The sequence below is a fragment of the Notechis scutatus genome, chromosome 9 (genome assembly GCF_049901735.1).
Source record: "Notechis scutatus isolate UNSWTSFEM ecotype Mainland chromosome 9, rNotScu1.2, whole genome shotgun sequence".
Lineage (NCBI taxonomy): Eukaryota > Metazoa > Chordata > Lepidosauria > Squamata > Elapidae > Notechis > Notechis scutatus.
This window is the reverse complement of record NC_142017.1, coordinates 10,241,759-10,363,654: the sequence shown is the minus strand read 5'-3', so window position 1 is coordinate 10,363,654 and position 121,896 is coordinate 10,241,759. Positions and strand designations below refer to the sequence as shown.

At 43.9% G+C, this 121,896-nt stretch overlaps 6 protein-coding genes across 8 annotated transcripts; 3 read left to right on the top strand and 3 right to left on the bottom strand.

Moving 5' to 3' along the window:
• Positions 1 to 2,921: 2,921 nt before the first annotated feature.
• Positions 2,922 to 11,140, bottom strand: LOC113417510 (uncharacterized). Its single transcript, XM_026675939.2, has 6 exons — positions 10,780 to 11,140; positions 8,464 to 8,515; positions 7,633 to 7,820; positions 5,088 to 5,246; positions 3,966 to 4,076; positions 2,922 to 3,459 (listed from the first exon to the last, which is right to left on the bottom strand). Exons 1-6 carry the CDS (start codon positions 10,921 to 10,923, stop codon positions 3,346 to 3,348), a joined length of 768 nt encoding a protein of 255 aa, XP_026531724.2. The 5' UTR covers positions 10,924 to 11,140; the 3' UTR covers positions 2,922 to 3,345.
• A 1,156-nt stretch (positions 11,141 to 12,296) lies between these two features.
• Positions 12,297 to 19,441, bottom strand: LOC113417511 (uncharacterized). The gene is made up of 6 exons (XM_026675941.2): positions 19,298 to 19,441; positions 18,535 to 18,586; positions 16,593 to 16,783; positions 16,233 to 16,397; positions 13,932 to 14,042; positions 12,297 to 12,521 (listed from the first exon to the last, which is right to left on the bottom strand). Exons 1-6 carry the CDS (start codon positions 19,439 to 19,441, stop codon positions 12,408 to 12,410), a joined length of 777 nt encoding a protein of 258 aa, XP_026531726.2. The 3' UTR covers positions 12,297 to 12,407.
• Positions 19,442 to 23,398: 3,957 nt separating this feature from the next.
• Positions 23,399 to 50,395, top strand: AARS1 (alanyl-tRNA synthetase 1). Its single transcript, XM_087971552.1, is given in 23 exon segments — positions 23,399 to 23,457; positions 23,555 to 23,641; positions 27,511 to 27,671; positions 28,651 to 28,839; positions 29,551 to 29,696; positions 32,143 to 32,334; positions 34,635 to 34,779; positions 35,053 to 35,198; positions 36,135 to 36,243; positions 36,871 to 37,021; positions 37,589 to 37,713; positions 38,526 to 38,670; positions 38,969 to 39,147; positions 39,826 to 39,939; positions 41,556 to 41,762; positions 43,170 to 43,354; positions 44,522 to 44,630; positions 45,267 to 45,380; positions 46,528 to 46,647; positions 47,677 to 47,763; positions 48,320 to 48,433; positions 49,649 to 49,717; positions 49,719 to 50,395. Coding segments are annotated over 21 exon segments (2,904 nt in total). The 5' UTR covers positions 23,399 to 23,457; positions 23,555 to 23,641; positions 27,511 to 27,530; the 3' UTR covers positions 49,836 to 50,395.
• Positions 50,396 to 52,362: 1,967 nt separating this feature from the next.
• Positions 52,363 to 53,487, top strand: EXOSC6 (exosome component 6). The gene is given in 4 exon segments (XM_026675937.2): positions 52,363 to 52,737; positions 52,740 to 53,065; positions 53,068 to 53,182; positions 53,185 to 53,487. Coding segments are annotated over 4 exon segments (864 nt in total). The 5' UTR covers positions 52,363 to 52,484; the 3' UTR covers positions 53,355 to 53,487.
• A 3,498-nt stretch (positions 53,488 to 56,985) lies between these two features.
• LOC113417509 (RNA-binding Raly-like protein) lies at positions 56,986 to 77,304 on the bottom strand. The gene is made up of 7 exons (XM_026675938.2): positions 77,047 to 77,304; positions 74,105 to 74,183; positions 64,051 to 64,101; positions 62,366 to 62,514; positions 61,153 to 61,266; positions 59,359 to 59,507; positions 56,986 to 57,361 (listed from the first exon to the last, which is right to left on the bottom strand). The coding sequence occupies exons 1-7, from the start codon at positions 77,081 to 77,083 to the stop codon at positions 57,323 to 57,325; spliced, it is 618 nt and encodes a 205-aa protein (XP_026531723.1). The 5' UTR covers positions 77,084 to 77,304; the 3' UTR covers positions 56,986 to 57,322.
• Positions 77,305 to 85,923: 8,619 nt separating this feature from the next.
• On the top strand, positions 85,924 to 119,088 carry SLC7A10 (solute carrier family 7 member 10). Of its 3 annotated transcripts, none has more exons than XR_015750637.1 (11): positions 85,924 to 86,207; positions 103,606 to 103,810; positions 108,218 to 108,369; positions 109,977 to 110,102; positions 111,780 to 111,933; positions 112,749 to 112,872; positions 113,004 to 113,107; positions 114,803 to 114,899; positions 115,892 to 116,041; positions 117,220 to 117,338; positions 118,751 to 119,088. XR_015750637.1 is itself a non-coding variant. In XM_087971556.1 (11 exons), exons 1-11 carry the CDS (start codon positions 86,003 to 86,005, stop codon positions 118,864 to 118,866), a joined length of 1,611 nt encoding a protein of 536 aa, XP_087827682.1. In that variant the 5' UTR covers positions 85,924 to 86,002; the 3' UTR covers positions 118,867 to 119,088. The 3 variants fall into 3 exon arrangements, 2 of the variants coding, with proteins under 2 accessions (XP_087827682.1, XP_087827683.1); XM_087971556.1 differs by having other exon boundaries at positions 117,161 to 117,338; XM_087971557.1 differs by lacking the exon at positions 117,220 to 117,338 and having other exon boundaries at positions 118,751 to 118,966.
• Positions 119,089 to 121,896: the final 2,808 nt, after the last annotated feature.

Genomic DNA, 121,896 nt, shown 5'->3' with positions numbered 1-121,896 from the left:
TGGATCTTCGTCACTGCCCATGTAAAAACTTCACGCATCAGGGTCTTCTGAGGGTATGACTTTGTACAGAGGTTCCTTTTCCCAGAGGGCATTAACCTGTGCAATGGCGCGCTTTTCAACTAACAAGGATAGACTATTGGATATAGTGCGAATAAAAATTGGTAATACACATGGAAGAATAACGCATCCTAAAGCAATCATACCTATGAGAGCTACTATAGCTTGTAATCCTGGTAGTTTTGGGAACCAGGAACTAAAAATATTTTTTTAAAATCAATACATTGCCATACTTGGTTAGGATTATAGGTTAATTGTTGCATCTCATGTTATCTAAAGCTAAACGATTTTGGTAGACAGCTGTGCATGATTTGTCTGTAGCAGTTGCTAGAGTGTTTAGAGCCTTGTCTATTCGTTGGCCTGCTAAATCTAAAACAGCTTGTAAACGAATGATTCTATTAATCATATATATGTGGGGGTTAGGTCCAGGTATCCCCTGTATGTTCTGATTGACAGGGGAAGCCTGCAAAGGCATTATCGGTGTTTCTTTTCCTGCGGGATAATGTATCATACACAGGGATGCCTAGTTCTTGCTTAATGGAGATCGGGAGGAGGAAAAAGGAAGGTCTTATCCACCCCAATACACATGACCCTTGCCAATCTGCAGGAAGGGATGGATAGGCTAGGTTACCACAAATCCAATACATGTTATTTGGGGCTGTCCAAATTTGGGAAGATGTTGTGTCATTGAGATAGGGGAGGAGGGAGGTGTTGAATTTGGCAGGTGTGGTGGTAGCATTGTCAGGTGCTGTCCAAGTCTGGTAGGAATTATCCCATGTACCTTTTGCTATTTTTTCTGCCATATCCATGAACAAGTTTTATGCAATAACACTGGTATTAGGGGCTGTATCTAATTTCCTCAAATTATTGTATACCAACCAACCTAATGATGTTTCCTTACCTTCATATATTACTTCGGTTTTTATGGTGATGTAAGTGTTTGGATCCGATCCTGTGCCATCAATCCCTATACCATAAGTATCCAAGGCAGGGTGTTGTCTGGATATGGTGATTTCTACCTTATTGTCTGTGGTAGACCCTGATATTTGTTTGAAATGTGACAGATGATTGCAGCCCAAGTACACTCCCCCTGTATAAACACAGACACAAGACCAACCCGAGCACTCGATGGAACCTCCACAAGGGACCCATTGATTGGGGTTCCCTATGGCCCAGTTGATGGGTGTAGGACACAAATATTTATGATTGTGAGCGTATGTTGTTTTCCAGTCAACCGACCCGCATGAATACCCCCCTGGTTTAGAACAAGCAATACAAACATCAAAGGTTAAAACAATTGGGTTAGTACCGTCCTTGAGCACGGTGGTGTGGTTTAGGTAATAAAGTTTTCCCTCCCCTCAGGATCAGATCTGCCAGAGGTTCTTGGAAGTCCCGCCCATAAGGTAACGTTGAGACGAACAGCCGTCTTGGGATTGTAGCAAATGGTTTTTGAGTTCATCTTTTGGCAGGTTTTTCCGGTAGGAAGGCACTTCTGCGGTTGTTGGGTATGGTAGATGAGAGTTAGTTGAATGAAGCCTGCTTGTGTGGTTTTGGTCAGGCAGGGGGAGTTCAAAGGTGTTGGTCTGGAAAGAAGCATTGCTGGAGATGTGGAGCCATGGCTGAGGGAGTGTTGACCATCGGAGATAGGGGGGGAAAATGTCCCCAGATGCGGTGCAGGTCAGCAGGAGGGGAGTACCTGGCGTGAAGGGTCACTCGAGATGGGATGGAGACCTTGGAGGCATGTGTGGCAAGAAGGAGGAAGAGGGTCGGCAAGGCAACGAGACGAATCATGTTGGTATGTCTGCGGGTGGTGATTTTTCTATCTTGGGGTGGTATGGTCTGACGTGTCGTCCAGGAACCCACAGGACACGATCTGGAAGCTGGATAGCTGCGTAGCCACGACCCCAGGTGAGGAGACCAGCAGGGCCCTTCCAAGTAGGGTCTGGCAGTTGGCGGTAGTATACCTGTGGTTTGGGAGAATCAGGGGAAGAGGGGGAGGAAAAATGCCGCTCCGCTGCCGTCATAGCAGGGGTGCCGGAAAGATTGAGGAAGTTGAGAGTATAAAGACAGAGATTAAGAGTGTCTTGCATTGCCGGGAGGCTAGGGGTTCTTTTCCCTTTGATCAAATGTCGTTCTAACGCTGTTTTATAGCTGTGCTAGTGTATGCAGGACCATTATCTGTTTTTATTTCATTTGGGCGTCCCAACGATGCAAAAGTGCGAATGCAATGATTGATGACATGTTTGGAGGCTTCTCCTCTTTGCGGGGTTGCCATTATGAACCCTGAATAAGTATCAATTGTGACATGCAGATACTTCCAGGGGGCAAACGGAGGAAACTGAGTAACGTCCATCTGCCATATTTCGCAGGCTTTCAAAGTAGCCAATTAGCGTTTGCATTTCAGTTATTTGCCCATGATGACGTGTTGTTGATTGATGTTCCTGGTACACGCTTTCAGCCTACGTGAGGCCTTGAGGCCTTGAGGCCTTGAGGCCTGGTATGTACCGAAACTATACAAGCTAATTTATTACTGTAGCCTTGGGTTCAGTTCCAAAACATCTGGAACATCACTTGAACACCATCAACATTGACAAAATCATCTGTCAATTGCAAAGGCAGTTTTACTTATTTACATCCCATGGCAACCTCTAACACCATCAAACAACATCTGCCTATCTCAAGTCCTTGAGAAAAGCTCGATAGGTAGACAAAATGCCAAATCCAGTTTAAACATTTGGCAGATTATGCAACCAAGTATAATAACAATATAGCAACTAAGAATCACAGAAAAGAGCTGGAGAATACTTTATGTGGCATGATTTCCAGCAGAGGTAAATCAAATTTATGGATGACAGACCCACAACTAATTTAGAATTGAAATTGATTCCAGCCAAGGACTTTATCTACAATACAAACAAGTTAAAAGTTGGAGGTCACTCCCTAGTGAAAATTTCCATCTTGATTGATTGGTTGGTGGTTGGACAGTTGGTTGGTTGAATAGTTGGTTGGTTGGTTGGATGGTTGGTTGGTTGGTTGGATGGATGGATGGATGGATGGATGGATGGGTGGGTGGATGGTTGGTTGGTTGGTTGGTTGGTTGGTTGGTTGGTTGATTAAACATATTTCTATACCATCAAAATCAGAACTACCCTGGTAACTTACAGCAAATGCATTATAAACCATACATGATACAAACACAAAAAACACAACAGTGCTACAAAAATACAATTTTTAAAAAGATCAATATACCCAACACCTTTTCTTCTTGGTGGATAGGACAAGCATATCTCACCAAGGGAGTGTGTTGCCTTCCCAGTCAAGAAAGGCCCCATTGGAGGCCGATGATAAATTCACCAGCACATTGAGGATGCCTCGCACACTGTTCTGCACAGTCACAGGAGCCTGGGAGAGAAAGAGAGGCAGAGTTACTATCCTCAGGGAAGAAAGCTTGAGCCCTGGACTCTTGCCCATTCATTCTCCCTCTCTGGCTGAAACCACAGCAACAAAAGAATGGCTGCTACAACCACCGTATAGCATAGCATCGTGTTTTTCACCCTTGGCAACTTTTAGATGCATGGACTTTAAGTCCTAGAATTCTCCAGCCTAACTCAGAACTGGCCCAGGGTTGAGATGTATACTGATGGTACCTGACCCCAAACTGATAAATGATCTCATATAACATGTAGATGTCACCAGTCACAAAGAAAAACCATCACAAAATGATGCCCCACACACACAACTCCAGCGCCTGAAGTTGATTCAAAAGGATATTATGGTCCACAGGATGAAAAGCTATTGAAGATCAAAGAGCAATGAGATGGATACACTGCCCCATCTCAGCACCAACATGGGACCACTGCTGTCTCTGTCGTAAACCCTGGCTCTCCCTCTTTCATCCTTTATGGTACCTGCTGTGTTCCCATGTCTGTTTTCACCCAGCCGGGATGGATTAGACTACACAAGATCCCTTCCTCTTTTAGTTCCAAAGCGAAGCAGACCGTCACCATGTTCAAAGCAGCCTGCGAAGAAAATTAAACTCTTAAGATCAACTCCTCATTCTTTTCTTTCATTTGAAACCTCTCTGCTCTGATGCCCTGACCCAATCACACAATCCATTGCTATCAAAGCGTTGGCATGATTGAATGCAAGAAGGGCAGGTTTTACCCCATTCAAATATTCTGGGCTCTGACTCCCTAACCTCTGGCTACATTGGCAGGGTTTATATATGAACTGTAATCTCAAAGAACTCGAAGTGCTTAAAAGGTTATAAGGATTATACAGGATTAAAGGCTTAAAGGAGAATAGAATAGAATAGAATAGAATAGAATAGAATAGAATAGAATAGAATAGAATAGAAAATAGCAGAGAAAAGAGAATAGAAATAGAAATAGAAATAGAATTAGAATAGAATAGAATAGAATAGAATAGAATAGAATAGAATAGAATAGAATAGAATAACAGAGTTGGAAGGGACCTTGGAGATCTTCTAGTCCAACCCCCTGCTTTGGCAAGAAACAATTTCAATTTCATTGTGCACGTGTTGTGCATTGACAATAAACATTTGAGTGATTGATTGATTGAACCCTATACCTACACCACTTCAGATAAATTATTATCTAATCTCTTCTTTAAAACTTCCAGTGTTGGAGCATTTACAACTTCTGGAGAGGGCCAAAGACTTAAGCGACATAGGACCAGGATAATCTGCAGCAGAATCCCCCCCCCAAAACAACACAATGTCCACGCAAACAAAATTCTGCCTCTTTTTTAGATGTGTCACATCTGCAACACATTTTTTAAAGGGTGGTCTGTGATTGTAAGTGAATGGGCACCATCTGAATAATTCCCAGCCAGATCCAAGGAAAATGGGTGGGATATAAGATGAATGAACGAACGAACGAATGAATGAATGAATGAATTGTTCCTAAAAGCAGACAAGATCTGATAGACTGGACACATAGATATGTTCTGCTGTCTCACCAGCTAATTCTGAATGAAAGGAATAATCAGATCCTCCAAGGAAAACCTACCTTGCTTGCACGATAAGGGTACATCGGTGCCTTCATGACTTCAAAGCCCCTTTCAATGGAGGCCAACTTGGAGGTTATATTTATGATGGCTGCCCTCTGGCAGCTCATCTCCTCTATAGCTGCCTCTCGAGCTGCTTTCTTCAGCAGAGGTAGAAATTCCTGAGGGGAACAAGTTACATTAAGTTGTGAAATGAGGCCATGACGACCCAGAAACTGAATGGCTGGTATCAGAATCATGTACTTGTCTCTGAGATATTACCCCTTGTTTTTGTTGACTAATGCTATCTTTGCTTCCCCTTTTCTTTGTCTCGGCAGCCCTATTCCTTCATTACTCTCTTTCACATCTCCTTAGTCGTCACACTTCCATCTCACATCCAATTCAACATCCCAACAATCTTTACAACTTTCTGTGATCACTGAACCCACTTCAGTTTTAACTCTGAAGCTTCTACATGTTAATAACACCTTACAATAGATGGGATGGAATTCTTTATTGGCTGAGTGTCATTGCACACCAGGAATTTATCTCTGGGGCATAAGCTCTCAGCATACACACAAACAGCATGGTCATAGATCATAAACCACCAAGGACCTGTATACTGCACAAGTCAAAAAGAGGGCGGTGAAAATATTTACAGACCCCTCACATCCGGGACATAAACTGTTCCAACTCCTACCCTCAAAATGACGCTATAGAGCACTGCACACCAGAACAACTAGACACAAGGACAGTTTTCCCCCGAACACCATCACTCTTCCAAATAAAATAATTTCCTCAACACTGTTCCACTATTTACAAAGTCTGCACTACTATTACTATTAATCACTCCTTATCACCCATCCCCCCCCCCACTTGTGACTGTATGACTGTAACCTTGTTGCTTGCATCCTTGTGATTTATATTAACTGTTTCCTACTATGATTTGATTGCTTATTGTACCCTATGACTATAATTAAGTGTTTTACCTTCTGATTCTTGACGAATGTATCTTTTCTTGTTATGTACACTGCGAGCACATGCACCAAGACAAATTCCTTGGGTGTCTAATCACACTTGGCCAATAAAGAATTAATTAATTAATTAATTAATTAATTAATTAATTCGTTCATAATATTGTAGAACATGTTGGGGTGTGATGCTAGTTCGCCTCCTTGTGGTGCGCCCTGCATAGCACAGAAGTGTGAATCAAATGATTAGCAACAACTGGCAGCCAGACTACATTGAAGCATTGGCAGTTAATGACAGTTGGCAGCCAGACATCTTTGTAGAATTCCTGGCTCTCTAAATACATGGCAACAAATACAAGACAGATAGGGGCTAACAGGACCTATTGAGGCTGGTTTCCAGCAAGGCATAAAAACCACAGCTGTGTTCATCGACCTTACTGTAGCATATGATACCCCTCAGTGTGTCTGTGTCCAAATGTCCATCAAGAGCTTAGACCAGCCCAATGCCTGGTAAGTCCATGTATTTGCCATATGCTAAATAATAAATAAAATAAATAGGACATGATAGGTGGGATGTATGATAGGATGTGAATCAGTAATCCATCATGCATTGCTAAAAAAGCCCAACAAAGAATGTTCTGTCTGTGCCAATTCACAAAGCTCCAACTGCCCAAGGAGCTGCTGATCCAGTTCTACAGAGGAATTATTGAGTCTGTCATCTGCACCTCTATAACTGTCTGGTTTGGTTCTGCAACCCAACCGGACAGACACAGACTTCAGAGAGTAATTAGGATTTCAGAAAAAAAAAATTACTACCAACCTGCCTTCCATCAAGGACCTGTATACTACACAATGGCTGTGAAAATATTTACAGACCCCTCATATCCTGGACATAAACTGTCCCAACTCCTACCCTCAAAACGACACTATAAAGCACTGCACACCAGAACAACTAGAGACAAGGACAGTTTTTCCCCGAAAGCCATCAGTCCCCCAACACTGTCCAACTATTTACAAAGTCTGCACTACTATCACTATTAATCTTCTCATCACTCGTTATTGCCCATCCCCTCCCACTTGTGACTGTATGTCTGTAACTTTGTCACTTGTATCCTTACGATTTATATTGACTGTTTCCTAGTATGATTGATTGCTTATTGTACTCTATGATTATCATTAAGTGTTGTACCTTATGATTCTTGACTCTTGACAAATGTATCTTTTCTTTTATGTACACTGAGAGCATTTGCACCAAAGACAAATTCCTCATGTGTCCAATCACACTTGGCCAATAAAGAATTCTATTCTATTCTATTCTATTCTATTCTATTCTATTCTATTCTATTCTATAATATTCTATTCTACTCTACTCTACTCTACTCTACTCTACTCTACTCTACTCTATTCTATTCTATTCTAAATAACTCCAACCACCTGCGTGGTCAGTGGTAATAAATATTAGGAGCTGTGGTGCAACACCTCTTAGAGGGCCATAGGTTCCCCCCTGTTGGTTTAGTCTACCATGTTTCATAATACATGAGATCAAATTGTCATTCTCTTGTTTGAGAATGAGAGAAGAAGTCAACGATTCTCTTACCTTAACCACAAGGATGGGCCCTACTACATTGGTGTTGAAAGCAGACAGCATCTCTTGCTGCTCCACAGTTTCCAGAGTGGCATAGGAGTTCACACCGGCATTATTGATCAGCAGGTTTAAGCCTTTACCATGTAGAAGCAACTCAACCGCCGAAGCAGCTGCCTTCACACTGGATTGATCCTCCACCTCTTCCAGGGACATATGAAAAAAATGAGATCCTTATCAGACAAGCCAAAAGCAGATGTGGGGCCTAGTCGATTGTGGGTCAGCAATTGGGAAGGAACCAAATTTCAGTTGCCCCAGCTGGTACCTACATGACATTTTGTACAGGCGGTCCTCAACTTACAGCCATTTGTTTAGTGGCCATTCAAAGTTACAACGGCACCGAAAAAAGTAACTTAGGACCATTTTTCACACTTATGACCATTATGGCATCCACATGGTCACTTGATCAACATTCAGATGCTTGCCAACTGACTCATAGTTATGACAGTTGCAATGTCCTGGGGTCATGTGTTCACTTTTTGCAGACTTCTGACAAGCAGTCAATGGGAAAACCAGATTCACTTAACAACTGTGTTACCCACTTAAAACTGCAGTTATTCCCTCAACAACCATGTTAAGAATGGTCATAGAATGGGGCAAAACTGACAACAACTATCTTGATTAGCAATGGAAATTTTAGGCTTGCAAAGATTATCTTTATTGAGATACAAATATTTAAAAGCTAAAATAAACATACGGCATGGTCAAACTGTCCATAGTCCATGCAGATTTCCCAATGGATTTTAAAATTGTAACAGAAAAAAAAAAGCCAGGTGGCTCTCATACCCAGCTGGATGATGTGAATGTTGGAATGCTTGCTAGCGAGATCATTCAAGGTCTGGAATTAAAAAGAAGAAGTCAAGAGAAGAGAAGAAGATCCAAGGAGCGATGGAAAACATTTGCTTCCTATCCTTGGGTCAGATGTGGTATTAGAATAGAATAGAATAGAATAGAATAGAATAGAATAGAATAGAATAGAATAGAATAGAATAGAATAGAATAGAATAGAATAGAATAGAATAGAATAGAATAGAATAGAATAAGAATAGAATAGAATAGAATAGAATAGAATAAGAATAGAATAAGAATAGAATAAATAGAATAGAATAAGAATAGAATAGAATAGAATAAGAATAGAATAAGAATAGAAATAAGAATAGAATAAGAATAGAATAATAGAATAAGAATAGAATAGAATAGAATAGAATAGAATAGAATAGAATAGAATAGAATAGAATACTTTTATTGGCCAAGTGTGATTGGACACACAAGGAATTTGTCTTGGTGTAAATACTCTCAGTGTACATAAAAAAGATACATTCGTTAAGAAGAATCATAACGTACAACACTTAATGATAGTCATAGGGTACAATCAACAATCAAATCATATTAGGAAACAGTCAATATAAATCGTAAGGATACAAGCAACAAAGTTACAGTCCTACAATCACAGGTGGGAGGGGAGGGGTGATAAGGAGTGATGAGAAGATTAACAGTAATAGTAATGCACACTTCGTAAATAGTTGAACAGTGTTGAGGGAATTATTTGTTTAGCAGAGTGATAGCTTTCGGGGGAAAACTATCCTTGTGTCTAGTTGTTCTGGTGTGCAGTGCTCTATAGCGTTGTTTTGAGGGAAGGAGTTGAAACAGTTTATGTCTGGGATGTGAGGGGTATTCAGCAGGTTCTAACCAGTTCTGGAGAACCAGTAACGAAAATTTTGAGTAGTTTGGAGAACGGCAAATATCACCTTTGACTGGAGATTTTACAGTATCCTTTCCCTGCCACGGCCACCAAACCAGTAGTAAAAAAATGTGAATCCCAGCACTGCCTTGGGTCCTATGGAACTTTCTCCCAAGCCATTCTAATTGTTCTTTGATCTCTTTTACTTAAACAGGACTGTTTTTTAAAAAATAATTTTCATGAAAAGGGTTTTCAGCAAAAAAATAAATTTTGAACTGAAGATAAAGAGGAACAGGGAAAAGAATGAGAAAGTAAAAAAGAAATAAAGTAAAAGAAGTTGAAAAGAAAATGCAAAACATAACCAAGAAGTGGCATCTGATCTTAACAGCAGCTATACGTACACTTTTATTTTACCTTCTAAAAAGATTACATTGCAATTTCCTTCTTTTCACAAACTATCCTTTTTATCCTTTTTATTCAAATCCATAAATCACCAGTTCATTTCTTTTTCTTTTCTTTGTTCAGCAAAAAGTATTAAAAAGTTTAAAGCGGAACTGTATTTCTGGAAATAATTCATTCTGGATTACTATTAAAATTGTGCAAAAAAAAGTTTTATCTAGATTTTCTCTTTCTTGTCCTGTTCTGTATCTCATGTCAGTGATTTTAAAACAAGTCAAGACAGGCAAGCTTTGAAGAATGGCAAACCTTCTAATTTTGCTTTCTGGGTCATGTCTCCCTTCTAGGTAAGGTGTGGCTGGCAGCTGTATGGGATTCCCTGTTTCTGTGGGCCTAGAGCCCCCTGGATCACATTTGCTCATTGCAACCCATCATCTCAAGATAGCAAACACACCAAAAGCAATGCTTCAAAAATAATGACAGTGAAATTAGGTTGTCTTCCAATAGCCAGTGAACAAATTTTTATTCTGCCCAAGTTTTGGATCTGATCTTATTTCCTGTGCAACATTGCCCCATCTGAGTCACCAAAAAGTAATCCATTTTAGAGCTGTAGTTTGGTTAACGGTTTTGCTATTTCCATCGCTTCAGGTGTCTGTTCCACAGTAACTGCCAGCAAGACAGCACTACCCACACATGCTGTGTAGATGAATGCACCTTGCAGAATTATCTCTGTCAGGTGGCTCCTAAAAATATTACTGCTCGAGATTAAAAGCTAGGTAAATGCCTTGTTTCTTTCTTCTCTGGATTTTTAAGAAGTTTTCTTTTCTTTTCTTTTTTTATTAAGCTTTATACCTTACTTCTTTGGAGTGAAAAGTTGGTCTGTAGGTTCTGCTAACTTCTGTAACTTTACTCCTCCAGCAATATTAAGGTAACTACAGACAATAGAGAAGCTACCTAACGAAGCTGCTTGGAGAGCAGCAGGAAATCTTCTCCCTGCTGTTCAATCACGATAACTTTCTACAAACCTTCCCTGGAGATCCAGTTGGGGTCCGGCAAGTTGCAAAGATATGTTCTGGAGGCTCAGCCATCTCCACCAGTTGTTGGATCAGTTCAAGTCCGATTCCCCGATTGGAACCGGTCACCAATATGCTACGAGCTAAGGGAGCCATCCTTTCCCCTGAACTTTTACTTTTTCCTACTGCCTGGACTTTGTTCAGTGGTTTAGTAACTGTAGTGTTAGGACTCAGGGAAGAGGTGTGTCTCCTGACACAATCTCTTCATTTGCCTGGGGCTGTGGCATGCAAATATTTCCCTGGGAAGAGCAGGTCTTAAGGCATTGTTTCGGTGACAGATCCTTCAATGGGGGTTTCAAGAGCACAGCAGGAAGAATTGCTGGGGAAAACAGGCCTGGCATGTTTTTGGGCCAATCCTTGACACTTGTCAAAGTTTGTAGCCTTTGGGAAAAGCATCTCCAAGGATGAGAAGAAATGTAATGCTCCTCCTGTCTGCTATCCACCCAATTTGCACATCCTTTGGGATGCTTCTGAACCAGTGATGGGATTCAAAATTTTGTTAGGACTGGTTCTTTGGGTGTGGCTTGGTGGGCATGGCAGGGGGAGGATACTGTAAAATCCAATCAGAGGTGGTATTTGCCCATTCTCTGAACTACTCAAAATTTCCACTACCGGTTCTCCAGAACTGGTCAGAACCTGCTGAATACCACCTCTGTTCTGAACCTTCCCCCTTAGGTCTGGATTCGCACAAATAAATCACAGAAATAAATGGCAACAGCAACCACTCCATGGGAGACAAACTTTTCCATATGTCATGCCCCTGTTGGAGTCTGATTCTGAGAGGTGGAATAGCTGACAGGGAGTGGGAGTGTGGCTCCGGTGGTTCTGGAGGAAACTGGGGAAGGGCACAGTCTGACTGGGCATTCAGAGGAAGACCCAGGTCCACCGCCTCTCCATCCTAGGGCAGGTAGGGAGGAACAGATAAGGGAGCAATGTGAGTTGCGTGGTTTACGGGGGAGGAAAGGGCCCTGATCCCCTTCATTGGCTGCAGCTGAGAAGACTGTTTAAAAGGGCAAACTGTGCATGGCAAAGTTGGTGGAAGCAAAGCATGAAATTATTCTGGTTTGTCACGTCTTATCTGAGTTCTGGCATCCTCCCAAGTGTGTGTGGTTCGTTATCTTTTGACATCTTCAATCCCTTATCCTGCCCTGTCTCCTTAATTGCTACAGTGCGGTTTGTGTTGGTTTTTACTTATAATTTATATATACTTTGAGTTCAGATGGAATTTCTTCCTTTTGAAAACTGTTTTTGGGAGAGTTTTTTTTTATCCAGTTGATGATAACTGGACCTTGAGGGCCAAGTTGGAGGTATTAAAGGGATTTTACCTATTTTTGTGACTTGGTTGCTTTTGTGCCATGCCCTGGGTCATCACACCATATGTGGCACTTGGGATGAAAGGTGATGGCAAGATTTTCCATGACCAGGGTGTATTTATTGATAATGAACAACAGCGAAGCCGTCATTCTGTGTTTAGAGACAAGGTTCTTCCTGCAACAGAAACCAGAGGGAAGATTTCTCCTTTCAGTTCACAAAGATCGGATTCTTTTCCCCAGCGATAAACTCAAGGAGCCTTATTCTGTTCACCAGATTATGTTTCTCCCCTCGTAATCCAGAAAAGTGCCAGATGATGATGAATCTAAGCCAGCGATGACCTTCACCAAACCTTTAGTACTGGTCTCCACTGTCACAGGGGCCTGTGGGAAAGGGAGAAGCTGGTTCTGCAAATTGGTTGACCTTCTTATTCTTATTCTTGTTGTTGTTATTTAAGATTTAATTTTCAATTCGATTCACACTCTGGGATTAGAAACCTGGTTGGATAACTTTGGGCCAATCATCAGGAGATGGTGAGTTCTAGTCCCCCCTTAGGCACGAAAGTAGTTGGGTGGCCTTTGGCCAATCATCAGGAGATGCTGAGATCTAGTCCTGCCTTGGGCATAAAAGCCACTTGGGCGACTAAATCAAACTGGTTCTCAATTACTACATTTCCAATTTTTTGAGAATAGTCATTATTCCCTCCCGCCACTTTATAGTACCTGTTCTGATCCCATGTCAGTTTTCACCCATCCAGGATGGAGCAGAACACATGCAATTCCACCTTTTTTCAGTTCCTATTGGGTGACCTTGGGCCAATCACCAGGAGATACTGAGTTCTAGTCCCGCCTTAGGCACAAAAGTCCCTTGGGTGACCTTGGGTCAATCACCAGGAGATAGTGAGTTCTAGTCCCACCTTAGGCACAAAAGTCCCTTGGGTGACCTTGGGCCAATCACCAGGAGATAGTGAGTTCTAGTCCCGCCTTAGGCACAAAAGTCCCTTGGGTGACCTTGGGCCAATCACCAGGAGATAGTGAGTTCTAGTTCCGCCTTAGGCACAAAAGTCCCTTGGGTGACCTTGGGCCAATCACCAGGAGACAGTGAGTTCTAGTCCCGCCTTAGGCACAAAAGTCTTTTGGGTGACCTTGGGCCAATCACCAGGAGACAGTGAGTTCTAGTCCTGCCTTAGGCACAAAAGTCCCTTGGGTGACCTTGGGCCAATCACCAGGAGATAGTGAGTTTTAGTCCCGCCTTAGGCACAAAAGTCCCTTGGGTGACCTTGGGCCAATCACCAGGAGATAGTGAGTTCTAGTCCCGCCTTAGGCACAAAAGTCCCTTGGGTGACCTTGGGCCAATCACCAGGAGATAGTGAGTTCTAGTCCCGCCTTAGGCACAAAAGTCCCTTGGATGACCTTGGGCCAATCACCAGGAGATAGTGAGTTCTAGTACTGCCTTAGGCACAAAAGTCCCTTGGGTGACCTTGGGCCAATCACCAGGAGATAGTGAGTTCTAGTCCCGCCTTAGGCACAAAAGTCCCTTGGGTGACCTTGGGCCAATCACCAGGAGATAGTGAGTTCTAGTCCCGCCTTAGGCACAAAAGTCCCTTGGGTGACCTTGGGCCAATCACCAGGAGATAGTGAGTTCTAGTCCTGCCTTAGGCACAAAAGTCCCTTGGGTGACCTTGGGCCAATCACCAGGAGATAGTGAGTTCTAACTGGCTCTCATTTACTACATTTTCAATTTTTTGAGAATATTTATTATCCACCCCACCCCCGCGTGCCACCTTATAGTACCACGTCTGTTCCCATTTCAGTCTTCACCCATCCAGGATGGAGCAGAACACATGTAATTCCATCTTTTTTCAGTTCCACCGCAAGGCAGGCATTGACCATGTTCAGTGCTGTCTGTTAAAACAAAACATGTTAGAACCTGAGGGAGAGGATAAAAAGAGGGTTCGGCCTAGAATCCCTACATAGCCACAAGTGAACTAAGCAACCCTTCTTGAGTGCTATGGACCCCTATTTAGACCCAAGCAGGTATTAACCTTAGGGTTTTTTTTTTTAGAGTAAGGTTTTTTTAGATTAACAGTGTTGGAAGGGACCTTGTAGGTCATCTAGTCCAACCTCCCGCCCAAGCAGGAGACCCTACACCATTTCTGACAAAAGGCAGTCCAATCTCTTCTTGAAAGTCTCAAGTGATGAAAAGATTCCTGTTGAAAAGATTCCTGGGCGTAGCAACAGCAATAGCACTTAGACTTATATACCTCTAAGCTAATGACGTCTTTAACTCCACCCTCCAGTGCTGCCTGCTTTTCTCCTACAGTGTATGTATATCACACTGGTTAATAAAGTTAAATTATTGGAAAAATAGCACTAGCACTAGCACTTAGACTTATATACTACTTCCCACTGCTTTACAGCCCTCTCTAAGCAGTTTTTACAGAGTCAGCTTCTTGCCCCCAACAATCTGGGTCCTCATTTTACCCACCTCGGAAGGACGGAAGGCTGAGTCAACCCTGAGCCTGGTGGGATTCAAATTGCCAAAGTGCAGGCAGCTGGCAGTCAGCAGAAGTAGCCTGCAGTACTGCACTCTAACCACTGCGCCACCAAGGCTCTGTAGGCATTTAGTAATAATTTAGTTTGCGATAGTGGAGAATATCTGTAACTCGGGTGTAGGATGAGAGTGAAGGTTCGTTCTCCGAGCTTGTGGGTTGGTTTCCTAACGTTTCATTACCAAACTAGGTAATATCTTCAGCAGAGTTTAGGGGATGTCCAGGTAGGTGTTCTGCTTATAAGGCCAAGTGGTCAATAGGTCTGTGATTGGGAGGTCACATCAGCTGAGGGTCATGTCGGGTAGATGTGGATCGCATCAAGTGAGGGTCTTGATTTGTGATGGGTCCTGTGTTGGAACTGACGACCCAAAGATGACCCACACCTGACCCATCCCAAGACCCATCAGAAGAACCTGAAATATTTCTATTAGGAATGGTTCCTGAGAGTGATAATAAAGAAAAGATTTATTTAATTTTAGATGTATTAACAGCAGCTAAAATTGTATTTGCTCAAAATTGGAAGAGGGATAAGATACCAATAAGACGGAAAAGTAATTGAAAAAATATTTGAAGGTGCAGAAATGAATAGATTAACATTAGAAATTGAAGAAAAAGAAGAATCTGAATACTACATGGCATGGGATTTGTTTTACCAATGGGTAGAAAAATAAACTAAACTAAAAGGAACTAGATGCATTTATAAAGCAATAATTGACTGTTTCCTAGTATGATTTGATTGCTTATTGTACCCTACGACTATTATTAAGTGTTGTACCTGATGATTCTTGACTCTTGACGAATGTATCTTTTCTTTTATGTACACTGAGAGCATTTGCACCAAGACAAATTCCTTGTGTGTCCAATCACACTTGGCCAATAAAAGAATTCTATAAGAGAAACTAGTGTAATAGATATATTGGATATCATTTATATTATATATATATATGGGAATGTGATTATTGTTATATTGATATATTGATAAAAAGAATATTATTACTAATTGTTAAGCAATTGAAATATGTACCTAATCGGCACACGATTGAAATGGAATGGATTTATTGTATATAAAAATAAAAAATTAATTTAAAAAAACAACACAAGACCCACCAGAAGAGAAGACCCTTGATGCGACTCAAACCTACCCATCAGAAATCCCATGGTAAGACCCTCGCCCTCATGTGACCTCCCAATCACAAGACCTACTGATCACACAAAGCTCTTACAAGCAGAAGAACACCAAGACTAACCTCCCCTAAGCTCCACTGAAGATGCTACCTAGGCTGGTAACAAAATGAAACCCTCCACCCTCAATAAATCAATATCGCTGAACCTGCATGTGCGGACCTGAATTTTCATCATCATTTTGACTAGTCTTTCCCTGGTGGTCACGCATCTTCTGAACCTTGGTCCTAGTCCAGTTTCACTTTACAAAGACTTCACCTTGATCAGAGGCTACTGGAGCCAGAGACTGACCCAAGAGGGGCTACGGGCACCTTGGACTATCTCGTCGGTTATGTTCAAAATAACAAAATTTCTGAATTACCTTGCTGGCACGATATTGGTACAATGGAGGAAATTCTATTTCAGTTTTAAAACCCTGCCCAATGGAGCTAATGAGCGAAGATATGTTGACCACAACTGCCGTGTGGCCTCCCATGTTTTCTTTTGTGGTCTCCTTGGCAACCTTCTTCAGGAGAGGCAGGAATTCCTAAAACAGTTAGGAAACAGTAGAGCGAAATGTTACATTTCTCTTCTTCCTGGGTCTCACTGAGATCCTTGTTTTATTCTCACTGGCTTTTTTGATTTCCCAAGTCATGGCTTTTTCTTGGTGCCATTTCTAATCCCATTGGGTCATGGTGGACCTTCTACCTATGCAGCCCCCAGGCCCCTACACCAAACTTACCTTGACAACAAGGAGAGGTCCCACTGTATTGATCTTGTATGACAATAACATATCTTCCTGATTGACGTTTTCCAGAAAAAAGGCTTGGGAATTTCTGCCAGCGTTGTTGATTAGCAGATTGAGCCCTTGTCCTTTCAGATGGGATTCCACTTCTGATGCAGCCTGCTTTATACTGGAAAGGTCTGTCACATCTACCACAAACAGAAGGAAGCTAACAGGGCAGGTATCAGTAAAAATGACTTGGTTCCTAGTTTGATGCATGCAGGTAACGTGTAATGGAAAAGAAAAGACTTTTGGAGACAGGGGGGAAAACCCTGCGGCCTAGATAGTGATCTCAGAAATGAAATTTGCCCACCTAGCAGTTGGAAAGCATGCAAATAGATAAATAGGCACAGGGATGGGATTCAAATTTTTTAGCAACCAGTTATGTGGGTGTGGCTAGGTGGGCATGGCCATGTGACTTCTTCTTTTTTTGCAGCACCCCCCTGCACTCCATTTTTGGGCATCCTGAGCCTCAGGGAAGCCTTCTAGGGAAGCATTTTTGCTCCCAGGATGCTTCCCTGGGGCCCAGGAAGGCAAAAAATGGAGCACAGGAGTGTGTGTGGGCAGGGGGTCCTCCTGGGCCTCAGGGAAGCCTCCGGGGGAGCATTGGTAGGGTAGGGTAGGGAAGAGTAGGGTAGGGTAGAGTAGAGTATAGTAGAGTAGAGTAGAGTAGAGTAGAGTAGAGTAGAGTAGAGTAGAGTAGAGTAGAGTAGTAGAGTAAAATAGAGTAGAAGAGTAGAAGAGAAGAATAGAATAGGAGTAGACTGGAACCATGATAACAGAACAGAATAATTTGGCCAAGTGTGATTAGACACACAAGGAATTTGTCTCTGGTGCAGAAGGTCTCAACGTACATGCAAAGCAACAGAGTAATAATAATCATAATATGATGCCAGTAAGAGGTGGAAGTAAAGAAGGTGAAAGAATAATAATAATTCTACAACCATACAACATGGGTAAGTATCCTTAGACATAAGACAATACTGTAGGAAAAAAACTGTCCCTGTGTCTAGTTGTTTTGGCATGGAATGATATTTAGTGGCATCCAGAGGGGAGCAGTTGAAAATGTCCAGGATGTGAGGGGTCAGTAGATATTTTCTCAGCCCTCTTTCTGACCCCTGCTGTATATAGGTCCTCAATGGAAGGCAGGCAGGTGGTATTTTCTGCAGTTCTAACTATCCATTGGAATATCTGCTCTGTTTGGTTGCTGTACCAAGTCGGACATTTTTTGTGAGATAGTATAGACAAAAAGCACAACAGGACAACAGGCAATCCTCAACTTTTTAACTGCAATTGACCCCAACATTTCCATGGCTAAGCCAGACAGTTGTTAAGGGAAGTTAGCCCCGTTTTACGACCTTTCTTGCCGCAGCTGTTAAGTGAATCACTAAAACTGTTAAGTTTGGAACAGTTCTTAAATGAACCTGGTTTCCCCATTGACTTTGCTTGTCAGAAAGTCAAAAAAAAGTGATCCCATGACCCTGGCACACTGCAACCGTCATAAATACATGCCAGTTGCCAAGTGTCCGAATTTTGATCACATGACTGACTGAGAGGATGCTGCCATGGTTGTAAGTGTGAAAACGGTCATGTCATAAGAGGATTAGCCGTAGTGGTGCTATCTACTGTAAGGCTATATTAACAGAATCTTGGAAATGTGGAATTACCCCTCCCATAAATGCTAGACAAGGAGAAATCTTAGGAAGATTTGCTCCGTTTAAAAAATCGTTCACCTGTTCAACTGATAGGACTACATTTGTTACTAGAGAAATGAGCATTAAAAAATCCCCAAACTGACAATTACACTTGACTTTTTATATACTCATGCAATTTATGATGATAGATATGGTCATGTTTCGTGGCTTTCATTATAATTACCCAGAGAGTAAACATCCCATACCTAACTGAACCACGTGAATGTTGTCATGCTGACTAGCAAAATTCTGCAAAGCCTGCAATTGAGAAAGGAAATGGTAAAAAGAACAGGTCGAATAAATAAAATATAAAAAAGCATCTTCTGCAATCTCAGTTCCAATATAGCAGGTTTTCTTTTTATAGCCTTTAAATTCCTTTTATTTGGGTTGTAGTCAGAGAGACTGAGTAGAGCTAAGCATTTACTGGCCGCATGCCCTTTTCTGATGCCTACACTGAGTTCACAACAAATATTTTAGCTTTCTGCCCTGATATCTGACATCTGCTGCAGGGATTGAACTCTCAACCTTCCGAGTGGGAGGCAAGCATCTTCACCTCTAACCCACCACACCATTCTTCAATTCCTTTATAACAGAATATCTCAATGGATTTGTTTTTATCAGCAGCTATTATAATTTGCAGACTGTATTTTCTTAACTAGAACTAGCTGTTCATATATCTTTTTTTTGTTTGTTTATATGATCATGTTGGTATCGTTGTTCTTTGTGTTAAATTCATTTAAAACAATCCGGGTGGTGCATAAACCAGGTGAGATTTCTGGTTTGGTATGTCTTAGCATGACATACCCAAGTCACGTTGCATGACTCAGTGGATTGTGATTCAAAAAATCCTGGCTTAATCTTTTGTCTCAAATGCCTCAGTTCATTGATGCCTGCAGTGGAAGCCCACATCAGTACATTGCCCCAGCTCGTATCTTAAAGATGTTGAATGACGGTTGATCTTCTACATACCTTTGATTCAGGTCCACGAGGGTTCATACAAGTTGCAAAAATATGGCCTGGAAAAGGATTCGTTTTCACCAGCTCTTTCACCAGTCCAAATCCAATTCCCTGGTTGGTGCCTGTCACCAGGATATTCTGACCTATTTGAAACATCCTGACCCTTGACTTTTGCTCTTCAACCCTGTTCACCTTTGGGCAGGTGGTGACACCTGCATCTCCGAATAAAAAGAGGTTACCATGATTAGACTAGCCTGAAGTGGATTCTCTTGGAAGTATAAATACAATAACAGATAATCCTTGACTTACAACTGGAATTGGAACCAGAATTTCCATTGCTAAGCAAGGCGGTTGTTAAAGAGAGTCGCTCCTGGTTGTATGGCCTTTTGTGCCATGGTTGTTAAATGAATCACATAGTCATTAAGGGAATCTGGCTTCCTCCGTTGACTTTGTCAGAAGCTGGTTTGGGAAGGTCTAAAAATGGCCATCACGTGACTCTGGGTGGCTGCAACTATCGTCAGTTGTACAAAAGCCCAAATTTTGATCATGTGATCATGCTGTGACAGTCATTAAGTGTGAGGACCAGTTTCCTGTGGCACAAAACCATTAAGGAGCGAAGAACATGGTGACTGCATGCTGTACATTTTATTTGTTGTGTATGGCTATGTAACCATTTCTGCTACCGATCTGTAGGGCAATATAATAATCCTCCACTATCCTTTTTACAGAATAAAGCAGAATTTCTAACACATACGTTACGTACTGTATCTATAGGCTTCATTGTTGTGGATTCACGGGTGTGTATGCTCTTCCTGTCTATGTTAGAAAGCTAGACCAAGACATAACTAGGATTAAATTAAGCTAAACCTAGGACATGTATATGTCCTTGTATAAGAATGTTTACAGGATTTGGGTTTGACTAGTCTAGAGAAAACAAGGACTCGGGGTGACATGATGGCAGTATTCCAGTATTTGAGGGGCTGCCACAAAGAAAAGGGGGGATCTATTTTCCAAAACATCAGAGGGGTGGACAAGAAACAATGGTTGGAAAGTAATCAAAGAAAGAAGCAACCTTGAATTAAGGAGAAACTTCCTAACAGTGAAGACAATTAACCAGTGGGACAGCTTGCCTTCGGAAGTTGTGGTGCTCCATCACTGGAGATCTTTAAGAAGAGACTGGACAGTCACTTGTCTAAAATGGTAGCAAAGAGTTGGATTAGAAGGCCTCCAACATCCCTTCCAGCTCTATTCTGAATTACCTGTATACATATAATATTTCTATCATTACTCACGGCTTAGACTGTGTAGTAAAAGCAGATTAGAAAGTTCCTGCAGAGTCACAAACTTTAAGATTGGCTTTGCTATTCCTTATCTAATCAGGCTATCTTCCAGGTATCTTACCTGAAGCAAATGGAAGAGTTCCAAAGAGATTGTCCTGGGCAATTTAGATCAAGGGAGAGAAAGAGTTTTATTTCTTGCGATCTATGACTGTTCTACACCCCACCAAAGCAGTATTGTATACACTTTCCACCTCCTTTCCCTAGCACCATCTCTGTGTTTCTGTTCTCCACTTCATCTAAAATTATGCCTTTCATACCCAAAACTATTTCAGCAGCTGTAAGAACAAAGATAGCTTCCTCACTGACTGCATGACTATTATGACATCATTTCTCTGTTCCTAAGGTTATGATTGCCTGCACTTTCATTCACTGGACCTCTGTTGATTTTGTGAGGTATTCATATATATTGCTGGTCCATAGATGATGTGCCATACGCTACATAAATAAATGTTGACTTTACCATCAAATGGAAAATTTGGATATTTTTATGATGCTTACTGAACTGCACCTGTGGGCAAGGTCATGAATACGGACGGGTGGAAGCTTAACAACGAGAGATTACACTGTCCACAAAAAATGTTGGTTGTTAAAGGGAAACTACAAATAAAACATATACAATAAAAAAAACAAAAACAAAGAGAGATCCTAAGGGAAATTTCCTGACAACAAGAGCAATTAATCAGTGGAACATCTTGCCTTCAGAAGTTGTGGGTTGTCAACACTGGACGCTTTTAGTACTGCCCTCTAACCACTGTGCCACCACAGTGTTGATTTTATCATGAAATGGAAAATTTGGAGACCTTTATGGTGGTTACTGAACTGTAGCTGAGGGCAAGACCAGCAACCATGGATGGAAGCTTAGCAAAGAGAGATCCTAAGGAGAAATTTCCTGACAGCGTGAGCAATTAATCAGTGGAACATCTTGCCCTTCAGAAGTTGTGGGTGCTCCAACACCGGAGCTGGCTGGGGAATTCTGGGTGTTGATGTCCATCCATCTTAAAGTGGATTAGATTTCAAGACACCGTTCTATGGAAATAGTTACAACTAGAAAGACTGCAGGGTGTGATCAAAAAAAGTCCACATAGGACCATACAATTGAAGCTCCATCCATTTTTATATGAATTAGTACACCTAAAAAAAAAATTGAGCTTTGATCCTGTTAGAAATAAGAAAATTCAAAAATAAAATGTAGGTGAATAGAATAGTATATTATAATATTAAGAAGACAGTTGCTCTATAGACATTTACTATCTTGATGCAACCTGTAAATATATTTTCTAATACATTTACTCATTGTTAAACATGTACCTGCAATCTATTACATCCTCCTGTATCAAATAATGCCACCCCTATTTCCTCCATGAATCGGTAGGTATCTCAAACTGTCAAGGCAATTCACATACACATTTGACATAACAAAAGAGCACTTAGGAGGATAATGTGAGAAGAAATAAACCATGGCCCTAACTTTCTTTAATCAAATGAAGTTAGATTTTGTTTTTCAAAACATCAGGTTACTTTTACTTTGCATAGATGTTACAAATGCATATAAGAAGAAGTGCTGAATGTAACAATATGTAACAAGTGTGGTGTTAGGAATAGATATTTCTTTGTTCTCAGACGGTTAGTAAAGGGGTCCTGCTGAAGGGACATTCTTTAATGCCAGGAAAGATAAGATGTGATGGGAGGTCATTGGGAGGTATCAAAGGAGATGATGTGGTCTCCATAAGGCGTCTCGGATTAGCTGTTCTTGGTCACTGGGTCGATGTAGGAGGGACATGGGGGAATGTCGGGATAGAAGAACTATAAAATGTAATGGATTGACATCTTAGGTGTGGGTCCTTGGCTCAAACTTCATGTTGAAGTCAGCTGAGATACCCCCCTCTTTGCAAACAGCTTAACAAAATAAAATCTCTGTGTTTTCACCGATCCAAGTTTTTTGTCATTTGGATTCATTTCCAACAATCCCACCCTATCAGGCAGCATCTTGGTTTGTTTGTTTTTAACCACATACAATTGGGCATCCTTGCTTAAGCTATTTTGCCTCGTTTAGCTGATTATCAGGACTTAGAGACCCTTAGTCCTATTTTTGTATACAACATGCCACTTCAGAGCAGTTTTATGAAAATATTCATTCAATGTTTATGTGATCTTCAGAGGTGATTATCCCTCATAATTTCTATTATGGCTTTTCTTCTTATTTTATGCAATGGGGTGCTGTTTGTACCATGCTTGAAGAGTCCTACACACACACACAAATCCACATTCACGTATCACGGAGCAGAATGTTCCAGGAAGCAAAATTGTATTCAAAATATTCAAATGACTTATTTTTAAACACACACATATAATAAATATATAATATAAATATATAAATATTTATAAATGCACCATTCTTTATATATGAATATATAAAGATGGTGCATTTTAAAGACGTAGTCCTTCCCCCATCATATATTACCCCATCCAACCAATCTCGAATTATTAACTATTCTCTGTAATTAGATCTTCCCTTCCACGCCTCCCGTGCCAGCCCCTTCTCTTAATGGCGGCCCCCTCGCCGCCTTCACGCCCTTCCCTGGCAGACCACGTGATCTCCGTTTTCGCAGCCATTGCATCAGCCGGCCCAAAGCATCAAATCTCAGCGTGCGGTGCGTAAATGACTTTCTTTTTTAAGATGATAGACAAGACTTGACACCAATCGCCACCCACCTTTCAGCCTCCAGGCCAATAGGACGCGCGAGTTAAAGAAAGGCCCGCCCTTTGACTCGGCTGCGTAGTGAGAGCGCCGCCGAAGCGACCTCGCGGGTTTGTGGGGAGCGGCGGACGAAGGTAGGTAGGCTGTTGTGGGGGAGGGGTCGTGTGAACGGGAAGAAATGAAATAAACGCGTTTCTTCCACTCCGGCATCTCTTCTTGACTGTTTTCCAGGCTCAAAAGGCGGCGTCCTCCTCCTCCTCCTCGGTGGTTCTCTCCTCCTCCCCTCTTCCAGTTTACCCGGCACAACAACCCTGCAAGGTAGGCTGGGCGGAGAAAAACCGGCTCTGAGTCCTCAAGCGCGCAATAAACGGGGTGACGAGACGGGGTGCTTGTATGTTGTATGCATGTTGGACGATGGAGCCTCCTTTGCATTTTTGCCCCTTGGCTAAACTAGCTTCCCGCCTGTAAAAAGGATCTGGGCTTAGGTTGCTGGTTTGGGGTGGTCAGTTGCTTAAATACCCCATGCTGGGTGTGTGTGTGTGCATGTATGTCCAGCCTTGTGTGTCTACAGAGCTTCTCAATCCAGGTCACGGTTGTCCCAAAAGTTGTGCTTTTTCCCAAAAAGATAAAATTGGACTTTCTTGGGTTTTTTATTTATTTTGTCAAAAGCTTGCAATACAATAGAAATAAGAATAAGCATAAGTTTAAATATAAGAAATAGGAACTAATAATTGGGGACAATAGGAGCACAACATTGACCACTCTGTTGCTGAAATCATACTTCCAGCAATCAAATTTGTTTGTTTTTTCGCCCTCCTTTGAAAACATTTCACTTGTCATCCAAGAAGCTTCTTCGGTTCTTACTGACCGGTGGGGAATGGAAAGACTTGAGTGTCACACCCTCACATCCTGGACATAAACTGTTTCAACTCCTACCCTCAAAACGACGCTATAGGGCGCTGCACACAGAACAACTAGACACAAGGACAGTTTCCCCCCGAATGCCATCACTCTGCTAAACAAATAATTCCCTCAACACTGTCCCACTATTTACTAAGCGTGCATTACTATTACTATTAATCTTCTCATCACTCTTTATCACCCATCCTCTCCCACTTTTGACTGTAGGACTGCAACTTTGTTGCTTGTATCCTTACGATTTATGTTGACTGTTTCCTAGCATGATTTGATTGCTTATTGTACCCTATGACTATCATTAAGTGTTGTACCTGATGATTTTTGATGAATGTATCTTTCCTTTTATGTACACTGAGAGCATTTGCACCAAGACAAATTCCTTGTGTGTCTAATCACACTTGGCCAATAAAGAATTCTGTTAAACAAACAAATGGCTGCAAAAGATATAAATCTTTCCATTCTCCAGCGGTCAGTGATAACAGAAGAAACTCCTTGGATAAGAAGAGAAACGTTGTCAAAGGAAAACAAACAAGAGAGTCCAGTTACCATTTGAAAAGAAAGAAGGAAAAAAACACCTTTTTGTAACTCCAACCCTGAGGCTCAGGGTGTCCAAGGTGAATTTGATTGATGGCCAGCAGCACTGCAGCCATGGGTCAAAGTGACATACTGTATCTTAAGACCCATTAAGGACCCCTTGTCCTAAAGTGGAATCATGGCTTCTTCTTAGCCTGTCCTGGGAACTTCGCCATTGTGGTTTGCAAATAGTTTAAGGGGTATCATCTCTTGTGAAGGGGTAGTATTTGCTATGTTACGGAGGAACGAATCCTCAGTTGTTGGCAGTTATGTGTTAAAGGGCTTTGGCTTTTGTTCTAAGATTGATTAGAAAAAACGAGTTTTAAGTTTATGTAAAATTTGGTATGGATGGTGAGTTAATTTCTGAAGCTGGGTGGTCTTCTGCATTTCTTAGAGGAATAAAAACATATCAGAGTTGGTAAGTCTTAAATATCCTCTGGGTGGTGAATGGAACAATGGTGGAAGATTTGTGAGCACGTCAGAGGCTCCTAGATGGCATTGTACAAAAAAAGCCAGAACAAGGGAACACCCTTGCCTGGAGCAGAAGGACGGATCTGAAACCCAGAGGATTACAATATTCCTGAAGAACACTAGATTGTGGAAAATGCTGGCTGCCATCCACTTCGGCCAGTTGGACATTACTCTTCTTTGGCCTGTTATTTTGGAAACTGCATTTGCGTAAGCTGTTGGCAAACTGATCATTTGCTTTGGCCTGCTGTGTAGGGAAGAGAGTGTTTTACCTCAAGTTTTTAACCTTCCCTCTGAAATTCAGAGGTTGCGTTCATACAACGCCCTTAACTTGGAGACTGGCTGTGGATCCATTTGTGGTTTGCCTAATACACTGAATCAAAAACTAATCAATTAACTAATTCCCCTCTCAAAACCTTCCGCACAATATCCTAACTCTTAGCTCACCATTGGTAGGAGAGGGATGACATTGTGCACGATGAACTTGAATGTGCAGCTGCCAAATCTTTTAATTCGTCTATTAATGATTTTGTGCAACCCTAAGCAGGTGGTTGATAAAGGTTTTGTTTTCTGCTTGACCCATTAATATCAACTACCGTAGGAGTTCTGATTTCAGTCAGTGCCGGCTTCAATTTGATCACAAGGCCAGCAGCCATTGACAACTCAAGGTGGCAAGTACAGGTAGTCCTTGACTTAACAACAGTTCATTTAGTGACCGTTCAAAGTTACAATGGCACTGAAAAATGTGACCACCATTTTACACGGTTATGACATTGGCAGCATCCTCATGGTGATGTGATCATAATTCCGAAGCTTGGCAGCTGGTTCATATTTATGACTGTTATGATGTTCTAGAGATCCCCTTTTGCGACCTTCTTACGAGCAAAGACAACGGGGAAACCAGATTTACTTAACAACCAAGTTACTAATTTATCAACTGCTGTGACTTCACTTAACAACTGCGGCAAGAAAGGTTGTAGAATGGAGCAAAATTCACTTCGCGTGTGTCTCACCTAACAACAGAAATTTTGGGCTCAATTGTGGTTGTAAGTCAAGGACTACCTGTGTATCTAATGCTCCCTCCTCATCCTATTTTCTTCACAAAAACAACCTTGCGAGGTGGGATGGGCTAAGGGAGAGTAACCAACCCCAGATCACCAAGCCAGCTTTCAGGTGGGACTGACGTTGGATAACTTTTCCTTACTTTCTTCAATCTGGTGTTTCTCTCCTCTCCCTCTCTCTCTCTCTCTCTCCCTCTCTCCCTCCCTCTCTCTCTCTCCTCTCCTCTCCTCCCCCCTCTCTCCTCTCTCTCTCCCTCCCTCCCTCCCCTCTCCTCCCTCCCCTCCTCCTCTCTCTCCTCTCCCTCTCTCCCTCTCTCCCTCCTCTCTCTCCTCCCTCTCTCTCTCTCTCCCTCCCTCCTCCTCTCTCCTCTCCTCTCTCTCCCTCCTCTCCTCTCTCTCTCTCTCCCTCCCTCTCTCCTCTCTCCCTCTCTCTCTCTCTCCCTCCCTCTCTCTCCTCTCCCTCTCCTCCTCTCTCCCTCTCTCCCTCTCTCTCTCCTCCCTCTCTCTCCCTCCTCCTCTCTCTCCTCTCCCCTCCCTCCCTCTCCTCTCTCTCCTCCCTCTCCCTCTCTCTCTCTCTCTCTCCCTCCCTCTCTCTCTCTCTCTCTCCCTCCCTCTCCCTCTCTCTCTCTCCCTCCCTCTCTCTCTCTCTCTCCCTCTCTCTCTCTCCCTCTCTCTCCTCCCTCTCCTCTCTCTCTCCTCCCTCCCTCTCTCCTCTCCTCTCTCTCTCTCTCTCTCCCCTCCTCTCTCTCCCTCTCTCCTCTCTCTCCTCCTCTCTCTCCCTCTCTCTCCTCCCTCCTCTCTCCCTCCTCCCTCTCTCTCCCTCTCTCTCTCTCTCTCTCCCTCTCTCCCTCCTCTCTCTCTCTCTCTCTCCCTCTCCCTCTCTCTCCTCCCTCTCTCTCTCTCCTCCCCTCCCTCCCTCTCCCTCTCTCTCTCTCTCTCCTCCTCTCTCTCTCCCTCCCTCCCTCTCCCTCTCTCCCTCTCTCTCTCTCTCTCCTCCTCCTCTCCTCTCTCTCTCTCCCTCCCTCCCTCTCTCCTCCTCTCCCCCTCTCTCTCCCTCCTCTCCCCTCCTCTCTCCCTCCTCCCTCTCTCTCCCTCCCTCCTTCTCCTCTCTTCCTCTCTCTCTTCCTCTCCCTCCCTCTCTCTCTCTCTCTCTCTCTCTCTCACCAGTGCTGGGCGGAGATCTCGCAATGGAGACCCTGACAGCCAGTGAGATCCGTCAATGCTTCATCAATTTCTTTGTGGACAACCAGCACCGTTACGTCCACTCGTCTTCTACCATCCCCCTGGATGACCCTACCCTCCTCTTTGCCAATGCTGGCATGAACCAGGTCAGTGATAACAGATGCCTATCAGTCGGAGGGAATTGTACTCTCTTTTTCATATTCCAGGAATTTGACAAAAAGAAAATAGCAATAGCACTTAGGCTTATATACCTGTTCTGACTTGAGCTTCACAAAATCAGGAAACGACTCCTTGTCGCTTGACGAAACCCCTTTTTATTTAATTCCTATCATTCACATCCAGCAAAGTCCAGGCAAACAGTCTCTCAAGGGTGAATTGCAATCACAGACCTTGTCAGGCTTGGAGAGTTGCCAGACCGATAGCTTCCAAGCACAAGCTGTCCAAGGAAATACTAGGAGTCTCTCAGAGTCACAAACAAATCTTCACCCTACTTAAATAAACAAATTGTCTCCTGCAAACACCACTCCCCTTTCGCTCCTCTTTATTCCCTGTGGGAGGGGCCGTTCACCGTCCACCTGTGCATTTACTCCTGAGTCAACCCTTGTTCCTTAACTGTTCCCTTCTCCTGGCAGCTTTGTGCATGTGCACATTGGGAACAGGCTCCAGCTGTTCTTCTGCCCCACTGATCTCTGACTCTGAAGGCAGCTGATAACTGTCGGACGGTCCTGGCCCCATCTCTGCCTCCAATGCAGATCACTTGTCAGAGCCGTCCCCAGACTCTAGGACTGGCCCATGTCCCTCCCCAACCTCCTCACCGTCCGAATCTGCTCCTAGCTCCAATGGCCGCTGGCGGGCCTCTCTAAGCAGCTTACAGAGTCAGCCTATTGGACCCAACAATCTGGGTCTCATTTTACCCACCTCAGAAGGACGGAAGGCTGAGTCAGCCTTGAGCCTGGTGAGATTTGAACTGCCAAATTGCAGGCAGTCAGCAGAAGTAGCCTGCAGTACTGCACTCTAACCACGGCGCCACCGTGGCTCACGTTTTAAAAATGTTTCTTAAAAGCTCTCAGCCTACTTTGCACGGAACTCCAGAACTGAGAATTGTTTCCTTCTTTGTTATCCCAGTTCAAGCCCATCTTCCTCAACACGATTGACCCTTCCCATCCCATGGCCAAACTGACGCGGGCCGTCAACACCCAGAAGTGCATTCGAGCTGGTGGCAAACACAACGACTTGGACGATGTGGGCAAGGATGTGTATCATCACACTTTCTTTGAGATGCTGGGCTCCTGGTCTTTTGGCGATTACTTCAAGGTATGGCGGGAGCACAGCAGGAAGCTCTCAACTCGGGGATACGACGTAGGGTGGGTTGGGTTTGTGGGGTGGGGAGTTATTTTTTGCTTGTGGCACACAGAATTCCTGCGTCGTCGGCCTCTTCAAACAAGGTTGGGAATTCTCTTGTGTAAATCTAGGAGAATTCTTTGAAATCATAGTCAGCGCTAGCCCAAATGGAACAGTTCCCTTATCTTGCATGTTTGGGATGTTGGTTTGGTTACTGCTCGATCATCCAAAAGAACAGAGGAGGCAGCCTATTCCTATTTCCAGACCCATCAAATGCAGGTAGTCCTCGACTTAATGACCACAATTGAACCCAAACTATGTTGCTAAGTGAAACGTTGGTTAAGTCAGCTTTGCCCCATTTTACGACTCTTCTTGCCACTTGTTAAAGCGAATTATTAAATTAGTAACGCAATGGTTAAGTCAGTGGTGGGATTCAAAATTGTTTGCTGCCAGTTCTGTGGATGTGGCTTGGTGAGTGTGGCATGGCTTGGTGGGCATGGCAGGGGAAGGATACTGCAAAATCCCGTTGCTAAAATGTTTGAATCCCATCCCTGGCTACCTGTCTCTACGTGGCTTGGTGTCATTATTGCCGCCTTTAGAAAAAGGTGACGTGTGAAAAGGAAGGCGGTAGATCGTTCTGTCTGGCAAGACTTTCACAGCCCTGTTTTCTCTCTGTCCACTCAGGAACTGGCTTGCAAGCTTGCCCTGGACCTGCTCACCGAAAAATTTGGCATCCCCATCGAAAGGCTCTATGTGACTTATTTTGGTGGCAACGAGGCAGCCGGCTTGGAGCCTGACTTAGATTGCAAACAAATTTGGCTGGATCTCGGGTGAGTTGGGGGTTACCCAAGAAATTCTTCCTTAACTGTCAGAAATCAAACCCCCCCCCCCAATCCCTCCCCAAAGAAGCGAAGGGGGGTTAAAGACCAGGCAAGGAGGTGTAAGAGAAATCACCTGTCTTAGTCTTTCCAAACTAGTCTGTGCTTTAAATTTCCCCTTTCTTTGCATCATGCAAAATCTCTTGTGCTCTAAGAAAAAAAATAAACATGGAATAAATTTAACGGATTCCAGGTTTGTTGTTACTTTTGAATTAAGAATTGTGATTTAGAAACAAGTTTACTTTAGTACAGTGCTTCTTAAAGTGTATTCCCAGGACCTCCAAAAAGGGTTTGTGAAATTGAAATGATTTGCTATGTTTAAAAATAATAGTGCCTTAAAATCCCATCACTACTGTTTTTAGAGTCCTCTGTAATTTTTGAAAGTGGGAAGGGATCCTGAAAGAAAGAAAGAAAGAAAGAAAGAAAGAAAGAAAGAAAGAAAGAAAGAAAGAAAGAAAGAAAGAAAGAAAGAAAGAAAGAAAGAAAGAAAGAAAGAAACAAGCAAAGAAACCTTAAGAAGCTTTTGTTTAGTGGAAAGCAGGCCATTCAGAAACCACATCTTGATCTTCTGGCTTGCTTCTCATATCGGATGTTTTAAACCACCATTTTTATCAAGAATCTTCCAAAGTGGTTTATTATTTGGCTGTACAAAATAAAAAGAAGGGAGCATTATCCCAGCTGATGGGGTGTTCCTTGTCAGTATTTATAGTTTTGAAATAGCACTACCTTAGATTTGCTAGTGTAATAACAATATTCTTTTTAAAAAACTTGCTAGGTGGACTATAGACACCAACTTTCCTAACCTTACACCGTCCATTTGTGATGGGACTACTGTTCTTGGAGTTTTATATGTTCCCAGGGTCACATCTGGAGAGCACAAAAGTGGGGGGAAATAGCAATAGCATGTAGACTTATATACTGTTTTACAGCCCTCTCAGCAGTTTACAGAGTCAGCATATTTCCTCCAAGGATCTGGATCCTCATTTTACAGACCTCGTAAGGATGGAAAGCTGAGTCAACCTTGAGCTGGTCAGAATCGAATGCCTGGCAGTGAGCAGTTGGGTTAGCCTGCAATACTGCCTTCTAACCACTGCACCACCACGGCTCTTATGCCTGGAATGTCATCCCATTCTTTTATTTATTAAAAGCAACCAAGTCCGTTTATTGCATGGACACACCTGCTAGATTTTTGGCCTTTTCTCAGCGTGATTATGTAGAATTGAGATCAAGAAGCTGCTCACCAGCTATTGAATGATTTAAAAGCTACTTGAAAATATTGTGATCCACCTAATTAATCCAGAGTGTTGTGGCCCACTGGAGGCTAGCGGAGCTGGCCGCAAAGTCAGACAGTGAGATGGTTGGGGAGGAACATGGGCCAGTCCTGGAGGCTGAGGAAGGCTCAGACGAGGGCTCTGCGTCAGAGACAGGGATGGGGCCAGGGCAGTCTGGCAGTCATGAGCTGCCTTCAGAGTCAGACTGCAATGAGGCAGGGGAGCAGCTGGAGCCATTCCCCAGTCTGCACAGGTGCAGAGCTGCCAAAAGACAAGCACAATTATGAACTAAGGGTCGACGTGGGAGTAAAGCCACAGGTGGACAGTGAATGACCCCTCCCATGGGGATGAAAAGAGGAGCCAAAGGAGAGGGGGCTTTTGCAGGAAGCAATTCGTTTGTTGCAGCAGTGTGAAGATCTGTCTGTGCATCTCAGAGACTCTGTGCCGAGTCCTTCCTTGTCAGCACTGTGTTTGGAAATATTCACTTGGCAGCTCTCCAAGTTACAGACATGATATTCTTCCGATTAAAATCGGAATTCCGAATTTTTGGGGAATCGCCCCCCCCCCTTTCCCCCCCTTCTTCTCCTCCTTCCCTCCCCTCGAGGCCCCGAGTCAGGAGTTGCTACCGCTGGCGCGGCTCTGCGTGGCTCCAGTCCGCGTTGCCTCAGGAAGGGAAAGGCAAAAGGAAGAGCCGCGGCGGCGCTTGCAACGGCAGCAGCGGCTCCTGGTTTTGCCTTTCCCTTCCCGAGGCAACGTGGGACTGGAGCCGCGCGGAGCTGCGCCGGCGGTAGCAACTCCTGACAGCCCCAGCTGGATACCTGAGCGGAGCCCGGGCGGGCGGGCGGTGTGAGCGGAGGCCGCTGAGCGGCAGGAAAAGGGAGCTGGGCAGCGATTTCTTGGCGCGCGGTGGGGGGGTCTCTTTTGGCCGGCCCCGATTTTTTTTTCAGAGGGGAATATCATGCCTGAAGTTAGATAAGGTCTGTGTTTAACAAACGGGGTTTTGCTGGGACAAAGAGTCTGCTTAGTGCTTTTTGGGGAAGCCAAGGCCAGAACACAGAACACTGAAGTTATGACTTGTGAGCTCTTTCCTCATGCTTGTTACTCATGGAGTTTTTTTTCTCCTTCAGTCTGGCAGCGAGCAAGGTTCTTCCAGGTAGCATGAAGGACAACTTCTGGGAAATGGGAGACACTGGGCCCTGTGGCCCCTGCAGCGAGATGCATTACGACCGGATTGGGGACCGAGACGCTTCCCACCTTGTCAATCAAGATGATCCCAACGTGCTTGAGATCTGGAATTTGGTGTTCATACAGTTCAACAGGTGATGCAGGAATTGGTTTCTTTTTGCTTGACATCTAGCTGTGGGCTTTCCAGTCAATTGGAGGAAAAGCATTGAAGAATTCCATCCCCACTTTTATATTGATGCATATATGTGCATGATATATTTGTTCTATCTACGTACAGGTAGTCCTCGACTTTTGACCACAATTGAGCCCAAAATTTCTGTTGCCAAGTGAAACATTTGCCCCATTTTGCGACCTTTCTTCCCGCCGTTGTTAAGTAGAGTTAACAATTGTTAAGTTAGGAAAACGGTTATTAAGTGAATCTGTCTTATCAAAAGCCACAAAAGGCAATCCCGTGACCCCGGGACCAGTGGTGGGTTTCAGAGCACACACTTGGCACGCATGCGCCAAATGCACGCTTCACGCACGTGCAGTGGCTTCCCTACTTACCTCTTGCACGCTCCTTGTGTCTCCCACAGCTGACGAGAGAGAGAGAGAGAGAGAGAGAGAGACTTTTGGCTTCATGCAAGGAAAGCAGCAGAAGCCTTTCTTTCTCTCCCCCAAACTCCACCAGAAATGAGTCTTTGTGAGATTTATCACAGCCTCTTGGAGCATGAGGCCTTGCAGGGTCCCAAAGACTCATTTCTGGCGGAGTTTGGAGGAGAGAAAGAAAGACTTTTGCTGCTTTCCTTGCATGCAGCCAAAAGCAGGAGAAGAAAGAAGGGGAAAGAAGCATCCCAGTGGCCAGGCCAGGCGTGTGGGGCAAGTCCCCCACTCCATCCTTTTCCCCCATCCCTTCACTACCCCGTGTTGTTTGCAATGCAAGCAACGCAAGCCTTGTGTTCCCATGAGCCATGTGGATGGCGCAGCCTTGTGTTCCCGTGCAGCCTGGATTAATTGCTTTTGGAGGGGACATTTCTCTGTGGACATCAAAATTTTCTCACGGACCACCAGTCCCCGGCCCACTGGTTAGCGGCCACTGGTTTAGTCTACTTTACTGTCATTGCACCTCGTACAACAAAATTAAATACCATCTTCAGTGTGCATTATGACTATGAAAATAAACAAACACACCTCCTTCACATTCTATACCCAGGATGGCGAACCTATGGCATGTGTGCCAGAAGTGGCACACAGAGCCGTTGCCCCAGCTCAGTTCCACTGCGCATGCGGGCATGCCTCCCGCCAGCCAGCTGATTTTCGGGTATCTGCCACGCATATGCGAAGGGCGTGGCGCATGCGGGAGATGCGTGCGCATGCAGAAGGGGGCGTGGGGAGCACAGGGGGGTCCTGCACACATGTGCGGGGGGTGCGGGCATGCATTGCATTATGGGTGCAGGCTTACATACGCACTTTTGACACACAACAACAAAAAGGTTAGCCATCACAGTTCTATACGTTGAATGGAAAACCCCTGATACTGCATTAACATTGCACTATACAGTAGAATTCAACAGAGCTGCTGCCAGTGGTGGTATTTGACCGGTTCTGCCCGGTTCTGGAGAGCCGGTAGCAGCGATGAGCACTGGAGACCGAACTGGTTCTCTTCGCTGCTCTGTGGTTGGCCCACCCGCCCGCCCGGGCTCCCATACTCTTACGGCCAGAATTCAAAGTGCAGCAGCTTTGCGCAGCGCAGAATAGCGCCGCACGGCAGCTGCTGCAGCGACCACCATCGTGCAGGCTTGCAGGAGGTAAGTTAGGACGCCTCTGCGCCTGCGCAAAGTGTGTGTTTGGCGCGTGCATGCAAAGTGTGCATGCGCGCAAAGCGCGACTGCCAAGCCACGCCCACTGAACCGGTGGCAACTTTATTTGAATACTACCACTGGCTGCTACCCTGGGATAGAAGCTGTTTTTCAGCCTGTTTGTCCTTTTTTTTATTATTATCCTGTACCGTCTGCCAGATGGTAATAGTTAAAAAAAAAAAGGGTTCCCAGGACGAGATGGATCTTTGAGAATGTTTTGAACTTTCTTAAGGCAGTGGGAGCTATAAAGCTCTTCCAAAGAGAGGTAAAAAAAAAAATCTTTCAAAGATTACTTGAACATAGGGATCCTGCAATGGTCATAAGTGTGAAAAACGGTCATAAGTCACTTTTCAGTGCTGTTGTAACTTCGAGCGGTCACAAAAAGAACCATGTTGTAAGTCAAGGACTACCTGCATTTCATTGCTCTATATTGGTTTTAATTCGCTTTTAAATACATGGTTTAAAATTGGAGTTTCTGGTTTGCATGAAGTTGGGATGAAGGGGAAGGACTGGACTTCTGCTCATGTTTCCTAACCATTATTATTGTTGTTGTTATATATTATATATTATTTGTTATTTTCTTCTTCTTGGCTCAGAGAGGCTGATGGGACCTTGAAACCACTGCCGAAGAAAAGCATCGACACTGGATTGGGGCTGGAACGGCTGGTGTCCGTGTTGCAGAACAAAATGTCCAACTATGACACCGATCTTTTTGTGCCTTATTTTGAGGCTATTCAGAAGGTAGGCCCCTAAGTTGAGGGTGGGTCAGTTTGTCAATACATGGTTCAGCCTCTGGACAGCTTAGCTCGGGCTGCCCTGAAAGCCTTTTGGAAAAATGGGAGTGTAACAGAATAGCAGAGTTGGAAGGGACCTTGGAGGTCTACTAGTCCAACCCCCTGCTTGTTGCGGTTCACCGGCAGCAAGTGCGGATGGCTGAGGTCTCAGAGAGCGAGGACTCCGATGAGGGGCCTGCGTGCGATGCATTCCCGTTTTCGTTTCTTTTTTTTTCCGTAGGGGACTGGCTGCCGACCGTACACCGGGCAGGTTGGTGAGGAAGATGTCGATGGCATAGATATGGCTTACCGAGTCCTGGCTGACCACGCCCGAACCATCACCATAGCCCTTTCAGACGGGGGGAGACCCGATAACACCGGCAGAGGGTGAGGCTTCCCCTTAATCCCCCAGGGTGAAGCCTGGATAAAACCAAAGGGAATTCCTTGAAAGGGCACTGAAGTTTTTTTCCCCCTAATGCAGTGATCCCCAACCTTTCCAGCTTGACAGCCCAGTGGGGGAGGGAGAGAAGGGGTGGTTCCGTGCAAGGGGCAAGCGAAGGGCAAACAGCTCTGTGCTGCCCAGACAGTTTAGAGTTAATGGGATTTGGGCTAATTAGTTAGGAATTGTGAGCTGTCCCCTTAAGGGAACGCATCATGGTAAATGTCATTAAGGTATCCTGGGAAATGTAGTCCATGTCTAGTGGCCACATCTGTAATCCTGATTGGTCACTAAGTTGACCCTTGTTGGGTTGGGGGAGGCTCCCTCTCTCTTTGCCTGAACACACAGCCTCGTAGCAGCTCTACCCCCCTACCTCTACGATTTATGGGATAGAAAGGTTAATATCATTTACACTACGATTTCAACTGTGCAAAGAATTGGACATTAAATGCATCTCGACATAACTCTGAGTCACCTTGAGGATACCTAATATAATCCAATAAAAGAAACTTTGCATGGAAGGATTTGTAGAGTTATTCTTATCTGTCTTTATATTCAGCAAGTGAATCGTAAGACAGAATAAGCTCCGTTTTTGTGGCCAGCGGCCATGGCTGCTCACAACAAACAGCGGTTCATGTAAGTGTCAAGCTCCTGCCATTTATGCAAAGGGAGCTGCTCACACACACACACACACACACACACTTTGCCTTTCGTGGCCCAGTTCCGAATGAGCCACAGCCTAGTATTGGACTGTAGCCCCTGGATTGGGGACCTCTGCCCTAATACACTCCTCGTCAGTTCTCTCTGCGTCTCAAATGTTTTCAGAATTATGACTGGTCAGAATGTAAAACAGATGTTTGTTTACCTCCTGTTCCTCACTGCAGGTATGTTCTGAGGCGCATCCTCCGACGTGCTGTGCGCTACGCTCACGAGAAGCTCAATGCTCCCAAGGGATTCTTCGCCACCCTGGTCGATGTGGTGGTTCAGTCCCTGGTAATCCTACTCTTGCATTTTGCTCTCGAGTGATTCTGCCCAATGTCCTGGCCTGTAATTAAAATAGAATCATCCAGAGCCACTGGAATTCTGGGAGTTGTAGTCTCCACATTAACTAGAAAGCACTCCAGAGGGTTAGCATCATTGCCCAGAAGATCATTGGTTGCCCTCTCCCCTCTTTGGAAGAGCTTTATAGCTCCCGTTGCCTTAAGAAAGTTCAAAACATTGTCAAAGATCCATCTCATCCTGGGCACCCTTTTTTTGAACTGTTACCATGTGGCAGACGGTACAGAATAATAAAAACAAGGACAAATAGGCTGAAAAACAGCTTCTATCCCAGGGCAGTAGCTCTTTTGAATTTTGCTGTATAGTGCAGTGTCGGTGCGGTGTTGGGGGTTTTAGGTTCAACGTGTGGAATGGGAAGGATGTGTGTTTGTGTTTTATTTTCATGGTCACGATGTGCGCTGAAGATGGAGTTTGATTTTGTTGTACAAGGTGCAGTGACAATAAAGTAAATTAAACTAAACTAAAAAGCATCAGGGAAGGCTGCTCCTCACCCTTCTCTGTGATGCATGGATGGCTGAGCAGAGGAGATGGCCTTCCTTCACTGAATCCTGTTCCTCTCAGGGTGGAGCCTTCCCCGAACTGACAAAAGATCCAGACATGGTGAAAGATATTATCAACGAGGAGGAGGTGCAGTTCTTGAAGACACTCAACCGAGGACGCCGCATTCTCGACAGGAAGATACAGAGCTTGGGAGACAATAAAATAATCCCTGGTATGTAACATGTTACCCTTCCTATTAATAGTCCTTATTAACTCAGAAGATCAGGTGAAGTCATACATCTCTCAGGATAATCTTACTTCTCTTAAAAGGTCATTAGGTTGGTAGAACATACGGTAGGGCTGGATAGGAATCTGTCAGACCCGCCCCAGTCTGATCCCTTAGGAAAGAAAAACCCTGGACTGATTGAAGTGAAAGGTATTTTTACTAAAAGATGCTAGTGGCAGTAAAGTCGGGTGGAATCTGAGTTTCTTGGGCATCAATACAGAACTGTTTTCCTTCACTCCCCATCTCTCCCGCTGTGACCAGTCCAAATCCAAAGAATGCAGTGCCGCTGAGGTGTTTGGGGAACGCTGAGGAGTTTAGGCTGATAACTTTCCACAGTCAGGGTAATCAACCTTGAAGATGCCTGGCACGAACTGGTTCTTGCATAGAGAGCATGAAGAGAAAGGAAAACTCAGCTATGAGACAGGATGATTCAACAAGGAGTGTTCCTTTTGCAGATCGAGATGTTTTCATGGCGCTTTGACCGTTGGTTCTTTCTTTCTGGTCCCTGTCCAGGAGACACGGCCTGGCTGCTATACGACACGTATGGTTTCCCTGTGGATCTAACCGGGCTAATTGCAGAAGAAAAGGGGTTAAGAGTTGACATGGAGGCCTTCGAGGAAGAAAAGAAGACCGCTCAGGTAGGCCCGTGTTACTGCCAACCTAATCTCAATCTTATAGGGCATCTGTTTCCCTGAAAATACAACCAATCCTGGAAAGTAAGTCCTAGCTTGATTTTACATGTGCACCCAATATAAGCCCTACCCCCCCAAATAAGCCCTAATTAAAATCCCACCCACTTCAGAGTGGACAGGTAAAAACCAAGTTAGGGTAGGAATTGCGGGGTGGAGCTGCCCTACTACTTAGCTTTAGGCAGTTGTAGCCAGGCCTCACACACTCCTACACCTGTCTTGTCAGCCCATTTCTTCTGCAGCCAGTAAGGCTGGCCAGGCTTCCTGAAGGCCGCTGTAGCGGATAACGAAGCTCTGAATTGATCCTGAGCTCTGTTAGCGGCTACAGAGGCCTTCAGGAAAGCCTTGCCAGCCGCAGAAGAAGCTCCTCTGACAGCGAAAAGGAGACCGGGGGCGACATGCACAACTGAGGTTAATCATTGGATGACATCCCCCCCCAAAATAAAACCTGGTGCCTTTTTTTGGTGGGAAAAAAAATATAAGACGGTCTTATTTTCAGGGAAACACGGTAGGTGGTCCTTGACTTACAAATATTCGTTTAGTGACCAGTCAAAAAGTGGAAAAAGGTGGCTTTTTATTCATTTATAATATAAAATACAAAAGAAAATAGTGGGAAAATAAGGGAGGGGGCAAAAGGGAAAAAGAAGAAGAAAAGGTGTTGACTTCCGACTTCCTTTGGTGCAGTAGAATAAGATAATAGCACCGAACCTCAACTTAGTCCCTTAATCCAGCCTTCACGCTTAGGTTTGTTACATTTCCAGCTGAAGTCCCAGGGCAAGGGAGGTGGCGATGAAGATCTCATCATGTTGGACATCTATGCTATTGAAAGTCTCCGTGAGAGAGGTCTGGAGCCCACCGACGACTCCCCAAAATACAACTACCGGTCGGATCCAGAAGGCTTGTACGGTGAGTTCCAGGCTGTTCCTTTAGTGCAGCATCTTCTGCCTGTCCCAGGGCCGGCATGTTTTCCTAGGTATCTCATACACCTTCAGATGAGGAGGGACTCGCAGGCAATAAATTCTGGGGGTTGTGTCCCAACACGTTGAGTTCAGGAAGGCTGGCCTTGAATGGTCTCTTCTGCCGGGGTCAAGGCTGTCCTTGCCCATCTTTTACAGGGTCCTTGTTGCTTCCTGATGGGATACGAAGTTCACCTGTCTTTTTTTTTTTTTTTACCCTATTGGGGGTGTTTCGTTTTGACCTACAGAATTCGGTAACCCTGGGGCCACGGTGAAAGCTCTCCGACGGGAAAACACCTTTGTGGAGGAAGTCCATACAGGCCAAGAGTGTGGGGTTGTACTGGACAAGACCTGCTTCTATGCTGAGCAGGGTGGACAGATCTACGATGAAGGCTACTTCATTAAAGAAGACGATGGCGCTGAAGATGTAGGTTGGCCAAGTAGATTTGGTGGGAACCTTGATGTCAACTCATAAAACGTCCCTTTGCCTGTTTTAGTAGTTGCCATGAAAAAGGGGGGAGGAGGAAGGAAATCTGGAAGAGCAGTGCAGCAAAGGGAAAGTACCTTCCAACACTTATCTTTAAAAGATTGTAACTAAAATACCAGAGCTTTTGCCCACGAATATATTTAATTGGAGAACGTGAGTGATGACACCCAGCCCTTGAACGTCCTTAATTGGAGAATCTGATTGATGACACACCCAGGGGGGGAGGGGGGAAACAGGGTAAGAGGTGACTGTAAATTATGAATGCCAGAGTTGGCTTCATACAGGGCAGTGCCAGCATGTCGCCTCTAATGAATCCTTTGAAGTTTTTTGAAGTTTGGCTCGAGAATCATGATTTAATTAGAGCGATTGCTGGAATCCTGACAGCATCCCTTTCAGGATGGAGAGGGGCTTGGTGGACAAATGCGCCATCCTCCTCCCCCTTAATGCCTGCTGACTAGCAAGTTGGAGGATCACAACCGGCTCTTCGGTCTAGGAAGAGACGATCAGAACCAGTTCTAGGATCTAGCCTGCTCTCCGTTCGTTGGGATCGGTCTTGCTATCAATCTCCTTGGTTGATGCGATGAACCACGTCCGCTGACTCTGCCCTTTGCTTTGCAGAAGACGGAATTTACGGTGAAAAACGTACAAGTCCGAGGAGGTTACGTGCTCCACGTGGGCACAGTCTATGGGAGCCTCAAGGTGGGAGATTTTGTGCGCTTGTTTATTGATGAGGTGAGTGGCTCGCGGAGGGAAGAAGGTAAAAGAAATTTGACTTGGGTTCTTCCATCTAATCCTTTTCTTATGGGTCACACCAGGATTAAAATTCGACGCATTCGCCCAGAATTCCCAATCTTTCCAGCTTTGAGGGACAGGAGAGGGTATGGTTCCATGCCAGCGGCCAGCAAGTGTGCATGTGTATCTCCCTTTGCGTGAGTGGCAGGCATACATGCTCATTGCTGGTGCAAATTTGTTCTGACTCAGCTCCCCAAACACGACAAACCCCCTGAAATTAACCCAGAGATTCCTTTGTTAGGAGCACCAGCAGCCCAGACAAAAAGTTTCTGTCTTAACTCAGTCTAACAAGTCCATCCAGCCAGAAGATGAATAGTTTTCTGCCACACCGATTCATCTTCATCCCCTCCCTTTTATCCCAGAGCTAGGGTGGGGCTTCGCTAGCAGCGGTGGCTCTTCCATCCCAAGGACCAGCCCATAGATTTCCACTGCTCTCCTCTCCTCTGCCTTCTGAGCATCTGCAGGTCAGGCACTGGACCAAGCTGCTCCTCCTCCTTCTTCATCAGTCACCTCCAGACCTGGGGACTGTTGACTCTCCTGAGGGCTGACGGATGGCCCAGGTTCCCCCTCTGTCTCTCTCTCCGACAGCTTCCTTCCCTTTTGGAGATCTCGGGTTGCTTTGATGCTGACCCTGACTCCCAAGCTGCCCGTCTCCTCCTCTGATTCGGCTGCTGGACAGGCCACAACAAAATTGAGTGCTCATGCACGCTCTCGCCGGCTGCTCGCATAAAGTAGAGATGCTTATCGACCGCTTCTGCAGCTCGGTTCCGGACAGCTCACAGCCCAGTAATGGGCTGCAACCCCGGGGTTGGAGACCCCTGCACTAACCTATTGCCCAGATCGCTTATGGTGTTGTGGTTCGCCGGCAGCAGGTGCAGACGGTTGAGGCCTCGGAGAGCAAGGACTCGGATGAGGGGCCTGTGTGTGATGCAGGGATGGGGCCAGGGCCATCAGGGAGTGGAGTGCTGCCTTCGGAGATTGTGCAGGCTGGCAGCAGTGATGAAGAGGTCCCCGAGGAGCCTGTGCCCAGTGCGCGTGCACGCAGGGCTGCTTGAAGGAAAGAGCAGCTGCAACAGCACAGGCGACTTGGGAGTAATGCTGTAAGGTAATGGCTCCTCCCTTAAGGGATAAAAGCCAGCCTGAGAGACCGGGATTCTTTGCAGGAAGCAAAGAAAGTCTTGCACTTCAAGCCTTGTGGAAGTTCGGACTATCTTGGTTGGTGTTTGAAGACTTTGTGTTTGGAATATTTCTTAGTAACTTTATCTGGTGTTTTTGGCAGCCTTGCACAACCTTGGCAAGGCTCGTTCTTATCAGAGACAATTAGTTTTAATAGCCTTTTAACCCTGAGTGAACGGAATTTGCAGAGAAGCATTAAAAGGTTTTGCTTTTATTTCTGTTTGGCGTTTGTTTCCTTGGAACAAGGTTTGGGTCAGAACATATGATCCCCAGCTGGCTGTCTAGAATTGATCCTGGCTTTTTTGGATCCTTGATGAGACTGGATCCTCCCTTCCCTTGCAGATCCTCTCATCTCCAGTCACGTCTCTCTTACCTTTCAGCCAAGGCGAAGGCCCATCATGAGCAACCACACTGCCACCCACATCCTCAACTTCGCTTTACGTTCTGTGCTGGGCGAAGCCGACCAGCGAGGATCCTTGGTGGCTCCGGACCGATTACGGTTTGACTTCACCGCCAAGGGAGCCATGTCTACCCAGGAAATCAAGAAAGTGGAAGAGATTGTTAATGGAATGATTCAAGAAGCCAAGGTAAAGTGAGACAGAGTGCCAGTGTCCTTGCGTTGAATCCCTTTGGAATATAATTACTTCCCCAAGTGGATAACTGGAGACAACTGGATTTCTCTATCCAGATGCATATCAGGGTATACAGAAGACAGGTCAGTCCCTACTTTCCCTACCGACTGGCTTTAGCAATAGACTTATATACTGCTTCAGTGCTTTTACAGTGGTTTACAGAGTCAGCCTATTGCCCCCAACAATCTAGGTCCTCATTTTACCAGCCTCGAAAGGGTGGAAGGTTGAGTCAACCTTGAGCCTGCTGAGATTCTATTTTGTCTAGTTTGATGAAAAGAAGGACTAGGGGAGACATGACAGCAGTGTTCCAATATCCCAGGGGCTGCCCCAAAGAAGAGGGAGTCCAGCTATTCTCCAAAGCACTTGAGGGTAGGACAAGAAGCAATGGGTGGAAACTAATCAAGGAGAGAAGCAACTTAGAACTAAGGAGAAATTTCCTGACTGTTACAACAATCAATCAGTGGAACAAGTGGCCTCCAGAAGTTGTAAATGCTCCAAAATTGGAGGTTTTTAAGAAGAGATTGGATAACCATTTGTATGAAGTGGTGTAGAGTTTCCTGCCTAAGCAGGGGGTTGGACTAGAAGACCTCCAAGGTCCCTTCCAATTCTATTATTGTAAGATTCGAACTGCTGGCAGTCAGGAGAATTAGCCTGCAATGCTGCATTCTAACCACTGCGTCCCCATGGCTCTTAACACCTAGATTTTTTCCCCCTTCTTTTATTTATTAAAACCAACCAAGTCCATTTATTGCATGGACACAGCTGCTTGATTTTTGGCCTGATCCTAACTTGTCTCAGCCTGATTATGTAGAGTTGAGATTAAGAAGCTGCTCACCTGCCTAAAGGAAATCAAACTGAAGCTTGGGTTGGGATCTTCTGGTATAGTTAGGGGGCCAAATTTGGCTCGCCTATACTGGGGCCTTATGCCTTGGCAGAAAAACAGAATGATCTTGAGATTGTTGCACTAAGAAACACTAGGTACAGCAACTGGATCCCCTCTGCTGGAATTTATTTGTCAGGGTAGTGATTTAAGAGCTGACCAGCTGCTGCAATGATGTAATGATGGGAATGAGTCAGCAAGATTTTTGGCTGTTATCCCTTTAAGAGCCTGTATAATAAGAAGAGGCCCTGTTAGGTCGTATTTCTCTCTCACGCGCTATGTGCTCTTCCCTGCTGTAACTGCTGCTTGTTTGACCTCTGCCTATAGCATATGTATGTATAGTATATATTCTTTTGTAGATAAAACCACTTGTTTATTACAAACCTCTGTTTGCTGTTATTGCTCCTGGGTTGTCTCGCATAGTAAAGCTGGCCGCACTCTGACACTGCTAATCTTTGGTGTCCCTGTGATCAATTTCCCAGGTTGTGTACGCCAAGGACTGTCCGCTGGCAGATGCCAAGGCCATCCAAGGCCTCCGAGCCGTATTCGATGAGACTTATCCTGATCCTGTACGTGTTGTCTCCATTGGCATACCTGTTGAGGACATGCTGAACGATCCTTCCAGCGCAGCAGGTGCCGTCACATCAGTCGAATTCTGCGGGGGCACGTGAGTACATCTGGGTCGCGAGGGGAGGCAGGGGAAGACCTGCATCGGGAAACCAAAACTACAAATCATGCATTACCTAGCAAATTAGGACTTCAAATCCAGACATTGATGCAGTTGCTGAGACGAGAGGTATTAAAAACTCGCCGTCAGCCTCTGAACTTGCCACCTGCAGTGATTCTCAGTCATCCAGGTCATGGTTATCCCAAGGTGTTTTTTTCAGGAGGCAACCTGAATGGTGTGGGACAGTCAGTGGTGGGATTCGAAAACTTTTACTACCGGTTCTGTGGGCCTGGCTCGGTGGGCGTGGCAGAGGAAGGATACTGCAAAATCCCCATCCCCTGTCCACCCCACTAACCTGCTTTCCAGCTCCGTTCTCCTGCGCAGGGCAACCAAGGAAGACCCAGCCAATCAGCTGGGACTCGGGAGGCGGAGACTAGATGGGGGCGGGGCCAGTCAGAGGTGGGATTTTCTGGTTCTCCGAACTACTCAACATTTCCGCTACCGGTTCTCCAGAACTGGTCAGAACCTGCTGAATACCCCCTCTGGTGTGGCAGTAGGAATGGATTTCCAGAGGAAAAATTGCAGACTCCAGGAACCAGGAGCACCAACTCAGGTGACCCTGAGGATACAGATAAACCCCCAAGTGCTTCAACGACTTTCTAAAACAGGGGTGTCAAACACGGCCGGATGCGGCCCACGGGATGCTTAGAACTGCTCCGCAGGGCCGCCCTTGCAGCAACGAAGGACTGGCCCGTGGTGCCTCTGCTAGCAAAAACAGAGCTCCATTTTAGTTGGCAGAGGGTTGCAGGAGCCCGTTGCAGGCGGAAACTGAGCTCAGGAGCCTGTTTTCTCTGGCAGAGTGCTTGGGCCATCACAGCCCCTCTCCCCAACACGAGTGACGTTGAGCTGGCCATGCCCACCCTGGCCTCCCGAGGTCAAGCAACCCTGATGCAGCCCTCAATGAAACCGAGTTTGACACCCCTACTCTAAAAGGATGCAGATGACCTGCTGTCTGCAAGGAATATAAATCCTTCCCTTCCCCACCGTCCTGTCAAGAGCCGAAGAAGCTTCTTGGATGAGAAGTGAAATGTCTTTAAAGAAGGAAAAACAAGAAAGTCCTGGGGGGAAAAAGCGCCTTTGGGGCTGAACTTGCCATGTTTTTTACAGGCATTTGCAGAACTCAAGTCACGCCGGACACTTTGTCATTGTGTCGGAAGAAGCCATAGCGAAGGGCATCCGGAGGATAGTGGCCGTCACTGGGGCCGAAGCACAGAAGGTCAGTGGAGAAGAGAGACAGGTGCTCTGGGGAAGCTGAGCGAATTGAGAACCTGACCTGTTTAGATAACACCAGGGCTGCTGATCCATTGGACACCTGTTTAATTTTAAGTGAAGAGACCAGTCCTTGCTCTCGTCAACCTGATTGTTTTCCTTTTAGGAGTGCTGGGGTCTCAAATGGTCTCTCTTCTGTAAACCTTACCACATTCCCTTTTCTTTTCTTTCTTTCTTTCTTTCTTTCTTTCTTTCTTTCTTTCTTTCTTTCTTTCTTTCTTTCTTTCTTTCTTTCTTTCTTTCTTTCTTTCTTTCTTTCTTTCTTTCTTTCTTTATTTCTTTTTCCTTCCTTCCTTCCTTTCTTTCTTTCTTCCTTCCTTCCTTCCTTCCTCTTTCTTTCTTTCTTTCTTTCTTTCTTTCTTTCTTTCTTCCTTCCTTCCTTCCTTCCTTCCTTCTTCCTTCCTTCCTTCCTTCCTTCCTTCCTTCCTTCCTTCCTTCCTTCCTTCCTTCCTTCCTCCTCCTTCTTTCTTCCTTCCTTCCTTCCTTCCTTCCTTCCTTCCTTCCTTCCTTCTTTTCCTTCTTTCTTTTCTTTTCTTTTCTTTCTTTCTTTCTTTCTTTCTTTCTTTCTTTTTCTTTCCTCCAGGCCTTGAGGAAATCAGAAGGTCTGAACAAACAGCTGGCTGACCTAGAAACCAAAGTGAAGATCCAAACGACACCCAACAAAGACGTCCAACGTGAGATTGTGGATGTTGGCGAGGTAAGGAAAGAGAAAAGAAAAGGCCTTTGTAGTTCCTCTCTCCTAGGATCCTCTAGTAAGGCTGGTCATCTCCAAGCTAGCTAAAGAGTTGCAGTTTACACTTTGCTGGCTGGGTGTGTATATATATATATGAAAGACTTTACATATCAGTACCTAAGTAACTTCCGGGTCTGTGCATAGCAAATGCAAATTCAGTAACTGTCATATTTGGAGTCCTGGTGGTACAGCGGTTAGAATGAAGTATTGCAGGCTGACTTTACCCACTGCCAGGAGTTCAGTCCTGTCCAGCTCAAGGTTGACTCAGCCTTCCATCCTTCCAAGGTCGATAAAAAGAGGATCCAGATTGTTGGGGGCAAGAGGCTGACTCTGTAAACTGCTCAGAAAGTGCTGTGACGCACTATGAAGCAAAATAGAACAGGAACAGGAACAGGAATAGCATAGCATAGAATAATTAGAATTAGAATTAGAATTAGAATTAGAATTAGAATTAGAATTAGAATAGAATAGAATAGAATAGAATAGGAATTCAATTCTTTATTGGCCAAGTGTGATTAGATACACAAGGAATTGGTCTTGGTGCAAATGCTCTCAGTGTACATAAAAAGAAAAGATACATTCATCAAGAATCAGAAGGTACAATACTTAATATAGTCATAGGGTACAAATAGGCAATCAAATCATACTAGGAAACAATCAGTAAAAATAGTTAGGATACAAGCAACAAAGTTACAGTCATACAGTCATAAGTTGGAGGAGATGGGTGAAAGGAAGGATGGGAGGATTAATAATAATAATAGTAATGCAGGCTTAGTGAATAGTTGGACTGTGTTGAGGGAATTATTTGTTAAGCAGAGTGATGGCGTTCAGGGAAAATCTGTCCTTGTGTCTAGTTGTTCTGGTGTGCAGTGCTCTCTAGCGTTTTGAGGGAAGGAGTTGAAACAATTTATTTCCAGGATGTGAAGGGTCTGTAAATATTTTCACATATAAGCCTAAGTGCTATTGCTATATGCTGGGGTGGTATGTGTTTGGCTAATAGCGGAGGGATTACTTTCTTGAACGTTCCAGTCCCAAATGAAAGAACTTTGATTTTACTGATGGGAGCCCACCACATCTGAAGTTGTACCATCAAGATGTTGCTCCTTTGCAGGCCCTGGCTACAGCCATCATTCCCCAGTGGCAAAAGGATGAACTCAGAGAGGCCCTCAAAGCACTGAAGAAGATTATGGATGATTTGGATCGGGCCAGCAAAGCCGAAATCCAGAAACGAGTGAGCTCATCGCCTGATTATTTTTCCCCACGCTGTTACTCGTGAAGAGCTTAGAAATTGTTCTAAAGTAGCCCTTGACTTATGACTAGCCACCATTCAGAGTTAATGGCGGATCTCCCTGGAGGTCCTTAACCTGGTTCTGAAGTTCCAACTCTACCCTCACCCCATCCTCACGTGAAAGCACTTTAGCTGCTCGGCATTCCAGACTAAATTTATGGCCCTTTGCAGTGTCCCACAGTTCATGGACCGTCTTTCGCAAGGTTTTTGGTGAAAATTGGCCTTTCTGGTTTTGCAGAAAAACCAGCCCAGTTAATAACCCTGGAGGTTGCTTTATTACTGCAGTTTTCGCTTAATGACCACTGCACAAAAAATCCTAAGCTCAGGAGTTAGTCATGCTAGTGACCTGTTTTATGACCATCACAAATGATGACCCTGACGGGCAGGCCATAAGCTAAGGACTATATTGCAGTCATAAGCTGAGGGCTCTGTATTTTCCCTTTGAAATCTAGGCAGATGACGAATTGCAAAGAACTGCTGCTGCTACTGCTTGCATCATAAAGAGCAGCATGTAGCTGTTCCTTTTATCATGTGGTGTCGTCTTCTTTCTCATTCTGGACCTTTAACTTTAGAAACAAAAGTCTTTAGAAATAAAATCCTAAAAGAACAATTCCCAATCTGGGAGGTTTTGAGTGTGCATAGACTAAAACTTCCAGAATTCCTAACTGTTGCCACACTAGATAGAAATTCTGGGGATGTGCAACTCTTAAAACATCTGGGAGAACCTCACATTGGCAAAGGCTTGTCATAACTCGTCCCACCTTCTGTCTTGAATCTTAATTTTTAGCAAGCCAGACTTGGCTGAGAAGTTGGCACATTTATTTGTTTTCTCGTGCATGTGCCTTTGCACCTGGCACACTACATAGACCCCAGCTAAGTACAACATGTAGAGTAAGGACTCTCTATGTCTCTGCAAGGAGCATCAATGTTCCATCCTGCACGTTTGTCTCATGCTTCTCTTTCTTCTCCAAGGTGCTGGAAAAGATGAAGCAACTCATTGAGGCTTATCCCAACCAGCCTCTGGTCATTCTGGAAATGGAGAATGGGGCTTCTGCAAAGGTACTTTCCTTTTTCTAGCGCAGCCATCCTTTGTGAGGCCGTGATGGCGCCGTGACTAGAATGCAGCATTGCAGGCTAATTCTGCCGGATGCCAGCAGTTCGATCCTGACCCAAGGTTGACTCAGCCTTCCATTCTTCCGAGGATGGTAAAATGTGGAGCCAGATTGTTGCAGGCAAGAGGCTGGCTCTATAAACCACTTACAGAGCACTGTGAAGCACTGTGAAGCAGTATATAAGTCTTAAGTGCTCATGCTATTGGGAAATGGGCAGAGGTGCACAGAGAGATAATGGCTGATGGGGTCGCAGAGATTGATTTAGCTACCGAACAACAACAAAGGACAGAGAGAAGGTTGCAGGTTTGGTTCCCATCTGGAGGACAAGAAGTGGTTGCGCGCGCACACACACACACACACACACACACACACACACACCTTGGCATGAAATGATCTGCCTGACCTAGATTGCCAAATGATTGGGGGGGGGGGTATTTCAGTTTTTCACTTCTTTCCTGGTCTAGCTTCAAAATGCCAGTTCACGGCATGCTCTTCCTCTACAGGCCTTGAATGAATCCCTGAAGCTCTTGAAGACGCATTCTCCTGAGACAGCTGCGATGCTTTTCAGCGTGGATAATGAAGCGGGCAAAATTACCTGCTTATGCCAAGTTCCTCAGGTGAGTAAGATTGGGAGCACCTCTGAATCTGGGTAGAATATGGATAATTCAAGAAGCAGAATTTCCCTTCTTTTTTTTTTAAAGGTATAGATCTAGATCAGGGGTGTCCAACCTTGGCAACTTTAAGACTTGTGGACTTCAACTCCCAGAATTCCTCAGCCAGCTTTGCTGGCTGAGGAATTCTGGGAGTTGAAGTCCACAAGTCTTAAAGTTGCCAAGGTTGGACACCCCTGATCTAGAGCAATGATGAAAAGCCCGTAAGAATTCCCCAGATGTGACTTGAATCTTAACTCCCAATAGGCTCAGCCTATCCGGCCATTGATGGAGGTTGCTGGGGATTGCATCCGGCTTTTGTTGATCATGGTTTTGTTTCGTTGCAGATTTGCAAGTGTTTTGTCTTTCAGGAAGTTGTGGCGTTCTTGGTGCTCTCTGGGCTTGGTGGTTTCTGTTCTGACCTAGGCTTTCCCCAAAAGCACTAAGGCAGACTCTTTGTCCCGGAAAAAAACCCCTTTTATTAAATGAAGGTGACTTTCGTGTATTCACCGTCAGCCAAAGGCCTGGCAAACAGTCTTTCAAGAGTTGTAATTAGGAGCACAGGCCTTCTCTAGCTTGGAAAGCTGCTCAGTAAATATTTCCAAACGCAGTGCTGACAAGGAAGGACTCGGCACAAAGTGTCTGAGATGCACAGACAGATCTTCACACTGCAACGAACTTGTTTCCTGCAAAAGCCCCCTCCCCTTTTGCTCCTCTTTTAATCCCTATGGGAGGGGCCATTCAGCGTCCACCTGTGGCCTTACTCCCATGTTGACTCTTAGTTCGTAATTTTCTTTTCTTTTGGCAGCTCTGCGCTTGCGCAGGCTGGGAACCGGCTCCAGCTGCTCCCCTGCCTCACTGCTGTCCGACTTCCGAAGGCGGCTGATGACTGCCACACTGCCCTGGCCCCATCTCTGCCTCTGACGCAGAGCCCTCGGCCGAGCCTTCCCCAGACTCCAGGTCTGGCCCTGTTCCTCCCCAACCTCCTCACTGTCCGACTCTGCTGCCGCCTCCGCTAGCCGCCGGAGGGCCACAGCACTTCCCTTGCAGGCGTTTCATTCCCACACTAGATCACAAATTCGATCACGAAACGTCTGCAAGAAAACATCCAAGCTCAGGGGAGCACCGAGAGACCTCACAGTTCAACCCGGGGCTACAAACACTCCCTTCTCTCGGTTTCAGGAAGTTGCCGGCAAAGGGCTGAAGGCCAGCGAGTGGGTGCAGCAGGTCTCCGTGCTGATGGACGGCAAGGGGGGGAGGGAAAGACCTCTCGGCCCAGGCGACGGGCAAAAACACCGATTGCCTCGAGGAAGCCCTGCAGGTGGCCACCGAATTTGCCAAGCTGAAGCTCAGTGAGTTGAAGAACTGAAGCCCCACCTGGGATCAAACTCGGGAAGGATGTTCCTGGCCTGCAGGCCAATAGCTTAGATGTTTTCTTTTAGCCGCATCGGCTGGAGGACTGGACCCTACGTAGTTGTCCTATATTCCTCCGGCATGAACTCAAGAGAGAGGGTTGGAAAAGTCGATTATCTGGATACTTGGCCATGAAGCCAGAGCTGTGTTACTTTGAGCCCCATCTCCTGATAATAGCCATGCCCTCTCAGGACGCCTGATGGTAAGGAACTGACCCTCCAGTTGTCACATAAGTGTATCATTTTAATGCCACTGTGCAGTTTAAAGGGAATTGTGCAATTTCCTTTTCACCTGTGATTAAGCACTAAGTTCGGGGTATTATAATGTGAAAATACGCAGGGATGAGCCTGACCTGCCATCATCGCATTTCTTCTTTCTAACCGTAGAAACCTCCCTCCCTTCGTTGCTTTAACCTCCGTTAGAACAAGCCTGCCCTACCTCTGAAAAATTGGGGGTCAGATAGGGCCAGTGCTGAATAAAACAAGCAGACTCTTGTGTATCGCACAGTGGAAATAACAAGTGTGTCATTTTATGGCGCGTTGCGTGCAGAGGTTCGAATTCTCCCATGTAAGCACTAAGCTTGGTTGATCCTGCTTAGCTCTGGAGAAGGACTGATCATAAAGTCCACTCGCCTTAATTTTTACCTCCATCTTGTAGCTGCATAGCATCGGGCGGTTAAGAAACGGTAGAAGTTGCGACCTTAAATTGAGGCCAGGAAAACCAGTACTATTAGAAGTAGGGCAACTATCCTTGTTCGGGTTTTTTTTGCATTTCTAAATGAATGGCCCTTGTATGGTTATATTGGCCATTTCAAAAATATCGGCAGATAACAAGCAGTGAAAACACTGTGGGGTCCCTGGTGCTCTCGAGTTTGATAGTTCTCTTGCAGACATTTTATTACCAAACTAGGCAACGACATCAGTGCGAAATATTTGCATGCTGTCCTCCTGGGTCCTAGTTAGTTCACAGCTGCATGTAATTTACAGGAGAAGCACTTAAAAGGAAAAGGAAGTGACCCGCACCATTTTAGTGCTGGCATTCAGCTTGAGGGACAGTTCTTGAAAGCTTGCCCATCATTTGTAGAGTAATAAAATGAGACTAATAAAACTATTGCTATTGTGGGCAATAGGCAAATTTTATAATGAACAGAATATCATGAGTTTTTTTCACTGTGAATTAATTTCCCTGCTTTTGAAATAAGCAGCCTGCATGATTTCTAAATTCACCACTCCAGCAAAGTTGGGGGTAGAGTTTTTCTGCTCTCAGACAGACACCTACTCATCCAGTGCACCATTAAACTCACTACTGGCTACCTAAAGTCACTCTGAAGTTACTCTGTGTAACTTATTGGGGTTGTTTTTTTTTTTGGAAGACTCCAAGTCATGGTTGTCCCAAAGGTGTTTTTTCAAGAGGCAACTGGACTTCAGCTCTGGCTGGATGGTGGGGAATGGAAGGATTTATATTCCTTAGGTCAGTGGTCCCCAACCTTTTTTATGCCGTGGTCCGGTACCGACATCAGCTGGGTGCCGCCATCTTGTTTTGATGAAAAAGTGCTTCCGGTGAGCTTTCTACCCGGAAAAGCTCACCGGAAGCACTTTTTCATCAAAACAAGATGGCGGCGCCCAGCAAACCAGCGGCCTGGTAGGATTTGTTCCACGGACCGGTACCGGTCCACGGACCGGTGGTTGGGGACCCCTGCCTTAGGTCATTTGCATCCTTTTAGAGAGAGAATGCAAATTGCCAGCTGTCCTTCCATTCCCCACCATCCAGTCAGAGTTGAAGAAGCTTCCTGGACGAGAAGCAAAAGGTCTTCAAAGAAAAACCAGAAAGTCCAGCTGCCTCTTGCAAAAGCATCTTTGGTTTGATGAAGTGTGTGTGTGTGTGTGTGTATATACATATGTACACACACGTGTATATGTATATATAATTAAAATGTCTGGTATTCAGCTTTGTTTGGGTATTTTCCCACGTCATTATAGTTGTAGCTTTAAAAGTTGTAGCTTCTGTATGAACCCAATACAGAAAGAAGCCTGATGATGGCAGATGAGATTCTGCCGAAACGTTGCTACAAAACTTTAAAAGCACAACTATAATGACGTGGGAAAATACCCGAACAAAGCTGAATACCATATATATAAATACCTGCGAAAACTTAAGAAAACAATTAAAATGTGTGTGTGTGTGTGTGTGTGTGTGTATAATTAAAATGTATGTAAACTAGATATAGATAGATACAGACACACACAGAGAGAGAGAGATACCGAACAGTTGCAAAGAATGAAAATGGTGTTATAAAATGAGGGAAATTGTTTAATAAAAATATTATTTAAAGAAAGAGCACCTTTGGGACAACCATGGCCTATTCATCTCCACGGACGGTCCCCGCAAACGGAGCGGCCCCTGCAATGCAAGCAGGCAGGCCAAAGCGCTCCAGCCGGGCCCCCGGAAACCACCTCCGAGAAGCAGCAGCAGCAGCAGCAGCAGCAGCAGCAGCGGCCGCCTTGGAGAGCCGAAGCCGGCAGGGGGAGCTCCCGGGGAAAGTTTTGTGGCCGCCTTCCTCCGCCGCCCTTCCCCTTCCGGAGCCAGGCGCGCCAAACCTGGGGCCATGCCGCTGGATCACCGGCGTGTGCCGGGCCCGGAAGAGTCCCAGTCGCCGCTGCTGTTCGTGCCCGCCGACCCGAAGGCGGGCGAGGCGGGCGAAGGCAGCCGGGACCCGTCGGCGCTGCAGCCGCTCTTCGCCCGCGTGGGGCTGCTGAGCCAAGCCAAAGGCTCGGCCTACGTGGAGCTGGACGGAGGGACCAAGGTGCTTTGCTCCGTCGCCGGGCCGCGCGAAGCCGGTGGCGGCGGCGGCGGCGGCGGGATCGGCGCTCCCCGGCCGAGCAGCGGGGCCGGCTGGTGTGCGAGTTCCGCCGGGCGCCTTTCTCCGGCCGCGGCGCCCGCAGCCGGCCGGGCGAGAAGGAACCCGAGTTGGCTTTGGCGCTGCAGGAAGCGCTGGAACCGGCCGTGCGCCTGGCGCGCTACCCGCGGGCGCAGCTGGAGGTGAGCGCGCTGCTCCTGCAAGACGGCGGCTCTGCCTTGGCCGCCGCCCTGTGCGCCGCCGGGCTGGCGCTGGCCGACGCCGGCATCGAGCTCTACGACCTGGTGGCGGCTTGCGCGCTCAGCCGGGCGGCCGGCCCGTCGTCGGGGGCGAGTGGCGGCTGCAACCCACCGAGCCCGAGGAGCGCGCCGCCGCCGCCCGTCTCACCGTGGCGCTCCTGCCTTCCCTCAACCAAGTGGCCGGCCTGCTGGGCAGCGGCGACGGCGGGCAGGCGACAGCTGGGCTCAAGCGCTCCGCCTGGGGCTCGACGGCTGCCAGCGCCTTTACCCGGTGCTGCGCCAGAGCCTCTTGCGCGCCGCCAAGCGCCGGGCGCCCGATCCACAGGAGCCCGCGGAGATGGACACGGAGGAGCCTCCTCCTCCCGCGGGGACGGCCTGAAAATCGTCCTCGGGGTTTGTTTGGTTTTTCCCCACGCGTGGCGGCGTTTTGCTCAGGATCGGGACAGCCGGGGGACCAGGGCGCACGTCGGGACCTCGATGTAGGAAAGCACCTGAAGGATAGACGGATGCGGAGCGAGACACCTGCCTGATCCCCAAATAGGACTTAAATTTGGACACTGCCCCCCCCCCCCCCTTTGGGGTAACTTTACTGCAACCCCCTCCCAAGAAGTTGTGACTTTTTGACTCCCAAGTTTGCACCGTTGTCTTTTTTTTTGTGTGTGTGTGTGTGTAACTCAAAAAACTCTTCTTGAACCCACAACTGCTGCCCTATTTTAGTGTAGAACTTTGTTGGTCCTGCGGAGGCGGCCTCTGACCTGTTTGTTAATGTGGGCCCTTTGGATGAAGACTTGGTTTCACAGGAGTTTCTTGCAAAGTTAGGTTAGGTTGAAGTGATGGCTGAGTTTTCACCAGAAACCACTATCCGCCTGTCTGTCTGTCTGTCTGTCTACCTACCTACCTATCTATCTATCTATCTATCTATCTATCTATCTATCTATCTATCTATCTATCTATCTATCATCTATCATCTATATTTATATTTATATCTATCTTTATATCTATCTATTTATCTCTATCTCTATCATCTATCTATCTATCTATCTATCTATCTATCTATCTATCTTAACAACGATTCAGCTAAAACAAAATAAGGGTAATGTTTTCAGAAGGCCGTGGAGAATCAGGTTATGACCGTTAAGCAATATCATGGCTTGTTTTGTCCATTAAGAACCCAGTGTAATCCAGTGGTTAACCATAATTTATTTGGTGCTTTGCACAGATGCAGCCAGTAGCTTGTGTAAATGGATGCTTTTAAAAGTCACATTAATTTTGATACCATTTTTTCCATTTTCGCGCAAAAATGGGATGTGGGGGAGGAACCACCAGTCTGTTTTGTTTTTCCTGCCTTCTTCTGTCTCGGAAATAAGCCACATTGTTATCTTTTATTTCTTGTTTTTTTTTTTAATCCTAAATTGACTAAATCCTTGTTAGTACATTTTTTCTCTCTCTTCTTGAGTCTCCTTTGGCATTCTCCTGGCTTTGATTGAATGTGATTTTTTTCTTTGATGATAATTCACTGGAATTTGCTTTTCTGGCTGTTATTTGAACATATCAGTTCAACAGACTGGTTGTCTTGTTTATAATTAAAACACCTCTTTTGTAAAGCTTTGTTTTTTTCCTATAGGTTGCTTTGTATTGAAACATTGACTTCCTCCCGTTGTAGAGAATAAAGATGAAAATAAGCAAAAACTCTACTTAGCTGAAGGGATGAGTATGAAACTTTTAAGTCCAGAGAGATGAGATAACATTCAGAAAGGAGTCGGGCAGAAACCTTCCCCCCAATTCGTATTAGTAGGAGGAGGAGGAAGAGGAGGAGGAGGACAGGATCACGCGCCTTGAAGAGCCTGAGCAAAAAAAAGAAGAGATGCTGAGAATCCCTGGGTTTTATACCGTCTGTTGGGATTTGAATTTGAGCTTGTATTCTGATTGGTTGTCAGACTCCCATGAGGCCATGAAGGGGCAACTCAGTAGGTTGTCCTGAGTCCCAGGCTTGGTTGAGCCTTGCTGGATGATGATGTAATGAAAGGGCTTTGGGCAATTCCTATTATGGGTCTGCCTGAAGAAGGTAGATCTTTGTTATGTAAAATAGACTGACCCAGGCCTTAATGGCCCCTTAGCAAAGGTTGAGTTTCTGCCTCTGAGTTTCTACTTCTCTCTTAGGGAAAATATTCTGCCTTTTTAATATATCCTAAAATATTTCATTTATCTAGGAGAGGAGTGGGTTTTAACTTCCAACAATAGCCTGTTTCAATCACAGTAGTTTTAAACCTTGTGTGGAGGTGATTTCTTGGTCTGACTTACCTAGTGTGCTGATACCCATTCTGAGAATAAAGTTACTCTCTAAAACCAATGGGCAGAGAAACTAAAGGAAACATATTCAAATGACTAAGATGTGGCATTTTGAGTGACAAGGTAAAAGGGTGGCACTGGCTTTGGTTTCTTAATGGTCTGCAGTTATTGCATGGCTACATCGTACGTCCATAGTCCAGTTCTATTACCATTTGGTGGACAACTTTGTGAATTTTGCAGAAACATCTAATTGGTCCTATTACACCTGATCTGGTAAGATTGATTCTTATGATAAATTTGTAAAGTGCATTAAGTCAGAACATGAATTCATTCTGCGTGTTGTGTAAATCCAGATGATGATGTGGAGCAGGCTACAGTCTATTCCCATTCCAATTCCTATTCTATTCCTGTTTTTATTCTCTAGCTATTACCAGACTAATGCATTTTCAAACCTCAGCAAATTTTAAGATGTGTGGACTTCAACTCCCAGAATTCTCAACCCAGTTTGACTGACTGGGGAATTCTGGGAGTTGAAGTCCGCACATTTTGAAGTTGTCAAATTTCAAAAACGCTGATTTAGTATGTCCGGTAGCCCCAGCCATTGTAGTTAATTCAGTAAACTATGGTTAAAATAAGCTATGGTGAGTACAACGACAGACGAGCATTTTCAAAACATTCCCGGAGTAAGCAGAGCAAAAAATGTGTACAGTATGTGCAGTTTTGATGGAGTTTCTTGGACACCTTTTACCCCTTAAACCACACAGATCCAGTCTTTCTTGTGAGGGACTAGAGGAGGGGTGTCAAACTTGTATCATCAGGTGACGTATCGCGACTTTTTTCCCCTTCGGTAAACCGGGCATGGGCGTGGCCAGCACATGACACATCCGGCCCGAGGGCTGTGAGTTTGACAGCCCTGGACTAGAGGAATTTGCACGGAAGGCACCCATGGCATCTATCATTAATCACCCAAGAGCCCCCCTTTGAGGGAGATGGGTGGTTTAAAAATACGAAATATTATTTTTTCACGCTGTTGGAAGTTAAAACCCACCCCTCTCCTGGGAAAATGAAATATTTTAGGATATACTAAAAAGGCAGAATATTTCCCCTAAAAAGAGAAGTAGAAACTCAGAAGCAGAAGCTCACCCCCCACCACACACACCTTTGTTAATGGGCAGGCTATTGAGGCCTGGGCCAGAGTATTCTACATAACAAAGGCCTCTACCCATCTCATCACCTGGCCTGGGAAGATTGCATCAGTCAGCACTCAGGTGATTCAGACAAAGTCTACAAAGTTAGCTAAGACCCTCCTGCCCCGGGGAGTCTGACAGCCAATGGGATACATTTCTCTATTGGGGCCCAACCAGAGAGTATAAAACAATTGCACTCTCAGCATCCCTGCCCCTTCTTCTTTTCCTTCACCCAACATCTTGAAGCGTGTGAATTCACTTTGAAGCTCCAAGCCATGTGGTCCTGTCCACCATTAAATCATCTTTCCAAGCAATCATCATTTTTCCAATGTCTTTCTTCCCCACTTGGAACTGAACCCAGAAGGTTATTTCTTCCAACGCCATAAAATCTTCATCCTGCCTTGCTTAGAACAATGTGTGCAACACAAGTCCCAGAACGACATCCTTTGATGCCTGGAGATTAACCTGGACTCGAAGCATCTTAGACCTGACGTGCAATTGCTCTTTGGGTACCCATAAAAGAATAAGAACAGGTTTGATCTGTAGCACATCGCTACTGTTTATTTCGGAGCCACAATGATTGGTTCAAATGTGCAGTCACGGTGCTTGCCTTTCCTCCCCTCTTTCTCCCATCCTGGACCTGTATTTAAGGTTGCTTTCTAACAAGAACACACAAGATCCTTAAATTGACAAGAGGAAGCTCTTCCACCAGCTTAGGGGCAGCAGCAAAGCTGGACCTCTGTTCTCCTCTGTACCACCACGGATTGCAAGGAAGCGACGTCGGAGGCTGCACAAGCTGAAGTCATGGGAAGGAAACGCAACACAGAAGAAAGGAGGTGCTTGGAGAGGGATCCCAGCAAGGTAGCCCTCCTTACTTGCTTCCTTCGGGATCCGGTGTGTGATTTTTCACCTGCAAGGGAAGAAAATATTCATATGGTAACTCTGAGCTTGTCCAATTGCAGCTTCTCTGTTTTCAAAGTAGATTGGCTTGATTTAGTGCTTGATTTAAGTCAATCATGGCTTCCAATGGCATCTGAACCAAGTCCCCATATCTAGAGCTGTAAAAATATTATATTTCATAGTTCCCAAATGTTGGATGCTGTGGAGAGAGCCATCAGAAGCTGGAAGAAAAACAAAATACTTTCAGTGCTCAATGTATCTTCAGAATTATTTGGGTGAGCATCTGATACGGTTTAAATACGTAGCCTCAGTATAGATTTATTGCAGTAACAACCCAACGTGGGCAGTGTATACTTCTAAAGGCTGCAATCATCAAATGTGTTTCCTAGCACAGGGGTCTCCAACCTTGGCAACTTTAATAAGACTTGTGGAATTCAACTCCCAGAAGTCCACAAGTCTTAAAAGTTGCCAAGGTTGGAGAACTCTATCCTAGCATAAGAAGCTACACAGGCTGAGTCAGGTCAGTGTTGGTCCCAAGTTCATCATCTGGCACATCTCATGAATCTGCTGGTTTTCCCATCGGATTCTGAGCCTTTCGCAAACAACGCAGGTTGTTCTGCCAGGGAACCAGGGCAGGGAACCAAGGCCTTTTTCCAGAATGCTTAAGTTGAATTTAATTGCAGTTAAATCAATTGCCTTATTTTCTTGGTTCTGCTTCCCTTTTTGTGGTCTTGCCCTTTGGAAGCACCTTCTCACTCTTGTGTAGTCCTTAAGTCTAAAATAAATTGGGGACCCCATGCCCTACATTACAGGGCCCCTGATTGTCCCTCATCAATCTCTTGACAAATATCCTCGTGGTGCTTTTTTCAAAAGGCAACTGGGACTTTGTTTTTTCCTTGAAGATATTTTGCTTCTCATCCAAGAAGCTGCATAAACAGAGGGATGGAATCAAGATCACGTGAAGTGTTCATACCACTTTATCATGCCTTGGGAAGGCCACACTTGGAATACTGCATCCAGTTTTGGTCTCCACAATGTAAAAAAAAATAAATGTTGAGACTCTAGAAAGAGTGCAGAGAAGAGCAACAGAGATGATTAGGGGACTGGAGGCTAAAACATACGAAGAACGGTTGCTGGAACTGGGTATGTCTAGTTTGATGAAAAGAAGGATTAGGGGAGACATGATAGCAGTGTTCCAATATCTCAGGGGCTGCCCCAAAGAAGAGGGGGTCAAGCTATTCTCCAAGGCACCTGAAGGCAGGACAAGAAGCAACAGGTGGAAACTAATCAAGGAGAGAAGCATCTTAGAACTAAGGAGAAATTTCTTGACAGTTAGAACAATTAACCAGTGGAACAACTTGCCTCCAGAAGTTGTAAATGCTCCAACACTGGACGTTTTTAAGAAGAGATTGGACAACCATTTGTCTGAAGTGTAGGGTTTCCTGCCTGGGCAGGGGGTTGGACTAGAAGACCTCCAAGATCCCTTTCAATTCTGTTATTCTATTCTATTCCCCTTCAGTTCAATTCTTCTGAAGAACTGAAGGAGCTTCTTGGATGAGAAGCGAGATGTCTTCAAGGAAAAACGAAGTCCATTTGCCTTTCAAACAGCTGCGGCCTGAATGACTTGAGAATCTCCATAAACACTCTTGGCAAATAAATAACCTGAGCAGACTCCACCCGGACGTTAATCCGGCGACCAAATCTTCTTCGCAGCTCTCTGTTTTCCAGCTAACCTACTTTCCACAGCAAAGCACCTCTAGAACGGTATCAAAACACTTCCACCCTGAGCTTCTGCCCTCCCTTCCCTTCTCTTCCCTTTCTCCCCATCTCAAGGCTTCTGAGCCATCTGATAATAGGAGGAGGAGGAGGAGGAAAAACAGCAGCGTAAACATGCCATTGAGGCAAATGGGGATGGATGCTCTGATGTGTGAAGGAAATGCAGTAAAATCCCATCTGGTGGGATAAACTCTGCTGCTCCCTTGGCATAAATCTCAGAGGCCCACTTACCGCAGCTTCTTCGGTGTCTGTGCTCTCCTCTGCACTATCAACCTCTTGCTGACCCTCATTTCGGACACTTCCCTTCACCCTGGTCAGTTCTCCGGCCGGGTAGGAAGGATCCACGCTGGCAAACGGTTTTCTCTTGTTCTCCTTGGCACCTGCGAGATCAGAAATGCTCACCGTTGGGATTCTCCCATTCCAACAAGGAGCCAGGGCGCTTTGGGGTTCTCCCATGGCAAGGAAGGTCGTAAAACGGGGCAAAATGTACCAGCCTCATTAAGCAACAGAAATGTTGGGCTCGATTGTTGTCATAAGTCAAGGGCTACCCGTACCTCAGGGCCAGGACTTCGAATCAGTGGCGTTCTTGGGTCCTCCTGGCATGTCTAACATGCTAGTGATATTATGCTCAGGGACCATTAAATTCATAATTTTAAATCCTGTGGACCTCTAATATGATCTACCTAATGACCGGCTGGGTGGGCGTGGCTAGGTGGTCATGTGACTGGGTGGGCGTGGCCAACTCGATGTCACTCATATCGAGGGGCGCCTCGCCAGCCTCACCTCACCCCTCCCCTCCCAGTCACTCCTCGCCTACCTGCCTGGGTTCCTTAGGGCCCCAAGAGGAAGCGGTTGTTGGAGCTAAGGAGCCACGAGGAGAAAGAGTTGACAAAACACCTTGGCCCCGTTCACATTGGATATGACCGAGGAGGAGGCTCGGCAGAAGCACCTCACTGAGGACTAGGAGCATAGGCTTTCCAAGCAGAGGGAAGATCTGCTGGAGTGCAAGGCCAGGTACTTATAGAGCCACAGTGGCACAGCGGTTAGAGTGCAGTACTGCAGGCTACTTCTGCTGACTGCCGGCTGCCTGCAATTTGGCAGTTCGAATCTCACCAGGCTCAAGGTTGACTCAGCCTTCCATCCTTCCGAGGTGGGTAAAAGGAGGACCCAGATTGTTCGGGTCAAGATGCCACTTAGGGCTGTTAAAGCATTATAAAGTGGTATATAAGTCTAAAGTGCTATTGCTACTGGCACCTGGAGGATCAGCGGGCTGAGATGGTCAGCCAGTTCCAGGCCAGGATGCAGTCCCACTGGAACGAGGCCCTCCAGCGACCCTTCCCTCCAGCCTTCGCCCAAAGCCTCGCCCCAGGAGGCTGAAGCAGACCCCAAGTCGGAATTCCCTCCGATCTGCACAAAAAGACCCCAAAAGGGGGAGACTCTGCAAGCAACACAAACATTCATTGCACGTGTCTAGCCCAGGGGCCGTCGTTTGAGGATCCCTGATTTAGTGCAATATTAAAAAAAAATGCAAATATTTTTTCTGCAGACCACCAAAATTTTCTCGCAGACCACCAGTGGTCAACCGACCACCAGTTGGTGACCCCCTGCTCCAAAGCACCAGAGGGCGGGACAAGAAGCAACGGGTGGAAGTTTGTTCAAAAGAAATCCAACCTAGAAAGAACTGAGGAGAAAATTTCTCACAGTGAGAAGAACTGGTGATGGAACCGCTTATCTCCCAGCGTTCTGGGTGCTCCATTGCTGGAGGTTTTCAAGGAAAGATTAGACAGCCATTTATCCAGGATGGTATAATATCTCCTGCCTTAGGCAGGGGGTTGGACTAGACCAGGGGTGTCCAACCTTGGCAACTTGAAGACTTGTGGACTTCAACTCCCAGAATTCCTCAGCCTGGCTGAGGAATTCTGGGAGTTGAAGTCCACAAGTCTTCAAGTTGCCAAGGTTGGACACCCCTGGACTAGACTATCTCCAAGGTGCCTTTGGTTCTAAAGAGACCCTTCTCTCCCTCACCTGTGGGGTGTTCCCGCTGTTGATCCATCCTGTTGAGGCTTTCCAGCAAGTTGTCCACCTGTGCTTTGATCTGGCTTAATTCCCCTTTGATGGAGTGCAATTCTTCAGCCCGCACTGCAGGGAGGAGAGGAGGGGAGAGAGAGAGAGACGGAATAATGAGCTACCTTCCTTTTAAAAAGACCCCCTGCAGAAATTGAACCGGGAAACGTGGGCTGAGGAAGGAGTTCGTTCTGGCTTTTATTGCCGGCAGCCATTTGCATCCGTGCTAATGAACGGGATAATTTCCCAGCTTTTTGCCAACAACTGAAATCTGAAAAACAGCTGCTGCAAAAAGACACGGCGATAAAGATCAGGAGAATTGTTTCCCTGTGCACATCTGCTAGCCCAGCCACACACAAATTGGTGCATATTGAGTGTCGTTTGTTTAAAACCCAGAAATCCTGTCCTTCCAAAGAAGCAGAATTATATAGGAACAGCTTGTAGATTATTCCTGGTTTTTCTGGCTTTTATTTGAACCGGCTAGCTAGATGGTTTCAGATCAATATGGAATGCTGATTTACTTTCTAAATATCCACCCTCGTTTCTCTAGGTTACGTTGCCTGTTTTGTCTTTTCCCTTACAGCAACCAAAAATTCTGCTTTCTCTATCTTCATTGTTTCTGCCATATTTGAAGACCTCCTTCTGACTTCTACTTGGCCACAAATGCTTTTTTTTCCTAATTTCCTATTTATTTTTTTTGTCCCCCTAAAAAAGATGAACTGCAAGCAGGTCACCAGCCCTGCTGAGCATCCTAAAGATTTTGCTCTGTGCTCCGCACAGCTGCTCAGCCAACCAGAATCGACTGCTTCACAACAGATGCGCAAAGGAATATTTAACCTGGACTAGATGTCCGAGTCTCTGCATCTGATGTAATGAGCTATAACTCATGAAAGCTTTTGCCTTTGAATAAAACAGATGAGTTGGAAAAGATGCTACCAGAGTCCTGATTTTTGCCACCCGAAACCAGTGCTGCTCAAGTCTTGACAACTTGAAAGATATGTGGACTTCCAACTCTCAGAATTTCTGGCTGGAGAAACCTGTAAGTAGAAGTCCACAGGTATTCAAATTGCCAAGGTTGAGAAACCCTGCCCTAAACTAACGTGGTTCTTATACTACAAGATGGCTCGATAGACCCTCTTGCCACCGAAGCGTCTCTCCAAAACCAAACACTCACATTTTGTACGTCCTGTTGTGGGATTGCTGTTGCTTCTCAAGTCTGTGTGTGGGCTCAGTCTGGTTTTGCTTTCTGCGCCTAGATGGCTTCTTCTGATCTTGATAGGAATGTGTCCAATAAGAGGAGGGATCTTCTGGTATTCATAGATCCTGCAGGAAAGGTGGGTAGGAGAAGTTGATTTACTAAGGTAAAAGTAAAGGTTTCCTAACATACGTGCTAGTTGTTTCTGGCTTTAGGGCAGTGGTCCCCAACCTTTTTATGCGCGGCCGGTACCGGCATCAGCTGGGCGCCGCGACCCAGTACCAGCATCAGCTGGGCGCCGCCATCTTGTTTTGATGAAAAGTGCTTCCGGTGAGCTTTCTACCGGAAAAGCTCACGGAAGCCTGCGCCGCCATCTTGTTTTGATGAAAGCTCCGGTGAGCTTTCTACCGGAAAAGCTCACCGGAAGCACTTTTTCATCAAAACAAGATGGCGGCGCCAGCAAACCAGCGCCCGGTAGGATTTGTTCCACGGACAGGTACCGGTCCGCGGACCGTGGTTGGGGACCCCTGCTCTAGGGGGCCAGAACTTTTCCTTCTCTCTTTCTTTTCCCTCTCTCTCTCTCTCTCTTTCCCTCTCTCAGGCTCACCCCATTGACTTGGTGCACCACTTCGCTCGGACTTGCTTGGGCAGGTCCCTCTGGTGCAGCGGGCTCAATGGGATGGACCTGCAGGGCAAGCACCTAGAACACGGCAGGGGCGGCACGTTTGAAAAGTAGAGCAAAGCCAGTAATTTTTTTGCTGCAAAGAATCACAAAACTTCTGGGCTGTGCACAAGAAGGGACACGCATGCCAGTGCAATTCAGCAGCATAAAATAAAGAAATACAAATAAAACAAATCAACAAGAATCAGCAAAGCATCTCTGATTAGATTCTATTCACTACTAGAATCTAATCAGAGATGCTTTGCGGATTCTAGTGCAATGACCTGCTCCAGCAGGGTTAGAAGGGAGTGTGTGTGTGTGTGTGTGTGTGTGCATGCATGGCTATCAAAACTCCCAAAACAGGTCAAGTAGCTCTGGGGAGGCCAGTCATAAATTAGAACACTTGCTAAACAACTGGACATTAAGTGAGGACCACTTGTATTTGGTTTGCCAGTTACCTGGCCACGCCCACCCAGTCACATGACCACCAAACCACACCTACCCAGACATGTGACCAGCAAGCCACGCCCAGCCAGCAAGCCATGTCAGCTAGTCACATGACCAGCAAGCTCATCTCCATTACAAAGCTGAAGAGCCAGCGCTGTCTGAAGACGCCTCTGTGGTCATGTGGCCAGCATGACTAATTGCTGAAGGCGCATGGAATGCTGTTACCTCCCCACCAAAGTGGTTCCTATTTTTCTACTTGCATTTTTAACATGCTTTCGAATTGCTAGGTTGGCAGAAGCTGGGACAAGTAACGGGAGCTCACTCCATTACGTGGCGCTAGGGATTCGAACCGCCGAACTGCCCACCTTCTGATCGACAAGCTCAGCGTCTTAGGCACTGAGCCACCGCGTCCCTAGTTGATTTACTAGTTCCTTTTTAAAGCCTACATTCAAGATAGAGTAGTGTAGAAATTTAGAACACAATAAAAGCTAAGGAAGCTGCCCTCTCTATGGTCGAAACACAAAGCAAAGAGATGAGATTAAAGCACTAAACTCACCTGTATGGCAAATCATCTTTGTAAAGCTCATAGTCCAGATCACAGTTGCTCCTGCAAAGGAGAAGAAAGGCTTAGAAATGTATATATTCAAGAGCGGGTAACCGACCACCTCCTCAACAGATTTGAACCAGCATCTCCTTAATCTTGATTCCATTCTCCATCTTTTGTTTTTTAGCCAGTCTAATTATCATCCCCAAAAATCCAAGAAGGACTTTGCTAAAAAAAAAAAAAAAAACACTGAAAAATCATTCATATCCATGCACGTCTGAACGAAGAGAGACTGGAACGCGTTAAAGGATAAATCTGCTCTTTTAACCAACAGATACCGCAAAATGGCAGACATGATAAGCTTTTAATATGGTTCCACTTTGGAATTTAGGCTGTTCTATCTTCCTTTGCTTTCAAGGTGTAAAACGCCCTTAAGAGGAAGAGGGGAAAAACGATCCATTTCTTCAAAATTGAATCGAGAAGCCCCCTCCCAATATTTTGCTGTTCTTCAAGACTGTTGATGTCTCAACTGTTAACCACCACTGTGGAATTACGTTTCCAATTTTCCACTTCTTCCTTTGGTTTTTCTCTTCCTAGAAGCAGGAGAGAAAATTGCCTTGCCATTCTGGGAAGGAACCCTGTCATGAATATGCATGTTTCAGTTTTGATATGCCAATATTTCCCTTGTTTTTCCTGCTCTTTCGCTTGTTTTCTGCATGGCCCTAGAGAGCAACAGTGATTGAAGGGCCCTTTAGAGATCCTATTTGAACAGAAGAAACCTTCATGGTTATGCAGAGCAGGCAGACTTTTGCAAACAGTGGCTTTTAGAGCCATTCACTTGGGCACTCTGCTAGAAACTAAGAGGAAGCACGCTGAGCAAGTGGAACTAATATTCTACTTCAGGATGTATTCTTGCCAGCGCTATACGCTGTGATTGCACCAGGGAATAGATGCAGAATGGGAATATTGCTATGATAATAATAATGTACTAAACGTACATGCTACCTGACACTCAATAATGTGCATAGTTCAGTGGAACCATACAAAAATAGGTTTCTAGCCTTAAAATTGAAAGTGGAAGTGGAAAGTACTTGATGAAAGCACAAAAGCTTAATTTGCAACTCTTCTACTAATAGGCAACACTTCCCAATAACTCACGGAGGCATTTGAAACAATCAGGATAGAGCTGGAAGGGACCTTGGAGGTCTTCTAGTCCAGCCCCCTGTTCAAGCAACCTATACCATTCCAGACAAATGGTTATCCAGTCTCTTCTTCAAAGCCTCCAGTGATGGAGCACCCACAACTTCTGAAGGCAAGCTGTTCCACTGCTTAATTGTCTTCACTGTTAGGAAGTTTCTCCTTAATTCCTAGAGATCTCCAAGCCATTCCAGGAAGAACAGCTGCATCGGGTTTTCAGTGTTGCAAACAAGCAGAAAAGCCAGCACAAGGGCTTTGGAGCAGAAGAGGCTGATCAACAGGACCTCTAAACCAGAAAAGGACATCCGCTGGACCAGGCTTTCGTTTGGAGATGCTGGTTGCCATATTAAATGATGACATAATAAATTAAGACGCGATAGCAGGCTTCTAATAGAGTGGTACCTTGGACTCCTTGTGAATTGGTTCTGGAAGGCGTGTTGTATACCAAACCAATTGTCCCCATAAAGAACAATGTTGTGAGTCGCAAAGCAGCTGACATCGACAAGTTCTAGCTTGTGCATTGAGTACCAAACAAACGACAAGTACCTGGACAAAATGTTTGCATCACAATGCATTGAGTACGAAATCTGATGAGTTTCAAAGCAGCTGAATACCAGGGTATTGGAGAGGTTGTAAGAAAAAAGAGGGGTTCGAGCTATTCTCCAAAGCACCTGAGGGCAGGACAAGAAGTGGCAGGTGGAAACCAATCAAGGAGAGAAGCAATCTAGAACTTGTTCTGACCAAGGCTTCCGAGACCGTAATTACGCACACGCTTGTTTTAAAAACAAGCCTTGTTTTATTGCAACGCTGGGACTTATTTTTATTCCCAGTGGGTAAAGAATCTCAAACAGTCCCTCGAGATAAGCACCCACCTTTCTTTCCTGTGAAGTGCTGCCAATAACAGAAGTGTCAAATGAACTAGAAAGAAAACCCACCAAAGTACAAAGAGCTTCAAGAATGAATCTGAACCGAACGAACGACTTCGCTTCCTGCAAAGGTTTCGTCATCTTGGCCTGTCCTTTATACCTTATGGGAGGGGCAATCACCTCCAAGCCTTACTCCCGAGTTGCCCCTTTTGTTTCAGCTGCTCTCGTCTTCTAGCAGCTCTGTGCACACACGCACTGGGAACAGGCTCCCCTGGGTCCTCTGCCTCGCTGCTGCCAGTCTCACTCCCAGATGGTCCTGGCCCCATCTCTGCATCGGACACAGGACCAAGTCCTCTCCAGACTCCCTGACTGGTCCCGTTCTTCCGCTGCCATCTGCACAGGCTGCTGGTGAACCACAACAGAACTAAGGAGAAATTTTCTGATGGTGAGAACAATTGATCAGTGGAACAAGGTGCCTCCAGAAGTGGTGGGTGCTCTGACACTGGAGGTTTTCAAGAAGAGATTGGACACCCATTTCTCTGGAATGGTGTAATGTGAAGGAGTATATGGTCTCCTGTTTAAGCAAGGGGTTGGACGAGAAGACCTCCAAGGTCCCTTACAACTCTGCTTTTCTGTAATTCTGTACATTCTAAAGAGTTGTTTCTGGGTGTGTTTTGAGGTTTTCTTCCCCTTCTCTTTGGCTTCTTCACTTCTTTCTATCCTCGGAGTAGCACACTCAGATCAATTGGTGCCAACTCATATGCCATACCCAAAGACCGAGACCCGAAAACAGGGGGCGTGTTTTGCTAATTCCAAGGATGTCTAACCCTGAAATGGAGCAGAAAGTAAGTCAGGCATCCAGGAGGAATTTACGAACCCCTCACAACGGCTAATAAAAAGCAACCCTCCTCCTTTTAAAGGCACAGAGAGGCAGCCTGCTGGCAACCATGAGGATGGACCAAGCCAGGAATTCCAGAAAGGCTGTGCAAAGAAGCTATTGTTTTCCCCTGGAAGTTATTTTTGGGTTCTTTGTTAAGGCCTTTTGTTTTCCAAGCTTCCATCTGTTGGCTGCTCCACTGGTCCAGAGGGACCGATTTGTGACTGAAATGAGGCCTGCTTGACATGTTCTCTCAAAGGCACCTAGATTGCAGTTTTGTGTATATCCTAGGACCATGATGGCAAACCTGTGGCACACAGAGACCTTTCTGTGGGTACACGTGCTGTCACCAGCTGGTCTTTGTGGGTGCCAGAATGCTGAAAAACGGCCTGAAAAACGTCTGAAAAATGGTCCAGAAAATGGCCTGAAAATGGCTCAAAAAACAGCCTGAAAATGGCCTGGAAAATGGCTGGAAATGGCCCCAAAATGACCTGAAAACAGCCCAAAAACAGCCTGGGAAACAACCTGAAAAATGGCCCAGAAAACAGTCTGAAAAACAGCCGGAAAATGGCCAGAAATGGCCCAAAAATGACCTGAAAACAGCCAAAAAAACAGCCTGAGAAACAATCTGAAAAACGGCCCAGAAAACGGTCTGAAAATGGCCTGAAAAACAACCTGAAAATGGTCTGAAAAACAGCCTCTAAACAGCAAAAAAAAAACAACAGCCACAAAACAGGCATGCGGGCACCCGCCAACTTGTCTTCAGGTTTACGGCTCTCCAGCACATACACATGCACGCAACATGCACACACGTTCCGGTTTGGGCACTCAGTGCCAAAAAGGTTTGCCATCACTGTCCTAGGATCAGGAACTGGGCAGGAGGGGTTTCTTAAATTCCTCCAGATTCTGAGCCATGTAATCTCCTCCCTGCAGCCTCCTTTAAATTCATGTTAGTGTGCTCTGACTATATTCACACAACCGACTTAGCCAGGTTGACTAAACTAGGGGGGATCAGAAATGCCACGCAAAGAAAGCCAACCCCCATCCGTGGGATGCAGGCAGCAAGAGTGAAACCACGTTTCCTCCGGTCCACGCAAAAACCTCTCTCCACGGGAAACGGTCCCTGGTGCCCCAAAGGTTGGAGACTAAACCACCTCTGTGAGTTAATTCAGATCACGCCCTAAAGCTTGGTTAGATTTATGCTTGGTTAAGCCTAACGCATGGCGACAATCCATTTGTTCTTTTGTGATGCAAAGTGTTGCGAAAATCTGGTCATCTGGATTGTCTCCAAAGTCTACCCTGGAAAGGCTCTCAGCTGATCTTGATGCTGTTGGGCTTAAAACGTTATCAGTTTTAAAGATGTGTGGACTTCCAACTCCCAGAATTCCCCAGCCAGCTGGGAGTTGAAATCCACACAACTTAAAGCTGCCAAGGTTGGGAACCATTGTACCCTGTTCCTCCTTCGCTTTGCCAAGGTCTCTTCACCGCTGTGTCCCTTGGCACTGAGAGGTCATCCCAAGGTTTCTCCTAGCAAATGATTCCCAGATGCCACTAGAATCCAGGAAGATGGAAAAGCAGCCTCCAGCAACTGCATTCTCTCTCTCTCTCTCTTCCCCCCTGCATTTTGTTCCACCCTCCCCTTTGCATGCGTTGACTTCCCACTGAAATACTGTTTGCAACCGAGTCGTTTTTCCTCCCAAGCCCTAAATAAATGCATACATAAATACATAAACAGATAAACGCCATCAAAGCCCCCATTCTATGCCATCAACTCCCTTCCAATCTCTTTTATTGACAGCGAAAAGAAGTCCCTTAAGAGGATCAAACTGGAGGAGGAAATCTACGTGTGAGAAAAGATCACAAAGAGTTTGCTCTTTTTATCTGCAGCCATTTCTGAAAGCAAATGGCTGTCAGAGAAAATTGTCTTCTTGCTGATGGACCAATATTTTATTTAGCATGAAAGAGGAGTTGGCCCAAAGGATAAAATCTCTCTCTCTCTCTCTCTCTGCCTAGTTTTATATGCTTGAAGCTGAAACAGGAGTGGAGACTTCCTAAATACAGTGGATATTATGTCAATCAGAATAGAGCTGGAAGGGACCCTGGAGGTCTTCTAGTCCAACCCCCAGCTCAAGCAGGAGACCCTATCCCATTTCAGGAAAGCGGCTGTCCGGTCTCTCCTTAAAAACTTCCAGTGATGAAACACCCCCAACATCTGAAGGCAAAGCTGTTCCACTGGTTAATTGTCCTCACTATTAAGAAGTTCCTCCACAATCCCAGGTTGCTTCTCTCTCCTTGATTAGTTTCCACCCGTTGGTTCTTGTCCTGCCTTCAGGTGCTTAGGAGAATAGCCTGGCCCACTTTTCTTTCTGGCAGCCCCTCAAATAACAATAGCACTTAGACTTATACACCGCTTCATAGTGCTTTACAGCCCTCTCTAAGCGGGTTACAGAGTCAGCCTCTTGGCCCCAACAATCTGGGTCCTCATTTTACCCACCTCGGAAGGATGGAAGGCTGAGTCAACCTTGAGCCTGGTGGGATTTGAACAGCCGATAGCCAGCAGAAGCGGCCTGCAGTACAGCACTCTAACCACTGCACCACAGAGGCTCTTAATATTATTGGAACACTGCTATCATGTCACCCCTAGTCCTTCTTTTTCATTAGACTAGCCATACCCAGTTCTTGCAACCGTTCTTCCCATGTTTTAGCCTCCAGGCCTTTAATCATCTTAATTGGCATTTTTTTCCCAAAGTCTCAACATCTTTTTTGTAATGTGGTGACCAAAACGGGATGCAGTATTCCAGGTGTGGTCCTATCAAGGTTTTATAAAGTGGCACTAATACTTCACGTGAATTTTACCAGATACTACCTCATCTGTTCTGCTGGTCCTATCCTTTGATATGAATTATTTATTCATTACGTTTTTATCCTGCTTTTCCCTTGAGGGCTTCAAGATGGAAGGATCCCATTAATTTGAAACACTGCAACAGCCCTGGACATAGATTAGTCCGAGAGACACTCAATGGCTCAAATTCAACCACCCAAATTTCATTCCTAGCCAACCCCTTAACACCATACATCAGGGGTCCCCAAACTCGGCAACTTTAAGACTTGTGGACTTCAACTCCCAGAATTCTCCAGCCAGCTGGAGAATTCTGGGAGTTGAAGTCCACAAGTCTTAAAGTTGCCAAGTTTGGAGACCTCTGCCATACATTAATATCATTCGAGTTAAAAGCTTAATAATAATATTACAATTCTCATTGCCTGCCATGCCCATGTTTGCACCTTCCTGTTACATTAGCACCTTGCCTGTTATAGGTAATTATTACAAAATGTTGTGCACACTTGATAGCATTTGATGCACTCCAAAAGTTCATGACTTCTGTTTCTTCTCCCAGTTGAATAACAAGACAAATGTTTCCATTATTGGAAACTCCAGACATATAGAGAAAGTATCCTATTAAACCAAGGGTGTCTAGCCTTGGCAACTTTAAGACTGGTGGACTTCAACTCCCCAAACTCCCCAACCATGCTGACTGGATGGGGAATTCTGGGAGTTTGAAGTTCACAGGTCTTAAGGTTGCCAAAGTTGGACATCCCTATATTAGACAAAAACATCAGAATGTACAAATGAACCTAAAGCAGATCCTCTTGAGCCTTCCAAGAGCCCAGAACCCCAACAGATGGAATTCAAGGTTGACCTCCACCAAATGATCCTTTGTGACTCTAACACTTCCACATTCTCCATTAGTCAGTGAATATTCTTGGGTGATGGAGGACTCCTTTGGCCATCAACCGTGTTGGTTGTAGAAGTGACCTCCAAGATACAAAGCAAAGCTGGACTGACACTGGAGAACTTATCAAATTATATGCAGCACTTTAGTGGTGTTAGTTTCCAAAAAAAGGTCACAGCTCAATAGGCACATGACAAAGAGCACAACACGAGGTCTGCTGTGTTTAGAAGACAGGCTAGACACACCACTCATAAGTGTGGGAGGTGAAGGTTTCAGTCTCTAGTCTCGTTGTTTTTGATCCAGCTGTTATAAGCTGTCGGGTGTTTTTTTTTTCAATTTTCAGTTGAGCTTTTGAAAGATCCATCCTTATTTCCTGCATTTGTGATGTAGCTTTTTTTTTAAAGACACTGCTATTTTTCTGGCCTACACTCTTCCATTGTTCTTTAATTGCTTTGTCTATTTTCCGGTCAACTTGACAAGTGAACCTTTCTGAACTCTTGATGTAGTAGTCCATTTCAGCATTGCTTCTAGTTAATTTCATGGAGAAATTTTCCTGATAAAAATCTATCTATCTATGGGGTCACAAGGAATAGATTGTGTGTGTGTGTGTGTGTGTCTGTGTCTGTGTGTGTGTAGAGAGAGGGAGGGAGGGAGGGAGAGAGATGGATGGATGGATGGATGGATGGATAGGTTAGTGTTAGGGTACATAATCATCAGTATACACATAATCAATCTAGTCAATTTCACAGTACAACAAGCAACTTCCTTCTTTGGCCTTCTCTGCTCAAAGAGAACTTGCATGCTTTCCCTAGTGGCGCTCAGAAGCAAAGAGAAAATAGGATTAGGGTCTACTACCACAACAGAACTACAATTTTGATCGCTACGCAAGGTGGTTTCATGCCTAAGGGGTGCCTAGAACTCAGTCGCCTGGTTTCTAGGCCAGCCATTACTTCACCATTACTGTGGATTTCACCTCCTTTTTATTTTGTTTCTTTCCCTATGAAAAGTAGGGAATATTCACATGTTCTTAATTAAGGACAAGCATCACGCATCGTCCATGAGAAGGTCTCCAAGGTAACTATTCTCTCCTGCCAAAGTGAATGAGGATGACTAGAGGGGGGAAATGGAGGGTTTCCCTGCCCTACAAGCATTTGATTTCCTCTAAGTAAATCTGTTTTAGGTTACTAAGCCCAAAAAGTAATCCTGGATCAAAACTAGCTCTGAACACAAGTTTGGCAACCCAGATGCCTTTTTCTTCTCTCTAGAGTTGCCAATTTTTGAACTGGTCCCTGTAGAAAATTGTTATCCAACATGAATTTAATCCATCCTTATCCAATCCAGCCTTTGACTGCTTATTGTACCCTATGACTATTATTAAGTGTTGTACCTTATGATTTTTTACAAATGTATTTTTTCTTTTATGTACACTATGAGTATTTGCACCAAGACAAATTCCTTGTGTGTCCAATCACACTTGTCCAATAAAGAATTCTATTCTATTCTGTTCTGTTCTGTTCTGTTCTATTCTATTCTATTCTATTCTATTCTATTCTATTCTATTCTATTTATTCTATTCTATTCTACTCTACTCTACTCTACTCTACTCTACTCAACTCAACTCAACTCAACTCTACTCTATTCTTTAAGTTGTGTGGATACTACATCTCCCAGAACTCACAGCCAGAAAGGCCAAGAACTTCAGGAATTGTAATCCCAATATGTATTGAAGGACACCAAATTAAGGAAGACCAGATTAATCTAAGTTAGCTCAGGTTAGAGATGTAACTTTAATGTCCTGATGTGGGACATCAATATTGGATGTAATGAAGTAGATTTTCTCTCTTTAAGGACACTTTCATGCATCTGCCACTTTCACTTCCCAAATCCTCATCATCATTTGCAGAATTCCCTGCAATTATCCTTGAAAAGTTGAGACTTCTACAATAGTCAGTCAGGTTCCCAAAGAGGAACACCTAAATGAGCATTGAGGTAGCACCCCGTCTTCTCCTTTTATGGGCTTCATTTATTTCTCCAGGGACAGGACACATTCCTGTTAGAAAAACAGCATTCGTAGCAAATCCTTGTGTGCCACATCTGAGGAAGAAAGAATCTGTTCAGGTGCCTTGGGAACAGCAACGGTTGCAATATTGGTTCAGGAGAGGTGCAAAAATATCTGTGGAATAGTGTCCACAGAAGCATACTTGCCAATTATTGTCCAGGTTGTTAGATTTAATTATGAGAGCTATAAACAGCTGGGTTCCTGTCTATCTAAGGGACTCTTAGTCACGTTCCAATTTGTGCCATAGCAAGAACTTCAGAAGCTATAACATACTGGCTTCGGTGAAACTAACCCCCAGAATTGCTGGTTGTTTCGTTGGTTGGTTGGTTGGTTGGTTGGTTGGTTGGTTGGTTGGTTGGTTGGTTGGTTGGTTGGTAGATTGATTGGCTGGATTGGAGAGAAGTCCAAATCTCCATATAGCCCAGAAACTCATTGGATTTAGTGTTCACTAACTATCCTGTTCAATTTCATAGGGCAGTTGCAGTGGTGGGATTCAAATTGTTTTATTACTGGTTCTGTGGGTGTGGCTTGGTGGGTGTGGCAGGGGAAGGTTACTGCAAAATCCCATTCCCTTCCCACTCCACTACCCTGCTTTCCAGCTCCGTTCTCCTGTGCAGGGCAACAACAGAAGATCCAGCCAATCCGCTGGGACTCGGGAGACAGAGAATAGATGGAGGTGGGGCTAGTCAGAGGTGAGATTTGCTGGTTCTCCTAACTACTCAAAATTGCCACTACTGGTTCTCCAGAACTGGTCAGAGCCTGCTGAATACCACCTCTGGGTAGTTGTGAGGAGACAAGGAGAAACCACTTTCTGTATGTCCTTCAGGTACTTAGATGGAAGGTTGAACAGAAGGAAATATATCTGGCCCCCAAATCCCATTTCACTACTTCCAAATTTGCTGCTATCTTTCTACACTGCTACCAAGGATCATTGGGGAAAGTGATATCTTCCTTCACCATCCAGCCTCAGTTGTGGACATGAATACACAATGAGCAAGACGCACTGAAAGGAGTGATTCCGCAGTTAGAACGGACAATGAAGGAAGAAGTTAAGAACTGGATATTCTGCGCCTCAAACAATTCTCACCTTCTAAAATCAATCTACCGATCTTATCTTACCTATTTGCATGCTCATCTCTGAAATATCTATAATTTGGTATTCTAATCCAGTCTCCAAGGAGATTTGATTTTGATTACAACCCTATCTGGGTTTAGACCAATCTGGAGATTAGCGGAACCATCCCAAGCAATTTAAACTAGAAACCAAGGGTTAGGTTTGGGGAGAACAGCAGCAATGGGGGTGAGGAGAGAAACAACAGTGATGGGGTGGACTCACGGATACAAGCTCACGGTCTGCTGCCTCTTCTGACCAGGCCTGGTATGGCTCAATTTAGGCTCTTGGGCCATGTTTATATCTAGAGGAAAAGAAAAAAAATTGGCAACTAAAGAGAAAGAGTAGAGCCAAACTAGAGCATAAGCAGGAGAGGACAGATATGGCAAAAGAAATAGCACTTAGATTTATGTACCACTTCACAGTGCTTTACAGCCCCCTCTAAATGGTTTACAGCAGGGGTGTCCAACCTTGACAACTTTAAGACTTGTGGACTTCAACTCCCAGAATTCTGGGAGTTGAAGTCCACAAGTCTTAAAGTTGCCAAGGTTGGACACCCTGGTTTACAGAGTCAGCCTATGGCCCCCAACATTCTGGGTCCTCCTTTTACCGACCTCGGAAGGATGGAAAGCTGAATCAACCTCGAGCCGGTCAGGATCGAACTGCTGGCAGTCGGCAGAATTAACCTGCAATACTGCATTCTAGCCACTGCTCCACCACAGCTCATGACCTTTTTGTCACCCGGATGAAGAAGAAAGTTGACACTAAAATTTAGAAGGAAACAAGGCATGGACATCTTTTTCAACCTATCTATGCTATTTATCAGCTTTGAAATTGTCTGAAGACAGAATTAGACTCTTCACTCAAGGGGACTGGTAGCATGGATGCAATTTTAAGCACCATTTAACCTCCTGGGGAGGGCATAGATGCTCTTTCTGGAAAGAAAAAAGAAAAAAAAGACCAGCTTGCTTCTTTCCCATCTAGCTAGCAAAGGATGAGTCAAGATTATTATTTTTTTCTGATACAGAATTATTGCTTTCGGTTTGGTGGAGAGAGAAAAGAGCCAGGTTTCTTCAGCTGCACTAAAAATCCAAAATGCATTTCAAAGATGAAGTACTTCCTTAACTAGGAACTGTAATTTGGGGCTCCTTCCTATACTTACCTCGAGCAATGAGAATCCTATAGAAATCAATAGGACTTGCGTCTTAGAGATGAGCATTCGTGGGAACGTGGGAAGACTGAATACCTGAGACAAAGTTTGTCCTTCCAAAATCTACTTCTATCTTTTGTTTTTGTCCATTCAGATGGATTCCCACCCACCTCCAGCCAATAATGGCACCCCTAGAATATATTTTTCTGCTTGGAACATTCTCAAGATACACCCATCGACTGCTTCCTGGGGTGCTATCAAGCTCTAGCTACCATCACTTCAGAAAAGGGTTCTCTGCTTTTTTTTTTTAGCTGTGGGAAGAGGATTTCACAGTCGACAATTACAAACTACAGTCAGATCCCTTTTATATCAAGGAAATTGCTCTAACCATAGGTAGAATCCTAATCTGTTAAACTATTCGTGCACCCAGGCCAAAGAGAGATGGCTTTCTTGTCTTCGTCCGTTGTTTTGGACAAAGCTACTGTGCCCAAATGTGTTTTTCCGTTCACCAGATACACTTTCCCATGGCTTGCTGATCCAGCCCAATCCTCCCTCTCTATAATGGTCACACATGAACTAGATCACCAAGCTGGATCCAACGGCCTCTTAGCTAAAATATACTTTGCCACTCAAACCAAGCCACGGACAAAGGCAGAACTTCAATATATAATGGAGTGCTAGACAGAAGCTTGAGAGTAAGAAGGCTTAATTTCCCCAAACCACACACACTCATTCACACCCTCGTGCCCATACATGCCTTGGTTGCAAAGACGCGGATTGCTTTCTGACTACGATTCAGTAGGTCATGTGTATTGCCTTAGATGCCTTAACAACCTTCCCTGGCAAGATCTATCGAGCAAGAGCTACCGTGTCCATTTTCATGGCCTCTTTGATCTAACTTTCTTTCAAACCAAAGAGCTGGTTATATAGAGAAGGAAACGGAAGGAAGGATGAGCAAATGGCATGCTTTGTTTCCAAGCAAGAATAGAATAGAATAGAATAGAATAGAATAGAATAGAATAGAATAGAATAGAATAGAATAGAATAGAATAGAATATGGACAAAAGAATAGAATATGGACAAAAGAATAGAATAGAACAGAACAGAACAGAACAGAACAGAATAATAGAGTAGAATAAAGAATAGAATAGAAGAATAGAATAGAATAGAATAGAATAGAATAGAATAGAATAGGGATAGGAAGGAGAATAGAATGGAATGGAATGGAATGGAATGGAATAGAATAGAATAGAATAGAATAGAATAGAATAGAATAGAATAGAATAGAATAGAATAGAATAGAATAGAATAGAATAGAATAGAATAGAATACCTTTATTGTCATTGCATTCCATGAATACAATGAAATTTGAAATATACTCTAGCACAGTGCCCCAAACACCACATCACAATCACACTACAGAGTATTTAAAAATTAAAATAATAATAATAATAATAATAATAATAATAATAATAATAATAATAATAATAATAATAATAATAATAATAATAAAATAAATAATCACAAATGCACTGTTTGATTCAAGACAATTACTGCCTTGGAAAAGAAAACTGTTTCTCAACCTATTAGTCCTCATTTTAAGACACTTATAACGGCCTCCCTGATGGTAACAGTTCGAAATATGAGTGTCCAGGATGAGAACGGTCTGTGGAGGTTTTTAGTGTTCTAGAGAGGAACAACCCCCCCCCCTCCAAAAAAAATACACGCCATCCCCCGCCTGGTTATTCTTCGTAGCAAAGTGTGATAGGATCAGTTTGTGTTGCCTTTTTCCCCAAATGGCTATGTATCCAGAAGAAGGACAAGGCTGGTTAAATGTGGAAGCAACCCTCCCTGCCTCCCCTCTCCAAGGCTTAATTCTCTCCCTCCCTCCTGTCTCTTCCCTGCCTGTTTTTGCCTCTGCCTTGGCAGCCAAATTCGTGCCACCTTGTCTTGCGGGGGTGGGGGGGGGAAGGTGAAGCCCTACGTCCAACCCAGGGAACAAAATAGGGTTACTCACATCTCCAGCACCCTTCTCTGCGGCCAAAAAGTGTCATGCCACCCGAGAGAGAGAGAGAGAGAGAGAGAGAGAGAGAGAGAGAGAAGAGGAAAGGAAAGGAAGATCCGGTGCCAAGTTACCGGAGTCTATCAGTCTTCTCTCCAAGCCCCCAGCAAGGTTGGTGGGCAGCAGTTCTCCTCCCCCCCCCCCCAACCCTCCTCCTTCATGGAACGAATGGATCTCCAGCCTGAATACTGTACCAGAGGAATGTACCAACTGGCATTGTGAGGGGGGGGATGCTAGACAGGAGGGGGGAGGGGTCAGGCAAAGCAAACCATCTCCACATCATGGGCAGGGGGATTTTTACAGCCTACAGCTTCCATCGTGACGAGCAGCTCCTCGTTATTTTGGGTGGAGGGTGATTTAGGCCGGGGTCTTCTGACAAGTATCTGGGGAGGTAGGAGACCCAGCGGAGAGCTTCTCTCAAGCTCGTTATTTCTCACCTTTGGGGTAAGGCGGAGAGCAGATGCTCAGGAAAAAAATCCTGAGTTTTCTGCAGTCTGGTGCCCTCCAGGGATGTGCTGGCTCCAGCTTCTGAATTTGTGCTTCCCAATTTTTCTCCAATCTGCGTCCATCCGATGTGCTAAACTGGGGTTGTCCAACCTTGGCAACTTGCACATTTGTGTGCAACTCACTATTCAACTCCCAGAATTGGAACTGGAAGTCCACGAGTCTTCAAGTTGCCAAGGTTGGACAACCCCAGTTTAGCACATCGCACTTACTGTCCTAGACTTAAGATTTGCAAAGTACTAGATCGGGGTCACCAACCTTTTGGACCTCAGGGACCACCAAACTCATCATTTTAAATCCCAGAGACCACTAAACGGTTCTGTGGGCGTGGCCAAATTTGTGGGTGTGTTTTGGTGATCATGTGACTGGCTGGGCGTGGCTTGTATGTAAATATTATAATTATTTATGTAAATATTGAATTTTTTATTTAAAAAAAAGGAACTTTTACCCCAAATCAGGCAAAGCAGGCAGGCAGATTCAATTGCTCACAGAATCACAGAATCATTCAGTGATCTACATATCTGCCATCGGCTAGCTCAGTCTGTCACATAAAATTTGCTTGCAAGCAAACTCATAAAATTTGCTAGCAAGCAAACTCACAAAATGAACTCACAACACACCATGTATGTAAATATTGATATTTTTTTTTATAAAAAAAGAGCAACTTTTACCCAAAATCCAGCAAAGCAGGCAGACAGATTGAGTTGCTCACAGAATCATTCAGTGATCTATCTATTTGCCATCGGCTAGCTCAGTCTCTCAAATTTGCTTGCCGTGAGTCTGCACTGAATAATAGAAGTTTCAGTCACTCTGCTTAAAAGCAGAGCCGAAGATCTAAAGACTAGCTAGAGAACAAGAAATCCAACCATTTCCTACTTCCTAGCCAATCTAAATCTCCCGGCACAGCAGAATGGATGATGGTTGGAAAAAGGAAAAATAGCAATTTAGCAGGCAAGTTTGCCCGGTAAGGAGTGAGTGGGCGGGGAGGGTTCCCGCGGGCCATGTGGGCTGCACAGCCTTGTGTTTCTGCGCAGCCTGGATTAAGGGAGGGTCGTGCTCTGGGGGTGAGGTTTCTCTGCAGCCCACCAAATTTTCTCACGGCCCAACAGTGGGCCGCGGCCCACCGGTTGGCGACTGCTGTTCTAGATGGACCTAAGTAATAAAAATCAGATTATTGTACACACAACATCTAATAAACATCATGTTACTGTACACATGGCTAAGATACTGCCTAGAATTTCTCAACCTTTGCAACTTTAAGATATGTAATCTTCAAATACTCTTCTCATTGCTTCAATGTGTTCCTGATTTCAAGGAAACAAACTACAACAATCTTTTAAAACCGAAACAATTTTTAGAAAGGTTTTCCACCATAACATTACCCTTCTATTTCCAGGAGATGGCGCTGTGAGGCCAGAGATTAATTTTCTTTTATTCGCAAAAGAATCCAACTGCCGATAAAACTCTGAATATGTGTAGGGATTAGTTCAGGCAGTAAAATAGATGCCACCAACTAAAATATATTTTGTGACTATTTCATTCCTTCCACCCTTGAGAAGTTTCTTAGCAAAGGCATTAGGAATATGCAAATTTACACATGGAAAACATAAGATTTCATAGTAATTATATTGAAAAAACCCACTATGGATAGCTGACTGTCCACACACACTTTTTTTCTGCTAGAAATGAAAAAGAAAAGAAAGGTCACCACCCAAAAATCTCAAGAAATTTGGGGTAATAGCAACATAACAGTTTCATAAATATTTAAACTGTCTGTGAAGAAATGGGATTTTATTTTTCTATATTGGAAAAAAACGCAAGCATTGTGGCTAGATGGGGGTGGGGGTAGGAAGGTAGCTAGAAATATGATAGATTATAGATAGGTAGGTAGGTAGATGATAGAAAGATGATAGATGATAGGTAGGCAGATAGGTAGGTAGGTAGATGATAGATAGATAGATAGATAGATAGATAGATAGATAGATAGATAGATAGATAGATAGATAGATAGATAGATAGATAGATAGATAGATAGATAGATAGATAGATAGATAGATAGATAGATAGATAGATAGATAGATAGATAGATAGATAGATAGATAGATAGATAGATAGATAGATAGATATAGATAGATAGGCAGGCAGGCAGATGGACAGAGAGAGAAAGGGAGAGGAGAGAATATTCTTTATTGGTCAAGTATGGTTGGATATACAAGGAACATATGCTCTACTCTACCCTACTTTGTTCTTATTTTATTCTACTTTGCCCTGCTCTGCTCTACTTTACTCTTATATACTCTCTCCTGCCCATGCGCTCTCTCTCTCTCTCTCTCTCTCTCTCTCTCTCTCTCTCACACACACACACACACACACACACACACACACACACATATTTGTGCATATATTTTTGTGTGTCTGTGTGTATATATGTGTGTGTATATATATATATTGTGTCCGTCTGGGACACAATACAGAAGCCTGATGATGGCAGATGAGATTCTGCTGAAACGTTGCTACAACTTTAAAAGCACCACTACTATGACGTGGGAAAATACCCGAACAAAGCTGAAGGCCATACATGTAAGTACCATGCAAAACTTAAGAAAATATATATATATATATATATATATATATATATATATATATATATATATATATATATATATATATATATATATACATACACACACACACACACACACACACACACACATACATACATATATACATATATATACTAACATTTCTATTAAAAAATATTTCAAAGGCAGGGAGGAGAAAAACAGGCCAAAGATTGCAAGCACTCTTTTTTTAAAAAAAGCACCTGGCTGGCCTTTTTTCTTTCCTTTCCCCTTTCCCTGCCCAGTTGCTACGAGGCGGCTCTTCTGCTGCGAAGAACTTCGCTTCCCTTCCTTTCCAAAGCCGTCTTTGGCTTCCCAACATTCCGTCGTCGTTCAAGGGAACACAGCATGTTCAGAGCTGCCTGCCCAAAGGAAGTCATTACTTCTGTGAGTTGACTTTGGGGAGACGCTCGCTGGCAGGTGGGTGTCGCTTGAATGCCTCGTGGGGCCCCCTCCCCCAGAAGGAGATAATTATGTACGGTGGCGGACGAAGGATGCAACTTTGCAAAGGCGAAACACAAAGGCCTGGTTCATCTTAATGCACGCCGCAGTGTCGGCAGGCATCAAGTTCTGGGTTGTTTTTTTTTGTTTTTTGTTTTAACTTTAAAAGAAGAAGAAGAAAAGAAAGAGAAAGAGAGAGAATTGCCATTTCTTTGGCATTCAGGATGGGTCATCCTTCCGACCGGCTTTTTGTTAACCCCTGCCTTTTTTTTTTTACAATGGGGTTTGTTTTTTTCCCCACTTCAAAATATCCTTTCCCCTTTACTCTTCCTTTCTTAACCACACCAACTTGCAAGTAAGATCCCATTAATGGGGGAGTGAGTGAACGGTGAAGGGGGGGCAGGGAGCACACACGCTGGTGCTTTGCTGCAAATTTGGGGGCATGCAAAACTGAAGTCGCAAGTTTTGTTCTGAGTAAATTTGAACTATGGTAGCAGCAATAGAGTGATTATCATAATAGCTTGCCAAGGGAGGCCTTCTTTTAGGGAAGATGTTCCAAGAAGGTTGATTCTATTCTATTCTATTCTATTCTATTCTATTCTATTCTATTTCTATTTCTATTTCTATTTCTATTCTAATTCTATTCTATTCTATTCTATTCTATTCTATTCTATTCTATTTCTATTTCTATTTCTATTTCTAATTCTAATTCTATTCTATTCTATTTCTGTTCTATTCTATTTCTGTTCTATTTTCTATTCCGTTCTGTTCTAATTCTAAATCTGATTCTAGTCTACTCTACTCTCCTCTAGTCCAGGGGTCAGCAATAGAGTGATTATCATAATAGCTTGCCAAGGGAGGCCTTCTTTTAGGGAAGATGTTCCAAAAAGGTTGATTCTATTCTATTCTATTCTATTCTATTCTATTCTATTCTATTCTATTTCTATTTCTATTTCTATTTCTATTTCTATTCTAATTCTGTTCTATTCTATTCTATTTCTATTTCTATTTCTAATTCTAATTCTTATTCTATTCTATTCTATTTCTGTTCTATTCTATTCTATTCTATTCTATTTCTATTTCTATTCTATTCTATTCTATTCTATTCTATTCTATTCTATTCTATTCTATTCTATTCTATTCTATTCTAATTCTATTCTATTCTATTTCTGTTCTATTCTATTTCTGTTCTATTTTCTATTCTATTCTGTTCTGTTCTAATTCTAAATCTGATTCTAGTCTACTCTACTCTCCTCTAGTCCAGGGGTCACCAACCTTTTGGACCTCAGGGACCACTAAATTCATAATTTTAAATCCCATAGACCACTAATATGAATTTTTAAAAAAGATAAATAGTATTCAGTGCAATATAAAACATGCAAATAATTTTTCTGCGGACCACCAAAATTTTCTCACAGACCACCAGTTGATGACCGCTGGTCTAGCCTACTCTTATTCTACTCTATTCCACTCCAATCCTCTCCTCTCCTCTTTTACCCTAATCTACTCTACTTTAATTCTACGCTACTCTACTCTATTCCTATTCTATTCTCACATTTATTACTTTTGTAAATTACTAGCTAATTTCTATTTTCCTCATAACAAAACCCTGTGAGATGAGTGGTTGCTTGGAACACCCCAAGCTTATAAAAGTATTTATAATAAGTAAAAATGGTAAGACTACCCCTAAGAGCAGATAGTCATAGAATTTGAGGTCTTTTAGAGGTCACCTTGATTCACCTTCTCTTTAGGCACATCTGCTCTCTTGGCCCACAGGTAGTCCTTGACTTACAAGCATTGGTTTAGCAACTGGTTGAAATTACAACAGCACTGGAAAAAAGGTGACTTATGATAGGTCCTTGCTCTTACAACTGTCACAGAACAGTCCCATAATCATGGCGACTGGCACGATGATGGTTTCAGCATCACATGATCACCATGTGTGACCTCCACAGCTAGCTTCTGATAAACAAAGTCAACAGGGGAGCCAGATTCATTTAATGACCATGTGATTCACTTAACAGCCATGGCAAAAAGTCATAAAATGAGGCGTATTTCGTTTCACAATCACCTCACATAGCAATGAAAATCCTGCTTTTCCTCTGTAGTAATAAGTCAAGGACTACCAGTATGCTGTGAAGAAGTTTCAACCTTGTCTATTTTCATCCTGCATCTATCCTTGGATTGTAGTGGCGCGGTGGCCTAGAGGTGGCGCTCTCACCTCACAGTCAGGATTTCTCTCTCTGGGCACCCTGAGAATGTATCTGTTGAACAAAACTCCGCATTGGCAACAGGAAAGGCATCCGGCCAATAAACACTCAGCTCCATTCAGTTTCCCAGACTCCACCCCGCAAGGGATTATGGGGACATTAAAAGATGATCTATCCCTGGATTCCAGCCTGGTTCACAGCGCAACAGATGCACCCATTCTATCTTTTCTGTGGCAAAAAAAAAAAAAAATCATAAAAGCAGGATACAAATAAATAAAATATTCCTTCTGAAGGTTATGACCTTTTCCTGGATCAATCAAACCACTATCTTACAACTGTTCCTCATAGAATTTGGTCTACGACAACCTTATCATCCAGTTCATCCAGTTTCTTGTTATTATTCTCCAGTTTTTCCAGGTCCTTCTCAAAACGGAATGTCCTGGTCGGCATCGAGAAAGTGTATTTTATTATATTTTTTAAAAGGGACTTTTTATAGCTGGATGGCACACTATGCTCTGCTGTTCAGAAGGGAAAATAAAGAACTTTGTCTATTTTTATACGATTAACAAGGTTTCACTGATTTCAACCGGACATCCTTCAGCACCTGAGTGTAAAAGTCGCAGCAAAACTATTTTAACAGGAAATGAAAAAGGAAGTCATTTTTAAAAACTCAAAAACCATAAAAAGCTATCCGAAGACTGCTTAAAAAAAAAAAAAAAAGATTAAAGCAGAAGATTAAAATAAATCCAGCCAAGAGCAAGAACATTTAAATCCTGAACTCTGAGAAGGGGCTGAATAAATTAAACCCCTTTATCACAACCTCTTGCTAGTTCACAGTGGCTTGCAGCTGCCTACCAACAATGCTTAATAATCAAGCTAAACCCCTTAAGAGCTTAATTTTTCTGCAAATAATGAAGGAATTGATTGCCATCCAGCGCATGTTTCTGTATTGGACAAAACAGAACAAGAGGGCAAAGAGGTGAGACTGAAAATTCCCAATCTCCTGGGCAGCGGGGGCACCCTGAGGGAAGATTTATTTTTATTTATTTATTTATTTTTTCAATTGCTTACAAGATAATATGCACAAGTAAAAACATAGTTATGAATACATGGATATATATAAGGGGAAAAAAAGAAACAATAGGTCAGGGACGGTAGGCACGATTGGTGCGCTTATGCACGCCCCCTACAGGCCTCTTAGGAAAGGGGTGCAAGACCATGTTTTTACATGTTTTACATGTGCGATACCATGTTTTTATTTGTTTTATTTATTTATTTTATTTTGTCAAGCAATTACTAGATAACATGGTTACTATAAACATGGTTATGAATACATGAAATGGATACGAATAAGAAAAAAGAAACAATAGGACAGGGACGGTAGGCACGATTGGTGCGCTTATGCACCAACAGGCCTCTTAGGAAAGGGGTGAGGTCAATAGTAGACAGTCTTAAGGTTAAAGTTTTGGGGGTTTGGGGAAGAAACCACAGAGTCAGGTAGAGTATTCCAGACATTGACCGCTCTGTTGCTGAAGGCGTATTTCCTGCAATCAAGTTTGGTGATGCAAATATGTGCCCAGAACACAGGAGTTGATAACTCATGGCAAGAACAACCAAAAGGACACATATAGACTGGGTGAAACCAGGCTCAATAGCAGGAACTGGGAGAGGGATCTTGGAGTCTTAATGGACAACCAGCTAAATATGAGCCAAAAAAGTGTGCTGCAGCAGCCAAAAAAGCTAATGCAATACTAAGTTGTATGAACGGATACAATCAAGATTAAGGGAGGTACTAATACTACTCTATAAAGCCTTAGTAAGACCACACCTAGAATACTCCATCCAGTTTTGGTCACATTATAAAAAGATGTTGAGACTCTAAAAGGTGCAGAGAACAGCAACCAGGATGATTAGAGGGCTGGAGACTAAAACATAGGAAGAACGGTTGCAGGAACTGGGCCTGGCTAGTCTAGTGAAGGGAAGGACCAGAGGAGACAATAGTAGTGTTCCAATATTTGAGGGGCTTCCACAGAGAGGAAGGGGTCAAGCTATTTTCTAAAGCGCCTGTAGGCCAGACAAGGAACAATGGATGGAAACTGACCAAGGAGAGATTCAACCTGGAAATAAGGAGAAACTTTCTGACAGTGAGAACAAGCAACCCATGGAACAACTTTTGCCTTCGGAAGTTGTGGGAGCGCCATCACTGGAGGCTTTCAAGAAGAGATTGGACTGCCATCTGTCAGAAATGGTGTAGGGTCTCCCGCTTGGGAGGGGAGAGGGGGGGTTGGACTAGATGACCTACAACGTCCCTTCCAACTCTGGTTATCTGTTAAGTTGTGTGGGTGGGACAGTTAAAAAAGAGACAAGTCCTAATCCAGAAAAGTGTTTGGTTCTGCTTCCAGGGGCTCCTCTGCCAAATGCCTTCTTGAGATAATAATCGTCAGAATAGAGCTGGAAAGGACCTTTGTAAATAAATCTGGGTAGGCATCAGCCAGGACATTAGCTTTGGAGGAAAGACCCAAGGAAAAAAAATGGAATTATGAATCTGGCTCTGCTCCTTCTCTCAACCCTCCTCTTCTTCTTCTCTACCGCTCTTTGCCTGACGAAGAGCTGGGGGGGGGATCTCCAAAACTTGCCCATTCCTTTGGGATGGATCCTGAAGCAAAGTCCTGCCCGACCCACCTTGCAAACACCGCCCCCTCCCCGGTGGAGGTGAGGGGCCGGAGCTCCTCTCCCCCTTTCTCTCCTCCTCCCCCCCCCCAACCCGGCCCTTTTGGACCAGAACATCCCAATGCCAGCGCATTGTCTCCCTTGGCAAAGAGGCAGGGTGGTGTTGGACCCTGCAGGACGGCTTCCCTTGGAGGGGCGAGGGGAAAAGGAGGAGGGTCCCTTCCACGAGCCCCTCTCCTCGAAGCTCCCCATGCCAAGAGACGGGACATCCCCCCCCGTCCCTCCGTCTCCCCCCGCGTCCCCCCAAACAGCACACCCAAAGTCCAGAAAAGTTCCTGGCCCGGGCGATGGGGGTCAGAGCCGCGCATGCGCCTCCGCTCCCCCCAGCTCTCCAGCTGAAGCGGACGAAGCCAAAGCGCCGGCGGCCAAGGCAAAGATCCGCACCAGCGGCCGGGCCAGGGGGCGATGGCTGGCGAGAACCAGCAGCAGCAGCAGCGGACCCTCCGGAAGAAGAGCATCGCGGCGCAGCAGCCGCCTCCGCCGCCGCTGCCGCCTCCGCTCGCCAACAGCCCCAGCGCCCCGCAAGCGCCCAGCCCGGAGAGCGGCGACACGGAGCGGGTGGCGCTCAAGAAGGAGATCGGCTTGGTCAGCGCCTGTGCCATCATCGTCGGTGAGGAGGGGCAGCGGCCCCCGTCGGTCCGGGGAGGGGAGGGGGCGAAAAGCCTCTCCCACCCACCCCGCAGGCTTGGGAAGCTTTCAAAGAGGAAGGGAGGGCGAGGCTTGAGGCCTTGCTTGGAGGAGAATCCCCTCCCCTTTTCTCTTTATACAGATGGACAGAGTTAGAAGGGACTTTGGAGGTCATCCAGTCCAACCTCCCCTCCATGGCTTGAAAAGCTGCTCGGTGCCGCGCGGTTCTTTCAAAGAGGAAGGGGAGGGCGAGGCTACTTGGAGGAGAATCCCCTCCCCTTTTCTCTTGATACAAAGTTGGAAGGGACCTTGGAGGTGATCTAGTCCAACCCTCCCCCCATGGCTTGAAAAGCTGCTCTCGGTGCCGCGCGGTTCTTTAAAAGAGGAAGGGGAGGTCGAGGCTACTTGGTGGAGAATCCCCCTCCCCTTTTCTCTTGATACAAAGTTGGAAGGGACCTTGGAGGTGATCTAGTCCAACCCTCCCCCCATGGCTTGAAAAGCTGCTCTTGGTGCCGCGCGGTTCTTTAAAAGAGGAAGGGGAGGAGGAGGCCGCTTGGAGGAGAATCCCCCTCCCCTTTTCTCTTGATACAGATGGACAGAGTTAGAAGGGACTTTGGAGGTCATCCAGTCCAACCTCCCCCTCCATGGCTTGAAAAACTGCTGTCGATGCCGCGCGGTTCTTTCAAAGAGGAAGGGGAGGGCGAGGCCGCTTGGAGGAGAATCCCCCTCCCCTTTTCTCTTGATACAAAGTTGGAAGGGACCTTGGAGGTGATCTAGTCCAACCCCCCCATGGCTTGGAAAGCTGCTCTCGGTGCCGCGCGGTTCTTTAAAAGAGGAAGGGGAGGTCGAGGCCGCTTGGAGGAGAATCCCCTCCCCTTTTCTCTTGATACAGATTGACAGAGTTAGAAGGGACTTTGGAGGTCATCCAGTCCAACCCCCTCCATGGCTTGAAAAACTGCTCTCGGTGCCGCGCGGTTCTTTAAAAGAGGAAGGGGAGGTCGAGGCCGCTTGGTGGAGAATCCCCTCCCCTTTTCTCTTTATACAGATTGACAGAGTTAGAAGGGACTTGGAGGTCATCTAGTCCAACCCCCCCCATGGCTTGAAAAGCTGCTCTCGGTGCCGCGCGGTTCTTTAAAAGAGGAAGGGGAGGGGAGGCCGCTTGGAGGAGAATCCCCCTCCCCTTTTCTCTTTATACAGATTGACAGAGTGGGTGGGAGTCTCAATACAGTAACTATCTTCGCACAACCCTCTGAACTGCAATTTGTCTACCATGTCTTAGCCAGTCCTGTTGTGCACACCAAGCCAGTGGATTTAGTTGTGGAAAGCCAGAAACTTCGGTGAAGTCAGTGAGCCAGGCTTCAGTTAATCCTCACTAAATCTATCACGCGAGGATCACTAATGACTGAAGATGTGACGATGGCCTCCAAAGGGGGCAAATTAAGAGTTGTTTTGCTTTTTTAAAAAAATAATAATCTTGGGAGCCTTCTGGAAAAGAGCAGCTCCTTCAGAGGGCAGTTTTGGGAGAGAGCCCCGCTTTGATTTATCATTCCAATTATGTAAATGCCACCAACAATGATGTCTTTGCCAGCCTGGGGGCACTGGATTTTCATGACAGCAGCTTTGCAGTTGCCTATTTAGGGCTTTTGCCAACACGGGGTTTTAATGGTCTTTGGGTAAGGTTCTGTAGAAAACTAGGCTGTTATTTTCAGCCCCAGGGAAATAGATAGAGGTATGTGCCTGTGAATTCATTGTGATGCAGTTTTTACTGAGTAAATCTTAAGCCCACTCTTTTTCCCAAAAAACCTCAGTGTAGCATGTTTGGTAGTGCTTCTTCCCTCTTCTTTCTGCCTTGTCCACCTAATAACCTCTGAAGTGGATTAGGAGAGGAGGAAGAGACAGAGAGAAAGAGAGAGGACCCCAGGATCAGTTTTAAAAGCAAGCCCCCTTAAAGATTTGAACCCAGGTCTTCTGACTGTGCAATGAACCTTTAAGCCAAGAATCTTCAAACATGGCAAGTTTAAGACTTGTGGACTTCAACTCCCAGGATTCCTGAGCTAACATGAGTGGAGGAGGAATTCTGCGAGTTGAAGTCCACAAGTCTTCAAGCTGTCAAGATTGAAGACCCCTCGGTTAAGCTCATCCTGTCCCCCAGGTAGATTGAAGGACAGGTTCTATTATCCAGACTCCCCTTCCACACCATGATATCATGCGCTGTTGGGAGTTTTAGTCTTGGTACATACATCTAGAGAACTTGGTTGATAGAAGTTGGTAGAAAATCCACAGCACCTCTCTTGCTTTCAGTTTTGAAGATCTGAGTGCAAAAGTAGTCGGACAGTTTAGACATCTGGTTTCCCTCTTCGTTCCAGGCCTACTGGGGACAGGTGAACAGAGATGGGAGACCCAATCTGCTATGGTGGTCTTTTCATTGTGATTGCTGAACTATGCTTGGTCTGTTATGGTTCTGTTTTACGGTACCCATCCATGACGGAGAAAGTCTTTAAGCTGTGGAACTTGAAGAAGAACATCAATGTTTGCAATATGAACTGTGCAATATGAAAAGGAAAGCGTCATCTATCTGTCTGTCTATCTATCTATCTATCTATCTATCTATCTATCTATCTATCTATCTATCTATCTATCTATCTATCTATCTATCTATCTATCTATCTATCTATCTATCTATCTATCTAAAAGCGAAATACCATTCATGCATCATCACAAAATCTTCAAAACTGTAAAGCCTACAAACTTGAAATTTGGCATGTATGTTCCTTTTGGCTTCTAGGTGTTCTTTTAAAAAAAGGATTTTTCGAAATGACCATCAGAGCATTAGTATTTCCTATATTATTATTATTAACACGCTCTGATGCTAAGGAGTTCTACTCCCCCTCCCCACCTGAAAAGAAATCTGTTCCAAATGCAAAATGCAAGCAGAGAAGGGGAATTTCAGTTTCAGTTTCACAGCAGCAATCAGCTTTAGTAGAGAACAGTTGAGCTAAGCCACACCCAGGCTCCTTGTTGTCTCCTTCTTGCTCACACAGCAAATATTGTTTCAGTTTCCAAACAGTCCTCAGCTCTCTCTCACACACTGACAGGATGCTAGCCAGATGAATACCGATGGATGCTGGTAGGCAGAGGCAGATTTCCCCCCCCCCCCCTTATTTTTCTCCCCAAAAACTAAGCCCAACCACATAGTTTTGTAGCGAAGCGTTGGTATCGAGCTAGTTCATCAATAAAGATAATGTGAAACTAGGAAGAAAGATGACCAATGTCCATGGTTGTGTGAGAAAAAGCGAATTTTTATTTTAAAAAACTAAAAAGGAAGCACTAGGCAGGAGTATCCACAGGGTTTGTTCAAAAATGTCAAGATAGCAACAATGATAGGACAAATGAGGCTCCACCCACAGATATGATGGACATAAAAAGCAGGTGGAGCTTTGATTGCACCATTGCAATTTTCTACCTTTACACTATCCCTTTACCACTTCTGCCTTGACACTATCCCTGGCACTAGGATGGAAGAAAATTTATATTACTAATCAGGATTTTGCATTTGGAGAGGAAGCAGAATAGTTACACTGACTACGATAAAATGGATGATTGTATTTCTATTAGAGTCATTGCCATTATTTCCAAATACATCGGTTAGAATTTATTGATATTACAGGCCTAAGTATCCCCTTTCATTCTTGTTGTGAAGATTATTTTTATAATATTTTTCTCCCAATTGTTATAATTTTGAGCCAGAAAAAGCTACTGTATGCCTGCTGGAGTTTTATACTGCTGCCCTGCCAAAAATAGAGATACAGTGTAGGCTTATTTCTGCAAGATTTGGAGATCATAGATCCTCACTTTGATTTCAGGATTACACCCAGATTTCATTTATAGTCTCTGGTAAGTCAGATCTCAGATGCTACCATCAAATATGACCAGCCAGGAACTTGGCATCAGGTATTAACAGAATAATAGAGTTGGAAGGGACCTTGGAGGTCTTCCAGTCCAACTCCTTGTTCAATCAGGAGACGCTCCATCATTTCAAACAAATGTTTGTCCAATCTCTTCTTAAAAACCTCCAGTGTTGGAGCATTCACAACTTCTGGAGGCAAGTCGTTCCACTGATTAATTGTTCTAATTGTCAGGAAATTTCTCCTTAGTTGTAAGTTGCTTGTCTCCTTGATTAGTTTCAACCCATTGCTTCCTGTCCTGCCCTTCAACTGTTTGGAAAATAGCTTGACTCCCTCTTCTTTGTGGCAGCCCCTGAGATACTGGAACATTGCTATCATGTCCTTCTTTTCTTTTCTTTTTTTGTATTTTATTAATTTATTTAATTCTAATGACAGTAGTTTTGATTAGATTCATAGACAGAAGATGCTGATATTTTATATTCTTTAATAGTACCTAGTCCTTCTTTTCATTAGGCTAGACCTACCCAGTTCCTGCAACTGTTCTTCATATGTTTCAGCCCCCAGTCCACTGATCATCTCGGTTGCTCTTCTCTTCCCTCTTTCTTTTGAGAATGTTGGCTAAATTGAAGGCAGGTTTGTCAGGAAGCTGCGGGAGGGGGGGGTTAAAAGGATGTTATAAAGAGGAGAGTGGAGAGTTCACATGTATTTGATGTATTACTTCTTCTAATGTAGCCAACATCTTCATTAGGTAGATTCCAGCAGCTCTAAAATTTCATAAGGGATGGAGTTGACTTGGAAGAAAAATGATTAAGTTGACAGGTTGCTTCAGTTAGGATTAAGGGATACATTCTTCAGATAGTTTACCGTACAGAGCCAGTTTAGTGTCGCAGTTAAAGAACTGGTCTGTACCAGTGATGGATTCAATTTTTTTTACTACCGGTTCTGTGGGCATGGCTTGGTGGGCCAGGCAGGGGAAGGATACTGCAAAATCCCCATTCCCTCCCCACCCCACTAACCTGCTTTCCAGCTCCGTTCTCCTGTGCAGGGCAACCAAAGAAGAGCCAGCCAATCAGCTAGGACTCGGGAGGCAGAGAAGAGATGGGATTGGCGGGGCCAGTCAGAGGTGGGATTGGCTGGTTCTCCAAACTACTCAAAATTCCCGCTACCGGTTCTCCAGAACTGGTCAGAACCTGCTGAATACCACCTCTGGTCTGTACACTAGGAGAATGTCTACCAGTTCCATCTTACACATAAAAACTGGGGGAGTGACTTTGGGCCACTTCCATTCCCTCAGCCGAGCCGAGCCCACCTAGTTGTTCTGGGTAAAATTGGAGGTTGAAGGAAAACTATAAGTATTCTCTCACTTGACTTATTTATAAAAGCAATAAAGGTAGGATCAATAATCTAAAACGTCATATTTGTGTTAAGATAAAGACAATATTAGGGTTGGAGCCAGGAACATCTGCAGAAGGATCAAGGAAGTTATGTTGTTGGCCCCACCTGCATGATCAAATTCACCATTTTTGTTTACTTGTCTGATGACAGATACAAAATTTTAAAAAAGGTGGAGCTTTACCCCCACAGTTTATAGCCACCATATTAAATGTTTGATTCGTCCCATGGATGCCAGTTTTAAAGCATGGCTTGGCTTCCCTATCAAAGCTTAGTGCGGTCCTTCATCTGCCTATTTAACTCCCATTCCCCTTGATGTTCCACTACCTGGTTCATTTTTTCTTGAGATGGCTGGGCATTATGGGAGTTGCCATTCCAAAATTTGGAGAGTGCTCCTTTTGGGAAGGATGATTCTACCTCAGGCCTTGATTGGATGTTGGTTGCAAAGTATCTCATCTATCAAAAGATCTCCATCTTCCCCTCCTATGGGAAGTTCTCAACGTTCTCTTCACTAGCTCACCTGTTCCAAAAAGTCAAAAATAAAACAAATCTATGTGAAAAATAATAATGAGCTCTCAGTAGAATTTTCTTGGCAAAAGGAAAGAGGAGAACGGACCAACATACACCACAGTGTTCCTAATTGAGCCTTTGGGGGGTACACAAAACAATTTTGTTAATCCACTCCTGGGTCTACCTGCCATTGCCAATCTTCACCTAACATCAATAAAACCTTGATCCTAAATACAAAACAAGCAGATGCAGAGCCCCAGTGACATATTTGGGAGTAAAAAGAGTGCCAGTCCTGAAGGAGAAGAAATGTTTGCATTGAACTGTTCATGTTTTTCCCCCTTTGTTTTCAGTGGAGGAATGTAGACTAATGTTTCCTTTAGAGAATATTAGTTACAACCTCTTTCAATCGATTTTGTGGAGGGGAATATTTGTAGCTCAGCGTTGAACTCTGGGCTCTTGGTGTTCTCTGAGCTTGGTGGCTTTATTGCAGACATTTCATTACCAAACTAGTTTATATCTTCAGTGCACTGATGCAGCACAGATGACGTTCCTAGTTTGGTAATGAAACATCTGCTAAGAAAACCACCAAGCTAGAAGAGCACCAAGGATCCCACAATTCATGCATGGTTGGCTGTTATTACTGGATTGCCATCTTGGGTATGTCTTGAAATATACCCACAACAGAGTTAGGATACATACATGTGTGTCCAAAGAGAAAACTATCATCCTTAATAGCTAGGAAACAAGACATGAAAGAAAATCAAACTTGCACCCTAAATTTTCAAGCCAGGTTCATGCTTCTTACTATTGTTTGGAAAAAACACAGTTGTTACAAAAGCCACATCTGTTGAGTTGGATGGATGTTCCACTAAGAAACAGATAGCTTACTACTACTACTACTACTACTACTACTACTACTACTACTACTACTACTAATCTTAACCCTCTTTTCTGCCCCCGCAGAATTCTAAGAGTTCTAAGTTTGGTGCTTGCTTGCTTTTTTGTCACCAAATTGTTACGGAACGTGAATCATCATTTGTTGTGCCGGGGTGTTTTTAGAGATGAGAGTTTTTGCCCTTCGTCTGACTTTCTTAAAAGTCCAGTTTTCCCTTAACATCATCTTTGAATGCTTATTATTTCCTTAAATGGCCACAAACGCTGCCAGATCTAGTAGATTTAGAACAATAAATCGAACGGTGGCCCAGATTTCTCAACGTGCAAGTTTCCCTTGGAGCTCTTGTAGGTTCACATTTTTCATGCTTTCAGCATTCCTATCTTTAAGTAAAGAATCACAGCGTTTAGTGCTGCCACAGTCCAGCCCAAACTCCTCCCCCCCCTTTTTAATAATTTTTAAACTAGCTTTATGATGGTGTCCATCAACAACATGACGACAATTGGAAAGGCAACAGAGGTCCTGCCAGCTCCTTTTTAAAAATATTTTATTTGTATTTTTACATATAATAAACATCCCATTTCAATTGTGTGTCAATTAGGTACATATCTCATGGGCTTACGATTAATAATCAATCCTCTTCTTATCAATATAACAATGATTACATTCCCATATAAGTAATATCCAATATATCTATTCCTTTATAAATACATCTAATCCATTTTAGTTTATCTTATTTTTCTAAATAAAATAAATTTATTTATTTTTTTTATTTTTCTACCCAACAAATCCCGTACCGTATAATATCCGGATTCTTCTTTTTCTTTAATTTCTAATGTTAATCTATTCATTTCTGCACATTCAAATATTTTTTTTCAATTACTCCTCCCTCTATGCTCCCAGCTCCTTGCTGACAACTAGGAGTATCTACGGTGAATCTGTGCCATTTTAAATCTCTCGTTCAGATCTTCTGGCAAAGAGCACAAAGGCTGGTTGTAGCCACGTTCTCAGTTTCAGAAGCAGGTGAATGCCTGCATTAGATCTTTGAGTTCAAAGCAGGGATTTATAATCCTGGTCCTTTATCGCTTGGCAGAATCACATACAGGTCACCCTTGACTTATAACAGTTCGTTTAGTGACCGTTTAAAGCTACAACAGCACTGAAAAAGGTGACTTAGAACCAGTTTTCACACTTATGACCACTGTAGCATCCCCGTGGCCATGTGACCAAAATTCAGATGCTTGGCAATTGACTCATATCCATGCAATTGACTCGTATCTATGCAATTGACTCACTATTTATGCAACTGATTGACTCATATTTATGACCGTTGCTGTGTCCCAAGGTCATGTGATCCCTTCTGACAAGCAAAGTCAACAGGGAAGCCCAATTCCCTTAACAAGTTTGGCTAATTTAACAACTACAGCGATTCACTTGTAACAACAGTGGTAGGAAAGGTCGTAAAATGCAGCAAAATTCACTTCACAAATGTTTCACTTAGCGACAGAAATCTTGGGCTCGGTTGTGGTCATAAGTCGAGGACTATCTATACTTCCAGCCATGGCCAGTGGGTGTATTGGCAATGCCATCACCATCATCCCAAACCAGACGGTTGCATTTCAACTCCAAATTCCTAGCCAACATGAAGTCCATTATTCTCAGAGGAACGAATCCATTGCATACTTTAGAAAAATGTGGTGCATCTTGTGTGAATGTGCAGACTTCATCTTGCCTGGCAGACCTTAAACACTTTGGGTTCTCGTAGGAACAGCTTGTTTGTGCTCTAGGTGAAAATATTTGGTACAAACATTCTAGGCACACCGTTAGAAAATGCAATTCCACCCTTGCCTCATTACAGATCCCTCATTACAAAATATCTACAGACCCCTCACATCCTGGACATAAACTGTTTCAACTCCTTCCCTCAAAACGACGCTACAGAGCCCTGCACACCAGAACAACTAGACACAAGGACAGTTTTTTCCCCAAATGCCATCACTCTGCTAAACAAGTAATTCCCTCGACAATATCCAACTATTTACAAAGTCTGCACTACTATTACTGTTAATCTTCTCATCATTCCTTATCACCCATCCCCTCCCATTTGTGACTGTATGACTGTAACTTTGTCGCTTGTATCCTTAAGATTTATATTGACTGTTTCCTAGTATGATTTGACTGCTTAATGTACCCTATGACTATCATTAAGTGTCATACCTTATGATTCTTGACTCTTGACGAATGTGTCTTTTCTTTTATGTACACTGAGAGCACAAGCACCAAGACAAATTCCTTGTGTGTCCAATCACACTTGGCCAGTAAAGAATTCTATATTCTATCTTGGTTCCAGGGTTAGATCCCCTATTTAAAAAAAAAAAACTTGGAAAGAACTCTTTAGAGTGCCCTCAAATGGCACTGCAACTGGAAAGGAATCTAAGCCAGTTGGCCCTGGGTGAAGCCTTGGAGGAAATTAATAAATTTGGACTTAAGACTAATTAATCTCATGTTGCCCATGTGATTGAAAAGCACAGCAGCAGCTGGCAGTATTTTGGCTTTCTAGCTCAGTGCTTGAAAGTTGAACTTGAACTTTCAGAAATCAGACCATCCAGCAAAACTTTGTATGAAGCCCAAGGATTTTACAATTTCCTACCTGAGGTCCTTGGGAGGAGGGTGTTTCTTTGGCAGCCCCTTTGAATTGAAGCAGGTACAAAGGGAGAAGTGCTGGGGACCCATTTAGGGGGCTTATTTTTGAAAGTACTGATCTGTGGTGCTCTCTGAGCTTGATAGTTTTCTGGCAGACGTTTCATTACCAAACTAGGTAACATCATCAATGCACTGGTGTTACCTAACTGGGCAATGTAACATCTGCAAGAAAACCACCAAGCTCAGAGACCACCAAGGAGCCCACAGCTTAACCCTGGGCTATAAATATTCTCTTCTATCAGCACTATTTTTCCCCCATCTTCGTTCTTATAATGCAGCGATGGCTAAGCTTTTCAGCACCGAGTGCCCAAAGCATGTGCGCACACATCCCCAAAATGCAATACATGCGCATCCCCTGTGCATGCGCCCAGCCTCCTTGCATGGATATGCATTTCCTGTGCATGCACCCCAAACCCCTGTGCATGCATTCCACCCCCTGCATGCAACCCCCCGTGTCTGCATGGCAGAGACCCAAAGACCAGCTGGCTGGCGGAAGATGCTCGCACGCATGCGCAGCAGAGCTAAGCTGGGGCGACAGTTTGCATGCCCACAGAGAGGGCTCTGTGTGCCACCTCTGGCACGCATGCCATAGGTTCGCCATTACGGTTATAATCAGGGGTGGGATTCTACAAGTTTGCACCTATTCGCTAGAACCGATTGTTAACATTCTAAGCAGTTGGGAGAACCGGTTGTTAGAAGAAATTACAGGGCTAATCCTGTAAGGAAGGCAGGAAGGAAACATTCTGGTGTTGCTTACAGAAACTGCCTCTCTGCTAACCCTTATTACATTCTTGGCAGGACTAGACTTCCTGTCTCAGGAACTTCTCTGGAGTTTTTTTCCCCCCTCCTTTGCTGGTACTTTGCTTGTGTGGAGTGACAATTCAAAGTTACAATGGCACTGAAAAGAGTGACTTATGACCGTTTTTCACACTTACGACTGTTGCAGCATCCCCACAGTCACGAGAGGCCAGGCAAGGAGAAGCATGCCTCGATGTGAGTGATGTTGAGTTGGCCATGCCCAGCCAGTCACATGACCACCAAGCCATGCCCACAGAACCGGCTGTTAAAAAAATTGAATCCCATCCCTGGTTATAATGATTAGAACTTCTTAGGCTAGAAACTGGGAGATTGTGAGTTCTAGTTCCACTTTAGGGATGAAGCCAACTGTGTGACTTTGGGCTAGTTGTCTCTCTCCACCCTAGAAAGGAGACAATGACAAACCACTTCTGAAATCTTGTCCAAAAATAGTGCAGGGACATCTCCAGGAAGTCACCAGGAGTTAAAATTAACTTGTGGCTCCCTTTACCCACCTCCCCAAAAAATCAAGATGCATCCTTACCTATATTGCATCATTAGCTTCCCAAAAATGATTAATTACTTCTATGCAGGTTTTGTTTTGACCAATCTCTGCTGAACAAGTTACATTACATCAGCCCACAAAACGTAGTTTTCAAAGTATGGTTTTGGGTGCATCCATCACACTAAATAAAATGAAAGCAACTGAGTCTCAATCCAAAAGAGGCAATACATCTTTAGTGTAAAGCAGGAGTGGCAAACCAGCATCCTTTTAGGCATTACTGCCCTACAACTCTCAGCAATCCATAGAGAAGGATGCTAGCAGTTGTCATGCAACATTTTGAGAACTTTCAACTGGTCCTACCACTCCCCAAGTTCAACAAATCTTCTCTGCTCTATTTTCTTCCAGCTCAAATAAGTAGCTAAGAGATCCTTTAACTTGTGTTGATTCTTTTTTAAAAAATGATGATGATTAGTTTACCATTTAGCAAGCATAGAAGTCCTCTAATGTTTCAAGGCTGGTAATTTTCCAGAAGCTAAACAATAGTGTTCTATTTTTGGGGGAGGATAGCCTACAGTCTCCTCTTTTATACCTTGCTAGTTTTAAGAATTTTGAAACACTCTGGAAGAAGGATTCAGTTTTGTGTAGCCGTGTTTCTTTTCCCAGTATTTACATCACAAGTCCTTTTTCGTAAGAGCAGTGTTTTAAAATAAATGGCAAAATAATTAAACAGGGAAGGGTCGATTCCAGGGAGATTACCACTGATTTGATAAATAAATTTTAAAAAGAGACATTGACAATAAATTTGTTCACTCTCATTTGTATCTTGCTGAAAAGGTCATTCTGTTTGGGTTTGCCAGACCTGACTTAGTGATTGCTTTTCCCAGTTGAACTCAAGAAACTCCCTTGCATAACTGTCCAGACTGTATCCCACCTTGACTAGCTGTGCAACTTTTTTTAAAACTTCCTAATAAAATGCAAGCCGCATCACCCAACGTTGGCAAGAAGTGAGCAGCAGGATGTCAGAAACATAGAAGAAAAGGCAGAGGATTCGGAAGAAGCTTAAAAGACACATCCCAGAACATACGTGTTTCTAACAGAAGAAAGAAGGATGGCCCATAGCAGAAGGAAGGAACTATTTAAGAACTGCGTATAAACAAAATGGGCAGAAGATAAGTTAAAATTAGATTGTACTCGGGATGATGCATATTTCTTCTGCCTGTAAACAAAGTGGAGACTCCACGTTGCTAAATTCGAAAGAGGTTTAGAGCTGTGCAAAAACCTTTGAGGGGGATGTCTATGTTGGTCTGAATGAACCTTCCCTCCTCCGAGAATTAAAGCATATTTTTGGGAAGACTTCCATATGGATGTGTGCACACAAAATACTTCCAGTGAAGCAAAGCAGGTTGTACCACATGCAGTTCTAGAGACAGTCTTTAAAGCAGATGTGTATCTTCCAAAAAATGTGACTGCTCATATCAGAGAAAGTAATTGAATGGTAGATAATATTTTAAGGCTGGAATCCTAATGTACTCGAATGCTGAGAGTTTTCCCAAGTAGAAGGAAGGACAAGGAATTGAGTCAAAAGCCTGCCTGCTTGTGAACACGAAGATGAGGCTCATGGATAAGAATCAATCTGAGGGAAGGGAAGTAATTTGTTGCAAATCAGAATGGCTTGGGAGTGTTAGCTCCCAGTGGACCTTATCTGACATTCTTCCTAAAGCAAAGGTGTCCATGCTGGATGTTGAATTCTGGGATTCGGAGTCCACCAGGCTTAAAGTTGCCCAGGTTGGACATCCTGCCCTAAAGCATCTCTGTATTGTTGCTAAGCTTGGTGCTATCTCAAACCTGCAGATAATCTTCATGGTCATTGTTGTCATTGGTACATTGAGGACCATACGCTAGTCATGGCATGCCCCTCATATTTTGAATCCAGTCCAGCTGTGGTTGTTGAGGTTGAATTTTTTGTGTGTGTCTGCATTTGAAGGACATGAAAATTGGATATTAGCAGAACCAAAGTTCTGGTTGGATGAAGGTCAGCCAGAATCAATTTCTCCAAAGAAGTTTATAGATGTTGGAATAGCAAAATTCAGTCTACCAGATTTATTGCACTACAGTTCATAGTTTTCCTCACAACTGACCAGGCCATAAGTTTGAATGTACTTATTAAATATTAATTATTCTTGAATCTCCATAATAATCAGGCTCTCGTCCTCCTCTGCCATCAATCATTGTCTTGTGTCCCAAACTTTAGCATGTGAATAGGATTGTTCATTAAGGGTTTTTTTTTTTCTGACAGAAGAGACAAGCCATTTAGCTGCGTGATACGGTATAGTTACATTTTAAATACTGTGGTGAAAATGCTTCAGAATTCACCAGGGCAAAGGCTATCATTCCAAGCTGTAGCGAAGGATGTTTTAATTAAAAAAAACATGCGTAATATTTGAAACAAAGAACAAGAGCACCACTAAACTCAAGCTACTTACAGTATGTTCTCTTTCCCTCAATAAATTATCACTCGCTGAACCATCTTGTATTTATTGTAAGCGGCTATACTATATTGGACAATCAGGCATTCTGTGGGAGATCAGCTAAGGTTTTCTTCACCTTGGCAGTGTTACAGGGGGTCATGCTGTCAGATGAGTGACTGGGTCTGGAATGATTTACGGTGGAATTTCTCAAAATCATTGGGAACAAAAAGGGCTTTCTTTAAGGTCAAATATGTCCAACTGCTGTGTTTGCCAATTCTACCCATACCCACTCATCTTGGCTTTGGAGAATATTAACAAAGTATTTTTGAGCAACAAAAAGATTTTTTGCTTTATTTTTGTTTGTTTGGTTGGTTGGTTATAATCAATGACAGAGACTGTTGGGGATACAAAGTTAAATTCTGGTTAAAATAAATGAACAAATGTGTCTAAAGCTATAGGCTTTATGTCTGACACACTTGTTGCCTGCTCAAAATTCTTGAATATGTAAGATAAACCTATGGTTTGTCATGGTAAAGAGTGGCTTGGGACAAGCATAGTTTTGGATATTATGGTTTTGGATGCTAGCTTATCAGCTTATGTCCACTAATTTTTTATCAGCATCAAGCCATAACAAACATTAGATTGCATTTTCCTAAGAATTAAATTTAGGAACAGGCAGGCTTATTTATGGTTGGTAATTGTTGACACCATCTTGATGGCACATAATCAATCAATCGATCAATTAATCAATCTTATTTAGAAGATGGAAACTCAGCCTCAAATATCTCTCAGTTTCATATGGACTATGGGTCTCCTTGCCATTGTTCAAAAGCTTCGTTGTTCAACTTGATGTTCCTCAAGAAAATACTAACCTTTTCATTGTAATATAGCCATATATTCTGCTAAGTCATAGCAAGTTTCTTTGTGGCTACCCATGATAAATGGCTTAGAACAGGGGTGTCAAACTCACATCGTCACGCCAGTATCACGTGATGTATCATGACTTTCCCCCCTTCGCTAAACCAAGTGTGGGTGTGGCCAGTGTGTGACATATCTGGCTCACAGGATGGGAGTTTGAACTCTGGCTTAGCATGTAAACCAAGTGTGGCTTCTTCAATAATCATGGTTAATGAAATCATGTCAACTAGCCACTACAAGATGGTCAAATATGCTTTATTCTTTTGACCTAGTGCTATCTCTTTAGCAAGTGAGGGAATTTACATGAAAGATGGTGAACATGTCAGGTTTTCATTGTAAAGACTCAGAATCATGATAGCTTTTCTGCTTATCTTTTGGCTGTCTTTGCCATTTGACTTTCTCCTGTTGAGTAACTCTCAGCTAGTTGTTGTTTTTTCCCCCTCCAATTAGGAGTTGCTGCCGTAGGAGCAACCAAGAGGTTACAAATAAAATTAGAAAAAGAGATTGCATATTTTTTTCCTTTGCTTCAACACGGTATGTTTTCACTAAAAGGCTGTTGTTGGGTTAGCCAAGTTTTCTCATGCTTCCTTAGCATCTCCTTACATAACCCATGACCTTGAAAAGAAACATCTGAACCAGTTGGTCCATCTCATATTTCTGTTTTCAGAATCCCACTTATTTTGCATTGCTGCCCTTGCCCTACGCTCTGGAAATGTCAGGTTTTCTCAGACTAGTTTAGCATTCTGACCAAGATGACCGTCTTCCTTTGAGAAAGTTCTTCTGAATGTTAATTAGACTCTCCTTTGGCCGGGTCTAAAGTCTTGGCCAAAGAAGTCATTTAGCTACAAGATTAAAATTCTCTTTAGAACACTTTTTTATGGTCTCCCTGATGTATTTCTGACTGTACATTGTTTTGTCCTTGGCGAGAGCAGGGAAAATTTATTATGTACAGTATTTTCTTATTTATTTCTGACCTGGGATTTCCCTTCAAAAAGTATCAGTGGTTATCGGTCATTTACAATGGCCATCAATTGTACTTCACAGACAGTGGTATAAAGAATGTGTACATTTAAGAGTCAGCTGTATTTTTATGAATTTGAGCTGTAACATCTGTTACCCAAATCCATTTAGGGGCATTTGTCAGGATTCCAGCAGTTCCTCCAATTAAATCATGAGTCTTGAGCCAAAATTCCAAAACTTCAAAAGGATTTGTTGGGAGTTTACATGTCTGGCACTGCCTGGATGTAGCCGACTCTGAGACACATCATTCATTGTCACCCTTGACTCTGGTTTCCCCCCACCCCCTGGGTGTATCATAATTCATATTCTCCAATGGGACACATCCATAGCCAAGAGTCATGAATCATGTTCTCCAGTTAGATATTTGCATGGCAGAAACTTCAGTCACCCAGTTACTACCTCTGAAAAATTATTTATGGAATGCACTTTTGATTTCCAAGCTGCCACACTGCTCTTTCAAACCCCCTTTCCGCCCCCTCCCTTTCCATTGGCAACTGTAAAAAGACCATAGAAATATTTTATGAGTTGACATGGACTTTTCCATGGTGGCCCCAAAGAGGTTTCATTCCTTAGCTGTGGCGTTTAACCAAGACTTGGAAACCCAGTTTACAAGAGGTTTGGATTGAAAGAATGAGATAACCCTCAACTTATTTCTAAATGGTATTCTTACCATGGCTTAAATTGTCTTTAAATAACTGTACTCCTGGGTTTTGAGGTTTTTTAATTATTACTTTAATAATTTGGATTTCTTAGACATTTTAGTTTTATGGATTCAAGTTTTAGGGGGTGATGGCTTAGTGGTCCCCTACAATATTTGTTTATTCTTCTTCAAATAGTTTAGGAAAAGTGGGTTTTGGAACCACCGGTTTTTTACTTGCACTGAGTAAAAGACGACTAGGTTGCCAGCATAATCCTATTTTCATCTCTAACACGTTGAAGGGGAAATAATTCAGTCTAACACTTGCATATAAGGGTCTTACATGGAGCATGCAAGCAAATGAGCAGAATGCTTTATTGGCTTGGGATAATGTCTAAGACATCTGAATTTGCCAAGTTTCAGATGGCTGTTGTTGGCACAAATGATGACCAGGAGCAGACGCAGACGCAAAAACGAGATAAACATAATAGGTTACACATTACACTAAGAGGCAGACAACCTTTTGATAGTTATACCCACAGGGGGTTTATTTCTTTTTGACACAGGATGGTAGAGCATGCCACTAGGTTTTTTTTTAACTAATCTGGCCTGCCATTATGTGTAAATTTGGCCAACAAAATCCTATAAAGAAGTGAAATTGGAAGTCAAGCTTTCCTTGTGTCCAACTCAAGTGCTGACAATGATGCAACACAGAATTAACAGAATAACAGAGTTGGAAGGGAATTTGGAGGTCTTCAAATCCAACCCCTTGCTCAAAAAAGGAGACCCTGGTCTATTCCATTCCAGAGTAGTGGCTGCCAAGTCTCTTTTTAAAAACCTCCAGTGGTGGAGTACTTATTACTTCTGAAGGGAAGCCGTTCCACTGGTTAATTATTCTCACTCTTAGGAAATTTCCCCTTAGTTCTAAGTTGCTTCCCTCCTTAAGTAGTTTCCACCCACTTTTTCTTGACTTGCCTTCTGATGCTTTGGCAAACAGGTTGACCTTCCCTTTCTTCATTGTGGCAGCCCCTCAAATATTGGAACACTGCTGTCATGTCACCCCTACTCCTTCTTTAACTAGACACGCCCAATTCCTGCATCTGTTCTTCATCCCTTAGTGTTTCCTCAGCTGCAATAGAGAAGTCATTGTCACGTTCCAAAATGATCTCCTGTCCAAGTAGTGCCAAGATTTTTCAAGGTCAGCCAAGGTCTACTTGGTGGAGACCAGAGGTGGTATTCAGCCGGTTCTGACCAGTTCTGGAGAACCGGTAGCGGATACTTCGAGTAGTTTGGAGAACTGGCAAGTAGCACCTCTGACTGACTGGCCCCATCCCCATCTATGCTCTGCCTCCCATTGAGTCCCAGTTGATCGGCTGGGTCTTCTTTGGTTGCCCTGCACAGGAGAACGGAGCTGGAAAGCAGGTCTTCTTTGGTTGCCCTGCACAGGAGAACGGAGCTGGAAAGCAGGTTAGTGGGGTAAGGAGGGAAGGGGGATTTTGCAGTATCCTTCCCCTGCCACGCCTACTAAGCCACGCCCACAGAACTGGTAGTAAAAAAAAAAAAAATTTTTGAATCCCAACACTGGTGCAGACTGTGAATATTATAACCATATCTTTTCACCTTTTGTCTCTTTTAGGTAATATTATTGGTTCGGGCATTTTTATTTCACCGAAAGGAGTTCTTGAGCATTCTGGGTCAGTGGGACTCGCACTCATAATATGGATACTTGGAGGTGGGATCTCAGCGCTTGGGTCCCTCTGTTACGCTGAATTGGGAGTTACCATCCCTAAATCAGGAGGCGACTACTCCTACGTCACTGAGATTTTCGGTGGATTAGCTGGGTAAGTGTGACTTCAGGATTAGGGTGGATAGCAATTTTGCACGAGGGTTTAAACCAGGGGTGTCCAACCTTGGCAACTTTAAGACTTGTGGACTTCAACTCCCAGAATTCCTCAGCCAGCAAAGCTGGCTGAGGAATTCTGGGAGTTGAAGTCCACAAGTCTTAAAGTTGCCAAGGTTGGACACCCCTGGTTTAAAATCACAGCCGTGCATTTTATTTCATCGGTTCTTCCCACAGAGGAGGTCTGAGCCCTAACATGCCCGCGAAGTGTAATATTTCTCAAATAGAACTAGCAACTGACTTGGGACGGAGTCCTTATTTGACCTTGGAACTCACTGGTTGCTTCAAACATCCGCCCCCAAAACGATCTCTTTCATGGGGTTATGGTCATCGGAACGAAATTAGGGAAGACCCCCCACAAACACAACTTAGGTTTTCATTAAAAAAAAAAAAAAAAAAAAGGCAAGGTGGAGATGAAATAAATACATTGCGGTGTCTTATATTGTATCCTCTGTTGCTTTTCTTTCTTTTTTTGTAAAGTTTTTTTTTTTTAATTTTTAAACATACATCGATATCATTGCATGGACAGTGTGTCATTCATTTTGATAGGAAAACAGAATTGATACAAATGAAAATCACTACATTCATCAAACTTATATAACTTCTAATGTTATTATACATATTTATATCAGCACATAATCCTTCTTTTTTAATTATTCAATATTTGCCACATCCTTCTAATAGTAATAACATTATTCTTGAGCATACCTGATAACATCCTTTTTCAAAATCTGATTTTAACCTCTAACGTTCTCTTTAACTGCATTATGCAAAAATATGTATAACAATATTCCCCCTATAATCTGTTGCTTTTCTTAAAAGATCCATATATGTAGGAGAAAAACTGGCAGAGCTGGGGACAGGTGGAATTAAGTGAATCATCAGCCTGGAGTCATTACATTCCCACAAATGGTCCAAGTCCTCTTGAATTCCATTGACCTTTTCTGGCAAAAATTTACTACTGAATTTTAGTTGACTATATTCTAGGGTATACGCTTGAGCAATAAATCTTCTGAACTACAATTTAACGTGTGGTCGTGAGTCTTTATGCCTGACAATATGGCAAAAACCTGGCTAACTGTTACTCTGAGTAGAGGCATCTGTAAGGGGCATTTGAACCAGTGGTATTTGAACCATTCCCCACTTCTTTCAAACTTAAATTCCAATTTCACAGCAACTTTTTGAGGGACCCCAGGATCAGGGCTCTCCAGCTGAGGACCCAGACTTTAAACTTAACTTTTTATGGCCCATGGTTCAGTAGCATCCCCCAGCCACCCATTTTTTAAAAGAAGACCATTTATTGAATTGCTATCTGATGGACTGTGCAAGATTGCTACAGCAGAGTCGGAATGCTGGTTTTGTGCAGAGAAGCATAAAACATCTGCATAAAAATTGGATTTTGGCAGGAAGGGAGAGCAGGTCTGTGCTGATAGATAAGCAGGACCTAACTTGTATTTATAGGGGCACAATGAGCCAGATTGCTTTTGGGGAAGATTGCTTGTGAGCTCCGGGATTAAATGACAAAATGCAACAAAAAAGGAAAGTTTTATTCCTGCAACATCTGATAAATTCCAAAGCTCAGACTTGTCTAGAAATCAATGTTTATTGTAGCAAAGGAAGGGACCAAATCAAGAGTTTTAAATGGAGATATAAAAACTGAAATCTGCGGCATTGAAAATTCAGCTTTATGGAGGAATTAACTCCCATCCTTCAGCCAAACATAATTCAAGTGGGAGATCCCTTAATCTTGCCTTTCTTTACAAGGCTGTGTTTTTATTGCAGTGCAAGACTCAAATCTATTTTCAACAAGAGCTATAGTTGCTCTTGGGGGAGGCAAGCATTTTCTCCTAGTCAAATGGGCTTTGCAGGTTTTTAAACGCTTCAGAAATATCAATCATCTTTTCAAAACTTGAAAGAAGTAATACAGAGAAACACGGGCCCTAATAAAAGGGGGAAACTTTTCCATTTGGTTTGTAAATGAGCTCAGAAAATGTGTAACTTGGAGGCAACTATGTTAATCTTAGGAGACTCGGTCCAGATTCAAGGAATAATAAATGAGAAAACCTGGTGGTTTATTTATTATTCATTGGTTACTGCCTCTGAATAAGAACGTTCCACTAATATTAACAGATTTATCCTCTGTGAAAAGGTCTAATGTTTTTTTTGTGGTTGTTACCAGCCTACTAAGTTACTGGCCTTCACCATCACGCTTGACAGAATAACAGAATAATACACGAATGAAGGCAAATATATGTGTCCCAGGATTGTTGCAGGATCTAAACTGGGACCAAAAGTTTTATCTTCTTTCAAACTCTTGCAGGAGTCCACCCTTAGTGTTCTGACCCACGCCCTTTTCCAATAAATCAAACACAATTCAAAAGGAACAAAAATCTTGTAATGCTTTTACAAAATAATTAGCTGTGATAAGCACAAGCCTTGCCAAACTGTGAGAGACTTGCCAAAAGATAACAGACAGGGAATAATTTGCAAAATAAGAATCTTCAAATACAAACTCAGGATAATGGAACGTCCACGAGGCTGGAGTTTCAAAACGTCTTTGTCTTCTGCAAAGACGGTTAGTTTCACAACTGGCTTTTATCTTCTTGAAGGAGGGGCCATTAACTTGCAGCCTTACTCCCGAGTCACCCGTGCTGCTGCAGCTGCTCTTTCCTGCAAGCAAACCTGAGCGCGCGCGCACTTGGCACAGGAGCCTCGGGAACTTCCTCATCGCTGCTGCCAGCCCCCACAATCTCTGAAGGCAGCAGTCCATTCCCTAATGGTCCTGGCCCCTCATCTGAGTCCTGGCTCTCCTCAGCCGTCTGCACCTGCTGCTGGCTAACCACAACACTTAGATAACTTCTGTCTAGCCGCTTGTCAAGATATTCTGTGAAGATGGGCTCCAGCACAAGTCCAAAAGCTTGGAAGACAAAACCTCTGGTCCAGGTGACCGACCCAGATTGGCTCCTGCAGAATAACAGAGTTGGAAGGGACCTTGGAGGTCTACCAGTCCAACCCCCCGCCCAAGCAAGAAACCCTATACCATTTCAGACAATCTTGCAATAGCAAATTCCCAAAGCGAAGTGCAAATTTCTGCTCCCCCTGCGATGGACAATGGAAGGAATAATTCAACCATTGTCCATCTTTCAGGTGACCAGTAGAGAAAATATGGCAACAATAGGAAATGTAGGGATTTCTTATCAATAACCACAGGCATGTAACCGATCCAGAGAAATGATCCAATTTCAACAGCGGGCACCGGCAGAGGGAAAGGAGGTCAAGGGGTTGCTGCAGAATTCTGTTAGTTGGATGGCCAACATATACAAAATAATAATAATAATAATAATAATAATAATAATAATAATAATAATAATAACAACAACAACAACAACAACAACAACAATACCAATAGTAATAGGGTGGAGTCCCAAAACAACTGGAGCACCATTTGAACACCATAGGCATTGACAAATTTGCCATCAGTCAATTGCAGAAGGCAGCTTTTCTTGGAACAGCTTCCATCCTGTGGTGATATCTGTAACTCCATCAAACATCCAGATTTGCCTATCCCAGGTCCTTGGTAAAGACTTGATAGGTAGACAAAAATACCAAACCCAGTCTGAACATCTGGCTGACTGTGCGATGGATAATAATGACAACAACAACAACAACAACAACAATAACAATAGGTTCAAAGTCCTGCCCTTTTTATGAGCATTGTGGCATGTGCAAAAAAAAGGGGGGGGGATGGGTTATTGACTGTATAGTTGCAACACTACATTACCTCTCCCATTGGCTCCCCAGTTCAGTGGTCTCCAGTGGCTAACCCCTGTTCCTCAGTCCTAGCAAATGATCTTTTCTGATGTCTTTTGAGAACATGTCCCTCACATGTTGCTCTGCTGTGTTGTTTTTCAGTAGGTTTATGGAGCGTTCAGAGTCCCCATTTAATCATGCTGGTGGGAAGGACAGTATCAGGTGTGAAGGATCAGGACAATACAGTGCCAAGTTGCTGTTAAGAAGATTTATTGCTCAATCCTATATGTAAAAATTTAGTCATCTAAATTCAACACTAAATTGATGCTAAATAAAGAGTTGGTGGAATTCAAGAGGGGTTAGACTTAGAATCTTTGTGGGAATTCAAGGGTTCTAGGCTGCTGACTCGCTTAACTCTGCCTCCTGGTTTTGACTGCCCTGCGCCTTCAGACAGTGGGTTGAAATCAAATGAGAAGCAGGATCCCCCTCTACTCCTTTCTTCTCAAATCTTTCTCTACAATACTTGGCCTACACATGCTTGTTCTGCCCAGCAGACTAGCCTGAACGAGATATCTTGAATTGTTTCTATTGGTTGCAGATTTCTGCTGCTATGGAGCACAGTGCTTATCATGTACCCAACTAGCCTGGCTGTTATTGCTTTGACTTTTTCTAACTATGTGCTACAACCAATGTTTCCCAATTGCATCCCGCCCTACAAAGCTTCACGAGTCCTTTCCATGGTGTGTTTATGTAAGTATGGATTTATCATTTGCACCAAGACAAATTCCTTGTGTGTCCAATGACACTTGGCCAATAAAGAATTCTATCATTGGTTTTCTTTATCCCGTAAGGTTATGATTGGACTCAGAGCTATCAAAGGAAACTACTTGCCTCTGAGTCAGTTTATTTTATTTATTTATTTCATTAATTTTATTTGTCAAACATTTACAATGTAATAGAAATAAGAATAAACATAAGTTTAAATACATGAAATAGGAACTAATAATTGGGGACAATAGGACAGGGATGGTAGGCACGATTGTGCGCTTATGCACGCCCCTTACAGACCTCTTAGGAATGGGATGAGGTCAATCGAGGTTAGTTTGAGGGTAAAGGAGTAGGGGTTTGAGCAGGTGACAATAGAGTAAGGTAGCAAGTTCCAGACATTGACCACTCTTGCTGAAATTGTATTTCCTGCAATCAAGTTTGGTGTCAGGGTTCTGGCAGTTACCCCATTTAAATCATGAGTCTCAAGCCAACTTCTGAAGTTTTAAGATTTATTAAGAGTAAACATCCCAGCACTGCCTGGGTGTAGCTGACTCTGAGACACATCATTCATTGTCACCCTTGACCCTGGTTTTCCCCCACCCCCTGGGTGTATCATAATTCATATTCTCCAATGGGACACATCCATAGCCAAGAGTCATCAATCATGCTCTCCAGTTAGAATTTTGCACGGCAGAAACTTCGGTCACCTAAAAACTATCTTTGAAAACATTTATGGAATGCAAGCTTCCCACTGCTCCCCCCTCCCTTTCTGCTGGCAACTCTAAAAAGACCTTAGAAATATTTTATGAGTTGACATTTGGAGTGGTTTACATAAAGTTTATATCTGTTGTGCGCACTTGTGTTGTTGTGGTTAAAGCTGGAATATTCATTAACTGGTAAGACATTGTAACATATAATTTTATGTACTATGCCAATCTTAGCTGGCATAGTTCAAGGTTGTCTAAGCCTAGAATTTCAAGTCCGGTGGTGTAGGGTATTCTGTTGTGAACAGAGGAGTGTAGTGCTCTTCTTGTAAAATACTTCTGGACTCACTCAATTGTATTAATGTCTGATATACAGTGCGGATTCCAGACAGTGGAGCTATATTCAAGTGTTGGTCTAGCAAAGGTTTTGTATGCTCTAGTTTGTAAATCAGTATTACCGGAGGAGAAGCTTTGTAAGATTAGATTTACAACTCTTTTTGGCAATGCTGTTGCAGTGAGCTCTGGTGTTATTGTGAGTGTTCCAAGTAATACGTCCATAATAAACAGAGCTCCAAGGCAAGAAGGTTCCTCAAAGAAACAGGTTTATTGGATACATCATATTGGCACAGATCTGGTGAAAACCGACTCTGAATATTCCCGCGGTTTTCACCTAATTAAAAGTTTTCCCCATTTCCAAACAGTCAGGCACATGGTCCAATCAACATCCCCCAAACCCCACTCCCTATTTACATGTATTTAGCTAAAAGGGCAGGGTTTCAAGCATGTAGTTGGGGCTGCCACCTTGACTTTTTTTACTCCTCTCTACAGATACCCCTGTTTTTGCTTTCCATTTTGAGGAACTGAACTCTGCTTTCTCATCTCTAGCACTGTTGACTTGGGTGAACAGCTCCAGTGTTCGGTGGGCCACACGAATCCAGGACATCTTCACAGGAGGAAAACTTTTGGCTTTGGCTCTTATCATAACTGTTGGCTTTGTGCAGATCTTCAAAGGTACCGATACAAAACCCCACAGTGTTTAAATGGTCTTCTGCATGAAATCCAACACTTTTTAGAAAACTCTCGCATCCCACTGTTTTTCAAGTGAGTGATATTTAAAAACATCTATGATAAGCTTCATGGTGGGCTCCAAGACTTATCTTGGGCTGTGAACGTCAAGTGTAATCAACAATTGGGAGCAATTTATGTCCCTTGTCAGGATTCTAGCTGTTACCTCCATTTAAATCATGAGTCTCGAACCAAACTTCCAAAACTTTAAAAGGATTTATTGGGAATTAACATGCCGGTACTGCCTGGGTGTAGCCAACCCTGAGACATATAATTCATTGTCACCCTTGACCCTGGTTTCCCCCCCATCCCCTGGGTGTATTGTGATTCATATTCTCCAATGGGACACATCCATAGCCCAGAGTCATCAATCATGCTCTCCAGTTAGAATTTTGCATGGCAGAAACTTCAGTCACCTAGTTACTATCTTTGAAAACATTCATGGAATGCATTTGCAAGTTGCCGCACTGCTCCTCCCTTTCTGTTGGCAACTCTAAAAAGACTATAGCAATATTTTATGAGTTGACATCCCCAATGCTCTGCTGATCATTCTACCTCCATTCCCATAAAAGGAACAGGACAACTGTGTGATGGAAAAGCTCATAGTTTGATAAATTAGTTTTTTGGAGGCTGTCTTAAAAGTGCTTTTTTTCAAAAGGACTTTGTTTTTCCTTGAAGATGTTTCTCTACTTCAATTATGTGAAGAAGCTTCTTGGGTGAGAAGCAAAACTTCTTCAAGGAAAAACAAAGTCCAGTTACTTTTTGGGGTGAAAAACACCTTTGGGACAACCATGACCTGCATGACTGAGAATCCCCACTTTTTTGGTGGGGGTGAGAATATAACAGCATCTCCTTAGCTGGTCTTGGAAGGAGCTAAGTTGGATCTAAGACTGGCGCTCAATGGGAACTCACCCTCAATCCCAGGGTGATAGGCTAGACTAGGAATTAAAAAGAGGCAAACCACTTTTGTATTGTCACCAACGTGTTGCAAAGAACATGGTTGTGTGTCCATAAACTCATCCTGGGTTTAATTTGGCTCAACAAGAGTAAAATTGAGGGTAGAGGAAAGAATGAAGGGAAGAAGCAGGTGTCATCATTCAACTAGGACTGCCAAGAGGTTGAATCAGTCACGGGGCAGGGAAGTTTTATTTTAAAAAATGGATTGAACTGTTCTACAGGGGTTCCTCTCCCCACAAATGATGTGATTCCAGAGGATTTTGCTCTAGGAAAAAACAGGGAGATTATAAAAAGCGAGCGGTGCTTTTCATCATTGGAGAAAGCAAGCCATCACCCTTCTTTTGTGGTGCTTCTCCAGGTGTTTCTCCTTTTCTTTCCCCAGCAGTGAGAAAGGCCCTTCAAGGGGAGATCAAGAATGGTTGTGTCCAGATAGCAAGAATGGGGCTTTTTCTTGTAGTCATTCCCTCACGTCTCTGTGTGCTTGAATCAAAACTCAACAAGATGGCTGAAGTTCCATCATGTGAATCCCAGCCTTTTTTTTCATGTAATACACATTAAAAAGGGACGGGATTTCAATCACGCAGGACCAGCTGCCATCTTGACTACAGTACATGATGTGTTTGTGTGAACTGATGATGCCCTCACTGAAGTCTGCTCTTGTTGTAGAAAACTATGAAGCATTAATACCAAGCAATGCATTCAGCTTCTGGATGACCCCATCTGTGGGACATTTGGCGCTAGCATTTCTCCAAGGTTCCTTTGCATTCAGTGGGTGGAATTTCTTAAATTACGTGACAGAAGAACTGGTTGATCCACGCAGGTAAGTGTTCCTGTGCACTTTGGCCAAGGTTTGGAGAGAGATCAAGCTGTTGTCCTACAGCCCCACTGGATCACAGTGATCAGTTTTCTTATTGCTTGAGAAAAGAAGATGATACCAATAGGAAGAGAGAGAGAAGAGGTAGACAAAATGGGAAGACTTAGAACAGGAGTGTCCAACCTTGGCAACATGACTGGCTGGGGAATTCTGGGAGTTGAAGTCCACAGTTCTTAAAGTTGCCAAGGTTGGACATCCCTGGCTTAGAAGAATAGTTGGATAGGAAATTGCACTGCTCAGAAAAGCCTAGGCAAATGTTCAGCATCTGAGTTTTCAATCTTCATTGTACTTAATGAGATTAGCACCTTAAAACTGCCCAATTTTCAAGCTTCTAGGGCAGGGCTCCCCAAACTTGGCAACTTTAAGACTTGCGGACTTCAACATTCTGGGAGTTGAAATCCACAAGTCTTAAAGTTGTCAAGTTTGGAGACCTCTGTTCTAGGGAATATGATCAACCATGGTAAAATGTTTACTGATTTTAGCCAGCCATTAAGCTACATTAGCAGCATTAGAAAGAAGAGATAGAAATGGTTCTATAAGAAGGCCAATCTGTGCTGTGGCTATTCACCTTTTTTTGCATGTACATGCATGGATGTGATTTGGCCTAACATTCACGCAATTTACTGTTGCATACATTTCATTCACATTCTACCTAATTTGCCTGTTGACCATAGTCCATGTCCATGTTGGGTTTTGCTTCTTGGGCCTTGGTTCTCAATGCTTATCAAATCCCCCGCCCTCATTTTTGTTTTGGAAATTAGGAATCTACCCCGTGCCATATTTATCTCCATTCCCCTGGTGACTTTTGTATACACCTTCACCAATATTGCATATTTCACGGCCATGTCACCCCAAGAACTCCTGTCTTCCAATGCTGTGGCGGTCGTAAGTAAAATATACCCCGGAATTTGACTTTGCATTTGGGATTCATTGAAATGATTCATTTTTGCTTTCTGTTTGGTGCGTTGCAATTTATGTTTCGTTTCCATCCCCCCTCCTGCCTTTTGTTGCTTTAGACATTTGGTGAGAAGTTACTGGGCTATTTTTCCTGGGTTATGCCAGTGTCTGTGGCATTGTCTACATTTGGAGGAATAAATGGATACCTTTTTACCTCCTCAAGGTTAGATAAAGTACGATTTATTTATTTATTTGCTTATTTTTCATGAGCACTTTTTAAACATTTCTTTACTTTGGGAAGAGAAACATCATTGCTTTCTTAGTGGGAATGTTCTGGTGTGTTTCATGCTAAACAACATTTTGGGACATGGCGCTCTTAATATACTTAGCTGGCCATGCAAGTTGCAAGGAGTCTCCGTGGAGCTAATTCTGCAGTTAAGATGTTAGGACAATATGAATGTAAGATCGGATGTGCTGTCCTGATAGGGGGATGTCAAAGGTTTTGAGCCATTTTAGAAAGAAATTTGACAAATTTATGGCGGAGAAGATTGTCATCAGCAAGTAATCATCACAGTGTAAGCAGGCTGAGAATCGCTATATATTTAGTATCAGAGATAATATATATTACCAGTTGGCTGTAACTGGGTTAATATGATCAGGACAGTGGTCCTGTTTGTGTGAACTGTTCCTGCCTTTCAGAGCAAAATCTTGGGGGCAACTGTTGGATCAGCATGTTTGATTAGTCCCAAAGGTGCTTTTTCAAGAGGCAGCTGGACTTTCTGGTTTTTATTTGAAGACGTTTTGCTTCTCATCCAGGAAGCTTCTTTAACTCTGGCTGGATGGTGGGGAATGGAAGGATTTATATTCCTTGCAGACAACTGGTCATTTTGCATTCTTTAAGAGAGTTGTTGAGTCCACTTTGAGGTTTGACGGTGTCCTCAGGGTCACCTGAGTAGTGCAAATGGGCGTGGAAGTTCCCATTTATCGGATAAATAAATCTCCAAGTGGCCTCAACGACCCTCTAAAAGGATGCAAATGACCAGCTGTCTGCAAGGAGTATAAATCCCTCCATTCCCCACCATCTAGTCAGAGCTGAAGAAGCTTCTTGGATGAGAAGCGAAACTTCTTCAAAGAAAAAACAGAAAGTCCAGCTGCCTCTTGAAAAAGCCCCTTCGGGACTGAGAATCTCCATAGATATGTTTAATTAGATGTTAGTTTTATTTGGATCCATTTCTTTTGAAAACACTTAGTGTCACAGTCAGAATATTAATCTTATGGGCATCCAGATCAGGCCATGTGCATCATATCATGTCACCAATTATGTGGGTTTTACTGTATGTCAATCGCGTGATGTGACATCATTGTGGTTTTTAATCGATGCCCATGATTGTACATTCAAATCCCATTCATTCTTGGGGAGCTTGAATTTTGGACTAACCATTCTCAGTAGATATTGTATCAGGGAGTTTGTGAAGACAGGGGAAGGCATCCAGGAATTCAACAACTTGGGAGAAATGTCCCATAATTGAGAAGCATCTAGAGACCATTGATTTTTCTTCTCCTCCTAACTCACCCCAATGTTTTAAAGTATATGAAGCCAACATCTATGTTCTCCTCTTCCACTTTATCCATGAAACAGTGGAGTGGCCATCCAAAGCTGAAATCCATCACACCTGGAAAGTACCAGAATGTGGGAAGACAATGTCTCTCTAAACAGAACACTGGAGGTGTGAAATACCTATTGTTGTCACTTGCCACTCTTAAGTAACAAACTGAATCTTTTTTTTCCCCAAGTGTTAAATATTCCTCATTGGGTTTCTGTATCTTCCGCCATCAGAAGAAAGTTAAACTGTGTGTTTGCTGAAAGGGGTTAAAATAAAACAAGCTTAGGAGAATGTTTTTCTTCTCTTTTTTTTAGGCTGTGTTTTGCTGGTGCCCGAGAAGGTCATTTGCCGAGTCTTCTGGCCATGATCCATGTCAAAAATTGCACTCCAATCCCTGCTCTCGTTATCTGCGTAGGTGTTTCTATTCCTGTAGAATTGATTGACATAGCTAATCGGAAAGACTCTTGGTTTAATTGAATACCAATCAAATCCATTTTGTAAAATCAGCCACGGTAAAAATAAAATGTACTTGTATTACTCAAGTGCAGCCAAAATCACTAGATAGAATGAAGAGACGGATTCAGGTGGCAGATGTTGGAAGCTGAGTGATCCTGAAGAAGCCATGAAAAGAATGAAAGAGAGCGTGAACACAAACCATCGTGAAATAGCGTTATGACTCCATTGGCAGCTAATCTTACAAACAGCCATTTGTTATTGTATGCTGCTCACGGTTTGGTTTCTTTTATTAATTTCATTATCAAGATATAAAATACAAAAGAAAGTGAAACCAGTTGGGAAAATTGAGAAGAGGGAGGGGAAGAGAAAGAAGTGTAGGTTAAAGCGGGGGAAGAGAAAAGAAAAACATTGACTTCCAATTCTTTTTAGCAAAATAGAATAAGTAATAACATTACAGCCTCAACTTTTTACTTTCCCTTTCATCTGCTATGCATCCTCTCTCTCTCTCTCCTCTCCTCTCCTCTCCTCTCCCTCCCTCTCTTTTCATCTGTAGGGTCTCCTTAGACTGTCCTAGCTATAGCTCTGTCATCCTTGCAATAGCTTAAGCCAGGGGTTTCCAACCTTGGCAACTTTTAAGACTTGTGGACTTCAACTCCTAGAATTTTCCAGCCAGCCACATGTGGACTTCAACTCCCAGAATCCCCCAGCCACGTGTGGCTGGCTGGGGAATTCTGGGAGTTGAAGTCCACAAGTCCCAAGATTGGAAACCCCTGGCTTAAGCTATTTGAATGGGAGAGCTTCTTCGTGTCTCTTGATCCTTGTATCATGTGCCCACTCTTCCTTTGAAGTCTGCATTTTTAACCTGGGGAAGGTTTTGCCTTTGTTTCTTCCAGAAATTCTCAATTTAAAGAATACACCCCTTCCTTTTTCTCTCCCCCACCCCCCAGTGCCTGTCTACTGCGGTCATCATGCTGGTTGGAGACACCTACACGTTAATTAACTACGTGTCCTTCATCAACTACCTCTGCTATGGAGTGACAATAATAGGCCTGCTTGTGCTACGGTGGAAACAGCCTCAGATCTTCAGACCCATCAAGGTGAAAAATAGTGGGGCAGTCTGATGTTTCTCCCGCTCTTTGGCCTCTGCAGGTTGTCCTTGACTTACAAACATTCATTTAGCAACCGTTTGAAATTAAAATGGCATTCCAAAAAGTGACTTGCAACCAGTCATGTTTATAACCCCCACTTGTTAAACAGCTTGGAGGCTCTGATGTCAAATTACTCCACCTTTACCTGCCAGATCGTTAGGTACACCCATGAATTAAGAAAAGATAGAGATGAGCTTACGTTCCTGATCCTGGTGAGCTTTTAAACAACCAGGACTACAGTCTCCATGATCTCCAGATCTACATAATGCCCATGGTCATGTTGGTCAAGGATACCAATCTGGGGTGGTGTCATCCAGAAGTGTGGCATTGTGTGATGACCCGGGGCATGACACAAAAATAACAAAGTCACAAAAGTAGAATAAATTCCCTTTAATGCCTCCAACTTGGCCCCAATGTTCAATTATCCTTGGCTGGATAACAAACTCTTCAAAAAACAGTCTACAAAGGGCAGAAATGCAGTCCGAACCCAAAGTAAAGATAATTAGAAATTAAAAAAACCAACACAAACCACACTGAAGTAATTAACACGGCAGGCCAGGATGATAAATTGCAGAGGATAACGCAGCACCCAGAGTTGGGAGGACGCCAAAACCCATATAAGGCTTGACCAAGATAATGCACGCTTTGCTTCCAGCAAGGAGCCGTGTGCAAACGCCCCACTTATATCCTGTTCTCCCAACTGCAACCAATGAAAGGGATCAGGGCCTTCTTCTCTCTCGCAAGCTACATTGCTCCCTTCTCCGTTCCTCCCTGCATGCCCTAGGATGAAGAGAGGATGGCCCTGGATCTTTCTCTGAATCCCAGCCGGACTGTGCCCTTCTCCCATTTCCTCCACAGCCACTGGAGCCACACTCACACTCCCTGTCATCTGCTCAATCTCCCCCTCAGAATCAGACTCCAACAAGGGCATGACACATTGGGATTAGCCAAGGCAGAAGCTCCTGGTGATCTATCTGAGCGATGATCCAATGTTGTCTATCAGCACAAAGGGAATTGGGGCAGAAACAACAAGTCTCTGTACCCTTCCAATATTTTCTTTCCTCTTAGGTAAACCTCCTGGTTCCAATCACTTACCTGATCTTTTGGGCCTTTCTCTTAATCTTCAGTTTTTATTCTGAGCCAGTGGTCTGTGGCATTGGACTGATTATCATCTTAACTGGAGTGCCAGTGTTTTTTCTTGGCGTGTACTGGCAAAACAAACCAAAGTGTGTAAATAGAATAACAGGTAAGAAACAAAAAAGAAAACAGCCTTGGAGGCAGCATCGAGTATATCTATTGATTACAAAATAATCCATTCATTAACTCAAGATTGGTTGCCAAGTACTTCCTTATGTGACTTACACTATTACGGATGTACAGAAATCTGCCTTAGACAAGGTTAGAAAGACCCATCTCATTACCTGGCTATCCTAATCAGAGAAGTTTCTAAATTGATGAACAACCTACTTATTTAGACTTATGGGCCTTCAAAGTTCATGTTCACGTTTGTGTCAACATCTGTCCAAAAGCTAGTGGAAAAGAGAGAGAGGTCTCCATTTCTTGCATAATCCAGATGAATCTGGGAAAAACAAAATGCTGGATTAAAATTTGGGCCAGGCCCAAATGTCTAATCTTACATTCCAGCCATGGGACTGGACTCTTGGATCTTCTGTATGCAAAGCAGATGTTGAAAAGGAGGACTAGGGTTGATAAGATAGCAGTGTTCCAATATTTGAAGGGCTGCCACACAGAAGAGGTGGCCAATCTATTCTCCAAAGCACCAGAAGGCAGGACAAGAAGCAATGGATGGGAATCTAATCAAGGACAGATCCATCCTAGAACTAAGAAGAAATTTCTTGACAGTAAGAACAATTAATCAGTGGAACACTCTGCTCCCCAAAGTTGTGGATCCTCCAACACTGGAGGTTTTTAAGAAGAGATTGGATAGCCATTTGTCTGAAATGGTATAAGGTCTTCCTGCTTGGGCAGGGGGTTGGACTAGAACAGTGGTCGCCAACCAGTGGGCCGGGGACCACGAGAAAATTTGGGTGGTCCACAGAGAAACATCACCCCCAAAGCAATTAATCCAGGCTGAGCGGGAACACAAGGCTGCGCTGCCCACAGGGCCCACGGGAACACAAGGCTTGCATCGCTTGCATTGCGAACAAACACCATCAGAAATGATGTTTTGGGACCCTGTAAGGCATTCTGCTCCAAGAGGCTGCACTGGCAAAGACTCATTTCTGGCAGAGTTTGGGGGAGAGAAAGAAAGACTTCTGCTGTTTCTGCTGCTTTCCTTGCATGAAGCCAAAAGTCTCTCTCTCTCTCTCTCTCTCCCTCTCCCTGAGAACAGAGCTGGAGACGGGATCCTGTGATCCCAAATAAAGAATGATCGATTGGTAGGAAAACGGGGTGGTGAATTTTCCTGCAGACTTTTTGGGGGATTTTCCCAGGGTCTCTGGTTCGCGGGATTTAAAATTATGAGTTTGGTGGTCCTTGAGGTCCAAAAGGTTGGTGACCCCTGGACTAGAAGACCGCCAAGGTCCCTCCCAACTGGTATGTTCTTATTCTTCCGTTGAGTTCAAATGCCTTCCCAGTTAATAATGCCCACTCTAGTCTCAAAACTAGCATAACCTAACTCTTTGATCTTTTTTTCAGAATCTTTAACCCACTGGGGCCAGAAGATCTGTTTTGTTGTCTATCCTCAGAAGGGACCTCCTGAAGACGATCTACCTTTCACCGATTATCCCTCTCAAGAAGTCAAAAGACCTTAAAAAAAACAATGATACTTTTTACAGAATAAGTAGATTTTGTTTACATTATGGCATATTTTTTTTGGACTGGGGAAAGGAAAGAACCTTGATTTGGTTTTTTGTTTTTTTAAAAAAAAATTTTTTAAGAAATGAGGACCGTCATTTGGACAACTCTAGGAGACGCCCTAAAAGTGTTTAGCTCTTTATCCTGAAAAGGACAAAAATAAAAGTAAAATGAGGCTAGTGGGTTTTTTTTTTCACGATGCATTTTACATGTAAGTTGAAATGGCCAGGTATAAAAAAATATTGCTACCAGCCACCTGTTATGAAAGACAGCAAAGCTTTTGTGAAGTTTCTGCAAATTCCCCAAAGGAGGAACTCTCCTCTGGCTCTTCTCTGGAAATCGAACACATCTTTAAGGAAACACCATGGCTGGTTATTACGGTCCTTTATTCAGTACTTCGGTAGTTCTCAGCCTTTTTTTTTTTTTTTTCACCATGGACCCCCTTTAAATACCTTTTGTGGCCACAAACCACCAAGACTCACAATTAACTCACAATTTAAGCCATAACATTTCTTCAACCCTTCGTGGACCCCGTGATGACATTGTGCCCCCACCCGGGGTCTGCAGACAACAGGTTGAGAATCACTGCAGCAGGGGTGGGATGATCCCAGCAACCGGTTCGCTGCCTGGTTGCTGGGTAGGCTTGGCCTACCGGAACTTTCGGTGGGGCCATTTTTCCCCTTCCCGAGGGTCCAGAGGCTTCCCTTGGGCCTCTGGGAGAGCGAAAACAGCCTCCACCCGAGCTCTGGAGGCCTTCCGGAATTTGGAAATAGGCCCGTTTCTGGACTTCCAGAAGACCCATTTCCCCCCCTCCCAGAGCCCATCGAAAATGGGCCACGTGGAGACTCCTGGGAGGGACTGGGGGTGGGTGGGCAGAGCCAGCCGGTCAGTTCAAATACCGCTTTGGGTGAACCAGATGCAAATTTAACATCCAGTTCGCTCGAACCGGTCCGAACCGGTAGAATCCCATCCCGGCACTGCAGTACTTTTCGCCACAATAGTACCTGTGAGAGGAATCTTGGAGTCCTAGTGGATAATCATTTAAATATGAGCCAGGAGAGTGTGCTGCAGCTGCCCAAAAAGCCAACACAGTTCTAGGCTGCATAAACAGAAGAATAGAATTAAGATCACACGAAGTGTTAATACAGCACAAAGTACCGCTTTAAACTGCAGTCATGAGCTCACACTTGGAGACTGCACTGCCATCTGTCAGAAATGGTGCAGGGTCTCCTGCTTTGGGGGGGGGTTGGACTAGATGACCTACAAGGTCCCTTCCAACTCTGTTCATCTGTTAATATTGTGTCCAATTGTGAGCATCATGATTTTTTTTTTAAAGTAGGAAGAGTGCAGAGAAGAGCTGCTAAGATGATGAGGGGGCTGGAGGCTAAATCATAGGATGAATGGTTGCAGGAACTGGGTATGGCTAAGTCTAACAAAGAGAAGGATTACACAATTGTCCTCTTGCCAGCTTCTGGCAATTTTTAAATTACCATAATCAATCATCATTACATAATAGGCCCCTGTCATCATGCAAAATCGTACAATCTATCCAGTACCTGAAAAACATGGCTAAACCGTTTCTCCTTTTGTGTAGTTAAGAATTTTCTCCATCTCTTTACGTTCAAAATTACGTTTGAAGATCCCTGGGCGTTGCATCCAAGGTTTTTAAACGCAGTATACTCTACTGAAGCCTCCAATTTTGTATCTTGGGTAGGAAGGCAGAAGTGACAGTTTGGTCCATTGGTGCATGAAAAAGCACACACTTCCAAGATTAACCTAACCCAATTTATAGAACCAAGAGTTTGGCCATTCTTTAAAGACCAGCATTCCTGCATTTGCTGAGTTTTTTTTCTCCAACACCAGGAAAACCTCCTAAGACAGTTGACAGAACTCAAATGCAAAACTAGAAATGGTCAACATTTTAAGTTGGCCTCTTCTCCCAAAAACAGAGATGAGGGGGGATGTAAGATACAAGACTAAAACAGCGAAATTGAAAAATGGAAGCATCATACCCAACATTAGGAGTGTTAATGAATGTGAATATTTGATCCAACCCACTATCTCAAAAAGTTGGCTTGTTATTACAGTGGCTTAGCAGCTAATAAAAATAATATTCTTCTGTTTATGTACCAGACAGAACCGCTGACAGTCCTGGGCATTTCTTGATTTTTATCACGAAAGGAACAAACAAGCGAGTTGGTGAAGATTTATTATTATTATTTTTTTAAGAAATAAAAGAAGTGCAGCTCCAAGGGCTTGTTTTTCCCATCACATATTTTACCCAGTGTAGATCAATGTTATAAACTGGCAATAATTGGGTTTTTCATTTAAGCAGTCCCGGGAATAACAGCGCAGGCTCTGTGCTAGCTTGGTCAGCCAGCCGTGTCTCATACAGCTTCTGACTGGGATGTAGAAAAAGCTCGCATTTCTAGAAGCAGAGGGAACCAATTTTACAGACAGGTACCAACAAAAAGAGAGCTAATTCACAGCAGTGGTTTCATACATTGCATCCATGTATCCAGGGGGCCAAAGGCAGATGAACTGGGTTGGGTTGGGATTACTTCTGTGAATCTGCGGAGGGAATCGCTCTGAACCCCTCTAGCCTCTTCCCTGGAGAACAGGTTGCAGATTGGAAAGTCAAGGGACAAGAAAGTGATCACCACGGGGGTAATAATGAAAATAATAATGGAAGAATTGCAGCAACTGTCAGAAGCAGTGAGGCTATTAGCCTTGATGGCAGTGGGGATACCTCTGAAGACCATCTGCTAGGACATTAGTGGACTTTCCTGGGCAGTTGTGCTGGTCATTGTGACCATAGCCTGCTCAACTAGATGGACTAGGGGGACCAAGCCAAGAAGTCATTGCTTACATTCTGCTGATGTAGATCAGGGATCTCCAACCTTGGCAACTTTAAGACTTGTGGACGTCAACTCCCAGAATTCCTCATCAATTCTGGGACTTGATGTCCACAAGTCTTAAAGTTGCCA

Bases quoted from the DNA above. Each gene is read 5' to 3' on its own strand.
- LOC113417510 (XM_026675939.2), bottom strand. From the start codon at position 10,923: ATGGCTCCCTTAGCTCGTAGCATATTGGTGACCGGTTCCAATCGGGGA. The intron at 5,247-7,632 runs GTAAGAGAATCG...TGTTCCCCTCAG, and splicing joins GGCCCATCCTTGTGGTTAAG to GAATTTCTACCTCTGCTGAA. The intron at 3,460-3,965 runs GTACCATAAAGG...TTTCTCTCCCAG, and splicing joins CAGACATGGGAACACAGCAG to GCTCCTGTGACTGTGCAGAA.
- LOC113417509 (XM_026675938.2), bottom strand. From the start codon at position 77,083: ATGACACTTTTTGGCCGCAGAGAAGGGTGCTGGAGAT. The intron at 61,267-62,365 runs GTGAGTGTTTGG...TCCTCCCTGCAG, and splicing joins CACAACAGGACGTACAAAAT to TGCGGGCTGAAGAATTGCAC. The intron at 59,508-61,152 runs GTGAGGGAGAGA...CTGATCTCGCAG, and splicing joins ACAGCGGGAACACCCCACAG to GTGCCAAGGAGAACAAGAGA.
- SLC7A10 (XM_087971556.1), top strand. From the start codon at position 86,003: ATGGCTGGCGAGAACCAGCAGCAGCAGCAGCGGACCCTCCGGAAGAAG. The intron at 103,811-108,217 runs GTAAGTGTGACT...TATTGGTTGCAG, and splicing joins ATTTTCGGTGGATTAGCTGG to ATTTCTGCTGCTATGGAGCA. The intron at 110,103-111,779 runs GTACCGATACAA...CTCTTGTTGTAG, and splicing joins CTTTGTGCAGATCTTCAAAG to AAAACTATGAAGCATTAATA.
- LOC113417511 (XM_026675941.2), bottom strand. From the start codon at position 19,441: ATGTTTCAAATAGGTCAGAATATCCTGGTGACAGGCACCAACCAGGGA. The intron at 16,784-18,534 runs GTATGGGATGTT...TGTTTGTGGTAG, and splicing joins CATTCACGTGGTTCAGTTAG to ATGTGACAGACCTTTCCAGT. The intron at 16,398-16,592 runs GTAAGTTTGGTG...TAACTGTTTTAG, and splicing joins GACCTCTCCTTGTTGTCAAG to GAATTCCTGCCTCTCCTGAA.